Source organism: Delphinus delphis, chromosome 1 (assembly GCF_949987515.2).
Source record: "Delphinus delphis chromosome 1, mDelDel1.2, whole genome shotgun sequence".
Taxonomy (NCBI): domain Eukaryota; kingdom Metazoa; phylum Chordata; class Mammalia; order Artiodactyla; family Delphinidae; genus Delphinus; species Delphinus delphis.
In genome coordinates this window covers 73910912-74032807 of record NC_082683.1, presented here as the reverse complement: position 1 = coordinate 74032807, position 121896 = coordinate 73910912, and the positions used below count along the sequence as shown (strand labels likewise).

Genomic DNA, 121896 nt, shown 5'->3' with positions numbered 1-121896 from the left:
AAAAATACCTAGAGACAAATTACAACGAAAACATGACGATCCAAAACCTATGGGATGCAGCAAAAGAAGTTCTGAGAGGGAAGCTTATAACAATACAAGCCGACCTCAAGAAAGAAGAAAAATCTCAAATAAACAATCTAACCTTACACCTAAAGGAACTAGAGAAAGAAGAACCAACAAATCCCAAAGGTAGTACAAGGAAAGAAATCATAAAGATCAGAGCAGAAATAAATGAAATAGAAACAAAGAAAACAATAGCAAACATCAGTAAAATTAAAGCTGGTTCTTTGAGAATAATAAACAAAATTGATAAACCATTAGCCAGACTCATTAAGAAAAAGAGGGAGAGGACTCAAATCAATAAAAATAGAAATGAAAAAGGAGAAGTTACAACAGACACCGCAGAAATACAAAGCATCCTAAGAGACTACTATAAGCAACTCTATGCCAATAAAATGGACAACCTGGGAGAAATGGACAAATTTTTAGAAAGGTATAACCTTCCAAGACTGAACAAGGAAGAAATAGAAAATATGAACAGACCAATCACAAGTAATGAAATTGAAACTGTGATTAAAATTCTTCCAACAAACAAAAGTCCAGGACCAGATGCCTTCACAGGTGAATTCTATCAAACATTTAGAGAAGGGCTTCCCTGGTGGCGCAGTGGTTGAGAGTCCGCCTGCCGATGCAGGGGACACGGGTTCGTGCCCCGGTCCGGGAAGATCCCACATGCCGCGGAGCAGCTGGGCCCGTGAGCCATGGCCGCTGAGCCTGCGCGTCCGGAGCCTGTGCTCCGCAACGGGAGAGGCTCGCATACCGCAAAAAAAAAAACAAAAAACAAAAAACCCCAAAAAAACATTTCGAGAGGAGCCAACACCCATCCTTCTCAAACTCTTCCAAAAAATTGCAGAGGAAGGAACACTCCCAAACACATTCTACGAGGCCACCATCACCCTGATACCAAAAACAAAGGTACTACAAAAAAAGAAAATTACAGACCAATATCACTGATGAATATAGATGCAAAAATCTTCAACAAAATACTAGCAAACAGAATCCAACAACACATTAAAAGGCTTATACACCATGATCCAGTGGGATTTACACCAGGGATGCAAGGATTCTGCAATATACGCAAATCAATCAATGTGGTACACCATATTAACAAATTGAAGAAGAAAAAACATATGATCCTCTTAATAGATGCAGAAAAAGCTTTTGATAAAATTCAACACCCATTTATGATAAAAACACTCCAGAAAGTGGGCATAGAGGGAACCTACCTCAACATAATAAAGGCCACATATGACAAACGCACAGCAAACATCATCCTCAATGGTGAAAAACTGAGAGCATTTCCTCTAAGATCAGGAAAAAGACAAGGATGTCCACTCTGGCCACTATTATTCAACATAGTTTTGGATGTCCTACCATGGCAATCAGAGAAGAAAAAGAAATAAAAGGAATACAAACTGGAAGAGAAGAAGTAAAACTGTCACTGTTTGTAGATGACATGATGCTATACATAGAGAAGCCTAGAGGCCACCAGAAAACTACTGGAGCTAATCAATGAATCTGATAAAGTTGCAGGATACAAAATTAACGCACAGGAATCTCTTGCATTCCTATACACTAATGATGAAAAATCTGAAAGAGAAATTAAGGAAACACTCCCATTTACCATTGCAACAAAAAGAATAAAATACCTAGGAATAAACCTACTTAGGGAGACAAAGGACCTGTATGCAGAAAACTATAAGACACTGAGGAAAGAAATTAAAGATGATACAAACAGATGGAGAGATTTACCGTGTTCCTGGATTGGAAGAATCAATATTGTGAAAATGACTCTACTACCCAAAGCAGTCTACAGATTCAGTGCAATCTCTATCAAATTACCACTGGCATTTTTTACAGGACTAGAACAAAAAAATCTTAGAATTTGTGTGGAGACACAAAAGACCCCGGATAGCCAAAGCAGTCTTGAGGGAAAAAAACGGAGCTGGAGGAATCAGGCTCCCTTACTTCAGACTATACTACCAAGCTACAGTAATGAAGACAATATGGTACTGGCACTATAACAGGAATGTAGATCAGTGGAACAAGATAGAATGCCCAGAGATAAACCCATGCACCTATGGTCAACTAATGTATGACAAAGGAGGCAAGGATATAAAGTGGAGAAAAGACAGTGTCTTCAATAAGTGGTGCTGGGAAAACTGGACAACTACATGTAAAAGAATGCAATTAGAACACTCCCTAACACCATACACAAAAATAAACTCAAAATGGATTAGAGACCTAAATGTAAGACCGGACACTGTAAACCTCTTAGAGGAAAACATAGGAAGAACACTCTTTGATATAAATCACAGAAAGATCTTTTTTGATCCACCTCTTAGAGTAATGGAAATAAAAACAAAAATAAATAAATGGGACCTAATGAAACTTAAAAGCCTTTGCAAAGAAAACTACAAACAAGATGAAAAGACAACCATTAGAATGGGAGAAAATATTTGCAAATGGACAAAGGATTAGTCTCCAAAATATATAAACAGCTCATGTAGTGCAATATTAAAAAAACAAACAACCCAATCCAAAAATGGGCAGAAGACCTAAATAGACATTCCTCCAAAGAAGACATAATACAGATGGCCAAGAAGCACATGAAAAGCTGCTCCACATTACTAATCATTTGAGAAGTGCAAATTAAAACTACAGTGAGGTATCACCTCACACCAGTTAGAATGGGCATCCTCAGAAAATCTACAAACAATAAATGCTGGAGAGGGTGTGGAGAAAAGGGAACCCTCTTACACTGTTGGTGGGAATGTAAATTGATACTGCCACTATGGAGAACAGTATGGAGGTTCCTTAAAAAACTAAAAACAGAATTACCATATGACCCAGCAATCTCACTACTGGGCATATACCCAGAGAAAACCATAATTCAAAACGACACATGCACCCCAGTGTTCATTGCAGCACTATTTACTATAGCCAGGACATGGAAGCAACCTAAATGCCCATCGACAGATGAATGAATAAAGAAGATGTGGTACATGTATACAATGGAATATTACTCAGCCATAAAAAGGAACGAAATTGGGTCATTTGTAGAGACATGGATGCATCTAGAGACTGTCATACAGCGTGAAGTGAGTCAGAAAGAGAAAAACAAATATCATATATTAATGCATATATGTGGAAAAATGGTACAGTTTGCAGGGCAGAAATTGAGACGCAGATGTAGAGAACAAACGTATGGACACCAAGGGGGGGAAAGTGGCTGGGGAAGTGGTGGTGGTGTGATGAATTGGGAGATTGGGATTGTCATGTATGCACTAATATGTATAAAATGGATAACTAATAAGAACCTGCTGTATAAAAAAATAAATAAAATTCTAAAATTCAAAAAGAAAAAAAAACACCTCCCAAGACCTGAAACAGGATCAAATTGCTGGAAGTTACATATGGAGACAGATCTGGCCCTACATAAAGAAAACTTTTCTAACATTACTTCTGTTCTTAAATTGGATGTTCTGACTTATCATGTCAGGAACTTTCCAAGTTCTGGTCACCTTCAACTGGATACTTGAGGCCTAGAATCATCCTTCAGGAAGAATTTCTGTCCTGGGCGGGAGGTTGGAATAAAAGTCACCACCTAACTCTTAAAAAAAAAAAGAAATCTCCAACTATGGTATGGATTTGTCTATTTCTCCTTTTAGTTCTGTTAATTTTTATTTCATACATTTTGAAGGTCTGTTATTTGATGAATTGACCCTTTTAACATCATGAAATAACCCTGTTTTATTTTTCTAGTAATAATCTCATCTTTAAAAAAATTACTATAGTATAATATTTCTTGTTAATTTTCACTGCAGTTTGAGGTAGGTACATTATTACATTTATAGTTTTAAAGACTGAGTGCAACTGGCCAACTTTGTATAACTAGTGAATATGGTAGAGTATACTAAAGTTTTTGAACTTGACAGCAAGTCTCAGAAGTTATAGGTACTTTAATTCAAACAATCTTCTATGATAAAGTCCTATAACATGTCTTTTAAAAATTTTTTGGTTTTCACAATATTTATTTATTTAATATTTATTCCTACACACGAGTCAGTATTCTTCTTACTAATATTCATGCTTCTCTCATTGTTCTTTGCCTCCACTATGTTCATTCCCACCATAACACAACATAATCAAAGTAAGCCATGACCCAGAAATTAAAAGGAGCTGAGAATTAAGCCTTCTAAAAAAATCTTCAATTATAGCAAAATAATGTATCATGACGTATTTTCTTGTTTGTAAGAAAGAAATATTCATTAATGATCGTAAAGCCAAGTATAAAATTATGTGATGTAGTTATTACAATGTGCTTCTTTCATAAAATCACAGAACCCGATTTTATTTTATATTTTTTGGTTTCAAAGTTTACTACATCAAAAAAAAAAGAATGAAAACTTCTCTTGATCTTCTATTTTGAATGAATCAATCCTCTGTTTTAAATTGAGTAAAGGTTAATAGCTCAGATTGTTTTTATAGTCTACTCATGTCTCAGTCTTCTGTATTATTATTCAAATTATACAAAAAACATTAAATATTAACCCCAAATCCAATTGAAACTATCAATCCCTGAGATGAGAACGTTAGGGTCATATTACAGCTGTCCTTTGCAAAACAAGGAAAAAAAGTTTAGTGCATGGAATGCAGAAAATCCTGACAAGATTTATTTACAACTATTTGTGTTTTCTTTTTCAGGTTACCAGAATAAATATTTGTGCAGCTGAAAGTGTTGCTAGTAGCAGGTTCTTGATGGCTTCTCAGACAGGGCAAATATCTAGTCATAGCTTGAGTGTCAGGTTTGGGAGCAAAAACTGGCCTATTATATAAGGTGTTCTCATTGTCCATGCATGGCTTTAGCTTTGCTGGCCTAGACTCTCAGCACCCCACAGTGGTTGAATATATGCAACCTCCATGATGTATTCTTTTTTTTTTTTTGCGGTACGCGGGCCTCGGACTGTTGTGGCCTCTCCCATGGCTCACAGGCCTAGCCGCTCCGCGGCATGTGGGATCTTCCCGGACCGGGGCACGAACCCGCGTCCCCTGCATTGGCAGGCGGACTCTCAACCACTGCGCCACCAGGGAAGCCCCATGATGTGTTCTTAAAGTATCTTGGTGTAGTATGTACACATTTCTCAGGCTGCAAACTGAGGCAGGCAAACATATAACTATTTTTCTAAAAGTGGATTTAAATTCTATCTTGAACCTCCTATTTCTATCACTGACAGGCAAATTCAGCAGTCTTGGTCATTTGAAGTTTATACTTAGGCTTCTGCTCCTCGCATTTTCTCCCTGTTGTGACATCTGAGACCTGAACGGACTTATTAGTATTCAGGTGTTGGGGTTGAATGGGTGGGTAATGAACACATAGTATACATTCTTTTAAGAGGTGAGTCTTTGGATTCTGCCTCTATCCCTGGTGCACCCACTGCCAGTATATGTCCCTTTAGGTACTTTTCCATACAGAACTGACTTCAGTATTTTTCTGCCTCAGTCTGGGGCCCACAGAAAACTTAGACAGTGGTTTCAGTTCCTCCTACGTCTAACTATGCCATGTCACCACTTCAATATTGCTGTTCCCTTATCACCATAGCATGGAGCACACACACACACAAGAAAGTTTCCTACCCAAGTCTCAGATGGACAGCAGGGCACAGTATATCTCTACTTGTATTAATGAGGATAAGTTAGATTATGATGTGGTGACAAATGCTCCCCAAATCTCAGTGGCTTAAAAGGACAAAGGTTTATTTCTCACTTGTATGTCATTCCTGGGTCAGGCATGGTACTGCTGGTCCATGCCCTCTTTACTCCTGGATCAGGTAACTGGATGATGGAACTGTCTCTGTCTGGGACATTGCTGATATCAGCATAGAGGAAGAGAGAAAAGGAGGAACTTTGTTCTGGCTAGTAGTCCAGCTCACACTTTATTGACCAAAGAAATCAAATGGATAAGCAGAGAAGTATAATTCTTCCCCAGAGAGGGGTAGCTTATGTTTTTAAATAATACACTCTACCACACTATTCCTGGGTTCATAACTTAAGGGAAGGATCTACGTTTCTCTGATAATTTAGCTTGAGGAATGGTGAGGAGTCAGCTACTTCATGCTCAAGGCTATCAGTGTTGCTTCTTCTCCAGCTCAGTTCTCCTCTCCAGTAAGGGAGAACCTTATCTAGTCTCCAGGGAGGGTGGTCTGATTCTTCATCTGCTTTCTTTTAGTTGATTGGTTATGGGAAAAAATAGTTTATGTTCAGCTTCTTTCAGCATTTAGCCCTTTGGAGCTCAAGAGGAGCCATCTTTTGCAAATCACAAATCTGGGTCCCGGGACATCCTAGTTATGGTTTTATAATGTATTTTCATATCTGCTAAAGCAATATCCCCATCATGACTTTTATTTTCAAAATTGGTCACTCTTTTTGCAAACATAAAACTACGCAGAATTAAGTAGTGATGGGATGAATATTTAAGATTCACACACGTCATATGAGATGGTTTGCTCAATTTAAATGAAGTCGAAGTTGATGTTGAATTTTGGTATTTGGGGACTATTACTGGGATTATCAATATGGCTTTCCACTTGAAGTTACATGCAGTTGAGAGATACTCTACATGGCCATCACCTTGCTTGTGCCATCTCTCTTTTCCTTTGGTTTCTTTAGAGTTAACCTTTTGCTCAGACTTTCCTCAGAACCTTCTAGCTAACTGTTATTTCGAGTACCAGTCACATCTCACTTTACAGCTGCCATTCCACTTCCTCATACCATTCACCTGCTGTAAGCATCCTCATTGCTAATTAGTACAGATGAGCAAAACTGAACAGTGATTCAGTTCATATACTTCCCAAAGATAAGAACAAATCTGTGAGCTCCTGCCCTTACACTTGGAGGTCCCAGCTGAGTTGGGGGCAGAAGAATATGAACCTCTTTTCATAAATCCTGAGAGGGAGAAGTTGTGCCTCTGTCCCACATTGCTTCTCACTGTGGCAGGTGGCTGGCCTGTTTTTAGTTTTATTTGCTTATTTATTTATTTTGCAGCATTTATTCCCTGCCAAGGAAATGCTGGCTGACACAAGTTCTCCAAGGCCATAATTGTTCCTTCAGCCATCGCTATTCCTTTCTATCAAGCACTGTAGAATTCCAGCCCCCCTTCCGCTTATAGAAACAATGTTATAAATCTTCACATCTCCAGGAACACAAAATACAACACTTTGTATACAGGAAGCTGATCAGCAAATGTTTGTTGAAAAAGTTTTGAATGATTTTCCAGCCAGTGCTCTTTAAGGCAAAGTATACCCTCAGGCTTTGTGTTCACCATTTTTTGATGTTAATTTTAATTTGGTTTTACTGATTTAAAAAAAATATTTGGTAGAGAAGTGAGACACTGTAGACCCTATGAGGACTTAAAGAAAGTTCTGGTGGATAATCCCTGAGTTTCTTCCTAAAAACCAGAATTGGGGGCCACATCTTTCTCTTTACTTTGCCTCTTGTCTTCTTTTTCCTGTTCCTGCCTGTAGGTCAATAAATTGGATGTTCTCTCTGCCCCCTCCCCTCTGCACCTCTTTCCTACATCACTTCCTTGTCTTCTGCTAAGATCTGAGCCACATTTGTTGAAAACCATCTAGTTAGAATGTCTTCTTCCTTTTGCAACACAGCTCACCATGTTTCCTTATCCTTTCTTCCTTTTTAAGGATTCATACATTAAAGGTAATCGCATCTGGCTCTACAGAATCCAGTTCAGGAAGTTCTCAAGTTACAACATAATGTGTTGCCAAAGTGCCTTTGCTAATAAGTTGTTTGGAACTTGGAACAAATTTCCCAGCAAAAAGTAGGCTCTAAGTGGTACTTACAGTTCCCAGTCCAGCCTACAACAAGTTACTCACTCAATATACTACATATCTGTTGAGTCAAGCATTTGCTATGTGCTGGTGGTTGAGAATTTTTGTGTTCACTACATTGCCCTTCAGCACTGTGCTATTTGAGTTGAGCTGTTCACTCCCCTGGCCTCATTCTCATATATATCATCTGCAAGAATTTTGCTTGTGCGGGTAAACATGATCGTTCTTTAGCATTAACATTGTAAGTTGCATCTCTCTCTACGCAGTTCACCTGTAAGACAACAGAGTCATTTTCTGCACACCCAGGTGAAGCAACAATAATTTGGGCACATGTTGATCAAAATATAGCCTCCCTGTGAAGGTTTGAGGCACACCACGCCGTCATGGCCTATGGGATGAGATCCACTGCACAAGGAATAAAGCATTATAAAAACATTATTTTCAGAGAGAGTGGAATTTCTTTGATGGTAAAAGGCAGGTCCAGATTGTTTCCTGGGATATGGTTCCTAGTTGGCATACAGAAAGACCTAATGTCAATATTGAATGATGAATGAACGAACGAATGAATGGCAAAGGGCTACAGGAAGACATCTCCCGCATATGCTCTCAGTTTTTCCCAAGGTTTTAAAGAATGAGGAGGAAGGACTCACAATATTTCCCTCCTGAGGTCACCGGGAGAACCCAACTCTCTGCACACCTGTGCCCTCTTTTTGCTTTGCAGAGCTCAGAGAGAACAAAGTGTTCACGACAAACATTGTTTTACTTTGCACCTTTCTTCTTTACCAAATGCAGGTCAGTGGAGGCTTTATATTTCAGCTTTGAAAAACAAAGTATCCAAGAGTATTGACCCCAAGAGGCCCAGATTTCTCTTACAAGAACTTAAAATATCTTTTGTTTCCTGTTTCAATAAAAAGGTGCCCAGGAAGGGTCCCAAGCCAAATGTCTGTGAACACCTGTGGCCTCTGGGGGCTGCCTGCTCCCTCAGATAGCTTTGGAGCTGGAGTTTTAGAGCAAGCGGTCAGCCTGACGGTGAGCTTGCCTCACACGTGGGCTGTACTTCCCTGAAGCCACTTCAAACAAATCTCTCCCCTCAGTGTGAGGAGAGGGACAGGAGGACAGTGATTTAATACGGGGCTCCGAGGTACGGCCCTGTAGGGACTGTGGGTGCTAGCGGTCCTTGAGTGGGCGCCATCTCCCCCTGGAGGCCGGCCACACTCCTGGGGACCAGTCCCGGGCAGAAGGGCATCAGCAGAAGAGCCCCCGAGCGCCGATCCGTGCCTCGCCAGTGGGGGGCGCTCTCCCGTGGGAAAGGTCGGGCAGGGCGGGGAGGGGCAGGGCGGGACTCGGCCCCTCCGCCCCCTTGGCGCCACCCCTCGCTCTGCCAAACTTTCCTCGGGTTCCGGGCGGGTCCCAGCGTCCGCTGGAGAGGAGGCGCGCCGCCGCCTGCCCGCTTGTCGCGTCGCCCTCGGCTGCTCGCGCCCGGCCCCCGGTCTCCCTGTCGCGCTCGGCCCCGAGGGCATGCGGCAGCAGCAGGGGTCTACGCTCCCGGGCTCCGCGGCGCGGGCGAGCGTGAGCGGTGAGTGGGTTCCCGGAGCGGCGGCCGACCGGGGCGCATGGGGAGGCTTTTCGGGGTTGCCTGGCGTCCAGCCCGGGCCCCAGACCCATTCCGAGTACCTGGGACAGCCTTCTTTGGGCGGTGTGTGGCGCATCTTGCCCTTTCCGCCTTCTTTTAAAATTCTTTTTTATTTTAGGAGGGAGAAGCAGGCGGGATGCGGAATCCGCGTAGCGCCCGCCCCAGCTGTGGGCTGGTGGGCTGGGCGCAGAGGAGCGCAGAGCGGGGCGCAGGCTCCGCTCTGCTTTTGCACAGGTGCTTCTTTTCCAAACTCGGTTTTACAGCCGTCGATGGTGAACTGAGGTTCTCTCGTGGAGCCTAGGGATATAACATTTTCCAGCCTTCAGTTACTCCCTAGCCTGTGGTGTGTTAGGGAACAGGTCGAACCAAGCAAGGCATCCAGAGATTCGGGAAATGGTTATTACGAACTAACTAGTGACACTGTTGGGGGTTGTGCTTTGAGAGTAAGTGACGGTCCCCGCGGTCCCCCTCTCACTACCGGCAGACAAAAGTGCTTTGTTCTGTAGCAGCGTTACTTTATTGCTTTCCTTCAACAAGTTGCGACTACCTAAAATGGCTTAGAAATTTCTCAAGCAAGTAGTTGGAGGAGTGACTGTGAGTATTGGAAACAATTTAGTCTTATTAAGGTCATCATTTAAACTGCCCTCAAAAGCATTTTTAAACTGAGTATTTTCCACGAAGTGTGTTCCTGGTGCTTCGTTACTGTCATTGTCGTACACTTCTCCCTCCTCACTTCTTTGCTGCCCTGAGTATTACCTGGCCTTGGAACGTTACTTTAGAAGTTAAGGGCCTCTTAGCTTCTCAAGGTTCCTACTTGCTTTTTGTAAGTCGGAGAATAAAGTAAATGCCAAACAGGTGATCTCTTTACAAGTCGCTTATTATTTCATGCACTGCACAGCATGTCATTAATGCATGAACTTTTGTGTTGCTAAGGAGAGTTGTTGGGTTTTCCAGTGAACTACCTATCAGTGGTTGCTAGCCCAGCTTACAGTGAGGAATTGCATCCAACTTTGTGTGGTCTGAGTCCTGGGAATAGAGTTTTCCTCTTTTTTGAACAGAAGTGATACAGTTAAAAACACACAACCTTGGCTCTATTAACACCATGCTAGTCTAAACAAACTGGGCCATTCTAAAAAGACCAGCAAGCAAACCCTACCAGTGGGGTTTATGTACTTGAGATAAGCTTCTGGACTTGTTTCTTGTGCCATGAGACTGTATGACTGTATCATGTAGGGACTGGACATCCAATCATCTGGATGTAACTTATATTGATTGTTACTACCAGGTAACTAGGACAATGGATTATTTTGGCACATTTTCAGGTTTTCTTTTGTCTTTAGAGTTCAAAACTTTGTAGCTTCGATTAAACGAGAAATAACACATTTCTTTTCTAAATCTGACAAATGCATAAATAGTAGTTACCAGCCTCTTTATATTGTTAGATGAGATCTATTTTAGGTATCTGGCTGTTTTACAAGATGTTTGATAGAACAGATCTGCATATGTTTTCTCTGAATGAAGACTGAAATGAAAACATTCCAATATGGGATTATTTTCATGTATGTCCATCAGAGCCTACTTGAAAATCTACATGCTGATTCTCTCTCATTTTTCCAAAATACACAGGCACAGAGGAACCACTGCACACACAGCATTGTAGCCCGGCAGCAGTCAAGGTACACATTCTCAAAGTGGTGTACACATGCCCAAGGCTGGCTGCCTCTCCCCCAAGTTTTTCATCTTGGAGCAGAAATCCACCATAACCTAAGCCCCCAGCGTCTTATTTCTTTGGGCCGTGGCAGGGGGAATCACTGTAACTTGAATGGGAATTACTATAACTCGAATTACCCATTAACCATTCTCCTTGGACTGTACATTCGTTCAAAATGCTCTGTAGCCTGTGATTATAACCAGCAGAGTGGTTAAGTCTGATTGCAAGGTTCTAAATGGCAGAGCCCAGGCCTAAGGTATTATTAATGTGGTATAAAGAGAAGAGCAGGGCTTTGCAGAGAGACCAGGTTTTGTTCCAGGTCAGGCTTCGTAACCTTGTATACTTTGCTTCACCTCTAAGCCTTAATTTCCTTGTCTGTAAAAATGAAGATTATATCCACCTCCCAAGATGAAAAGAGAAAGCACTTAGCAGGGTCTCTGATATACAGGAAGTATTCCTTATATGTTGGTTGCCCTCTTTTCCTCCTAGATAAAGTATTGACATTTCTATAAACATGGTGCAAATGTACATTGCAGTAGTGAGAGTGCAAAGGTAGATTCCCAAATCCTTGGTGATTTAGAGATGTTCTGCTCGCTTTCCTTACTTGCTTTCCTCCTCCCTTGCCATGGTCCTTTTGCTCTTCCCTCCATCATTTCTCCTGCAGGTACTGAGCTGCCTCCTGTCTGGCCTTGCTGATCCTTTGTCCCTCATCCTGGATTCTGTGTTTATGTGGAGGAGACCCCTGGAACTTAGTTCTACCGTGGATGGGAGAGATGGAGGTGAGGGGTTTAGAGCTGTCTGCAGAAGCCCTGAGAGTTTGTGCTTTCACAGTGCTGGGTTAGAGAGGCAATTTGGAGTACAGGGGTCTGGGTTCTAACCCCAGCACCACTCCTGTGAGCTCTTGTGACCTTGAATAAATCACTTATCATCTCTGAATCAGTTTTCTCATTCACACGATGGGGATAATAATTCCTTTTCTAGCTACCTGCATGGGTTGTGTTGGGTCCCATTAAGTCAGGCATGTGAAAGGGCTTTGCACCTGGTGAGGGCCACATAAATGTTGGATAAAGAGACAGGGCCTCCAGATGTGGGACACCCCAGGCAGGCTGTAGGGGGCGGGAGGATCTCCATGTGGGTGTTGGACATGCTAAGTGGTCATTGCTGCCGTCTCTCCACACCCCTCTTTCCTGCCTTCTGATAGCATATGAGATTTTAAGGAGGAAATCCTGCCAAAGGTTGAGAAACTGCTCTGTGGGAAATATGAAAGGAAGAGAAATTTCAGGGCTGAGATTACCTGACGTTGTGTGATCAAAGGCACAGGGCAAAAGGTCCAAAGAAGTTTTAATTCCCTCTTAGAATTACCTGTACTGTCTGCTCATCTCAGTTCTTAGTGGACAGAAACAGGGTTAACTAATCAGCCAATGAGACAGAGGAGAGTGGTACTGGAGATCATCAGACGTTGAATTGGGGTGCCCTGTGCCGTCCTCACACTCCTGTGCCTTCTTGCTAACTTAAGTCTCTGAGGTTCACTCTGCAAAGCACTAAACTGACTCAAGGCATCCCCCCACCCCCCCACACAAACAATTAAGCTAATTATTTAATTCAATCTGAGAGGTGTGTCTTGCTCTCTGCCTGACCTGCCTCGTGAGCCAGGAGAGTAGTGCCCAGTGAGAGGAAGGTGTGACTTCCTGGATTGTCCCCGCCCCCTCTTTCCCAGACTGATGTCAATCATCCTTATTCCTCTTCATCTCCTGGCCTGGCCTCTGCGGCCCCTGACCCCTAGCCTCTCGTCCTGTCTGCCTACTTCCTTGAACTTCATTGCCTGTGCCCCTCCCTGCTCCCATGGACCTTGCTTCCCCTCCTCAGATGTGAATCATTCATATACTTTAGTCCAGGCCAGACTGGGTGTCGCTCTGGAAAACAGCCTGCCCAGTATAGCCTGCCTCACCCCTTCCAAACAATGTTAGTCAGCCCCGTAATTACTCATCAGCTAGTCCTATGTCTTTATTGTGCCCTGGGACATTAGGCTGCAGGACCTACTAGCCCTGGTTTTGTTTTGTTTTGTATTTTACGCAGGCCTTTCACTGTTGTGGCCTCTCCCGTTGCAGAGCACAGGCTCCAGACGCGCAGGCTCAGCGGCCATGGCTCACGGGCCCAGCCGCTCCGCGGCATGTGGGATCTTCCCGGACCGGGGCACGAACCCGTGTCCCCTGCATCGGCAGGCAGATTCTCAACCACTGCACCACCAGGGTAGCCCCCCTGGTTGATTTTTAATAGGCCAGTCCTTTAAATGGGAGCCCTTTCCCTGAACTAAACTGTCACATGGGTCTGGCAAAGAGAAAATACATATAATTTTTTTCTATAAAAATGGCCTTAGGATTAGCGTTCTCCAAAGAGATGGAACCAATTGGACATATATAGCTGTTTATAAGAGGAGGTTTATTATAAGAATTGGCTCATGGGATCATGGAGGCTGAGAAGTCCTGCGGTTTTGCCATCTGCAAGCCGAAGAACCAGGAAAGCTGGTAGTGTAGTCCAGTCTGAGTCTGAAGGCCTGGGAACAGGAGCTCTGATGTCTGAGGGCAGGAGGAGATGTACATCCCAGCTCAAGCAACCAGGCAAATTTGCTCTTCTTCTGCCTTTTTGCTCTATTCCGTCTCTCAGGGGATTGGATGATACCCAGCCACATCGGTGAGGCTTATCTTCTTTACTCAGTCTACAGACCCAAATGCTAATCTCTTCTGGAAATACCCTCATGGACACACCCAGATAATGATTTACCAGCTACCTGGGCATCCCTTAACCCAGCCAAGTTGGCCCATAAAATTAATTCTTCCACCACCAAACGAGGAAGTTGACACGGGTACAACACTACCGTCCACAGAGCCCATCCATATATCATCAGTACTTCCCCAAGTGTCTCTTTTTCCTGTCTGATCTAGGATCCATGTTAAATTTATTTGTCATGTCTTTTGTAAAATAGTTCCTCAGACTTTCCCTGTTCCTAAAGTCCTTGCAGTTGTACAGGTCTTAACATTTTGTAGATAACTCTCAACCTGGGTCTAGCAGGTGTTTCTTCAGAACCAGACTTAGGTCATATGTTCTTGGCAGGGTACTCTGCTCTTGTCAGCACATCGCATTAGAAGGTACACGATGTCAGCTTGTCCACCACTGGAATATTGGCCTTAATCACCTGGTTATGTTGGTGTTTGCCAGATCTCCCCACCTTAAATTCACCATTTTTCCCTTTGAAACTTATTGGTATTTGTGGGGAGGTGTTCTGAGGTTATGCTAATAGCTGTCTCTCATTAAACATCCACCTACAGCCTTATCATTCACTGATGACCTCTGCCTGAATCAGCCACCTCTCTGAAGGTTGCCAAATGGTGATTCTTTATTTCCATCACTCCTTCCACATTTGTTAGTTGGCATTCTGCTATTAGGAAGAACTTTCTTTCTCCTTCATGCATTTATTCATTTATATTAGGAAGTATTCGTGGATTCCTTTTGTATACAATATGTTGAGATCTCTTGCTATAATTACTTATTTTGATGCTCAAATTGTTCTCAGTTTGACAAAAACTGGCTCCTTTGTCCTTTTGGCATCCTTATCATCCATTGAACATTTAAAAATTTTCTGTCACCACAAGGCATCCCAGGTTTATCTTGTACTTTCCCTCTCCTGGTTAGTCATCCTTTTTGGTAGAGAATGGTATTTAGAAACCAAGATCCAGAAGGTTGATTGTGTCCATTTTTGCTGGGGTGTCTTACATCTCTCAAAGGACAGAGCTAGGAAATATATGTATATATGTATTTACACATACACATTTATATATTTTCTGCATTAGGCCATATATTGTAAAATCATGAGTTCATACTAATACCTCCAATTCCAGTCCAACACCCAAGGACCTTTCTAGTCTTATCGCTTTATATCTTTTTACATATCTTCTCTGGCAGTTAGAAACTTGACTCTCATTACCATCAATATTTTTACTTATTTGCTCAGAGTAGCCCGCCTCTCAGCCACAAAGGCCATCCTGCCTCCTCTCTGTCCATCTCTCTTCCCACTGCTGCTCATCTTTGGTGCCAGCCCTGCTAACCCGTGTGTCTATGCAACTTTATTATCAGCCTCCAGTCCCTCCAGCTCACTACTCTGTGTGGCTCCCCAGCCACAGCCCATGCTTCTGTGCAACTCCCCAAACTCTCTCCATCATACTGCGTTCTCAGCCACATGCTGACCCCTCAGTTCTGGGGAGGGAAGAAAAGAGAAGGCAGAGGAAGAGAGAAGAAGATGGGAATGAAAGAAAGCAAAGATAGAAACAGCATATACATTTTTAAAGGTTTCCGTGGATTGCTACTAGGTCATTACTAGCCTTTCTCAGTTAATTTCCAGCCTAATTTCTAGAGTCAGATAATTGATGTCTGTGGCCTAGTTCAACTGGTAGTCTCTATTTTGTTGATGGAGAAAGTAAAATGCTTTAGGAGAAACTGTTTCTTACGTTATATCGTTCAATATGTTAGAAGTAAACTGGGTTGCTTGCTCTTCTGAGCTTTCTCTGAAGCAGGCAAACTGACTAATCATCGCTATTTTCTATCGTGTATTTAGAGTTTTATTCAGTCCTTTTCATTTGATTATGGATTTTTCCCATAAACTCTTGTCAACAATTCTAAGTAGAGGTACATTTACAAATTTTTATTGACATTTACCACAACCACATTATATTACGTCTAGAATCACTAAATATTTGCAAAAGGCATTAATGTCATTATGGAGAACAAATCTGCATTTTTATTTCTCTTGGGGTTAGAGGATTAACTAACGAAAAAAGGCTCCAGTGGTCAGGGTGGTGAAAAGAGCCCTGGGCTAGAAGGATGAGAGCTGGTCAAAGTGAATCAGTGTCTCCCAGTTTTAATTTTCTTTGTAAGATGGAGAAAGCTACAGTGCCCATCTCACCATGGGATCAAATGGGAAGAGAGACATGAACTCACTTTGAAAACTGTTCAGTGGTATATTAGTGAATATATTTTGAGGGATTACTCTATGATCCAGATAGAGTAGTCTAGAGGAAGCATGGTAATATGATTAGAAGGTTAAACATCAGGTTTCCAACCCCTCTGGCTAAACTCCTTTTATACTTATTCTCTGGGACCAAGTAGTTTCAACTGATAGTGAAAAACACCAGTTAGTGACCCTGGACAGGGTGGTAGAGGGGAGACGTTCTTGGGGTTGTAATGCCGGTGACCCACCCTGTCTGAGGGAGGGATTGCCTCCTTTGACCTCCCCTCCCTGGTAATCTCTCTTGGGATCCCCCTCCCCAACCTATTGGGAACAGACTTACCCTGTTGCTTTACTGGACTTGTCTCACTCCTCTGGACCTGGCAGTGGGTTGAGGACTTTACATTGGCTGTTTCATTCACTTTGCCCCAGTAACCCAGTAACCTGACAAGTTAGATCTTGTCTCCCTTTTGTAACAGAGGAAATTGAGGCTCAAAGAGGTTAAGTAACTATCCTCAGGCCCCACTGATAATAACAGTAATGAAATTAACACTCTGTGTCAGAGGCTATTCTAAGCACCTTATTTAAATCTCCCTATAGTCTTAGGAAGAAGGTGCTGTTATTATCCCCATTTTATAGATGACAGAATTAAGGCACAGAGAGGTTAACTAACTTGCTGGTACGTAAGGCTTCACACTCAGGCCAGTTATCTCCAGAGGCCATGCTCTTTTGCTCTTTTGATATCCAGTTTCCCCAACACCATTTGTTGAAGAGACCGTCTTTTCCCCATTGTATATTCTTGGCACCTTTGCCAAAGATCAATTGATCATATATGCATGGGTTGATTCCTAGGCTCTCTATTCTGTTCCATTGATCTATATGTCAGTCTTTATGTCAGAACCATACTTTTTTGATTACTGTAACTTAGTATTACTATTGCTTTGTAGTATATTTTGAAACCAGGAGGTATGAGGCCTCTAGATTTGTTCTTTCTCAAGATGGTTATGGCTGTTTGGAATCCTTTGTGTTTTCATGTGAATTTTAGGATTTCTTTTCTATTTCTGTAAAAAAAAAAAAAGATGCTGCTGAGATTTTGATAGGAATTGTTCTGAATCTGTAAATTACCTTGAGTTGTATAGACATCTTAACAATATTAGATTCTAATCCATGAACACAGCATGTCTTTCCATTTATTTATGTCTTCTTTAATTTCTTCCATCATTGTGTTGTAGTTTTGAGTATACAAGTCTTTTGCCTCCTTGGTTATGTTTATTCTTAAGTATTTTATTCAGTATGATGCTATTGTAAATGGGATTGTTTTCTTAATTTCCAAAAAGCTTGTCGTTGTTAGCGTATAGAAATGCAGCTGATTTTTGTATGTTGATTTTGTATCCTACAACCTTACTGAATTCATCGATTAGTTCTAACAGTTATTTTTTGTGGAATCTTTAGGGTTTTCTACATATAAGATCATATCATCTGCAAACATGATTTTACTCCTTCCTTTCCGATATAGATACCTTTTATATCCTTGTCTTGTCTGGCTAGGACTTGAGATACTTTGTTGAATAGAAGTGGCCAGAGTGGGTCTCCTTGCCTTGTTTCTGGTCTTAAAGTTTTCAGTTTTTCACTGTTGAGTATGATGTTCATTCTGGGGGTCATGCTCTTTAACCACTCTGCTTACCTGCTTATCTGCTAATATTTGAACGCGGAACCTGAAGCCTGTGTTCTTCTGCCACACCACATTGTCTCTCCTCTGCTTCCTCACCCACTTCTACACTCCTGCCTCCCTGCTTTGTTTCAAGCAACAGAAGAGGGAAGTGGCAGTCTCTTAAGCCTAGTCACTGTGGCTCTAGGCCCATACTCTTAGGCAGGAGAAGAGTCTTTCCTGGACTGTGGTTATTTTAGTGTAAGTATAGGATGCCTTTGTTATTTGTCTTTGTTAAATTGAAGTGTTAGAGCATGAACAGTTAAAATTCCAGAATGCCAGTCGTATATTCTATTGAATTTTGGGGAAATATTGAGTTAACTTTCTTGGGAGGTACTATCTACCATTTATTGAGTACACCCTATGTCCTAAGCATCTTGCTACTCACTTTATATACATTGCTTTAATTATCCTTTCAACAATCCTATATAGTTGTTGTAGTTATTATGTTGTAGTTATTTTTAGAGAGGAAGGAAAAGTCTCTGGCCAGATCAGCAGTATGCCAGGTTAGAGCCATCGCTGAAAGTGATGAGCCTACATCTGACCCGGGTTCAGCTGACGCCAAAGCTTCTGCTCCTTTTCCCCCCCACTACCCGGCCCTCCTATGTGTCACAGCCTGCCATGCTCTCCTTGAAAGTGTTTAGGTGACCAGAGCTCCACTGTTCTGGCCTTCCATTCTCTAAACCCTGTTTTAAATACCCATGCTAAAATGTCCATTTCTTTATTTATTCTGACCGATGAATGTCCATTATGCACTGGAGGAATGGAAATAAGCAAACCACAGCAAAACAAAACAAAACTCCCCTTCAGAAGAAAGGGAGACATGCAGCAGACATGATGGAACCCCGCTGGGCAGCAATTAAGACTTCCCTGCCCTGGTCCCTTCCTCTGCTGTATGTGAGAGGCTTCCTGGTGGTCCTGACTTTGACTCTGTTCCCTGGGAAGTTCTTCCTTGTCCATTACCCTCTGTGGCCATATCTGAAATGGGTGTTGGAAAGTGTGAGCTCCAGGCCACTCTGTGGCTTCCACAGCAGTATAATTCCTTAAAAAGTTTATAGGCTTCTGGTCTGTTTGCTTCTAGTCAGTTCCATATACCAGTTACCACATCCAAATTCTATTTTGGATCAAGGTCTCAGGCATTTCTTTTTTCCCAGCTTCTATGCTGGGCCCATCTCTCTTTTCCTCTCCTTAGTGGTTTCTGCCCTGAAGTCCTCTAAAACATGGACTTGGGCAGGAGAATGCACGCTTACCCTTTACTGTCGGCCTGACTTCTTTGTTCCAATACCAGGTTTTATTGAGAGGCCTTTGAGAAAGGCTGTGAGCAGTGATACTATTTTCTGCTCTATGGGGTCGCAGAAGCAGTTCACTTTTCTAATCTTCCAAGGCCTCCAGCTTCTGGTTGCTGACCATTCTTTTCCACCTTTGCTTACAAACGATCCTTGCCTGAGCTCATCTCTTTCTGGGAATGCCTTGCTAAAAGCTGCGAGAAGCAGCCAGTGCCTGCACCTAGAGCTGCCGGCTTCTTAGGCAGAGAGGCCTCCAATTACAGTGATTTGAAGACAACAGTTTATTTTTCTCTCTTGTTAACAGTCCTGAGGTGAGTGGTTTGAGTCTGAAGGGCTTCTTTTATCTTGTTTTTCCACTATCCACCAGGGCAATGTTTCTCAAACTCCCTTTGTTTCAAGACTGGATTTTTTTTTATTGCCAGTGTGCCGAAGACAAATACTTTTGGTTTATACTCCACAGATCACACACTTGTATTTCACAGCAGTGTCAAATTGTCGCAAACATTTCTAGGTATTTATTCACAGTTTCTGGACTTATCTCCTCATTAATGGAAACTTGTCCCTGGACTACTCGGAGTTGTGCTTCTAGGGCTTTGCCCTGGTCTGAAGGTTCAGTGCTGATCACAGGGCTGCTTGAGCTCCAGCTTGCAGGAAGGTGAAAGAGCTCGGAGGCACACACGCTATTTCAGGGCTAACCTGGAAGCAGCGTACTTCATTCGTGCCAGTCCATTGGCAAGAAGTTAGTCACATGCCTCCCTGTAAGGAGGCTGGGAAATAGAGTTTTTTACTCTATAAGGAAAGGAAAACATGGTTCAACACTTTGTGCCATAGACCATAAAGCTAGACAATGATAAAAGAAATATTTATGAGAGAACTCGCAGGGCAGCAGACAATCATGGGCAAATGAGTTAGAAGAACTGTTCTGAGTTCAATGCCTTGTCACTCAGGACAGGGCCTCTCGGAAATAGAGTCTGGGGTCCTGCTGGCCTTTTCACGCAACCAGGGGGTCAGAGGCTGGTTGTGCAGTGAGGTTAACAAGAGGGAAGTTCATGCGAGAAGAGGCTGAGAACCATTCTCAGGAGGAAATCTAGAAATCAAATACCCAGGTTTGGAGCTGGAATCCACAAGGTGGTATTCAGAGCGCTGGGGCAGGGGCAGATCTGAAGGCTTAGGACACTGCAGCAGTCAGGATCAGTGGGCATCAGGAAAGGGGTTCCAATAGTCTACCCTGAGCCCAAGCAAAGCACCAGAGGAGGGAGGACAAAAGGTCTTGGCCAGTGTGAGCTGGACGAAGCCTCTTCAATCCCAAGCCTCTCTGCCAGCTTGCAAATGCTATGCTACAAACAGCTAGTGAAGCCCGAGGCCACCATTGTTTTAGCCCCTGCATTAAAACCTGGTGCTTAAACCTCAAACTCTATTCCTATCCCGACAGCTGAACTGAGGGAGGTTTCATGTCCCAGCCTGCATACATGCTACCCTTATGGTGACTTTCTTCTTGTTTATCTTGAAGGCAGTTTGGGAGCTTAGCATGAGGGTGAGAGGACATGAGCGGTGTCAGGGCTTGAGCTAGTTCAGGAGTCATGCACATAGAGGAAAAAACTTGAGCAATCATAGCTCTTGTGGAAGAAAGTTTAAAGGGAAAAGAAGAGGGGGCTGAGAGCCAAGTCTAGGAGTATGTACACTTCAAGGCTGAAGAACAGCCTTGAAGAACGGGAGACAGAAATACTGAGAACAGTGGGAAAAGAACCAGGAAAAAGTAGGGTCACAGAGGCTTGGGAGGGGAGTTACAAAAAGAGAATAACTCTCTCAGTGTCCACAGTGAAACCAAAGAAAAAGAGGACTGGAAACAAAGGAATTGTTATTGAATTATTCAATAAAATTGAACATATTTTTATTATGTGCTGATTACAGGCAAGGTTCTGTGTTTGTGCCTCAGAGAACAGGGAGACAGAAGGATACTAGCTCTGCTTCCAACAGGTTTGGAAGTGAGGCTAATATGAATCAATATTTAATATGATGTGTTGAATGCCACAGGAGAGCTACCAAGTATTTGTCAGCCAAATTTCTTGGAAGAATAGCCTATACTTTCTTTACACTTCCGTATCACCCAAGCATTATTCAATCCAGTGTGATCAAGTTTCTGTCTCTTCCGCTTTCAACCAGTGAACTAAAACTAACCAACACGTGAACCAGACACGCGTTGTCCACGCACCTGTATTGGGCATCAGGTGCACAGACATGAGTGAGAAACTGTGGTGGCCCTTCAGAAGCTCACAGTATGGTAGTAAAGGCTGACACTGAGGCAGAGGCTGCTTCCACAGTGCAGTATCAGGGGAGTCCCCCGCCAGTGGCTAAAAGAGAGTCCGAATTTAGTAAATAAAAAGTCACCTTAGGAGAATGAATATACACATGTCTGAAAGTTCCAGGTATATAGATGTGTACAGGTTCCAGAGTCAAGGACCACCTCCGGTCTCCCCCAAGTGCGTCTGTATTAAGTTACGAAGAGTAGAGGTGAGGAACGCTAGAATTAAGATGAGACTGTTGATGGAATAGAAATGAGTTTATTCCTGACCTCCCTCCCCCCAGTGCCTTGAGCCCCCATGCTTCTTTGTCTACTCAGTGACTAAGTCTAGCTTGTGTCCCCAGGGTCTAAAGGTCATCTGCCATTATAGCATCTGCACCTAGATTGCAGCCTGCAGAGCTTCTTGGAGAGTAGCGCTTATCCAGCATCTCCCACGGCTGGCCCTGCCACTGGAAATGCCACTGTGGAGGATGGATCAGTAGTGCCACCAAAAGGCAGTCCTCATAGTGATGGCTGCATGGCCTTGCATCGGGCTGCAGTGTCCCCTTTGGCTCAGGTTGTCATTACCCTGACCCCCTCTGCCCTGCTCTCCTCACAGCACCTTAAGGAAAACTCTCCTGCTTCTTTCTCTGCAGTGTCTAGATTCAAACCTGGCTAACCTTAGGTCCCAATAAACACTTCAACCCATGTCATTTATTTCCATGGTATACAAGAGCACAGAGTTGGCACTGATCCTTGATTACACTGGGGGACATCTGTGAGGTAGACTTCAACATGCAGGGATCTGTTGGAATCCAGTGCAATCATCTTTGTTGTATATAATGCCTCTAACTATGGGCAAATCACTCATTGACTGAATCACTTACTGTGTGTAGTGAAATTTACTAGGGTTCTGGTACTCTAAGGGGACATAGGGGGCATCCAAAGAATTGTGGTACTGGCCCATGCCTTTGGGAATACAGTTTATTCCTCTTTCCTTCTCTGAGAGTTGTTACACTTATAGCCGGGAAATATTATGTGTACTATATCTTACTAAAAGATTTAAGAAAAATCTATAACATAGTAACACCTTACAAATAACACTGTTGTATTACAATGTCCTTGAAGATATCTGTATTGCTCAGAGTTCCACAGGAAACATGATATCGTTAATTTGGTATCTGGAGCGGGGGATGGTAACTTGGTAACTGGGGGAGGGCAGAATTCATGGAAACCAAGAGATGGTACAATGACCCAGAGCTAGAAACAGCAAGGAGCTTTTAACACCCCTCAACCTGGAAGCCAAGGGGAGGGAGAAGGAGAGGCTGCCTGCCAGGTACTAACCCAGCCAACCCGTAGCGACCTGGCAGGGAGGGAGCAGGGGAATCAATGTCTCAGCCTTGCCCCACCCACTCCTCCTCACCTCTCGCTGTACCTCTCAGGGCAGGAGCTGGAGGGCAAGGAAGCCGGTTGATTCAGTCCTGCAGGGAAAAGAGCAAGTGGAGGAGGTTGGAGAGGGAGCTGGAGGGACCAATGGATGAGATCAGGCACAGCGTTCAAATGCCTTTTATATGCATTTCCGTGACCTGGTTACCTTCATACAGATGTGCTGTTTTACTACGAGACATGCATAGGGTGGGAGAGGGGGGCAGGATGGGGATGGCTACGAGTTCCTTGCTTTAGTGATGAAACAGCAGTACCCTCCTTTGGAGCCTCTGAAGCCTTCATTAAAACAACCATTTCCCACTATAGCCACATGCTTTGAAAATATGACTGTCCTGCCTGTATAGAGTTTCAGAATTCAGTCAGGCACTAACCTGAGCTGGTGTGCTTTCCAGAAGCAAGGAGGGGTCACTGCAGATCACTATTCACCTATTGCTGGGAACAGCGGGGGATTATTTAGAACAAGAGGCTGTTGAATATCCTTCTCAGGACTGGTGGCAGGAGACTGAGTCACGAAACGGAGAGTGAGCCAAGGAATGAATGCAGTTCATGGTTAAGTCAGGACAAACAGTTTGGACCAAAATTTTCTCTGTTGTGAATTTTATAATGTAAAGAAATCTAATTTTCTTCTTATGGGAAGTCATTGGCTGTAAGTAGGAACTTTGAAATTTCTCAAAATATATTTTCACAGAATGACGAAGTTCTTTGTACAAGAAGAATATCTCTTTCAGAGATGAATGTCCACACTTTAAATTTTGGCATTCTCTCCTCCTTCAAACATGTGATTACATGATGATCTAAGGATTATTTGGTATATAATAGAACATATGGGGTTATATTATATATAAATATTATTCATTTTAAGCATTTTGATTAGTGTCTTTACTTTTAAGAGGATCAAAGGACAAAATGTATCTGTCATCTTTCCAGCCTAATGAATTAGATGAGATTAAAATCATATACAATTGGTAAAGTAAACACAGTTAAAGATTTACATTACATTTGGATAAGCTGAGTCAGGGAGTTTGCTGATCGTATAAAATCCCTGTCTCACCTCGTTTATTTGGTTTAGTTCTGTATGTTTTCAAGTTTGCCTTCCTGTTTAACCAAGAGGTTTAAGAGGTCTTCAGTCATCAGTGACATCTGAGGAACAATACATTTGATTATAGTTGTTTATTAAACAAGTCCTAGGGTAGCAGCTGTTTGTATATACCATGGCCTCTTGTAAATCCACCCACTCAATGGAGAGAGAGAAAGCAGTGGTTGAAACAGCTGACATGCAACAGGCTGTCCTCCCAACCTACAGGACTCAGAAACGTGCCCTGGCACAATAACCTGTTTATCCTGCTGAGCTCTGACTGCATTTGCCCCTGTGTGTCATTGAGCTGAAGATGACTTGAGGCATGGAAGTTTCTCATTTCCCAAGCGCACTGGGTGTGTGCCTGCTTCTCCTCTGTGGCTGCTGTCTTGGGAACTTTACTACCAGTAGAAGCACTCGGTGTGCCGCGGGACCTTGTTGCTGTGTGGCGAGCAGGGGGTCACAATCAGAACAATTTTATGTGCGTGAGTTTACTATTTGTTCTTAAGAAACAGAGTGATGAAACTTTAACAAAGTTGAGTTCAGCTTTCTTAAGAGAAATGGTCTAGTGTATTAAGATAGGGTAGCAGACCTGTAAAAGCCCTACAGTTAAGTGTAACAGGTACCCCTAAAGTAAACGTATTAGCTTTACCCAAGAATATCGAGGATCTCAATACCCTGTCATAGATAATATCTGTTTAAGTTGAATCTCCAATAGGTGGCTACTCCTTTGTGTTATTTTACCACAGCAAAGAGTAAAATAACTGCTTATGAAACCTGCAGGCTTTATTTATTTTGAAATTACTGTGGTATAGTAGAATTGATAACATCCTCTCCCCTCTCTCTTTTTAAAATCTATTTTTAATATTTATTTATTTATAAGACCGTTTTATATTTACAGAAAAATTGAGCAGATAGAATAGAGAGTTCCCATGTTATGCTCCCACTCCTACACATGGTTTCCCCTCCTATTATTAACATCTTGCAGTAATATGGTACATTTGTTACAGCTAATGAACTGATATAGATTCATCACTATTAACTAAAGTCCCACTTTATTCAGATTTTCTTACTTTCTATATAATGTTCCTTCTCTGTTCCAGGATCTGAGATACACATTATATTCAGATGTTATGTCTCCTTAGGTTCCTCTTAGCTGTGACAGTTTCTCAGATTTTCTTTGTTTTCGATGACCTTGATGGTTTTTGAGAATGTCTCCCAACTGGGATGTGTCTGAGGTTTTTCTCAGATTAGGCTGGGGTTATGGGTTTTGGGAAGGAAGATTACAGAGTAAAGTGCCATTCTTAACATATTTTATCAAGGTTACAGACTAGCAACATGACTTATCACTGTTGATGTTGACCTTGATCACCTGGCCGAAGTCATGTTTGTCAAGTTTCTCCACTGAAAAGTGAGCCCCGCCCCCTTTCATACTCTCCTTTTGGGAGGCAGTCACCATGCACAGTCCACACTTACGGAGTGGGAGATATGTTCCCCTCCTTTAGAGTGGAATATCTACATAATTTATTTGGAATTTTTCTGTATGGGAGATATGTCTCTTCTTTTTCATTTATTATTTTTTTCAGTCATTTACTTCCAACAATATGGACTAATAGATTTTTAAAAATGCATTGGGTTATATTGTCCAATCCTACTTTATTTATTTTGTTGCTCAAATTGTTCTACCTTGGCCATTGGGTCTCCCTTTCTTTGGAAGTTATGTTCAAAGAGAAGTCATAATTTCTGATGTCCATACAGACAGGGGGTTGGGGGGTCTCTACGGTGGGACCGCCCTTCAGACCACCCTGTCTTGTCTGCTCTGGTAAAGCCTCTGTTCAAGGGTGGCAAACACCACTCCTCACACTTCTCAGCCAGCAGGGCTTGGATCCAAGTCTACAGAAGAAAATGAAAGAGTTCTGAGACCCAAATTAGAGAGTACGCAGCAGTAGAAGAAAGTAAGAATGCTCAGTTTGGGTAGGGGGCACGTGTGCCCAAGGCTACTTAATTTAATTCTACATTTAACTAGTATTTACTGAGTGCCTACTGTGTGCTGGGCATTGTTCCATGTGCTGTGGATGTGCTACAACAGCACAAAGGCCCTGACTTCCTAAGCACACGGTGGGGACAGACCATAACCCCAAGCAGATGGTGTCAGGTAGTGAGAAACGCTGTAGAGAAGAATAAAGCAGAGGAAAGGGCGATAGTGCTGTGAGGGCAGGGGTTTGGGTGAGGTGCTTTTTTTACAAAGGGGCAGGGAAGAGAATCTCTGGTGAAGTGACCTTTGGGCTAGAATGAGGTGGCAAAGTGAGCCCTGAAGGTATCTGGGGGAAGAGGCTCCTGGCAGGAGGAGCAGTTTAAGGGCCTTGAAACTAATGGCTAGAATGAACCTCGAGGATCATATGTGGACTTACATCTCCCATGCGATCCTAATTTTTCCGTTAACGTGAATTATTAAAAGAATTCAGTGAGCAAACGTGACTGCTTAGAAGGAGTGGTCTCTTCTGGTCGTTAGCCTACCAACTAACCTAATCTCCAACTCCCATCTGGCTGGAGTTTCCAGAGAGGGGAGGATAGTTCTACATTTGTAGACCACAGGAAAAGAAAATGTGCACAGCACCAAATGATCTTGTTTCGATGCACCCTGTTTCGTCCTAAGGGGAAAAGAAAGTGTTATTGAAAGTCAACTAAAAGGCCAGCAGTAACTTGTCTCGTAAGATGTAGCTCGAAATAAGCTGCTTGGGTGGTTTGCACATGTCTTAATTTTCATAATTGTTTCCACATTATGGGCTGGCTGGACAGTTTTTCAGAGAATCAAGTTTGGGAGAGTCTAAATGAAAGCTTTGCTCCTGAAGTTTTCATTTGGATTCCACATATAGACTTTCTAAACCATCATTTTATGAAGTCTTAAATTACTGACGTTTGAAGTTGTGGTAATACCTCCGAAGTTTAACATCTTTTGTTTCTGGGTCAGAACTATTCAAACCCTCTAAACCTTTAAGTATAAAAAAAGAAAGAAAAAGAAAAAGAAAAAAGAAAACAGCTTGCGATTTGGCAGAATTAAAGTTTAGCAACGTTAGTCTTGAAATTGTATTGTGTGCCCTGCTTACTGTAAAATTTGAAAACATATTTTCAGAAAAAAATGCCTTTTCTGTACTTCTCAGGGCTTTTAAAACAAAATAAAAAAACCCGAAGTTTATTTAGAATGCCCAACTTTTTTTACAGTGCAAGACAGTCTTTGTACGTGATTTGATGGGATCAGTCTATTTTGGTAATCCCATGGTTGTTGTTAAGTATGACTATAGTTCTTGTTCTGTCTGGTGTTTCATTTGTCTGTAGAGGGAAAATGTAGTGTTGTAGAGAAGCACACAAGACTGGGAGCAGAGCTGCCTGAAGAGAAGCCAGGATCTTCCACTTACTAGTTGTGCAACCTTAGGCAAGGTTGCTTCAGTTTCCTCACCTGCAAAATGGATATGCTAGTAGTATCTACATCACTGTGGGGAGGATTAAATGAGATGACGTACATAAGATGCTTAGTCCAACACCAGGCACAAAGTAATCACTCAAATATTAGCAATTAAAAATAGTAATAATGAAGTCAAGATATTAAGTAACTAACCCAAGAACACATAGTTAATTAGTGAAGTTCTCTAATTCGCATATTTAATGGATGATGTGTAAGTTATCAAAGGCATTTAACTGAACCTCTTCATTTTAGTGGGGGAAGAGATAGTGTTGGGTGCAGATTCATTTTTTTCCTTCCACACATGCTGATGCTATAGACATGAGCATAAAAGGCAAGGTCCCTGCTCTCCTGGAGTGAAATGGTCTAGCAGTGGGGGGGTGAATAATAAAGGCAAACACACACACAAAAATACGTCACAACTGGTAGAGAAAATGAGGCTCTCTGATAGCGAGACCTGGGGGTTACTTTCGATTGGTCAGAGAGGGGTATCTCTGTGGAGGGGATGTTTAGGCTTAGATAATAGAATCATACTTTAAGGTTTGAGAGAGGTCGAGGAACTATGTCGATAATTTGTTATAAGCTCACTAAAGTTTTTGGTAATTTCCAGCTAAGAGAATATGGTGATCTGTAGTTAATATGTACTGGGGACTGTCAACAAGCTTGATAGCATATGGCAGAGAGAAAAAAATCAAAAGTACTAATTCAGAAACTTCTAGTTATTCATATTTGGGGCTCTGGAGCAATTGTGTTAGGAAATGTTTTATAAGAGAGTTGGGGAAAGTGACGTCTTGATTTGATCAGTTGTCAGCATATAAGGTTTTGTGGTTACATGAAGTTTTAAGTAGAAAACCATTTTATTTTCATTAACACTGGAAAATGCTAAAGTGCGCTGTGCTGGTAAGAGTAGTAATAACGAACATAAGTGAATCCTTGAGGCTTTTCCTTTGAGCATTAATTTTGATTTTTCATTGTCGTAGTTGTCAAAGAAAGGTAGATGAAGTAGAATGTGTGCTCCTAAGACAGAATTTGTAGACTAGCATTTAAAAGTCTATTTATTTATTTATTACAGAAAATGTGGAACATAGAAAAAACTGGAAAGAATTTTTAAAAAATGACCCACAATTCTACCATTCTTAATTAACTATTTACACTTTGAGTTTTTTTCCTTATTTTCTTTTTATATCTTTTAAAAATCGTTAAGACATACAAACACAAGCACATTTGTCTGTGTTTATATGTATGTTATATATGTATGTATACATAAATATCTGTATATGTATACATACGTATATATTTATAATTAAAATAATGGAATATGCTTTTCCTCATATCACTACAACTTCATAGTAAACATGGTTTTCAATGGCTGTATAATATGCCATCCCGTGGAATCTTTTTCATCAATTCCCTATATGAACTTTTAATATTCTCATTGTCTATTTCTCCCAAAAGTAGAATTTGAGGCTTGGAGGTAGGGAACTGTGTGGTGGGAGTTCTGGTTAATCATGGTTTTCCTGTGGTTTTCAACTTTGGAAGACAAAACTGCTTCTCATTCCCAGGACGAATTTTGCTAAAATGTGTCGAAGAACATGCCATTTTGGTTTTGATGGGGGAAAGTTGAACTTGAAGATTTTTGAAGTAGAATCATTGAGGTTTTAGGGTATCATCTGATTACAAATTCAACCAAATTTATGAACCAAAATAAATGTTAAGACCCCTTTAAAAGGAAATTAGGATCCATAAACAAGACGAAAAGACAACCCTCAGAATGCGAGAAAATATTTGCAAATGAAGCAACTGACAAAGGATTAATCTCCAAAATTTACAAGCAGCTCATGCAGCTCAATACCGAAAAAACAAACAACCCAACACAAAAATGCGCAGAAGACCTAAGTCGACATTTCTTCAAAGAAGATATACAGATTGCCAACAAACACATGAAAGTATGCTCAACATCACTAATCATTAGAGAAATGCAAATCAAAACTACAATGAGGTGTCATCTCACACCAGTCAGAATGGCCATCATCAAAAAATCTACAAACAATAAATGCTGGAGAGGGTGTGGAGAAAGGGAACACTCTTGCACTGCTGGTGGGAATATAAATTGATACAGCCACTATGGAGAACAGTATGGAGGTTCCTTAGAAAACTAAAAATAGAACTACCATATGACCCAGCAATCCCACTACTGGGCATATACCCTGAGAAAACCATAATTCAAAAAGAGTCATGTACCAAAATGTTCACTGCAGCTCTATTTACAATAGCCAGGACATGGAAGCAACCTAAGTGTCCATCAACAGATGAATGGATAAAGAAGATGGGCCACATATATACAATGGAATATTACTCAGTCATGAAAAGGAACAAAATTGAGTTATTTGTAGTGAGGTGGATGGACCTAGAGTCTGTCATACAGAGTGAAGTAAGTCAGAAAGAGAAAAACAAATACCGTATGCTAACACATATATATGGAATCTAAAAAAAGAAAAAGGTCATGAAGAACCTAGGGGCAGGACGGGAATAAAGATACAGACCTACTAGAGAATAGACTTGAGGACACGGGGAGGGGGAAGGGTAAGCTGGAACAAAGTGAGAGAGTGGCATCGGCATATATACACTACCAAATGTAAAACTGATAGCTAGTGAGAAGCAGCTGCATAGCACAGGAAGATCAGCTCGATGCTTTGTGACCACCTAGAGGGGTGGGATAGGGAGAGTGGCAGGGAGGGAGACACAAGAGGGAAGAGATATGGAGATATATGTATATGTATAGCTGATTCACTTTGTTATAAAGCAGAAACTAACACACCATTTTAAAGCAATTATACTCCAATAAAGATGTCTAAAAAAAAAAGGAAGTTAGGAAAATTTAAAGTTTTTTGGTAGTATGTTAATTCCTACATCTGTCTGACAATTTAATCTTGATTAAACTGATGAGTTAATCAAGAATAATATAATTTTAAAATTAGAAATGTGCTTCTCTTAGCTGTCTAAAACATATAGCAAAATAAAAAGGATTTTTCATTTGTGATAGGACACATAATAATTGCATACATAGGGACTTCCCTGGTGGCGCAGTGGTTAAGAATCCACCTACCAATGCAGGGGACATGGGTTCGAGCCCTGGTCCGGGAAGATCCCACATGCCGCAGAGCAACTAAGCCTGTGTGCCACAGCTACTGAGCCTGTGCTCTAGAGCCGATGAGCCACAATTACTGAGCCTACGTGCTGCAACTACTGAAACCTGCAAACCTAGAGCCCATGCTCCGCAACAAGAGAAGCCACTGCAGTGAGAAGACCACACACCGCAACAAAGAGTAGCCCCCACTCGCTGCAACCAGAGAAAGCCCGTGCGCAGCAACGAAGACCCAATGCAGCCAAAAATAAATAAATTTATTAAAAAAAAAATTGCACACATGAGAAGACACATAATTATTAAAATTTCTTATGTGGTTTTTGGATTTTTTTGTCTTGAATTTCTGTGTACTTTCAATACTGTTGAAAGCTACATTTTCTCCTTGGATATTAAAATTGAATTTCACTAGATTAGTATCTGCTATTCAACTCTTATATGTGCTGGTGGGATTAGAAATATGATCTGTCTCAAGGGCAGTTCAACAACATGTATCAGAAATCTTTAAATAAATTTATATTCTTTACTTTAAAAAAAGTAAAGAATAATTAAAAAAATTATATTCTTTACTTCATCAACTTAGGATTAATCCATGGATTAATCCTAATGAAATAATTGGCCAAGTGTGTAAAGATTAATGCATAAGAATGTAGCCTTGCCTGTAAAAGTGAAATATTGGAAACAAGCTAAATATGCAACAGTTAGGGATTAGTTAAGTAAAGTGTGGTATGTTCATACTGGAATATTATGAAGCTATTAAAATTATCATGTAGATCTATAGTTTTAATTTGGGAAAATTATCAAGATGTAGTGTAGATATATTGCCCTGCTGTATCTTTGTTTTGTCCTTATTAAAATTGAATCCCCCTTCCTTGTAATTGAAAGGCACTAGAACCATTTGTCTCTTGAGACCACTCCCATTTTGTTTATTTTAAGCATATAAAATGATATTTTGCCTTTCATTCCTTACAGCAGGGATGCATATATCTAATTCATTAAAAATATCATAATACCACTAAAATATGAATATATAAAAAGAAGACTGTCTATGATACATTTCTATTTTGTACTACTTCAGGCTGATATTTGATCCACTTATCCTGATTCTGGATGTGGTACTGGACCGTAGAATTTATAAGAGCCTTAAGAGCTGGGGATTTCTAGTAAGCGTTTACTGTTAGAGCCACTTCATTCCCGCCAGCGGACTGCTCAGTGCCTGGGCCTTCTGGATCTCCAGCTTTCCAGCAAAAAAGTTGTAGCCTTGTTTCTCGAGAGAGAGCCCGTGGTCGTTCTCCCCTGAAGCTAGATTTTCTGGCCTTCAACCCCACTCCATTGATTGGACACTTCATGGCTATAGCCAGACTACTGTGAGGCAGAACACCTGGTCTCCCTAATAAGCATAGATGGACGGGCATTGTTTGAGTCCTTGCCCAGCCCCTCCTTGGCCAGAATCCCTCACTTTTGGGCTGCAAGAGATCTTGTCCTGAGATTAGTGTCTTGCCTGTCTGTTTGATACCCCATTTTGGGGTCTACTTTCAGACATGTGTCTGGAGGACTTTCCCCTCCTTGGCGGGAGTGTTCTCACACCCTTGGACTCCAGATCCTAGTCTTACCCATGGAGGCCTGGTCTTCTACTACCATCAGTGTTGAAGAGAGCCCAGGGAAGGAAACTGACTTGAAGTGATTGAGGTGGAAAATCCAATATGCAAACTCACACTGGTACAATTTGGATTAGGAGAATAAGAAAGAAGTGAACAAAAAGGTAAGGAAGGAGGATTGAGGCCAAAGTCGCCAGCCCTGCACCACATGCTTAACAAGTGTTGTCATTGTAGTTTGAAACTAAAAGATGGCAAAAGGAGATCAGGATTGGAATCAGAAGTGGTAGAAAATTAATCTCTTGGGGAAGCCATTTGGTCATGTGAAGAGTAACTCAACACCTGTTATCTGGGCAAGAATGTGCCTGGCATTACCAACCTGCCCTTGATTAATGAACAGAACCTATAAGTAAGAAATGAGCTGGAAACCACCAGGAGAAGCCTTAACGTGCTATGCTATAATCGTTACCAGTGCGGGGGGGATTGTTGCAAGGCTCAGAATATTTGACCTATTCCTGCCTCCATGACCATTCATTCATTCAGCCAACCAGCCAGCCAGCCATTCAGCAAATACCTGTCTTGAGGCAGCCAGGGCAGATGGGTCCTGGGGTTATCATGGTGAACAAAATAGACAGAGACCCTCCCTCACTGCGTTTGCACCTAACCTGGGAAACAGACAATAATGACTGATATGAGATAAATGCTGTGATAGGTGGTCGGGGGCCAGGGTCCTGGAGCAAAGGACATTTACACTGAGATTTGAAGGATGAACGGGTTGACTAGAACAAGGGGCTTAGCAATGGCACTTGGTGATTTAGTGATTGACTTTTCCAAAGAGTGACATTTGTTTCTTCTTTAAATTTCTTTCTAGGATGTTCAGTTCTTCTCCACAATGAATGAGTGCTACTATGATAAGCAGATGGACTTTTTTTATAATAGGAGCAACACTGACACTGCCGATGAGTGGACAGGAACGAAGCTTGTAATTGTTTTGTGTGTTGGAACATTTTTCTGCCTGTTTATCTTTTTTTCTAATTCTCTGGTCATCGCAGCAGTAATCAAAAACAGAAAGTTTCATTTCCCCTTCTACTACCTGTTGGCTAACCTAGCCGCTGCAGATTTCTTTGCTGGAATTGCCTATGTATACCTGATGTTTAACACTGGCCCAGTTTCCAAAACTCTGACTGTCAACCGCTGGTTTCTCCGCCAGGGGCTTCTGGACACTAGCTTAACAGCCTCCCTGACAAATTTGTTGGTTATTGCCGTGGAGAGGCACATGTCAATCATGAGGATGCGAGTCCACAGCAACCTGACCAAAAAGAGAGTGACGCTGCTCATCTTGTTCGTCTGGGCCATTGCCATCTTTATGGGGGCTGTCCCCACACTGGGCTGGAATTGCCTCTGTGACATCTCGGCCTGCTCTTCCCTGGCCCCCATTTATAGCAGGAGTTACCTCATTTTCTGGAGTGTGTCCAACCTCATGGCCTTCTTCATTATGGTCGTGGTGTACCTGCGGATCTACATGTACGTAAAGAGGAAAACCAACGTCTTATCTCCGCACACAAGTGGGTCCATCAGCCACCGGAGGACACCCATGAAGCTAATGAAGACGGTGATGACTGTCTTAGGTAAGAGGAACCAAGTCAGCCATTATTCTCCTTCATTCAGCAAATATTTGTTGAGCACCTGCCGTAGACAAGGAACTTACTAGGTAGTAGGAATGCAGCAGTGAACATGAACAGACCTAAACCCTCACCTGTCTGGAGCTTATACTCTAATAGGGGAAGACAATATAAGTATTCTAATGGGGGACAAGCAAAATAATTTTATAGTATATTTTATTATAAAATTTGTAAAATAAGATGTGGAGTGGTCTAATGGGGAAAAATAAAGCAGGGAAGAGAGATAAAGAGTGCACTAAGCTGGTATAGTTTGCAATTTTAAAAAGTGTTGTGAGGGACAGCTTCACCTAGAAGGTGACGTTTTAGCCAAGATGGGAAAGTGATGAGGGAGTGAACCATGTGGGTGTGGGGGGAAGGGTGTTCCAGGCAGGAGATTCAGTGAGCGTAGGAGGCTGAACAGCAAGGGGGCCAGTGTGGCTGGAGTGGAGTGGAGGGAGGGTGGGAGGTGATGAGGTCAGAGAGTTGAGGTGGTATAGGTGGAGTGACTCAGATTCAGTCAGGCTGCACAGTTAATCACAAAGCCTTTGCTTTTCTGAGGGAGAGGAGGAGAAGCCATTGGAAGGTTTTGAACGAGGGAGTGACGTGATCTGACTTGAATTTTTTTTTTTTTTAAACATCTTTACTGGAGTATAATTGATTTACAATGGTGTGTTAGTTTCTGCTTTATAACAAAGTGAATCAGCTATACGTATACATATATCCCCATATCTCTTCCCTCTTGCGTCTCCCTCCCTCCCACCCTCCTTATCCCACCCCTCTAGGTGGTCACAAAGCACCGAGCTGATCTTGTGCTATGCGGCTGCTTCCCATGACTTGAATTTTAATGGCATCTCTCTGGCTGCTGTTTTGAGGAAGTACTGTAGTGGGGCAAGGGTAAAAACAGAGAACTGCTTAAGAGGGTATTTCAGTACCCAAGAGAGATGGAAATGACTAGGACCAGAGGGCAGTCTAGACGTGATGCAACAAGGTTGCATTCTGAATTTTTTTTTTTTTTTTTTGCGGTACGCGAGCCCCGTTGCGGAGCACAGGCTCCGGATGCGCAGGCTCAGCGGCCATGGCTCACGGGCCCAGGAGCTCCGCGGCATGTGGGATCTTCCCGGACCGGGGCACCAACCCACGTCCCCTGCATCGGCAGGCGGACTCTCAACCACTGCGCCACCAGGGAAGCCCCTGAAAATTTTTTACATGGTAGAGTCAATAGGATTTGCTGAGCAGTAAGGTATGAAGAAAGGCGGGAGGAGGAGGGGAGGGTGGAGCACGTCATTTGTGGAGATGCGGAAGACAGAAGAGGAGATTTGGAGGGAAGGTTGGGAGTCTGGCTTTGGACTAGCTAAGTTTAGGATTTTATTAGACAGTGAATTGAATTTCTCCTATTGAATCAAGAGTTGAGGATTTAGGTCTGGGCTGGAGATCTCTATTTGAGAGTCGTTTGGGGAAAAAAATGGTATTTTAAACCACAAGACTGGATGAGCCCACCGTGGAGGTGAGTGTGGATGGAAGAGAGAAGAGGACCGAGGAACAAGTCCTGGGGTACTCCAACGTAGGGAGGGTGGGAAGGCAGGAAGCAGTGTCACGAGAGCCCAGGAAAAGGAGAAGCCTGAAAACCCAGGAGAATACGGTGGCCTGGAAGCTGAGAGAAGGAAAGGGTGTATCAGCAATGCTAATACTCCTGAGAGGTGGAGCCAGATGCAGCCTTAGCAGAGTGGTAGTTGTTTGGTGACCTTGAGAAGATCAAAACTAGTGTAGCCAAGAGCCTGATGAGAAGGAAATGAAGAAACGGAGAGAGGAGAGTCTTTAAGACAGAGTTTAAACAGCTCTGAGGGGTTTTGCTCTCCACTGTGAGCCCTGGACCAAGAAGATGCTTTTGGGGCAAAGAATTTTCCCTTCATTTTGTTTTCTCTGTGGCAGGTAGCCAGTTGTGCCCCAATTCCAGTCCCGGGTTACAGGTAGAATTTGTGACATGTGGGCAAACAAGAACTTCTGTGGCTTCACAGACCTTGTGTTCTACGTTAGAGAGGTCATTTTCTCACCACGTGTGGTGACTGCAGCCATGGGGACCATTACTGAGAGAGAGCCAGGAGTATATTCCTTTTAATTCCCAATGTGAAGGAACTATAAAATGAATTCTTGGGAAACAATTCATAACGGAGGATGCAGGGTATATATGGTGTGGTATGGGAGCCATCGTGATATCTGTAGGTCCTGAAACTGCTAATAAGATTTGGAGGTCAGCAGACACATAGTGTGATAGTTAAAATAATTTCAAACTGAGGATTTATTTTCATTAACCAATATTTATGTAGGGTTTAATATGTGTCAAACATTGTCCTAAGTGTTTTACAGATATTAACTTATTTAATTCCCATGGCAACCCTGTGAGATAGGTGCTACTGTTATCCCCCTACCAGATGAAGAAACTGAGTGGAGAGTTTAAGCAAGTATGCCCAAGGTCATTTGTTGTTAATGGTGGAAGCAAGACTGACCAGTTGGCCTTTGGAGTCCACATGTTTATTACCACACTCTGTAGCTAGTTTTGCTTTATTTGGACATTTTACTGGCCTCCTCTTTGTCCTGTCTTCTGCTTTGACCGCCTCTTTCTCGTTTTAGTGTCTTGACAAGAACATAGACAACAGTAAGAAAAAGAGTAATCACATTAATCCATTTTCCCACTCTTGAGCTAGAGCTGTTGATGTGTTTGGTATTCATTGGTAGTGTCAGCAGCTCTGCTGCTTTCCCTGCTTAACTTGCAAGCATAATCATTTGCTTGGCTATGTTTCTTGAGAAACTACCTGCCTAATTAAACTACCTGCCTTTTTTCCAGCATGTTCTGTATTATATACAGCACGAGATGGCAAAAAAACTTCTGTCATCCTAGGTAGGCCTTTTTGTGAGGTGGTCATCCCGGTCACCAGCTTCAGGGTCATATGTAACTTTGTCTGGAATGTATGGAAGGGCTTAAAACAGCTGTGTGGTTTGGGCGGGTGTGGTGTTGGATAAGGGCAAAACCAGAAGAAACAGTGAAATTGCCGAGTAGGTTAAGAGAAGTCAGGGCATCAAGATGAAACAACGTTGGGGAATTGGTTAACATCAGGAAGACAGTTTGGTGTGGAGGACCTGGGGAAGTTCCTCAGTGGTGAGACAGAGGGATCCGGTGGAAGACAAGAAGTTTGGGGACGGGGGAAATGAAACCGAAGAGCTAGGTGGTATGAGGTTTTTAGGCTTCCAGCTCCTGACTTCTTCAGATAACAGATTTGGGTTTTAGCCCCACCTCTGGCATTTTCTACAGGGGTGATCTGAAGCACATTAGCTCACCTTTTCTTGGTTAAATTTCCTCATCTGAGGTTGAATAGGTAAACTTTAAATTCTTTCCAAGTTATGAAATTCAGTAATCCTGCCATGACAGTAAGTAGCCAAAGCCAGCACAGACTTCGTGCATTGACTGTGTATCAAAGCACAGAGTCCCCTTCCATGAGAGCATCTTTCATGGTGCTCCTTAGGAAGGAAGCCCCTTAGTTGCTCTATCTGGTACACGTAAGAATTTGGTTGCCTAATACAGGTGTCTCTCATATGATAGTATATGCATTAGAAAAATCAACAGGACTGGCAGGACCTACCATCACTGTAGTCATTGGTTCTGAGTATATGGAAATTAATAGCTTAATACTTATTTCATTAATGATTACCTGATTTAAATATCTTCATGATAAAATGCTAAACCTTTCTATTTGCTCCTTGATATATATTTTGTAGGAAAGGTTAATTTAAGATTAAAGATTCTTATATATGTAACTTCTTTTAAGTCTTAGAAAGTTAATCAATAAATGTATATCAACTGTCTGTTAAATAGCATCTAAGAGGCAAAGGGCTGCATGTATTCAGTGAGCTTAATCTCATTTCAGAGAATGAGAATGGATGGAAGAATGGATAATTAGGGGCTGTAGAGTTTGGGGAAGGTATGAGCAACATTACAGTTAAGGGACTTTGAAAAGGTTTGTGGTCATTGAAACAAAGAGCTGGAATTTTTTATTTCTCCCTTCTACTTTTCCACTCCGATCAATGCTGAATCCACCTTGCCTTCTCTCAGGGGAGAGGGGAGGGAGACAAAGTGGTGGTAAGAGAATAAACAGCACCAGGAGTTCTCATGCTAGGAAATGGGTGAAAATTTAGTGCCATATAAGCCTTGCTAGAGTACTACTAACAATCATACTTGACATTTCTGCGACACTATGTCTTTTTCAGTGTTTTAATACATTATTCTCATTTGGTCTCATGGAAATTCTGTATGGTAAGTGGGGAAGATAGCATTCTCCTATTTTCTTCCTATTCCCCTAAATGCACCCTCTACTCAGCTATAAGTAATTATTTACAGTTTTTCACTTTGCATTGCTAGGCCTTTGCTTCAGCTGGAATACCTTTCCTCTTGTTTTGCCTGGGAAACTTGCATTCATCTTGTAAGATTCAACTCAAGGGCTTATCTTCTCTGAATCTTGCCTAGATGAATCTGATCCTACCTCCTTTGGGCCACTCTCTATCTTGTCCATACCTCAATCAGTGTACTTCATTTGTTTACATGCCTTTGTCTTGAACTAGGGTGTACATTCTTTGAAGTTGAGGGTGTACATTCTTTGAAGTTTACATGCCTTTATCTTGAACTAGGGTGTACATTCTTTGAAGTTGAGGTCTGTACCTTATTTATCTACCTTTGCCTATCTAACATGTAGCACGCTGTCTGGAACACACTTGTTGAGGTTGTAACAGAAGGAATAAGTGAGGAAATCAAGGTTTAGAGGAGTGGCTTTTCAAAAGCTGGAAATAAAAGTAGAACCCAGGTGTGCAGCCTGACCTTTGGCAGGCTCTGGCTGTGACATGCCTGTGAGGTAAACAATGGCATGAGAGGAGTGAGTGGGTATCCCATTTCATAGGGTGGGAAACAGAGGTCTCTCTTGGGAAGAGGAAAACAAACGAACATTCGTTGATTGCTTACTATGAGGAGGTCTGCATCCTACACTCTTTTAGGATTTTATTTCATTTAACCCTCATAACAACTCTCTGCAGATCTGTTTAATAGATGAGGAAACTCGGATGGACTTAAGCGTCTTCCCCATAGACCCATACTGGAAAAAATAATAATAGTTAATATTCACTGTGTGCAATACATGGCTTCTGAGACACGTTTTATTGCATTTAATCTTCATGACAACCCTATGAGGGAGGTTCTGTTATTATTACCAGGAAACTGAGGCCCAGAGAGGTTCAGTGTCTTGCCCAAGATTAGTAGCAGAGCTGAGATTCAAATCCAAGCAGATTGGCTCCAGGAACCAATTTTTCAAGGTTAATTAGTAGCCTCTTGAAAGTGATAGGGCTAGAACAACATCTACCCACATAATGATGTTTATAACTTGTATCTCCCTTAATTTCTAGTTAAGTTTATTTCAGTAAAGGTACTTGATCTCTTGATGTTTACCTTGCTCTTGTTTTAAAGATTCTGCAGCTTGGTGACAGTTATGACATCTCCCAGGGAATGACAGCTCCACATTCTTCAAACTTTATGTTCATTAAAGTATATGGCAAGAGTAGGGGCTTTGGAATAGGGAGGGAACCAGATTTAAATCCTGGCTTTGCAGCTTCCAAGTTGCATAACCCTGAGCAATTCACCTGACCTCCCTGTGACTTAGTTTTCCCATCTGTAAAATGGGGATAATATCAGTACCCCTGGCATGGCACGTTTTTACGGAAACAATGAGACAATGCACATAAAATACCTAGTGTAGTGCTTAACACATAGAAGGTACTAAACAATTTACATAGTAAGTACTAAGAAGAGTTAGGTAATCTGAAGAGCCTTGCCCTGTATTCAAGCAGAGTGCGCTTGTTCCCCAGTAATGTCGCAGGTACTGTGGAGAGGGAGACTAGGGACCTACTGTTGGCACCTTCATAACGGCAGGTTTTGTATTGTGGACGAGTAGCCAGGAGGAAGCTAACTGGATGTGCTTTGCAAAGGCTATCCGACAGCAGACAAATGGCACAAGTTCAGTTCCTGGAGACCCAGGCCAATCTGAAAACACGGTCACCACAGATCTGAAAAGCTCTGTGCTTGCATTGCTAGTCCCTATAAACCATCTTCTACCACCACCCCCCACCCCACGGCCCCCAGTGCCGGTGAAATTCTGTTAATGATTCCTATCTCTGCCAAATGATCTTTGCATTAATAATTCATTTTGCTTTTGCAACATTTATGAATAAAACATGATAAGTGAGACCCTGACCATCAAGTGTTAGCTTAATAAGAATCCTGTAATATAGCACCAACATCTTGTGTGTGGATCTATAAAACATTCCTCATGAGAAACTGTCCCCATCTTGCTAATGAATCCTACCAGGATTCCCAGTTAACCAAGTACTATTACCACCTTTACTAGGATTGGGAAATTTGCCCTTTGTCTGAAAAGAATTGGGAACACACACACGCACGCACGCACGCACACACACAGAAACCAGGAGTGAAGAGAAACTAACTGTGGTCCCCAGGAATTCTGAAACGTTTGTTTTTAGCTTCTGTGACCTTGTAGTGGCTTCTACATCACAGAAGCCTGCTTTCAATGTTTGCTGCCTTGCATGCCTTTGTAATCAAATATCTGTTAAAAAAAAAAAAAGTTAAAGCTTTGCTTTAAGAAACGCTGAGTGAAACGATCAGATTTTTGGCACTCAAGAGTTCGCTTGTTGCTGTGCAGTCATATCAGAATGACTAATTCTTTTCAGAGTCAAGCCACCCAGGCACCACTACTCAGTACGTTTTGTCCAGGGGTGTTTGTGCTTTTGTCTTGAAAACAGCTAATCAAAGGAGCACCTTCGTGGCAGACGCTTTTCCTCTGGGCTTCATGTCCTTGCAGCAGGGGCCTTCGGGAGAGGGACCTTTGCTTCCAGGCAAGCTGGGAATGAATGAGGGCAAAATGTAATCGCTCCCCAGGTGCTGCCCCCAACAACACAGTGTGACAGACCCCTCCATTCTGAGGGGGAACGTGGTGATTGAGAAAACCTCAACGTCTGATGTTAGAGGGAAGATAGCTTCAAATTTAAAAAAATCCATCACTGTATGCCTCTCCATCCCACCTTTTCAAATTGTCTGCACTTCTTGATATCTTTTCTTAACCCCACATTTTTAGGAGTCTGTTCCTCCCCTTCTGCCTCTGCTGTATGTAGCCCTTTGTTATCTCGAGTCTGGCTTTTGGTTCTTTTATTTTTTTCCTGCTTTACTGTTTCAGATGCCTTCCTTTGCAGTCAGTTCAAAAGTCATTTTACCAGATCTTTGTCGTTGTTTCCAGTGTAATCACTGCTCTGCCTTCTCTGCTTCTGTTTCCTCCATATACCCCTTCAGTTCTGTTCTTCTAAATCCATTCAGCTTCTTTTATTTCCCTATCACACTCCCTCCTTCAGAACTGTTTTTTTCTGGTTTTTCATCTTTTCAGCAACCTGAAACCTTCCTCTTCAGCCGGAACAATTATTGAATATTTCCTGAGTACAAGGTACAGGAACACTTCTCAAGTTCTACCTCTTTGTTTGTTTTCCCCCAACTTTATTGAGGAATAATTGTCAAATATAATTGTATATTCTTAAAGTACACAACATGATGATTTGATAGACATACACATTGAGGAATGATTACCAAGATCAAGATAATTAACACATTTCATCTGTCACATAGTTAACTCTGTTCCTTTTTTGTGGTGAGAATGCTTAAGAGACACTCTCAGAAACTTTCAAGTATACAGTACTGTATTATTAACTACAGTCATCATGCTATACATTAGATCCTCAGAACTTACACTTCTTCTAACTGAAAATTTGTACCTTTGACCTACATCTCTCATTCCTCCTCCCCCTGCCTCTGGTACCCACCATTCTGTTTCATTTCTGTGAACTCAGCCTTTTGTTTTTTTTTTTTTTAAAGATTCCACATATATGTGGTGTGTACAGCATTTGTCTTTCTCTGTCTGACTTATTTCACTTAACAGAGAAGTTTCATTACCCAACTACATCCAACTCTCCTGCACCCAGCCTCCTGGAAGGGTTAGAGTTCCAGAACTCAGTCAGGCCCTCTCTCAGGGCCTTGACTTCTGCCAAAGGAGAATGTAGTTGTTACCTGTCACATCACTTGACTAACTTAACACCTGGAACAGCATGGTGTATGTTGATCCATGGTAGACTTTTTACCAAATCCGTGTTAACATTGTTTGTACTTTTAAAATTTCCACTGGAGACTGCATTCATTGTGTAGCTAAAGTAAACATTTTGGGGAGGAATTAGGAGTAAAGGGTGTTTGCTGGAATCATAGCCTGTCACAGACCTAGGGGTCAACATGGAAGCTGGGATAAAGGGTGGGCAAACCAGGCAGTATTGGCAGGGGTACACCAGGTGGGCAGCCCTTCCCCCTGCTGTAGTCCAGGTACCTACTCTTTCTCCCTCCTCACCAGACTGGTATCATAGCTCTGCAGAGTGTGAGAAGGAAAGATCCCATTACCTAGAAAATCAATATCTGTTGAGAGATTTACCCAAGTTCATCTTGTAAATCACTGCTAGTGTTGGGGCCAGAGCTCCGGATTTCCTAGTTTCTGCTTCTTCTTGTGGGTCTCTCTTCTTGCTTTGGTGAAAGACACCTGTGCTTGGGTGCCTGAGTGGCAGTGATAAACAATAAGTTGTTTATTTCCATCAAGTCAGAGAGTTTACAGTGGGCCTATTTTATCCTTTACATTTTCTTAACAAGAAGGGATTTCTGCATTTATTGAGTACCTACTTGATTTTAGGCAGTATACTAACTATAAGACATGACCTCTGTCCTGAAGGCTACGAATCTGTGCTGCTCTGAAGTTTTATGGTTGTCAGGAGATAGCCATGGTTTGAGTCAATGGTTGGGTTACGTATGAGATAAATTACACAACGGCAGATCTGCTCTGTGTGGCTTTTGGGGCAAATGACTTACAGGGAAACCTATTTATAGGCTTATCTGAGGAATGAAGAAGCTTACCAAAAAAAAGATAAAAAGAAATATAGAAAAAAAGAAATATAGATAAAAAGAAACAAAGAAATATATACAAGAGCCAAGTGAAGGGTCCAGGCAAATAGTGCTGTGGGTTTGGATGGTCTTTGGAGGCCTGCTTGAAGAGAGGGGATATGAGTGGATCTCAGTGTGACAAGTGGAGAGGAGAGGGTAAGGCCTTACCGACAGGGGGAAAGATAGGGTAGGAGACAGGCATACATACATCTAGGGAGACCATGCCAGGGCCGGGACAGGGAGGAGGGGTGGGGACAGGGCGGAGGCAGGTTTCTGGAATAAGGGCTTTGCATGGTTTGAGAAGTGGCTGGACCAGAGATTGGAAGGCCTTGAATCCTGAGATTGTGTGGACTTTATTGTCAAGTGTCTACAGAGACTGAGTAGAACACCTTGGTGTGTGGATTGGGCCTAGGGTAGGAATAAGGCACTAGGGAGGGGTGGCACCTGTGGCTAACGGGACAGTTCAACTTTTGTTAAAAGCCCTGCAGGCGAAGTTAAATAGGTCTGTGGCCAGTCATAAGCCCATAGCTAAGTTGCCTCATCTGGCAGCGGAGAGCCCCTGTAGGGTCTTGGGGTATTGGTGGGTTGAGAAGAAGGTGGGAGTTGCGAGGTGGGCTGGAGAGGGAGAGATCACTTAGGGGACTGCTGGGATTGGCCCAGGGCTCTGTGGGCGGTAGGTAGCTCAGATGCCTGAGAGAGACAGAGCTGGCTCGTCATAGTGGGTGCTTCAGGAAAGCACATCTGTCACCAGCAGGCCCAGTCTACACGGGGAGGGAGGAGCAGCCAGGGAGGACCAACGGGGACTGCAGGGGAGCAGAAGGGGAGCAGTCCAGTGGAGCATGAGCTTGTGGAAATCTGGTAGGGGACAAAGGTGGAATAAGCAGGTGGCCAAGGTCAGAGAGATCTGGAAGCAGGAATCCATCATGGGAACTGAACTAGGATTCAGGGCCAGGGGACTGGCAAAAACAAGATTGGACCTAATCAAGCTTTTCCCACTATCCTTAAGGCTTTTCAGCTTTGCCCTTCCCCCACTCCCAGCTGACCTTTCCTTCCTTGCTTTCTTCTAACCAAGAAGATAGAAGCTACCTGGCGTGAATTCCCCTAATTTCCCTCCCTTCACCGGCTTAGCCAACCTACAAAGGCCCCCCCTGTAACCTTCTAGCTTTTCTGTGAGAATCATTTCCCACCTCCTCAGGGGCCTCATCCTTATTCTTGCTCTCCTGTGCTCTATTTTTGGTCATTAAAAAATATAACCCTTGACCTTACCTCCCTTTTCTAACTACTGCTCTGTGTCCTTCCATTTATTATCCTGTTTTCTTAATACCTTAAACCATGATAAGCTAGCTCTGACCCTGCCACTCTACTAAGACCCTGCTGATGAAGCCATTCTGTTGCTTAACATTGAGTCTGTCTGGATTCCTTCGTCCCTGTTTTCCCTGCCCCAGGCCTTCCTCCATACCACCAGCTGAGGGATCTTCCTAAAAAGCACAATTAACTCTGATCTTTTCTCTCTCCTCCTACATATTACGTAAAACTCAAATGCCTTAGCTGGAATTGCAAGGCCCCTTTCACAGCTCTGTTCCCAGTCTTCTTTTCCAAATGCCTCTTCACCGCCCCCCCTGCCCCCCCCCCACCCCCCCCCCCACCCCCCCGCCCCAGCCCATGCTTCCATTGTGTCAGACTTCTCACCACCACTCTGGAGGAATGCAGGGACGACTTGATACTCCTTGTGGTTTTTCGTAGCAGGGCAAACTCCTATCCATCTTTCAGGATCCTTCTCTGTGATATGGTCTGCCTCTCTCAGGCAGAGTTAATTATAGTGCTTCTATAGCACACTATTTATATGCATAAAAGAACTTAGCTCACTTTATTACAATTTATTTACTAAATGCCCTTACCTCTTACTAGACTGGGAGCTTGTCAAAGTCAGGACTGTGTCTACCTTCATTCTGCAGTGCCTGGCACACAGTAGGTACTCAACAAATGTTTATATAATGAACTAACAAACATATTTACTGGATGGGTCACTGGGAGGCAGCTGTCCCAGCCTCCATCCTTGTCCTTGTCATAACCACAGGGATGGTCCTACTGCCACTCAGGATCCTTCTTACTAACCCTAGGCTGTCTTAACATGATTTCTTCCTGGAATGCAGGCCCCCTATTTCCTGCTTCTCACCAGTGGTCTTGTTTTGAGCTGGGGGAAATTCGAAGAGGGTAGCAAGTAAAGCTGGGATGGGAATTGACTTGTGTGAGGAGTGACCCTAAGGCATCAAAGGAGATTTCTTTGAGAGGCATGGGACTAGAGGTTGAGGGAGCTCCAGAAAATACCTGGAGTTTATGTTACTTGGGAAGCAATTACATCAGGGCTGCTGACAGGTCCAGCTACATAATTTGTGGACCTCTTGTAAAGAAGGCAGGAAAGGGGAGGATTGAGAGTGGATTGAGAGTTTAGGGTTAGCAGATGCAACCTATTATATATAGACTGGATAAACAGCAAGGTCCTACTGTATAGCACAGGGAACTATATTCAATATCCTGTGATAAGCCATCATGGAAAAGAATATAAAAAAGAATGTATATATATGTATAACTGAATCACTTTGCTGTACAGCAGAAATTAACACAACATTGTAAATCAACTATACTTCAAAAAAAATTTTTTTTAAATTATAACAAAAAGGCAGGGGAAAGAAGTGCTACTTTCCTTCCTTCTGCACATCTCCTCTACTCACACTCATGCTCATTGTCCCGTCAAACTTTACTTAAAAAAATATAAGTTCAAAGGTACACTTAGGATTTCAAGGCGGCCACAGCAGAGCTTTAAGCCAGGCTCAGGGCCCTTGTGAGTGACTTGTGACTGCACAGGCTTCATGCCCACGAGGCTGGCCCTGGCTGCTGAGTTTGACCCCTTGACCTTAACTAGCCCAGGACCCAGCACTTTGAACGACTTAGGTCTCGTTGAATTTGCTCCTTCAGTTTTATGAGGACCAGCCATGTGTGTCGTTTCATGATGTCTCCTCGATTGCGAGAGAGGTGTTTTCTTAGAGGCTTCCTTGTCTTCACTAGGGCCTGTGTCTGTTTCCAGGGTCCTGTTTCAAGGGTGAGGCTCCTCATCACCAGGCTTGAGTACTGATGGGAGGTAGAGTGAGGCTGCGTGACTGACACAGGCCCAGGGCTCCCGCTTAGAGCTTATATGTTACTGGGCTTTCAGATCTGGACTCACCCATGAGTCAGGGAACGGTCTGTTCCTGCTCTGTATCTGCTCTGAGTCGCCTGTCTGGGTCCAGGGCAAGGCTTATGAGATAAGTGCTGTATTCAGAGCACTCCACCTCATGACTGGGTCACCTCAAGAACCCTGCAAATGGACCTTGTGCGAACGGTCAGGACTTGTCACTCGAACAATTCCTCCTTTGAGAGGTCCGTATTTTCCTCCCCAGGACACGTTCCAAGCTCCTCGATCCTGGGGCTCCTCATTGCTAGGTCTGATGTTCTGTGGAAGGCTCTGGGTTCCAACGGAGTTGTAGTGAGTTTATTCCTGAGGGTCCAGATGCTGGAAAGCATGTAGCCAAGTTCCTAGGATCTGCATGGCCGCTTAGGTATCTCGCCGTTTCTCCAGAGACACATGGCAAGCCTTTTTGTTTAGGCTTACAAACACACATTTATTTTCTCACAGTTTGGAGGCTGGAAGTCTGAGATCAAGCAGGGCTGGCTTTTACTGAGACCTGTCTCCTTGGCTTGTAGGTGGATGTCTCCTTGCTGTGTCCTCACACGGCCTTTTCTCTAACCATGACATGGCAGACGTTTGAAAGCCATCTCCGAGTAGAGTTCAGTGCTGTCACCGAGACTAGGGAACGTAAGGATGTTGAAGTGGCACAGCAGAGCTGAGTGGTTCTGGGCGCTCCATTGACTCTCTGTGCAGCTCGGAAGCTGAAAGTGTGTCTCTTCAGTAGCATGGAATGGACCCTCAGAAGGACATTGACGTGGTCCTACAAGAGGTTAATGCTAATTTATGGGGTAATAACTGGACTCTCCTCATTTGGAGGGGAAATCTTGTTCCTCTGCTTTAAGGCAACCTGCGGTTCAGAGACGGCAGCACTGGCATGAGCCTGGAGAATCTTTAGGATTCCTGATTCTTCTTTGTTGGCCTCTGTATAACAAGGGGCCATGTAGACCCTCCTGACTCAGGGAGTCTCGCTGAATGCAGTCCCCAGGGACAATGCCAAGAACCAACCCCTGAATTCTGGATTTCTGTCATTTGGGAGAAATATTGGCCAGCCTGGGAGCCCTGCAGGGACAGTCTGGAAGTTCTTAAGTTGAGGGCTTTCTTGGATTCCCTCAATCTCAGGAATGACGTAACATAGGAGACTTCGCTGTTAGGTGGGAGAGTTAGGCCTAAACCTCCCCAGATGGAAAAGTGTTGCTTGGGCTCAGCCTGGGGGTGGTCTCAGTGATTATAGAGCGGAGGAGCCGTGGCCTTCAGGGCCTGGCAAAGAAGGATGGGGATCTCTAAACCGAGGAGTTCCCTGGGATCTGGCTCTGCAGCTCCTCCGAAGCCCCCAGGGTTAGGCTCCGGGAAGCTGGGATTTCAGAGCAGCCTCAAGAAGCTTCAGGGTCTCAGGAGAGAGTGGCCTCCTTGGATCGTTTAGAGACACTGGCCATTCAGAGAACACAGCCAAGCCAGAGCTCATCAGCCAGAGGCAGCCCTGGACAATGGAAAAGAGAGTAGGCTAGGGACCGAGGGGTCTGTAGGAGAGGCCTCATTCTCTTAAGGTCCCTTGAAGACTTTTTGGAGCACAGTAATGCCTGTCCCACATTTGTAGGTCAAGGGCATAGGCTGAGACCACCCTTCCTATGCTGAGCAAGGAAGGCTGGGTGCAAAGCTCGCTGGATTCATGTCTCCATGGGAGATAAAGTTCTCTAGCAGCTGTGGGCTCCTCTGGAGTTTCCTAGGGAGCTCTCTGGGCATTCCCTTGGCATGGGAAGTGGATGCCTGGAGACCTGAGAGGGCAGATGGTCCCCTGCGGTCCGGTGGCCACCTAGGTGGAGCTTTTCCCACACTTCCAGACCAGGATAGGGTCACAGAGTGATGGCAGGAGCCCCGTGTAGGGTTGAGGAAGTAGTGCAGGTGGGGGCTGGCCACGTTCAGGTGGAGACCACTGTTCCCTTCAAGCTGCCACTGTCCGAGCTCTGTAGCAGGTGCAGGCTGGGGCGGCTGGCAGGCGGGGCTGGGCTGTAGGGGTCATAGTGGAGGGAGGGAGCTGACTCTGGGCCTATGCCTGTTGTTAAAGGAGGTACTGAGGGAGTGCCACAGAGTAAAGTGTAAAGTGGCAGGTCCTTAATGGCAGCATGGGCCCGAGAATAGTGCCCAGGAGCCACCAAGGAAGGGTTTGGGATCCAGCCAGGAGAGCTGGCGACAACAGACGCCACTTCCTGCAGCAGCCAGGTACAGGCAGCCCTCTTGGGAGCAGCAGCTGGAAGTCAGGGTCAGGGAAACCTGGCTGTGGATAACGGGAACCTGATCATCGACCCAGACCCAGCTGGGATCACCATGGGTGGATGGATGCATGATGGGCGGGGGGCCGGAAGGTCCCTGACAGGAGGTGGGGAGAGGCCCAGCCTCAGCAGACCTTGAGTGTCAGGTCACCATGGAGACCTAATTAGTGGGGCAGGGATATAAGGCAGACACCACGGTTAAGGCTGAACTGAGGCTTGGGGCTCTTCAGATTCCTCCTGATCAGAGATAGGCTCTAACTGGTTCCAAGTGCTTGGTTTGGAGGGTTGAGGAAAGAGGGCCCAGACAATTCGTTACAGAATGTGGTGGTACTTTGCATCAAGAGCTCCCGGGCAACATTTTCCACATACGCGGAGCTCTCTCTCCCCTCCTACACACACACACCAGTTTCTACTTCAGTGGTCTGCTGCCACAGCACTGACATGCATGTTTTGAAAAAACTACCAGGGTGTTCTGAATGCCCTCATCCCATGCATAAACACTTCAGAGGCAAGAGTTCCTGTGATGGCAGTGAGAAAAGAAAAGGAAAGATGGAATTAAAAGGCATTAAAATGATAGATGCCTCAGAAGGTGGAGACATATCGACATGAGGGGAGCAGCAAAAGGATGATTTCAGCTTCAGAATTTTACATTTGGATGACTGAAAGAACAAAGAAAATGCTGGTTTAGAGATGGGAGAAGTTCAGTGAAATAGAGAGACCCAAACCCAAATCTCTGATAGAAAATATCATTTCTTTAAAAACCTTTAGAAAATACGTGCTCCCCCAAGCCCAATCTCTTGGAGAATGACCTGCAGGGTAGACCTTCACAACTTCCAGATACCACATCAAAGCTGCATCATTTGCTCTGATAGGACCCATCTATTTAATACATTTCTTCCCTTCTGCCTCTATATCATGGAGACTTAACACATTTTTTGTCCTTGTCTTGTTCTTTTCTCTATAGGAATAAACTATTTTGTTAGGTTGAAATTAGCCAGCATGAATTTGTGTCAGATCTCATTTGCCCTGACACAAATAACCCCTTTGTGGGTAATGAAAACAATTTAATTGTGTGGTCTAAAGGAGAAGACAATATTACTCAAGCGATTAACACCAGGGGACTTCTCGCTGACCTCTCACGATGACCTGCAAACTGTGCTTCCAGTATTATTGCACTCTTGAGGAAGCATGGAGTGAAAGCTTGCCCCCAAATATTTTAGAGAGTGCTTTATGTGGAAAAAGTCATAAAATACAGACAGAGAAAGATAAGTAGCTATAAGTGAGAGGGGAGGAGGGACTTCGGGAATTAACCTGATGACAAGGTCAACTCGTTTGGAGCAGCACGTCTTCAACACCAGTATGTCTGAATTGGGCACAGGACCCCGTTACTATAACATCTTGAAGACGAAAACTGCACGGGGTTCTGCAGTATTGCGTTTTGCGATTCTCTAATAGGACTGCAACTTTCAAGGAAGTGCAGATTAGGCCTAGCATCTCTAGCCTTAATTATTTTTTTTTCTTTTAATATTTCTTTATTTTATTTCTTTATTTTCTTTATTTTTTTGGCTGCATCGGGTCTTAGTTGTGGCACATGGGATCTTTCATTGCGGCGCGGGTTTCACTGTTCTCCATTGTGGCATGTGGGCTTCTCTCTAGTTGTGGCGTGAGGGCTTAGTTGCTCCGCTGCATGTGGGATCTTAGTTCCACCACCAGGTATCGAACCCGCATCCTCTGCATTGGAAGGAGGATTCTTTACCACTGGACCACGAGGGAAGTCCCTAGCCTTAATTCTGAGTGTCGGGTGAATGCCTTTGAGGCAGGGAGTGGTGCCTCTGTTCGTCTTTATATTGTACTGTGAACTACACACAGTTGGGCTCAAGAAATGTTTGTTGACTTGAATTATCCAAGCAAAGAAATCTTTAAGAAGACAGTCTTTTCCTGCCTTGAGACATGGATGATACTCCCAAGGAATAGAGGAATAATAATTATTATTTAAAACTAATGTCTAGGAGCAGTGTAATTGGTAGTTGTTTACTGTTTAGTTATATAGCTGAATCATCTTTAAAATGCCTGTTTTAACACTTAGGAAAATTTATCTGGGAAGTCTTTTTGACAGTCTTTTATGATCAATAAACATACTATCTCAAATTTGGTTTTTAGACCCATAGTAGTGGGAAATTGATAGAACTTTGTAACATTGATTAAAATTTGCTTGCTTAGGCAGAAATGGAGGTACAGATGTAGAGAACAAACGTATGGACGCCAAGGGGGAAAAGCGCGATGGGGGGTAGGATGAATTGGGAGATTGGGATTGACATATATACACTAATATGTATAAAATAGATAACGAATAAGAACCTACTGTATAAAAGAAAATTCAAAGAAAAAGCAGAAAATCAATATACCAATAACCATGTAATAAATTGAAACACTTGTAAAAGAGGTATTCTCTGAAAAGGTATGAAGCTCAGATGGTTTTAGCAAGAAGTTCTTCCAAATTCTGAGAAGGAATGATATTTTTGTCCTGTTTAAACTGTTATAAAGCATGGAAGACATGCAAAATGTCACAGTTCATGTTATCAAATTATGTTGCTGTTCTTTATAACTACTCTTCCCCACACCCCACTCAGCCCCAAGCTTTATGATTTGTCATTTGCTGCCTCAAGGATTTTTGAACAGTTATCACTCCTCTTTTGCAAAAACTCCATTGAAGAGATCAGTTTAAGTATTTTCATGGTGGAGACCAGTTTTTCCTTAGAGGAAAGCCACGAAGAAGTTCCCTTGAACTGGTAAGAAAGAAAGATTTATAATTCCCTGAAACATCAGGGACCTGTACTGTGTTCTCTGGTATATTCTAGAAAGCAGTAAAACCTCTGGGGAAAAATGGCAGCACAGGGATCTAGGACTGAATAATAGGTGGCTTGGGAGCAACTGAGGAGCAGAGGTGACTGATGACAAGGGTTTCCTCCAATGCCTTGGTACTTTGTAAGACCCCAGAAGCTTTATACTACCTCAGTAATAGGAAGGGGACTCAAGGATAACTAACTGAATTTCCTGCCAACCTAGGGGCATATGTGCTTGAAGTTGGAAGTAAATTGATTTAAAAGTAATAAAAACTGTGATATTTCTGTAACAATTGAGTTTGTACATTAAGATCATACCCACTACATACAGATTAAAATTTTTAAAAATATATTTCTGGTGAATTAAATCTGGGAGAATAATTTAAAAAATCACACTGGGATAATTCTACAAATATAAGAATGGTTAAATATTGAAAAAAAAATTTGCTTGCTTGAGGGAATTTCCTGGCAGTCCAGTGGTTAGGACTCCACACTTTCACTGCTGAGGGCCCGGGTTCAATCCCCGGTCAGGGAACTAAGATCCCACAAGCCGCACGGCACAGACAAAAAAAAAAAAAAAAAAAAAAATGCTTGCTTGAAGCTGAGGGAATTGGAGCCCACACACCTTATTTAGAAGTGAGCCCTCTTATCTATTGAAGCCTTGGCAAGAGTTATAACTTACGGGACGATGGCTGGGTGGGACAGGTAGGACATGTCCCGCCCACTTGTTTGTACACCGTTTGTATATAATGGTAGCAGTGCCACAACAAGCAAACCTTCAGAAACTTCCCAGTGACTGAAGTATCCCTTTCTGCAATTTGGTGGAATCAGTGTCCCTGCTTTTTTCTAAGTCTTATTTTTCCTCCAGGTAAATGCATGTTTGAATCAAGACCTACATTTTCTTCTTTTTTAAAATCCTGAATATTTATTCTGAAGAAGTTTTCCTAAACTGCTCTGGTTTTAGGTGCAGAAAAGCATTTATTTGAGCATAATTCAAAAGGTTAATTGGCCTTGGTGAAGATGGAACAACACACTTTGCAGGAAAAGAAACATACGGGGTTTTTTTCGCTGCAGTTGTATTTTATTTTATAGTTCCAAAGGTGCTTATTACTGCTCCTGACTAGACCCAGTCCCTTTCACCTTGGAGGGAATCATAGTCTACAGAGTCTATTCACCTATGTTCTCTCTGAGTAATGCATGGGATGAAGCGGGGGTTTAACCTCAGAGCATTTGATTCTAGTTCTGCAATCTACGGGGGAAATTTAATTTCTCTCTGCCCAAATTTCTTCACCTGGAAAAGTCATAACACAGATCCTTCCTAGAGTGTATCCTTAGGAATAAATGATAGCATGCTAATAAGAAGCTTAAACAATATACATAATGGCTTCTTGGAATTTAAAATGTTTTTAAAACTCATGCCATCATTTTGATTTAGCTACCCAATAACCCTGAGCAGTAGCCTCATTTTATGGGTCAGGAATAAATAAAGCCTAGAGAGGTGATAGAATTTGTTAATCTGAATGTTGGCGACGAGAGCTCAGAATGTAAATAATTTTATAAATATTAAAGTGTTCCAGCTCCAGAATTTAAATGATGTTTAAAACCTTTATTATTTTTGTTATTAGGAATGTGGCATTTGCTTGTTGCTAAAATGTACACATGACAAATGTATTATATTTAGAAAGTGAAAGTCCCACTCAGCCCTCTCTTTAGAGCAGTCAGCACCACTGTTAACAGTTTGATGTGTCGTCTTGGAGACATTTTCCCTGCAAATAAAAGTGTGTGATACACACATATAGTGATGATTTTTGTACAGAAAGGTGTTGGGTTTTTTTGCGGTACGCGGGCCTCTCACTGTTGTGGCCTCTCCCGTTGTGGAGCACAGGTTCCGGACGTGCAGGCTCAGCGGCCATGGCTCACGGGCCCAGCCGCTCCGCGGCATGTGGGATCTTCCCGGACTGGGGCACGAACCCATGTCCCCTGCATCGGCAGGCGGACTCTCAACCACTGTGCCACCAGGGAAGCCCCCAGAAAGGTGTTCTTGACACTCATAATAGTTCTCTAGCTTGCTTTGTTCCCTTGACCATAATATCTTGGATTTTTTTTTTGTTTTTTTGGGGTTTTTTGGTCATGTCAGTATCAACATATGTATCTAATTCTCTTTGGTGACTATATAAGATTACATTGTCTTCCATACTGAATTGTTGATAATTTACAGACTACTTCTAATTTTTCACCCTTATCAATAATGCTGCAGTGAACACCTTGTATATACATCTCCGAAGATTTGTGGGACTATTTTGTGGACTATATTATTTGAGAATTAACAGGTCAAGAAAATACCTGTTTAAAATTTTGTTAGATATTTCTAAATTGTCCTCCAATGGGTTATATCAAACCACACTCCCACAAACCGTGCGGTATTCTTTCTTCTCATGCTTTCCATCAGTACCAGGCTTATATAATTCACATACCTTTAAATGAAGTGTTCCTGCTTTAGCACAAGGCGTGTGAAAGGGTGAGAGCTATCCATCTCCCAACTCCTGTCAGCAAACCAAGGGCAGAAAGCACAGAGTAAATCAAAGCTGACAGGGAGCTAGAAATGGAGAGACTTGGCTTCCATTCCCATGCATTCATTCAAATAGCCTTTACTGAGGGCCATTATGGGCCAGGCCCTACTTAGGCCTTGGGAATAGAGTGATAAAAGACAAAGTACCTACCTTTGTGAACTTACATTCTAGTGGACGTGAACCATAAGTAAATTAGAATATTATCTCAAATAGTGTGAAGCGCTCTGATGAAAAATAAAGCAGGGGAAGGGATAAAGAGTGGCAGGGAAGGGATAAAGTGCGGCAGGGCAGAGGCGGGCGGAGGGGAGGGGGAAGGTCCTGGAAGTTTTTCTGCTGATGTGACACCTGAATAGAACCCCCGATGCAGTGAGGGCTGAGCCCAGCGCTTATCAGAGAGGGTCCACCCAGACAGAGTTGGCGGCAGCAAGAGAAAAAGCCCGAGAAAGGAGCAGTTTGGTGGGTTCCAGAAATAGCCCTAAAGCTTCACTGACTCTTGATCTTCCAGAAGAGGATAATTGAGCTACTTACTTTCTTTATAGAAGGCCATGTTCAGGTGAAGGAACTTGGAAATGCTTATGTCTCTTTAGTAAAGCAATGCTCTTAGTGTAGACTGGGATTCTAACCGCTAAAATCCACCAGCAAGTCTCTGCCAGGGTCCAGCAGATGTGGAGTTTTCACACAGTCTCTCTCCCTAGCAGTAAGACTACCTGTGTTGAAACATAAAAGTGTAAAACGGACCCACTGCCCCTCCAGCCTGGAGAAGGTTAGACCAACACACTTTTATGACTGACATAGCCTTCCTCCCGCTTTCTTGCTTCCTAAGAACCCAGTTCTTTGTTAAAGTGTTTTAACACCACCGGAGAGAAGAAATCATAATCAAAAAGCAAGTTTGTTTGGAAGATGGTTGCAGAAAGAAGCTTCCACTCTCCAGGCCTAGGAAGTTACTCCTGTGTCTAAGGATGGGTCACCCCTGCCCCACCTCCTCTGACTCAGGCAAAGGTTGAGGGCAGCAGCCAGGAGATTGAGGGGTAGCTGTGTGGGGCATGAAAGAGGATGTGCTGAAAGCAAAAACGCAGCAGCACTTGGTCCCCTCCTTTTAGAGCTCATCTTTTAAGGAAAGGATGAAGCTGCCTGGCCATAAGGCTTATAGAGGCCAAAGCCTTGCTTATTGGATGGTTTATGTCGACTGCGTACCAGTTCCTCTATGTCTCAACATGTGGCGAATCTTTTTTTTTCTTTCTTTGCCCTTCTCCAAGAGTCTTACATAAGAAGCCTCAAACAAGAAAAACCTCCCTGTGAACAAAGCAGCACCGCTGGAAGATTTTGATATTCATGCCAAATGTGATACTGAACTTGAAATTCAAACATAGGACTGTTATTATTATCTTCTACTTCTAAAAGGAACTCCCAAGTCTACCCTCATTTACCTGCATGAAGAAAAAATGTGCTTACTCAGAAGTGCTTTAACAGATAATTTTTTTAAATGACAAGTTTGTAAGAGTGCTATGAATAAACAGACTGATGAGGTTTAAAATCTGCACAAATACTTTGCATTTTATAGAAATGAAAACTAATCTACTTAAGTGCATTTCTTTAATACATCTCTTCAAAGCTCTAACTTATGAAGCTAAAGGAAATGTAGGAAAATAATTTCTACAAGTTTATTTACATCATTAAAACCACTTGTGTGGCCATACATTATGTTCCCCCCATCCCAAACTCTTTGGGAACTTTTTGGCTTTTGACCAATGACTGAACTCCTTTTGTCTGCGACTCCAAAATTACAGCAAATGATTGATCTGATTGTGGTGGTTACGAAATATCTGGAAGAAACTATATATTTCAGTTTCTGGCCCTATGCTTAAATTTAGAGTTCCATTCATTTGTTAACTATCCTCTTAATTGCAAAAACAGGGACCAACTCATGTCAGCTGAAGTGAAAAAGAGAGGAACAGCAGTGCCATAGAACCAAGAATGTGTAGGTCACCAGACCTAAGGAATGGCCTGGAACCAGGTCTTGGAAAGCCCTGTGTTCTCCAGGAAATTCTATTCCCTTTTCATCTGAGTTTCTCCTACGTGCTTATTTTATTCTTATCTCCCTCTGCAAACTGCTTTTTATTGTTCAGCTACTTCTATCTAGATTGTGCAAAATATAGCAGCCAGTAGCTCCTATGTGTGTATATCAAGGTCCCTCTCTCCTATTGACATATTCTCTGGGATGGAACTCAACTGGCCCAGCCTGAAATCAGATGCTAAACCTTAGACCATTCACATCTGGCCAGAAGCTGGGGTCTATGGATGGGATTTTGATTGGTCCAGTCTGAGTCAGGTGTTTCAAAGGAACCAATTTTGGTCAGAAGTAGAATCAGGTATGCCAGGAACCTCGCCTGTGTAACCATGTGGATGGAGTGTGTGAAGGAGAGTGAGAAAGAGAGAATGACAGAGAGAGACAGAGGCAGAGAGGGATAAGGGATGTGATACTTAATTACTACAGATCTGAGACACAGACAGAGAGATTGAGAGGGGTATGCAGTCACCAGAGAAGAGGGAATCTTTGACTTGTACGTGTCTATTTTAATCCCAAAACATGATGCCCTACACACTGCATAACTTGAAAGTGTAGAGGTGGGTACTTGGAGAATGACAGAAGAGCCACTGAGAATTTCCTAGAATCTTATGCGGGGAGGGGGGGGGGTCTTCCATTTTTCTTTACCACTAAAGGACAAACTCCACTTCAGTGGAATCTAAGGACTCTGCAGATTTTTAGTTGTAGTGGGGTTTTATTGTTACAAAATTTTTTTATTAAATTAATGAATAAAACAAACATTATCTGTCCTAAGGCACCATTGGTTGTTCTTCCAAACCTCTCAGGCAAATAAAGAATTTCATGATTATGCTACATTTTAAGTAGGATTTAATCTCCATCACAAAAATGGGAAATGGAGTTTCAGGAATTCATTTTTGACTTGGGATCTAGAAAGAAAAGATAGGAACCTCAGTGAATACTGTATTATTTTCATTGCCAAGCATTGGCAAAGAATGGATCATTGTTGAGAACTGAAGGATAACGTTTATAGTAAAAGTTCTGCTGTTTCTTCACAGGGAAATTCCAGTGAGTATTTAAATGGGTCACGGACGTGAGGACCAAGGCTTTGGATTGCTCAGCAGAGGGTCTACTCCGAATGAAACTTTTCTCTATTTATGTGTCTCTTTTGGTGAAAACCAGCCACTGTTTCAGCAAATGGGGTCTCCATTCCAGTATTCTCTAAGCAAAGACACTGTCCCTAACAAGGGATGCAATACTCAGTTACTCCACAAAATCCTGGCACAGTGTCTATTCCTTTGGTTATATCTTTTCTTAGATCAAATTATTGTTTTAATAAGACATCTGCTTTGTTTTTAAGAGCAAACAATTAAATCCCTGTTGAGATCTGAGGATTAAAGTTTTTTCACTGTCAGTGAGTAAATTGTTCAGGAAATTTTCCCCGTAAAATGGAATTTCTTTGGTCCTAACCATTCTCACAGATCTGAGCTTGTCCTATTAGTTAGTCTTAGGAAACATTTCCCAAAAGCTTTCTTATAAATTTGTTCCTCAGATGTAGGAGTTTTATCTTTTATGTAAGTAAGTGGTGTGCTCTGAAACTTCTAGATCATTTCCTCTTTAGAGTTGGTTAGAGCCGACTCATTCATCTGCTGTTTTTGTTAGTTAGTTAGTTGTTTTTGTTGTTTTTTAAAAAGTCTACTGATGAGATTATTTTGTAAGGAATCCATCCTTAAGCTGTTTCCTTGATGCTTTGTAACAAGTATTTGGGCAGTGATGTTTAATTCTAGGACGAGCATATTTTTGAGGTTTGTCACTTTATCTTAGTTACTCTTGCCTGTAAAGTTGAACTAATGATATTCATTCCATTTTACAAGCGCTTTTAGTTTCTTCCTTAACGTGAATGCTAATAATAGCAAACACTTGTATAGTCCTTCTGTGTTCCAGGAACTCATCTAAGCACTCTACAGCTATCAACTTATTTAACTCTTACCTGAACTGTGTATTATCATTATCCCCATTCTAGGCAGAGAAGTTAAGTGACTTGCTCAAGGTTACACAGTTAGTCATTGGAAGAGCTGAGATCTGAATGCAGATTGCTCCTGGCATGTGCTTCTAACCCTATACCATATCACCAAGCTCTGTCATCACTTATTAATTCAGCAGTCATTCACCGAGCTTCATCTAGGAGACCACCAAAAATCAGACATGTCTTTCCTTCTGGACCTGCAGTCTGTGGTGCAGAAGATTGGGAAAATAGATAATTGTAAGTTTTATGATAAACACAGGGGGCTCTGGGAGCACTTAGAAGAGGCACGTAACCCAGCTTTGAGGGATCTCATCTCTAAAAGGGAAACATGATAATCCCTATCTCAAAGGGTTGTTGAGAGGACTCAATGACTGGATGCATAAAATGCCTTGAACAGAACCACTCATATTAAGTGGAAGCTACTGTTTTTATTAAACTGAGCACTGGAAGCTGTGGAGTTGTGTGAGGAACTGGCCCATGGATCTTTAAAGTGTGTTGGAAGCAGAGGGAGCTGCAGGGACAGAGACCCAGAAACGAAAGACAACATGGCCTGTTCAGGGCACTGCCAGTAACACAGAAGGTAGGAACAAGGGGTGAGGGGAGCAAGGAGGCTGGTGGGTCAGTCAGGGAGAGGTCATCAGGGACCTGCTGGTCAGGCTGTAGACTTTGGACTTGTCCTGAAGATGTCCTAAACAAGGAGGCAGCTTTATCAGACTTGACTCATATAGAGATCTCTGACCACACTTTGCAGAATGTAGAGGCAGGAAGGCCATTTGGAAAGCTATTAAATTAACGCAGGCTTGGGGTGATGGTGAGCCGATCTAAGGGAAGCATAGGATGGTTGGAAAGAAACGAATGCATTAGAGAGATATTAATGAGGTAGAATTGACAGTACTTGGTGATTGTTTGCATGCGAAGGTGGGAGAAGGGAAAAGTCCTTTGGGATGACACCCAAGTTCTGGCCTGGACAACTTAGTGGACAGTGGTCCTATTGCCTGGAACTCATGGCATGTAACCCATATATGAGTGCAGGTTCTGGCAGCATTGAGAAAGGGACCATGAGAGATGGTAGAGTACACAGTGAAAGAGGATGACCTATGAAAGAATCCACCATGGATCTGGCGTCAATACAGGGTGGCACAGATTTCTTAACATTTGTACAGAGAGGCTAATAACCAGACTGTTGGCACAGGGCTGTTGGCAACAGTGATCCTCACCCTCAGATACCTTTTGCTCTGAGGATCCCCACTGGCCCCCTAGCCTCCAGAGCCTGCCCTAGCAGGAGATGAATGCAACTTGTTTCTCAAGGAGTTGGCCTCATGCTCTTTATGCCCCAATACGTGTTAGACCTGTGTTTTATAGAGCACTGGTGTTCTAGGGGGAATTTTAAAATCACATGCTATTATGCCAGGAGGGACCTCAAAGGCCATCTAGTTCAACCATCCCTGGAGGATGTTTCACAAGCAGATGTGATAATACTGAATTACGTGTATTGTAAGGATACCGTTTCTGAGTCACACCATTTTTCTTCCAGCTCCAAATAAGATTGTTTTCACCCTAGTTTTTGTGCCAATAAGAACATAACTCTCCCCAGCCTCACTACCCTCCTGTTTCTGTATCTTGTTACCTCCATTAGATTTCAGCCTTTCTTTTCAGTGGCAACAAACTGATATATATATATATATATATATATATATATATATATATATATATATATATATACACACCATATTTCCATGTTTTATGATGAGAAACTCCTGCCTAAGTTTGGCATTTCATATACCCTCTGTTAATTCTGTCAGAGTGGATGTCACTTGGGTTTTTTTCTAGAATAGGAAAGGACCCCAGATTCTCCTAACTGGCCCCAACCTGGCTCAGTACCTGCAGGAAGGCGTATCTGCTGACCATGTAGATTCAACCTGGGGGAAGTTTCTGTCTTTCTTTAAATAAAGTGCTATGTTCATATCAAGGGAGTTTTTAAATAAATAAGTGATAAAGTAAATGTTTTTCTTTCAGGGATAGAATTATTTTTTTTCTTAAGAATATAGGGCTTTTAATTCGTTAAATAGATCAGCCTTAATTGTATGATTCGCTAGTAAGATTTACTAACCCCTCTGTGTCTCAGTTTCCTCACCTATGAAGTGAAGCAATTAGAAAGCACAGAAATGACTTTATTTTGAGACCTGTGGTTTTAAGATTTTGTTCTAATTTTCTAAATAAAGTCCCAAATGAGCAATTATGGCTGACTGTAAATGAAATGTTATTCTTCTTCCCTAGGATGCGGTGTATATGTGGAAAAAAACAACAGTTTTGAACTTTAAAATTTCATTTTCTGACCACCTTTACAAGATCTTTGAGTATTTTACAAAGATGAGCAGTTTTGTATGAAGTCAGAAGATAAGTCATGAATTCATATTGCATAACTAACTACTTTAATGTTTGATGAAGAGTCTTACATGCTCAGCAAAATTGTAGAATAGAGTTTTAATTAAAAAAATAAGAAGTGGTGCTCGTAAAACACCACATAAATTAAATAACGGATTAGCTCAGTTTATAATTTGTGATAAGGTTGCTAGGAGAGTAGATAAGAGCATGCTATAGATAGTATGTATATGTGGATGTCAAGAAGCCCTTTGTTAATTGGACGTCGTATTCTGGTGATCAAGAGGAACTGTGGGCAGGATGATAGAATAGTCAGAAGATTCACCAGTACCTGAACAGGTACACCTGAGCCCTGGTGATTAGGGACAGGCTTGATGTCAACCTAGCAAGAATCTCAAGGATGCCAGAGAACTCTGCGCTTGGTCTGTATTTCCCCAGCAAAGTAGCAACGACTTAGAGAAGATGGAAGAAACATTACTTGCAGGTGTCAAAATATGTAGGTAGCAAAAAGAGAGAAGAATAGCTAATATGTTAGGTAGGAGGTTCCTTATTCAAACAGCTGTCAACAGAGTAGAATGATCTGCCAAAGCAAGCGAGAACAGCACTTTATAAGAATAGATACGGTCGTTAGGTTTAGACAAAACACACGCACACACACACACACGTGCACGCGCACGCGCACACACACACACACACACACACTGCAGTTATACAACCAAAAAATAAGGAAGATCTTAAAAACAATATATGTATATACGTTTGGGGGAAAAAAAGAACTAAGGGTTTTTTTTGTTTTTTTTTTCGGTACGCGGGCCTCTCACTGTTGTGGCCTCTCCGTTGCGGAGCACAGGCTCCGGACACGCAGGCCCAGCGGCCATGGCTCACGGGCCCAGCCGCTCCGCGGCATGTGGGATCTTCCCGGACCAGGGCACGAACCCGTGTCCCCTGCATCAGCAGGCGGACTCTCAACCACTGTGCCACCAGGGAAGCACGAACTAAGGGTTTTTACTGACCAGAAGTGCTGCCGTGTCGAGGACATCACACTGTATGACTGTCCCAAAGGGGAGTGTGGTCATAGCCATGCTCATGGAATGTGAAGGATCTATGCTTAAGAAAGAAAGTGTGCTGCTTTCTCTGGATACAAGGACGTCCACAGTGGTACCGTAAGGCCAGATCTGGACATCACATTTTGAGAGGAATATTGTCAGTGTAGTCAGTACCTACTGGAGAGTGACTGGGGTTTGAAAGGATCCAGAACAGATGAAGGAATGGGAATTGTCACCAAAGAAGAGAAGAAATGAGCACATAACAGTTATTTTAGAACATTATATGTGTTCAGACAAAGGAATTATATTTTAGAAGTTTGGAAGTTAAAGCTAGGATCAAGGGGTAGAAATTAGAGAAAGAATATTTTAACTCATCATCAGAAGAATTTTGTAAAAATTAGAGCTGTTCTCCAATGGAGCTGGCTGCCTAGTGATACAGGTGGGCTTCCCTTTGCTGGAGGTGCTGGGTAACTGATAGATGACTCTCATGTGTAGTGCTACTTAGGGATTCTTACACAACGTGGGAGGATAGATGGACAAACTGTAAGAACGCTTGTGAATCTCAGAGTCTATGACTCTATAAAAAATGTTTGTTAGATTTATTGACAACATTTTTGTGCAGGTATGGGAAGACGACTGATCTTATTTGAACTGGGAGCAAGCATTAAATACTTTAGTTGGTTGGGTGTATATCATCTACATAAAGCAAAACAATCTTGCCAAAGCCTCATGCAGTACATTAGCTCTGGCTGGGCTAATTAGAATTGCCAAGCAAATGAGAGGATTCATAATAAAACCTCCACACGGTGAAAACTAGGTTCTGTGAAATTGAGGTTCCAGGCTATAGACGTCACTCCCGTTCATTTATCTTCTCGTTTGCTGTTGGCTCCTACCTGGTGATGCAAGAGTCAGATTCTGCTCTGATAGGATGAAAAGATCTTCTTGTACTTGGACAAATATCTACATATATCTTTAGACCATTCTTCAATTCACTCATTTGATCACTCACTCATTAATAAGTATTGGTTAAGTGTCTGCTTTATGTCAGGCACTCTGCTAAGAACTGGGAATGCAAAAGTAAATTGGCTGTATCTAGTCATAATCCTTGAGGTACATATGGTCTAGCAGAGAAAACAGACATGAAAATGAAAAATATTTGCAGCATTGCTAGTGCTGTAAAGAGATGTGCTGAATGGATGGGACTCCACAGGCTACTTCTGTCACTCAGGTCTTTTCACTCAGTTCCTCCTATACAGCTATGTTCTAAAAGACTTAATTTTTAAAAAATAAAGATTAAATTTATTGAAAAAAATCATTATCCCTATGGGATTACTTAGGAAATAGCAGCTAGTTACTGCATCTCAAATAACTCTAGTTTCTTAGTATTTTTCCGCATCTTCCCACTCTGGAGTTTGATTCTGACCATCTTTAAACCTGGAAAGCAGGGTCAACAGCAAGAATGACTAACACATCATGTCTCACTCAGTGCTGAGCAATGACCTGGGTATTTTATGTATAATCAGTGATGTAGCCCTTACAGCAATCCCAGGAGGTGGGCGTCCTTATTATCTCCATGTTACAGATAAGGTAACTGAGGTACAGGTGGGTTAAATAGGTTAAATAAGAATCACCCAAGGGTACCCCAAAGCAAGTGTACCTCTGGGATTTGAGCCCAGTAGTTTGGTGCTAGGAGCCGAGCTGTTAACATGCTCCTCTGACCAATGCTGTTTTAGGTTTTCCAAATATCAGATCACAAAAGGAGTACACATAAGAGATGCTGATCACGACGATGTCTCTGTGCTAAATGCTGCACTGAAGGGCCTTGTATCTGTTCTCCCAACTGGGCCTCACCAACCCCACGAGGGGAATTTTAGTGTCTGTTTTACAGATGAGGAAACAAGGCTTAGCAAGTTCAAGCAAATGACCCGAGTTTACCTAACTAGTAAATCCTTCAGTGTATGTATATCATTAGGTTGAAAGATCAAATTACTCACTGTACCCAATAATAAATAAACACATTTGCTTCAGGAAAATAAAAAGGTATATGTTGAAAGAGGAAGTGTTTAATATTTTCCTGTGGGGGAGGGGCTAAAGGATAAGAAGATGAGCTTTCTGTTATTTGAGTATCACGATGTCTTTAGTTCCACAGTTTCAGTGAAACAGTATCTCAGACTTTATTTATTTGCCCTTTATTGAACTTAGGGTATTTGATGTGCCCAATATCCCGGACCAAGGTAAATAGATAGTCTCTAGTTCAAAGCTAGACTCCTTTAAACTTTGAACAATCTTTCTCAGCATCTATATTTATGTGATTTGGATGTTTCGTCTTCACTGATTAACAATTTATAAACTATTTATTGTCATTTATACATTTTGACTTATTAATCTCACTTGATTAATAGGATAGTAAAAGTAACCTTTTAAACAGAGAGTTCTTTCAAGCTATGATATAATATGGCTTAAATGTGTTTGATTAACCCAAATGTGGAAACACTTGGACTGTAAGAAGAACCTCAGACTCTTCTGTTCTAGATTATAATAAACCATCCCAAATCAGAAGAGGAGTCCTTGGTTTCCCAGGTACCTATGATAACATGGTTTATAGTTTCTCTGGGAGAAAAATGCACGGGGGGTTGGCTGAGCTTGCTGGTATTGCAGCACCAAGGTACAGTGCCTGATCTCAAAGGTATTGGTATATTTATATGTCGTGTGTGTGGTCAGTAGGTTAGGGACATTTCAGCTTTCCTTTCCTGCTTCCTTGAAAACTGAGCAACTACTAAGCATCCAGCCCCAATCAGGTGTCAGGAATCCAAGGTGAATATGGCAGCATCTCTGCCCTTCAGGTGCTCTCAACCCAGCTGGGGGGATGGAGGGATAATCTACTAATGGTGTGTGATTTGACAGTAAGTATGTGGAGAGCCTATGGAAATGTGGGATGGGGACATATGACTCAGCCTGGGAGGAGTGTCTGAGGAAAGCTGCACATAGGAGGTAACAAGGGAGCTGCTTTCAAAGGAGGAAGAGGAGACCCTCAGGCCAGCAGGAGGCAGAGGGGAGAATGTGAATCAAGCATGGCACCACAACCAGTTTGCCTCCTTCCTTCCTCCCTTTGGCCTGTCCTGTCTCTGGATTGGGGTGGGTGTGTGTGTGTGTGTGTGTGTGTGTGTGTGTGTGTGTGTGTGTGTGTGTGTGATTAACTAGAATGCCATCGTATTTATTTGGATGGAGGAAATAAAATTACCCAGAGGTTTAGGTACTCAATACCTGGCAAATCAAGTTACCATTAAATGTTTTTTGTACAGAATCGGAACAATAGAGACATCCCAGCCATGAGAAAGGCTGACCTTGACCAAGAACTCTTCTCCCTCTGAATTACATACAGTCGTTCTAGACATCCCTGGCTCTGATGACTTTCTTTCTTCTGAGATGTTAGTGCCTTCAGTCAGATTTCAGAAAAGGTGTTGCAGGTCTGGGAACTATAATGTCTCTTTAAGATGACTTTGGTATAGGGCTGAACTTAAAAAAACGACCTTTTTCCTCTCATTTCCAGGTTCTTACAGGATACTTTGTTGGCATCTCCTTGTACTTGGCACTCCTGGCAAGTGTACTCCTGGCACTCCTTGTTTGCAGTATCCATCGTCTCTTTCACTGTTATCTGTTATACATATTCTATTTATGTCCTCCAACCTTACTTTGCTTTCTTCTCCTTTCATCCTTACTGTATACTCAAGTCACCCATTCCCTCATATTCCTTCTATCAAGCTTTGAAAGTTTGTTCAATGCAAACTGAGAATATGCTTCCAAATAATGGTTTTTTTTCTTCTTCTGATTACATAGTTTGTTCACTAAGTTATTAAGCAGGTTGTGCTTTACCAATAATTTTCTTTTTCTTGAATATGATGGAGAATGGCTTTTCTTAAATTCCTGTAGGCCTACACCATTCACTGTCACCAAATTACATTTCACAGAGGAGTGCACAGAGTATATCCAAATTGAAGACTTTTCCTTTTCAGTGGAAGGATCCCCAAGTGGGATGTAAGCAGATATGGTCATCAAACTTTAAGACCTAGGTTTGTATAAAATCCAGCACTTCACACATTCATCCTGAGCATGAGACTCCCTTGGAGCATCTGTTAAACATTCAGATTCTTGGGCCCCACTCCAGGCTCCTGGAATCCGAACCTCCAGAAGGGAATTAGAAGGGCTGTATACAAGAAAGGTGTTCGTAGGTGAGTTAAATGGGCAAAGTCCTCATTTTCATGTTTTCTGTCCAACTGGGATGATGGGCAATTAGTCAATGAAGCAACCAACCAGTCAACAAATAAACAAGGTAAGTGCAGAGAGTGATATAAAGAAATCAAACAGAAGAATATTTTAGGGAATGGCTGGGCTAGGCTACTTTATATGGCACAAAGGAAAAGCTCTCCAAAGGGTATACCTGGAGCTAAACTATGAGAAGGAACCAGTGAAATCAGGAACTGGGAAAGAGCTAGTACGTCTCACCTTATTTATCTGTGTCCTGGGTAATTAACACAATTATTGGCACCTCTTGGGGCTCAATGAATTTTCGTTGGTTGACGCATGCAGTCCTGGGATAGCAATGCTTATATCACAAATAGGATATAAGCAGAATTCCTGAAGAAAAAGAGAAAATGAAGAAAAGTAGATAAAGGAGAGCATCTGGGATGAATAGGACATGGCTGGGGGTTGGGGAGCGTGGCAGCAGGGCAGCTAAGGAGTTGAGGAATAAAGAAAATTAGAAAACAAGGCTATGTTTGCACCTCTAGCATCACTGTATTGCTAGTTAAAAGGTTCATCAGTAATTATTGCCATATTCTTGGGATTTGAGCACTGAGCTCTGACTAGCCTTGCTTTCTAAATTACAAAGTAAACTGAAAAAAGTGTTTAGAAAACAAAGACGGTGTCACATTACATTCCTTTAAAGCAAATTATGGTAAATACCAATTCCAACAAGCTTAGGGACAAGTTACATGTGATCAAAAGTAGCAAGTTAAAGGTATTTTGACAGATTCTGAATGGCGCTCTGATTCATACACCTGGCCAGTTGAAACTGTAGATGTTTGTCACTTGGATTCTTTTTTTTCCCACTTGGTAGCGGAAAGCATAACAAACGCAAAATGAGTTATTGGAGAAGCTGGCTACTTCAGAACTAGTGGGGTGGATTTACAGCAGACTATCTACACATCTGCATGTGGAGAAGGAAGCTGTAGGTGAAACTCAGAATCAGCCAGTGTAGGAGCCAGAAGGAAACTTACAGGTCATTATGGTCCAGATCCCTTAATATACAGATGAAGAAACGGGAGGCAGAGACGTAGAATGACATTTTCAAATTACTCTAGTCCAGGGTCTGGATTTGAATCAAGATCCCTTACTTCTTCATTTAATAAGCTTCTATTAAGTACCTATTATGTGTATGGCACATGGCCAAGCACTGTGTATCCCAAGCTGAAGAAGGTGCAAAAGGGATCTCCTCTGAGGATGTCAGTGTAGCAGGGTAGCCAAAATAGGATAGAGTGTAATTGTGTATGTGTGTGTGTGTGTGTGTGTGCGCGCGCGCGCGCACGCGTACACACAGGTGTGGGCCTACGACAGCGACCAAAGCTTTCACACTTCAGCAAGCTTTCACACGACAGCAACACACCAGATGTGTTCATAAATTGCCTGAGGAAGCACAGCAGGGGAAGTGTCCGACACCATCTGGGCAGTCACAGTGAACATTTTCTGAGTGTCTTCTGTGTTAGGCACTCTCCACCCATTATCGCAGTATATCTCCCAAAAAACCCTGTCAGGTCAGTATCCTTCATGCTCATTCCATAGCTAAGAAGTGGAGGGAGGCTCAGGAAGGTGAACTGATTTGCCTGTGGGCATAAACCAGGATTTCAACTCTGGGTCTGCTTGATCTTTAGCCTATGCTCTTTTTTTTTTTTTTTTACCATAATAGGAATGGTAAGTGGATGTCATCTCAAGGGCAAATTCCAGCTGATTGCTAGAGGCTGAGCACTGTGCTGTGACGGCTTCCAGGCCATATCTGGGCTCAGAAGCGCATGGTGACTTAATGATGGCGGCCATGGGAGTAGGACGGAAAGGGGTAGCCCTGAGTCAGGACTTTGTACTTCCTGAGCTATACCATACCATCACTCTTCCAGGCCCAACTCTCTCTGAGTCAAGTCTCCTACATCCTGTTCCCTTCCTCTGAGCTCAAGATGGTATTTTGTGCCATCTGGATGTCTAGAATCTTGTCTCCTTATCAGGTCAGCTCCCCTGTACATTGTCCCATGCTGCAACTCTTTTCAAAATTTTCAACCCCATCAAAGATATCCCTTTTGCATTGCCTCACAACCCTGCTCCATGCTGATGACAGCTTACGTGATACGTAGATTATTTCATGCCTACAGCTTAATATGTTCGTGTCTAGGTAAGGTGCAGGCCTTCCTAATTCAAAGGAGTGACTCCAGCAGAAAGAAGTTCAGATCCTTGGGCAGGCTAGCTGGGACCTGTCAGTCTTTACGATTACACCAGGCAAATAGCTGCTGACCTCACACCTTTTCTTAGATGCTGTAGAGCCCTTGATATAATAGTTAGTGAGGTACTGAGGTACTGTAGGTCCACGCATACGGTGCTTAAAGAGGAATCTGGAGGTGGAGATGGTGTTTTCTTACTATTGCAGTTTATGATTTCCAGCTGTAGCCCTGAGTTAGACACTACAATTAGGTCTAGGCTGTGGTTCTAGCTAGTACGCCTCTGCTTTAAATTTTATCTCATAACTCCTTGGCAGCAAAGAATTTCAACTTTCCAAAGCTGGCCACAAATTTGAAACAAGTGTCTAAAAGCAGTTGTTAGAGTCAAAAGATACGGCGGTAGTAACAACTGTGTTAAATGAATCATTTGTGGAATGCTTAACTGCTCATCATCTATTTGAAGTTTCTCAGTGTTTCTTGTTTTCTGCAGTAAAAATAAGTCAGGTTTTCTCAAGGTATATATTTTCATTCCTTTCACATATGTGACAATCTATTTTCTGAATTATTGGACTTCTAAAACACTGTGGGTAAATGAGTATGAATTTGAATGCAAACCACATCTGGAGGTGTTATTTTTAAATTATTGAATAAATTCTTTAGTATCATAAGAGCATTTTCACTTGAGTATTCTATTAATATGTAACTTACACATTGTAATACTTCTAACCAAGAATAACTATTAACTTTAAAATTTTACTTTTAAAATTCTTTTCAAATAAGAAGAGAGCTTCCATAGGATGAGGTTCCTAGCCTGATTTTTATATAGAGTTGTAATTTTCTATTTTAGTAAAACAGACAGCCCTGTGGCTTAGTAGGTTAGCATTATTGCTGGTGCCCTGCTGTTTTTTCCTGGATTAAAAACAAAGAATAACAGAGTGAACATATTTAAAATATATCCTCTTGTTTGATGAAATGAGTAGCCCGTGTGCCAAAGTGAGACTATTGTGTGTGAGGGATTGCTTTTATCACTATGGATGTTTTATTTATGTGCCACTCACATGTCAAGTTTTCTTTTTAATTGTATGTGTGAATTTTTAAACAGAGGAAAATAAGGCTAACTAGATGGAATAGAAAAGTATGAGTCCTAAAGAACAGGAGTCATACAACTTGAGGTCTGAATCTTCTATACATCTCGTCTGTCACCTAAACCCCAAGAACTATCTTAAATATATTGCAGTGAGGGGCCCTTCTCCCATATGGACTGGTATTCTTTCCTATAATGTGTATATCTTCTTTCATATAATGTAGCCATGAGGTGTTAACCAGAGTATTGTTTGAAATGTTTTGAAAACTTCCAGATAAGGGGGATGGTGGTTGTAGATTATTTCAGCCTAATATTGACTAGGGAGTTTGAAAGATTTTTGATTTCACTTGTCACCAATATTTTCAGTTGTAATTGTCTCTTCTGAAGTGTTAGACATTCCTTAACTTGATGTTTCTGATTACCTTAAATTGCAGTCATTAAATATCATTTCAGTACTTAACTGAATATTCTAGTGTATGATTCACTAGACTTTAGAAACTTGTATCGAATTCATGATACTGGTTTTTGAGTACAGCACTGAAACTAGTTGAATTACTAGAGGAAAGCTCAGTGGTAATCTAATTGGACTATTAGTGAGTCTCTTAAACAGGTACTGAAAGAACATAGAATATCATTAAAATAAAAAAAAACAATTGCTTCTTATCAACATAACTGACCTGTCACGTGGCACTAGAAGGATGTTATATTTGTTATTCAAATGTAATCATCTGGAAGACATTCACTCTTAGTGGCTGACACATGGCAGGTGGTTGCCTAGTAAGTATTTATTAATGAAAGAACATATGGCTTCAGTTCCACCTACTGCCGATGACTCCCAAGTTAACATTTCAATTTGGAGCTCTCAGAGTTCTGACCCACATTTCTGGCTGCCTTCTACTCTTCTATGCCTGGAGGAGCCACAGATATTCTAAGTGCCCAATGCCTAAAACTGAATCACCATCTCTTCCTTCTAAGCCTGTCCCTCCTCTCTCTCCCGCTTGGTTATCAGAATCCCACTACCCAGTCACCCTGGATTCTTTCCTCTCCCTCACTTCCTAGATCCAGTTGTTTATACATCAAGTCTTACAGGTTTTCCTCCTTACCACCTTGCTGACCTGGCTACATCTCACCAACTCCATCAGATCCTTAGACTTTCCACCTGAATTTTAGCTGGTCTTCAAAGGAGTCTCTGTGCCTAGGTCAGTGGTCCTATACTTCACCCTACTAAAGCATTCCCCAGGGAGCTCGTTAAAACCGGAGATGCCCAGATCATACCTTCATCAGTTTCTCATTTGGTAGGTCTGGGTGGGACCCAGAAATCTGAATTTCAAGCAGTCAGCCCAGGTGACTGTGATGCAGGGGGAGCGTCACATACCTGCATTCCATCCTGAGCACTCAGACACAGCTTTGCTTTAAAATATAAGACTTATCCATGCTCTTGACTAAAAATCTTCCAAGAACTACCATTCTACAGCAGTCATTTTCAAACCTAGGTCAGCGAGGTTCCCAGGGGTTCCTCAGAAGTGCCTCAGTGTATGTATGTGTAGTGGGGGCGGGGGGAGTACTGTAGTGTGAAGGTGGGAGTGAATTCTCCAGGAAGATCTTTAGTCAACTCCCCACACCTCATCTCCTTCTTTAGTCAGAGCAGCTCTGATATTGAAGTTTAACAAGAGATTTTCTTTGGGAAGTCATCCTCTACTTAAAAAGAATAATAATGATCTATAGAAGTAGGTTTCTTTTTTTTTTTTTTTTTTGCGGTACACGGGCCTCTCACTGTCGTGGCCTCTCCCCTTGTGGAGCACAGGCTCCAGACGCGCAGGCTCAGCGGCCATGGCTCACGGGCCCAGCCGCTCCGCGGCATGTGGGACCTTCCTGGACCAAGGCACGAACCCTTGTCCCCTGCATCGGCAGGCGGACTCTCAACCACTGTGCCACCAGGGAAGCCCTCAATTTTTATTTTTTAATCAGGACCCCACAGTGAGAAATAATGTACATTCTCTATCATGGCCCAATACATACATATATTTTTGTGTGTAATTGAAACAAGTTTCATGAAACATACCATTACTATACTTGATGTATCCTGATGTTTTCTGTTCTATTTTATTTTTTAGAAAAAAGCTGGTTGCAACCTACTAAACTGATTTCACAAGCCACTGATGAGTTGCAACTGAGCCTGAAAAACCTCAGCTCTTAACCTTTCTCATTAGGTTTCCTTTATGAACTGTGGAACCTAGAAATATTTTCTTAATCCTCCCATGATGGTGTATGACTCATACCATTCTAGGTGCTTGGGAGAGAGGTTAATTCATTACATACCATGGATACCTGAGGGCATTCACCTGATGAACTCCTGGTTGAAAAAGACTTATGGGGTGTGATCTATGCAATAAATCCAAACTCCTGAGCACTGCCCAAAGGGCCCTTCCGGGTCTGACCCATGTTCATCTTTCAGACTTCATCTTACTTCCCTAGTCACCTTCCTGGGTTAAAACCATCCTAAACTGTTTGGAATTCCCCAAGTACATCATTGCTATTTCTCACCTCTGCACAGTCATTCTTGACCTTCAATACTCAGCTCAACTGAGTGTCATTTCACCTGAAACCTTCCTGGACAGTAATCAGAATCATCACATCCTGGTCCCCTGCCTGTCAGTGCCCGAAGGGCAGGACAGCGCACTGTTTGCATCAGCAAGTGCTGCAGCTAATGCGTTACCTGGCCCCATGTGGGCTCTTAATAAACTTCAGTTATGTTCAATGGACTCATCTTCTCTGCTACTGAGTATGGAGCTCTATACTTCATTCTGAGGACACAGACAGGTATGAGGCACAGCCTACATGCTTAGGAAGCTTGCAATGGGCCCAAGAGACAGGACATATATATTAAAAACTACCTCAGAACAGCACAACGGTCAAGAGTTTGCATGGGGGAATCAGGCCTGGGCTCAAATTCTGACTCTTCTATTTGTTGGCTTCTGACTAAACCTAGGACAAACTCTTGAGCTGTTCTGAAGTTCAAATTCATCATACGTGAGACGGAAAATAAGAGTGGCAACTTCACAGGGCCATGAGTTTTAAACAATGGGTGTATGTAAAGCTCTAAGCACACTGCCCAGCCCAGAGCTCTTGGGAAATGTTAGAGTGGAATTAAGCAGGTAATATGCCCAGTGCCATGTGGATGTTGTAAGTGGAAAATGCCACGGGAGTTGAGAGGAGGGAATGGTCACTGTGGGTTGGACATATGGGAAAGGTCCAGTGGAGGAGCTAAGCTTAGAATGAAAAGTAGACCTTAGATTAGGAGCCAGGAAGGCATTCCTGGCAGGGCGAACCAGAGCGCCAACCAAGGCCAGTAGAGGACAGTATATGCCTTGCCTGTAGACTAGTTTCCCTGCTAGTGTTTGTACATTTCATTTATGCATAAGATGTACTCAAACATTCTTTCCAAATAGAAGCTGAAGATATTGATCTGAAGGTGATTTTCTTGTTCTAAAGAATTCTGCCCCCTTTCTCTTTCCATGACTTTTTGCCAAGTGTGTATGGAATCTACAGTTTTGCTGACAGTATCAGCTTGATTAAACCATTTTGGTCAGCATAGAAAAATGGTTTGTAAAACTGACCATGCATCATAATCACCCAGGGAACTTTTTAGTCCTACAGATTTCCATGTACCACCCCAGACAGTCTGACCATTGGTTCTGGTCTAGGACCGGGGGATCTGTATTATTAAAAAGCTCCCCTGGGAATTTGATGGCCTGCCAGCTTTGGGAACTGGTAGCTCAGAGAATTCATCTTAATCAGTTTTTAGCCATACTGTCTGATAATGGTGTCTGGGAAACCAATACGTCAAATTTGTTTGAATTTTATGGGGAGTTGAAACTCATAGTTTGTAGAATTTAGCAGTTTTCTACTTGGAAAAGAGTTCGGAAGCCACTTAACCCTCTCTCTCTCATTTAGGAAAAATCTCTTCCCTTTGTACATCTCAGGATGATCTGGGCAAAATAAATACCCTGGCCGAGGGAGGCTCTCTGTCTGCCGAACAACAAATTCCTCTCCTAATAGCTTCATTTTCTTAAAAAGAAGTCTTACCTTCAAATTCTGCCTTTTGGTACTTTTCCGCTTGTCTCAGGGTGACCTTCAAGGTAAGTCATGCTTCTCTCTATGTGATGGCCCTTCAGGTCTTTGGGGATAGTTAACATAATGTGGTTTTCCTTTGCCTTTTCTTTTCCAAGAGAAACATGCTTGATTTCTTCTATCAGTTCCCAGATAGATACCTTTAGATCTGCTCTTACTTGTTAATGCCTGATTTAGGGGGGAGGGGGGAAGATCCAGGCTTGGCATGTGTCTCTTTGAAAGCCTTGTTTGGTCCCAGCTGTCTTGGTCTGAGCATTGAGTTTAAATACTCAAAAAACATTCATCTTAGTTTTTTCCTCTAGAATTTTTTGGAAATTGATAAGGGACTGACTGGTATATATTTCTCAGGATGTACCCTCTGCCCCTCTTTTAAGAACTGGGACAGACAGAAACATTTGTATGTTTCTGACATCTTCCACATTCTCCAAGTATTCTCCAAAAAGACGGATTCCCAAGGCCAAAACCATTCCTGACATTTTCTTCTCTTTTAAATGTTTTTGGGGACCTCATATCTGCTGCTGCTGACATACAGTAAAAATCCCCAATGAATGAGATGTTTAGATAAGCTGTGCCCCCGCTCTGAGATGTGTTTGGAGGTAGAGCTTGGCCGCTGGTGGAGGAGTTGGGGAGCTGCAGTTTCCCAGGGTTCCTGCTTGGAGTGCAATCATCACTTCAGACGGCACCGCTGAAGTACCCATCAGCAGCGCAGTGTGTGGCGGCTGTTCTGTCAGAGACTTGCCTTTTGTTGTTCTTGGAAACGGTGTAAAGAAAAGGTCAGCAGATTTTTTTTTTAATAAATTTTATTTATTTTTGGCGGCGTTGGGTCTTCGTTGCTGCGCGCGGGCTTTCTCTAGTTGCGGTGAGGGGGGGGCTGCTCTTCGTTGCGGTGCGGAGGCTTCTCATTGCGGTGGCTTCTCTTGTTGCGGAGCGCGGGCTCTAGGCACGCGAGCTTCCGTAGTTGTGGCACGTGGGCTCAGAAGTTGTGGCCCGCGGGCTCTAGTGCGCAGGCTCAGTAGTTGTGGTGCACTGGCTTAGTTGCTCCACGGCACGTGGGATCTTCCCGGACCAGGGCTCGAACCCTTGTTCCCTGCTTTGGCAGGCAGATTCTTAACCACTGCGCCACCAGGGAAGCCCCAGGTCGGCAGATTTTTGTTGCTCTTCTTACCTGTATTTTTGTTGAAATTCTTTCTCCTTTCTTTCCTCCCCTTCCCTTCCTTCCTTCTTTCCTTCTTCATCGTTTTCGCTTCCTCCCTCCCTCCCTCCCTTCCTTCCTTCCTTTGCCAGAAATTCTTTCTGTTAGCAAAGCAAAGAATGACTTGGTTGTGATATACTGTATGCAGTTTCACAGTCAGGTATGATATTCTATGAACGGGACTTTAAAGGTCAGAAGTACCCTCCCCCCTTCCCCATCACTTACTTTAGAAATAATATCCTTTGCAGCTCACTGCTGAGCAGCCTAGCATATGAACAGGAGCACAAGCCCTACTGCCTGTTCAAATCCTGGCCCTTCCACTTATCATGGCTTTGAGCAGGTTACCAATTTCTCTGTGGTTCACTTTCCTCAGGTTTAAAATGAGGGTTTTATATATATATATATATATATATATATATATATATATATATATATATATATATATATATATATATATATATGTATGTATATATATATATGTATATATTTATATATTTATATATTTATATATATTTATATATACCTATTTCCAAGGGTTGCTATGAGGATTAAATGGTTAATTCATATAAAATGCTTACAACAGTGCCTGGTGTATAACCATTGCTCAGTGAAAAGTGTGTCAGTGTTGACTGAATGAATTATTTTATGAAATTCAATGCAAAAGGAAAGTGTATGTGAAGTACCACATTATGACAAACAGGGCATCAATTTGAAGATTTATTTAGAGTGTTTAGGTCCCCTGATTAATCCAAACTAGAGTTTTATGCTAGGGAAAAAAGCTTTAATGATTTTTAAAAATCCAATTTTAAAAACAGTCTTTAGGAAAACATATTGGCAATTTACTTTTATCCTTTTCTCTGTTGTGTGTGTGTGAAATATATCGTTCAAACAAAATTATATAAGATATATGTAAAGTTTAAAGAATAACACTTAAAAGAATATTAAAAATTTAAAACACCTGTGCACTTGCCACCCAATTTAATAGAACATTTTCAGTGTCTTTAGAACCTCCTTTGTGCCCTATCCTGGTGGCCCCCTCTCTCGTAGAAATAACCATATTATAAATTTCATGTTAATCATCTTGCTTTTCTTCATGGTTTTATCACATATGGTTATAATATTAGACATCAAATTATTTAGATTCACTTTTTTAACTGTACAATTAACATTGATTTTGTTTATTAGTATACCGTTGACCCTTGAACAACAGGGGTTTGAACTGAGCGGGTCCATTTATGTGCAGATTTTTTTCAGTAAATACATGCTACAGTGCTACATAATCTGATCTGAGGTTGGTTGTATCTACAGATGTGGAATCATAGATACGAGGGCCAAATGTAAAGTTATATACGGATTTTCGACTGTGCAGGGGTCAGCGCCCCTAACCCCTGTGTTGTTCAAGGATCAACTTATCTGGATTCATTTCCAGCATCTTAATTTTTTCTTTATCCCATTTTTCTATGTTTCCCTCCTTTCTTACGCATTGAGACTTTTTTTTTTCCTTTTCTTTACTTGCATCCTTCCCCCTCCATTGGTTTGGAAGTTATATACACTATTAAATTTTGACATGCGTATTTAACTAAGTATAAAGTTTATCAGTATTTCTCCCTCCTACCCATTAAAACAAAAACCTTGGAACACTCCCACTAGGATTTCTTTGGAATTCTGCAATCTCACACAGAAAGGACTCTTCACGTCAAAGTTGGTAGCTACAGCTTTTGATGTCTGCTTTGTTTAGTTCTTCCCTCCTGACAACATAGTAACCCTGTCTCAGAAATGGCAGAGAGAACAAAAGTGTTACTTCTACGGGAAATACAGACCGCTGGAGCTGGATGCAGCCTTAAAGGTTATCTAAATTAGTGTTTTTCAAACTTTTTGACTAATCCCAGCAGTCAAAAATAATATTTTATTTTATAACCAATGCACACATAAATATAGTATATAAAACTGAAACAAAAGTTTCAAGAAACAATACTTCTCTTGGTCTGTGTAATATACTCTGAGCTATTCCATTCCATTTGCATTTCCATTCTTTCATTAAAAAAATAAAAAGAAACTTTTCCAAATCCATTAAATTGATTGCATACTCACTAAGGTGCCTTGGCCCACAGTTTGAAAAACCCAGAACTTGCCTAACATCCTCAATTTACAGTTTAGGAAGATGAAGCCCAGACCGATGACATGGATCTCCCAGAGTTGTACAGTAAGTGAAGAATTAGGACCCAAATCCCTGCTATTTTATCTCTAAGTTCACTTCTTTCTTCACATATGTCAGCCAAACCAAAAATAATACAGAATGGAGAAAAAAGGGGGCCATTGGAGAGCTGTAGTTATGAAATGGGAAGTGAAACCCCCTGAGAACTCCTGCACGTCTACTTTTGGCAGATGTCTTTGACAGAGCATCTCATGATAACCACTGCTGAGTGAACCCAGCACGGTATTAGACACCACTTTTCATTACCTCTGACTCTTAACAACCACTTCGTAAGTCGGGATCATTATTCTTATTAAACAAGGGAATGAAGGCTCAGAAGAGTAATTTGCCTCACTAGCAGTATGTAAGGTGAGGGGCTGGGCGTAGCTGTCTGACCCCATAGCTCACGGAGTTTCATGGCCTCATACTGCCTCTTTATAATTCTTGACTTGCTTATTATTATATCTCTCAGAAGGAAGATAAAGCACCAAGAGGAATACTGTCCAGGTCTGACTCTAACCAGGAAGAGTAACTAGTTGGTGATACGGTTCACAGACTCGCTTGTTCATTCTATCTCTCCCATTAGCCCTTTTGTTCCCGCACCGCATGGTCTTCGCCTCATTCACTGTCTAGTACAGTTCTTGGCACATTGAAACCTCACAATGACTATTCAGTGGATAAGTAAGGGCATTCAGAAATCAGAAGGACTTTGGGAGAAAGAAACCACGTCCCAGTATGGAGGCAGGTCCCATAGTGGCCCAGTGTACAGCCTGTGGAGGAAGACTACCTAGGTTCAAACTTCAATGTCCCTTACAAGCTATTGGCCTGTAAGCAAGTTACTGAACTTCTCTTGTGCCTCAGTTTCCTGAGGACGATAATGATGTCTATTTCAGAGTGTGGTTCTATGAGTTAATAAAGGGAAGCGTTGATGTGTTAGCTGTCATTGTTATCTGTTGTTACGATGACTAAGTAGGGAAATTGAACATGTGTCTCATATTTTAGGAAAAACATACCAGAAAGTTTGAGGTAAGCTAAGTATGATCATGTGGGTAGAGACTCAGAACAGACCCCCCTTCATGTGCCATTGGTGCTAAAATTATGCTAAATAAATAAATGTGCTAATAAAAAGCACACTGATATCTCATCGTGAAAGAGAAAGATTTGTTTCTGACAAAAATATCTCGGCCTAGAACAGATTATTAAGCAGATGGCCTATGACTATGTCAAAAAGAATTTAGTGCTTACTTGGCAGCAACATGGATTTGTAAAGAATACAGTTTTTGAGCAGGTGACTTGATTAAAAGCCTAGGAGACTCCCATAGATGCAATGCATCTTATTTTCAGGAGAGCATTTGGAACGTCTGATTTGGAGAACAGCAGAGTGCAGGGTTAAGTGTGTGAGGCTTCCCCACATAGACCCTGGGATCTGGCCTCAGTTTTCTCACCTGCAGAGTGTGGATAATGACTGCACAGCCTCCTAGTGTGATTTGGAGAACAAACAGAAATAAGGTCCGTGTTGTGCTCAAGAAGTAAGAGATAAGTGTAAGCCCCTACTTACGGTACCTGGGTAAGCAGATAAGAAGGTGAAGTGGAACGTGGTTAAGAGTCTGTTTGCTTCTAAGAAGCCCAGTCTCAAATGCTCAGAGGAAGGCTGGAAGTTTGCTTTGCAGTTGTCAGAACAAATCCTCAAGGTCCCTTGACACCACTGACCGAAGACCGGGCGAGAAGAAACCCAAATAATTAGCCTGAGGTCTGAGTGCCTGTTGCTTCCTCTCTCTCCCTCCAGGGGCCTTTGTCGTGTGCTGGACACCAGGTCTGGTGGTTCTGCTGCTCGACGGCCTGAACTGCACGTGGTGCAACGTGCAGCATGTGAAAAGGTGGTTCCTGCTGCTGGCGCTGCTTAACTCCGTCATGAACCCCATCATCTACTCCTACAAGGATGAGGACATGTACAGCACCATGAAGAGGATGCTCTGCTGCTTCTCACAGGAGAAGAACCCAGAGAGGCGGTCCTCCCACATCCCCTCCGTGGTCCTCAGCCAGAGCGACACGGGGGGCAGCCAGTATATGGAGGATAATAGCAACCGAGGCCAGGTCTGCAACAAGAGCAGCTCCTAGGCTTCAATGTCCCTCTGCCTGGCCCAGCCTTCGTCTGGGAGAACTGTTCAGAATGGTTACCTGTCTCCAACTAAGCCCGCGTACAGTGTTATTTGAGCTCTGAATGAATCATTGGGAAATTTTTTTTTAAATTGTTTTTCATCATTTAAAAGCATGGGCAGGAAAGAGAGGATACGATGCATTTAGAGAAAACGCACAGAAAGAGGGAAGGCAGCACGGTGGATTCCTGCCTGACATCCTGTGAACCCCTAGGAGCATCGCCCACCAGGCCATGCATCCCGGGCTCTGCCACCGTCTTGTAGCCATTCTCTTTGTGTTTCCAAAGGATGCTGTTAAAGGGCTTAGGCCAAAATAAATAAAAATGTTACTTGAGCCACCTTATGTAGCTGCTTGGAAAGCCTATGTAGTTCTTTCTGCATGCATTTGAAATTTTAAAAAATGCCTCAGCAGTGATGTTTTTCTCCTCAAACAAATCATGGCCAGTAGCTAGGTGTTCAATAGGAATCTCAGAATAACAAACCAGTCAGGGCTCCAGATTAATTTACTTGATTTTTAACTGAAAGAACGTTCTGAGGAAAAAGATTTACTTTGAAGTAATAACAAAAAAGGTAAACGTTAAAAACTCTTCTTGCGGGAAAAAGAAAAAGAGGCTTTGATGTGGTCCTCTCAGTGTGCGTGCGTGTGTATACACACCTGTATATTTACACACTTCGAATTTGTATTTAAAGACATCACAGACAGTGATGGTGAAATAAATTCACTGACCACCCAGACTTTCCAATCTAGGACTACAGTTGTAGAAATGACCTGTTGTGCTCTAAAATAGAAAGAGGTGATTTGTTTGAAAACAGACATTCAGCAGGGTAAAAAAGTATATTAGCATGCGGGCTGAGTTCCTTGCATATAGGATCAAATTTGAGCTTAAATGAGTCTTTCCAGTTCCTTCCATGCCACTGGTGTCTTGTCAGATTTAGTATTTAGAATAATTTTCACACCTCATATTTTATCCACAATTATTGACATGTTTCCACTACTTGTTTTACTTGTGGATTGAAGTTTGAGCTGGGTTCTATTTAAAAGTTTTCTCCTTCAAAGACCTAAGTAGGCAACATGAAAGGCAAGTCAGTAAGAAAAAAAAAAATTTATATACATAGGCTACTGACCAGAGTTTTCTATGTAAAGCATATAGAGTATCTTCTGATTCTAAAATGAGAATAACTTCAAGGCAGATATTATAGTATTTATGTAGTTTGCAAAAGAAGTTTACATTTTTTTTTTTTGCTATTGTGGTGTAACATTTATGTGCAAGAACTACTTGTAATAAAAGGATTTGAGAAGTCATGCTTTTAGATATAATGGCCTAAAATAGAGAGTAGTATGATTTGAAGGTATAGATTTCACAAACTGTGTAATAAGTGGGTCTATCTGAAGCTTATACCAAAGCTACCTATAAAATAAAATAAAAAAAAGAGGATCTGTTTTCTATCGTTGGAGGTGCATTATTACCTTGTGTATTTTCTAAGTAAAAATATAGTTTGCGGTAACTATAGCACGTGTGTCTATTGCAGAAGAAAAATCAGATTTGCCAGGAAGTACATACTCTCAGTGTTTCATGTAAGCATTTTGAATCTACAGCTGGGCAAAGGGTGGAGAATTGAGATTGAATTCCCATCCCTGAATAGCTACTAAGGGATCTTTAAAGGTTTTATTTTGAGCAAAGCACCATTTTTAGTACCCTGCAGCAGAGTGTCATGTTCAGAATGGTGTCTGGAGGGGATCCAACTATGGAGACTCGGGGTGGAAATATATAGCTTTTGTTTTTATGCACACACATATCTTAGCACTGGTGCAAGAGTAGAGGAGTCATGTATATTTGCAGATGACAAGTGCCAGCCATCACAGGGCTCACCAAGAACACAGCAAACCCATCTCTTAGTTGGGGAAAAAAACCAAGGAAAGAATGTTCCTATTCAAATCCTAGGACCCCGAGTTTATCTGCAAGTCATTGTGATGATGGTTCTAAAAATTTGATCTAGACCTTTCCAGACCAGCCCTTGACTCAAAGCATGGGCTACTCCCGAGCCAAGCAAGATTTCATTTTCTCCCTAGATTTGCAGCACTGTCCAAGGTGTTCTGTTAAATCTATATGGGTGAGAGCGTTTAATCCTTCGTGAAGACTGCCTGCTTGGAAAGAAAGAATTTTTTGGAAGTAAACTGATGTTTCTTGGTGACATTTTTTTTTAAGTGACTGGTAGACTTGAGGCCATAATGTAACTTTTAGAAGCCCTAAGCACTGAAATGATTATGCCTCCATTTGTGTAATTCCAAATAAAAACAATACTTAACCATAGAACAAATGTAAGCCTTGAAAAAAACTCTAATTTCCTTCACAGTTAGCACTTTGATGCTTTATATAAATGTTGATAATGAAAATTTAGCAATTTCGATGCCCCTGCTGCCCTGGCACCCTGAGTTTGGATGGCCCAGGATCCGGGCCTGGGAGAGCCCAGCAGCAGCATCATCAGGCAGTGGGGGGACCAGGGAGGCATGGGGGGTGCAGCTCTTTTCATCTGGTGCTGCCCCACATGGACTACAAGGCATGACATGCCCCGTGCTTGTAGACTAACTGTAGGAGGTTGAGAGTGTTTTGTTCTTATTAGCTCATCAATTCCCTAATCATTCAGGGAGTGGGGGCAATAAGAATGCTTGGCCCTCTTTTAATTGATTGACTAGGCATAATGAAGGCAAGCCCCATGAAGACATTCATGAAGGTGACTTAACGACAAACACAAGCCCTGTTAGAACTTGGAGTGAAAATAACCAGAGCGTTGTTCTACACGATGATGCATCTCACGGCATACTAAAAAGAATTTAGACACACACAAAAACAGATCTGTTTTCTGGGATGTTTACCAGAGAATTCTATCCCCTTGGTGGACCACTAAATGTGAGCTTAAATTGGAAACTCCTAGAGCTCCTTCCAACTGTACACACTGTCTTTCAGGCATAGGAGTTGGGGTTAGAATCACTTAAAGACATGAAGGAGCTTTAAGAGAAGATGCATTTTGTGAGGGATGCTCTCCTGAACACGTCACATAATTTACAATACTTATAATGTAAGACCGGTTTTCACAGAGGAGTAAACATTAGGATGGGAGATGCTGTTGCTGTAGGGTTTTTTTTTTTTCTTTTCTTTTTGGCCCTAATCCTCTATCTATTTTTACATCATTCTCTCTAGTGCCTTTTAGCGTGTGCTCTCTCCTAAATTAATAGATGGTAAAGTTTTAATGGCAGTGATTATGGGTTCAGAGTATTTTATTATATATAACTTCTGAGCTAAAGGTTTATGGTGCAAACAATAGGACAATGGTCACTAAAATCACATGGGGAGATGCCGGTACACGGGAATAAGAGGGTGGGTCATGTTATATATATAATGCAGTACCTCTGCCTGTCAATCCATGAACATGGTTTGCAATTTACTGGGTCAGCCAATTTTGGAATTTGCAGTTCTTGCCAGCTTTTTAGAGGTTGCAACTTTATAAAAAATTTTCTGTATTAGCAACTTCAAGTTTACATAATTCAAATTTCCAAAAACCTCATCTGTATTGTATTTGTTACTGAGATTAGCACTTACACATTCTTTGTTAGTCGTAAGGTCGTATTGAAGAAAAGGGGGTGGCACCTGTCAGAAGTCCATGTTACATCTTTGTGCATATTAGAAATCACTGTCCCTTCTTCAAGACACTTTACCTGCATCTATTGGAAAGCATCTATTACATTTTGTATTAGAACTTTTGTTAGAACTTTACTACTACTTGTCAGACAACTTCCTAACACATATGCACATTCACAGTATGATTGGCACACATAGAGTCGTTCAGTTCACCACTCACCCAAATGTTATGACAACCATCTTAAAGAAGGCACAAGATTGAAATTCAGTATACCTAGGTTCTGAGTTCTGTTCTGTTCTGTCCTAAACTATCTATGAAATTCTAGAATTCATAGATTTCTGATCTCCTAAATGATAAGCTTCAATGATCTGTAAGGATCTTTTCAGCTCCAAAATTCTGTCATTCTATACATCACCTCCCAGATGTGAATCATGGAAAGCACCCCAAGTCTTTGGATTCGTTGGGTTTTACTCGTTGCATAGGGATTTCAAATAAAACGAGCTCTGTTTCTATTTATTGCAGTGGTTCTCAAGCTTTAGTGTACGTAAGGATCACCTAGGGGAGACCATATAAAATCTATGAGATTGAGGCAGGTATGAAATGTGTAACTGTAAACCCATCATCAATAAGAGAAGGAATTTCTGGAATACAATGGAACTGCTAATCAAAATGGAGAACCTAAGAGACTTGAAGATGTGCTTATGTGTGCTAAAATGAACTTAAATTCGAAGTGTGTGAGTCGATGTTTACTCCATCAAGGCAAATGGGAGCCCACAAATTTACTTTTACATGTAATTTAACCAAAATCTTTGAATAGTCCCTAGGTGCTAGGGAACAAACAAGCAAAAAGTCCCTGCCGTTAAAAGAATGAACAAAACCATAAATTAAACATACACACAAGTAATTGAAGGGAAATAAAATGAAAAGGAGCTGAAAATATTAAGGATGGACATATGTGGAGGTAGCCATCCTTCAGATATCACTTGGAACATTGTTTGATATTGGTGTTGTATTGTTTAGATCCGGCCTCTGTAATATAATTCTTAATATAGAGTTCTCCAAGACCTAGGGGAAGAAAAAGAAATCACATAAAGGGGCTACTCTGGGAGTTAAAATCAGTTTACAATTTATGAGTTGGGGATCTGGTACTGATCATCTAAACTAGACTTGTCTTTTTCTTAAGTGGACACCTGACCACAGGTTTATATAAATTAGGAGATGGGATATTTCAGTCTTCAGTTCGAAAAACAGAAACCACTCTGGGTACTTGAAGCAGGAAGTATTTAAAATAGGCAATTAGGTGCTTATAAAATAGTTGGAAAGGCTAGAGGAGCAAAGGTGAGGGAAGCCCATTGTTAGCTGTCAGGTTTGCAGCTAACCTGTAGGGAATTATTGCCACACAGGTCAGGAACTTGTGGAAGCTGCTTCCTGAGGGATACTCAGAGGCCACTGCAAAATCTAACATCTGCTGCTAGGGGAAGAATATGGCTCCTGCTTCCCTTCTGTCCTCCTCATCTCTTGTCTTTGGCACTGGCAGAATCTAACCTGGGATATTTGCTGGCTTTGTACTCTGAGAAATAGAATTCCCAGGCTTCCAACCTTTCAGATTCAGGGGAGAGCAGAGAAAGGACCAGCAATCCAGCTGACTGCTGACAGACAATACAGCAGATGGAAAAAGAAAAAAGGAAGGGAGTGGGTCATCTTGGCTTCTGTGACTTTTGCCTTGCGGAGATATGGGTCCTATTAGTTTATCTTGACTGTGGGTAGAAGATAATATAACTAGTTCTAGAGTAAGGGATGAAAATTCTCTAAAAAGTAAAGTGTTGGTATGTGTAACTTATGGGTTCCCCCTTACAGTATATGGGTCTTCTGAAGGCTGAATGGGTAAATAAGACAAAAAAGAGCATAAGAGCATGGTTTACTTATTGGCTATTCATTATCCAAACCTGTGATATCAAAACTGAGATCAGAGCATGAGAAATAAAGTGTGTGGTCACAGTTGATATACAGCCGTGGCAAACTTAGTACTACTTAATCTTTCCTTTAGGTTTCCAGATGATGAGAAGAGGACCTTGAAACAATAATGAGTGAGCCAAGGTAGGTGAAAATGCAGATGTGCAAAGTTATTTGAAAGTCAGAACTGTGTGTTCCATGGCCTTCAAAGAGGCCATGGATCAAGCCTTTTCTAGAGTTGAATGGTAATAGATCTAAGTTTCAGAGTTTGTGGTTTTTTGGGGGAAAGTAACACTAAAGTTTCTTCTTTTGATGGAAATAAGGGCCTGATTTATGCATCGTTGTGAGGAAGTTGTAATGTAGGGATTATCTTGATTTTACAAATGAGGAAACTGAAGACCACGAGATTGAATGAGTAAGTGACTGAGTCAGGATCAAACTTAGCTAGCTAAGTTCTTCTTCAGAGGTTTTTCTCTATTAAGAAAAAGTTTCCTACCACTGTATATAACTTCAGATTTCAAAGAGCCCAATGTTTACTAATAATAGGTTAGCCATTTCAGGGACTGAGAACGTTTACGCTCATTGAGCAATTCAACTTCTAAGAATGTATGCTAAAGAAATGACTCTAAATTAAGAAAAGGTTTATTACACAAAGGTGATCAAAACAACATGATTTATAACACTGGAAACTTCTAAACAATGTAAATATTCAAGCATGTGACAAACGTAAGGCATTGTAGTCAAGCACATGGACTCTGGAATCAAATTGCATGCATTCATGTCTCAGCCATTTCACTTACTAGCTCTGTGACTTTGGGCAATTCCTCTGTGCATTAAGTATCTCACCTATAAAGTGGGGATCAAGAGTCTACCTCCCTCACAGAGTTGTAGATTCAGTAAATTATATGTCAAGCACTTAGAACAATGCTGGGCACTGTGTACTTATTGTTATTGATGGAATGCTATTTGGCGATTTTAAGTTATGGGTATGGATAATCTAATAACATTGAAAAATGTGTATGATGTAGGACATGCCAATGGAGTGGATATGGCAACAAGAGATTTGTCTTAAGACAACTTCAAGTATTTTGATCCAAACCACTACAAAAATGGGATTTCTTTTTACGATGGAGAAGGTGGTAGGAGCAGCAGATTCGGGGATGGGTAGGAATCAGGAATTCAGCTTCAGTGTGATACTAGATGTTGCAGAGGTACATGCAGGTGCAGATGTCGAGAAGGCATCTGGAGAAACAAGTCTGCTGCTCAGGGGAGAGGTCCAGGCTGGAGATATTAATCTTGGAGCCACCAGTGTGTGAATAGTATTTATAACCACGAGGCTGGACTAAATCACACGGAGAGTAGGTGTAGATGGATTAACAGATTTGAGAACTGACCTGTGGGCATTTGCGATGTTGGAGGTCAGGGAAATGAGGAGTCAGTTGAGGAGACGGGAGGAGCAGCCAGCGGTGTAGGGAGAGAACCAAGAGTCAGTGAGACCCGGGAGTGATCAACTGTATCAAATACTGTGGCTTGAGGCTTGAGAAGTGACTGCTGATTTGGCCTTGGAGGTGTTTGGTGACCTGACAAAGCTGTTTCAGTACCGTGGTGGTGAAAGCCCAATTGGAGGGGGTTCAAGAGAGATTGGGAGGAAAGGATAGGAGACCAGTGAGGACTGTTTTTTTTTCTGGCCACGCCACACAGTATGCAGGGTCTTAGTTCCCTGACCAGGGATCAAACCCGTGCCCACTGCAGTGGAAGCACGGAGTCTTAACCACTGGACCGCCAGGGAAGTCCCAGGACTAGTTATTTTTAAATTACTGTTTTTATTTTCCTAAAAAGGCACCAGAGAAATGGGGCAGTAGCCAGAGAGGTATGTGAGGTTGGGGGGGTCAGGGGTGGGATTTATTTTCAGATGGGAATTATTACAGCTTATTAGCTGCTGGTGAGAATGCTCCAGGAAAGAGGGAGTAAGTGATGATTCGGGAGAGTCATGGTGATAATTGCTGAAAGGAATGGGCTCCAGGATATAAGTGGAAGTTTTGGCCTTTGACAGCAGTGGGGACATTCCATTCATAGTCAGAGGGGGGAAGGCAAGGTATGCACACAGGGAGCTGGAAGATATGTCGATGGGGGTGCGTTCACTTTTTTTTCCTATCTTATCAATGAGTGAAGGCGTCACATCCTTAGCAGAGAATAAAGATAAGGCAAGAGGAGTTGGAGGTTTGAGTAGAGAAGAGGAGGTGAGAAATCACTGTCCAAGGGAGTAGGCCGGTGAGTGGACCGGGGGATTTAGTAGGGCTGCTGGACCAAGGCCCACCCAGTGAGATTTAAGACCATTCAGAAAGTTCATGTGTTTCCCTTCAGCCTGACTAGTTGCCTGGTTGCAGTCGTGGTGCAGACAGAGAGTCGAATTGTTTGTCAAGTCATGTCTGGGCTCCATCCTAACCAATTAGATCAGAATCTCTGGGACTTGGCCCAAGCTGTGGGTACATCCAAAGGGATTGCCATGTGTAGCCAGAGTTCAGATCCATGGATTAAAGCAAGAAGGTGAAGGGACGGTTCACAGAAGAGCCTGAGATCCAGTACATCCTGCTGTGAAAAAATTCAGTGTCTGTTTAATAACCTAATTGTGGGCTGAAATTTTAACTGAGAAAAGGAGGCAAGATAGGGGAAATTAACACTGATGGAGTACCCATTATGAGTTAGGAATTGTGTTGTGACCTATATACTTAGTACCCGGAATCAGATAAGAATTAGATAAGAATCTTGGAGATAAGAATTTTAACCTCTACTCTATAGTAAATAAGCTGAGATTTAGAGAGGTGATGTGAGTTGCCCTCAGCTCCACTGCTAATAAGTCGTCAGGCCAGGATTTAGATCCAGAACCAATTTACTCTAAAGTTTTGTGTAAGATTTTGTGGAAGATGTGAGACTTGAGCTGTGTGCTAAAGGAGGAGTATGGTTTTGATTTTGGAGAGGCAAGAAGGCTTCCCAGCTAGAGGGATACTGTGAGAAAAAAGGGCATGGAGTCAAGAAAGAACATGACGATTACACGGAAAATTCAGGAAGAAAGGCGCCTCCCATGGCCAGGTGGGTTGAAGTAAATGAAGGAACAAATGATTCAACCAACCAACCAAGTGAGGGAGTGTCCGCTCTAAGTGGCCAGACAGCTGGGCAGCCTGCCAGCATACTTAGGGCCCCAGGAAGTTGCATTGCAGAACTGCTAAGCAAACGTTCCCTGCATTGTTTGTACAATTCATTATTTTTAAGAAACGTTAGCTGTTGGGCTCCATTGAGATAAAAGATGGCCTCTGAGTATAATCTCATTATCGTCTGTCACCCTGGCTGGGGAGATTTATGCGTCTGCAGGATCTTAGCATCTATACTTCTCTAGCTTTAATCTCAGGGTCGATATCCCAACACAGCACTGCTCATAATAAATAGCTAGTAGTAAATGATGAAGTAGGCTACTGTGTTTTATTTTATTTGGCATTCAAGCCAATCAATTTTATAGCTGTCCGTTTGAGTGCTGAAAAAGAATTCTGGAGACAGCAAAGAATCATATGAAAAACTAGAACACACTGACAAAAAGAATCTTTATCTCCCCTGCCTCCCCCATGGAAAGAGGCCCTAGATAGACTGTTGATTATGCATCTAATAAGGCAGCTGCACACGGAAATGGTCCTTTTGATTGGTTTGCAGAGTAACTATTTTATGCCCCTTTGGCCAGTAATACAGCTTTTCATAGGCACCTGTGTGGTGTACTCGGCGATGACATTGGTTTGCTTGCCTTCTCATAGAGATTTTTTACTTTGAGGATATGGAAAATCATAATTCCTGAAGTGGTAGCAAGAGAGATATGAAAAATAAAATAGCATCTACCCTCAATAGTAGTGCCGATTAGAAAGCTGAATTTCTCCTCTCTCTGCCTAGTTATTGCTTTTGGAAATACATGTGGTTCAGATAAGGTGGAAAGTAGTTTGCCTGCCCTGCGGTAGAAACAAAAGTATAAATGATCCCATCAAAAAGTATGCAATAAATTCCACATAAAAGGCCACATTTAAGCATACTTGTTATGCTCGTCTGACTTTCAGTTTCTGACCAAAAAAGTTTTTTTTATTTCAAGTCATTCATTGATGCAACATGATCTCAGTATTCATTCATTCACTGAGCATACTTTCAGAGAATCTACCTTAAAGCAGACAGTGTGCTGGGTACTGAGAAAGATATCGAGGAAAATGAGATTGACTCTAAGCTCAAAAAGAGCTTACATTAGTGACTAAGCCTCTTCCAGTAGATATTCATGGGGCAAGAAAGGGGCTAAAATCGGTGGTTGCCCACACTGTCCAAAATGTATCGCCAGAGTTATACCCAGAAGTGCTGTATGGATTGCCATTGCACAACTTACAGGCTATGGCATAAAATTCACTGTTGTTATGGAACTAACTGGAATTTTCCTAAGAACCAGTGACTGCAAGGGCATTTGCAATGTGATGTGCACATTTTATATAGATTATGTGAACAAGCTATAGGCATACTTTAAAAAAATTATTATTGCTATCCCAAGGTGTATCTCTTGATTTTCATTTCCTTTATTATTTTTAAATTATTAAAACCCATTTGATTTCCCCTACAGAAGTCTATGCAGAAAGTCAAAAGATGTCTAGCTAGAGAGGAAGAGTTAGGGGAAACTGGGAGGGCTATGACAGATGTCACATGGACTGTTAAGGGGCTCACTGTCATCGAGTGGAGGGCATTTCAAGTTAAATACAGACTCTAACACCGTTGAGGATCAGCCCCTTGCTTCCACGACACCAAGTCTCTTGGTTGCCCCTTCTCAGTCTCTTTTTCTGGTTTCACTCTTCTCCCTGGCTCCGCAATGCTGATGGGCTCTGCCACCGGTCCAGTTCTCTTTTCTATCCACCTCCACTGTGTTGGTCATCTCATCTAGTCACGTGGCTCTAAATACCATACATATGCCGACAGCTCCGAAATTTTTATCTGTAGCCAAGACCTCTCTGTCTCTCTCTCAAACTCTAAACTCATAAAGAAGATTCTCCCTTGAGGGAGAGATAAATTAAGAGTTTGGGAAACATATACACACTACTATGTATAAAATAGGTAAACAACAACAACCTGCTGTATAACACAGGGAATTATACTGTACTCAACATCTTATAATAACCTCTAATAGAAAAGAATCTGAAGAAAGATATATATATGTACAACTGAATCACTTTGCTGTGCACTTGAAACTAACACAACATTGTAAATCAACTATGCTTCAATTTTTAAAAATTGGGAAAAAGAAAGAAAATTCCTGGGACTTCCCCGGTGGCACAGTGGTTGAGAATCTGCCTGCCAATGCAGGGGACACGGGTTCGAGCCCTGATCCAGGAAGATCCCACATGCTGCGGAGCAACTAAGCCCATGCACCACAACTACTGAGCCTGTGCTCTAGAGCCTGCAAGCCACAACTACTGAGCCTGCGTGCCACAACTAAGTCCGCACACCTAGTGCCCGTGCTCCACAACAAGAGAAGCCACCACAATGAGAAGCCCGCACACTGCAACTAAGAGTAGCCCCTGCTTGCCGCAACTGGAGAAAGCCCCCAGGCATCAACGAAGACCCAACGCAGCCAAAAATAAATTAATTAATTAAAAAAAAGAAAATTCCCCTTTGAATGTCTAGTATACATTCACTCCCACCCCACACCTGATCTACTCACAGCCCACCCTGTCTCAGTTGATGGTAACACAATTCTTCAGGTTGCTCAGGTCAGCAATCTTATTGCCTTCCTTCACTTCTTTTTCCTTCACATCCCACATCCAATATGTCAACAAATTGCCTAAGCTCTTTTTATCATAAAAGCAGAATCTGCCCACTTTTCACCACCTCCAGTGCTACCTCCTGGTCTGAGCTACCTTTGTCTCTTGCCTAGATTCCTACATAAACTCTGATTGGTCTCCCTGCTTCTACCCTTCCCTTCCTCCCATCTATTCTCCACACTGTAGCCACAGTGATCCTTTTAAAATTCAGGTTAAATCATGTCATCCCTCTGCTCTTAACCTTGCAATGGCCTCCCATCTTATTAAACAGATGCTAATGACCTTCAAGATCTAGCCCTGTCACCTCTCTACCTCTTTCCCGTGCACTCTCCCCCTCTCTTACACCACTCCAGTTACATCATCTCTTGCTTGTCCTTGAACGTGTCAGGAATGCTCCCACCTCCCATTTGCACTGTTGGTTTCTCTGCCTGAAATGGTGTCTCCCCATATATCTGAATATCCCTCACCTCCTTCAAGTCCTTACTCAAATGTCTCCTTCTTCATGAGGTCTGCCCTGACCAGCGTATCTAACGTGCAGCCCACCCCACCCCTGGCACTGCTCTCCCCGCTTCCCCCACTCCATTTTTTTGGTGGTACTTATCGCCTTCAGTAAGGCTCCTTCCACTAGAACTTAAGCTCCGTGAGGCAGGGATTGGTGCCTGTTTTGTTCAGTGATCCATCCCAAGCACTTAGAACAGTGCCTGGCAGACAGTAGATGCTCAATAAATATTTGAATATAAATAAAGATGAATGAATGTATTATATGCAGGAGGAAACCTCCTTTTAGGGACTATCTCTATCTACCACAATTTGTGTTCATATAGTCCTAAGGGAACATAGGAACACTCTTCTGAACATCTGCTAGACACACAAATTCTAGTATTCTAAACACTAACATTTTTTGGCGTGTTTGTTATAAACTGGGCACCGTGGGAAGTACTCTACATGCACTTCTCTTTTAATCCTCACAACCCAATGAAGAAACTTGGAATGATGTTACCTCCACTTTATAGAGAGGGGTACACCAGCTTAGAAAGACTAAGTAATTTTCTCAAGCCGCACAGCTTATACATATAGAATAGTTTCTTAACCACTCTACGAATCCACCTCCTTTAAGTAAAGACCTACTGTCAGAATTCGCTCTTTGAGATTCATTTTTCAATGATTTGTTTAAAGTCCTAAGAGAATTCCTACCCAGCTGCTGGAAATTGGCAGTGGAAAGACCTTAGAAGTGGGACCAATGAGTCAGGCAAAACCGTAACAAGAATGCCAGAATTCAACTGGGTACCATTTTAATCACTAACTCTAAGAGTTGATGAGCCTAACAGATTGAAAGGATATGAAAAGAATCCAGGATTCTGAAGTTCAAATGTCTTTAGAGATAACCAGAAAATATATTTTTATATGTTGAGTTAATAAATGCAAAACCTCATCAAGTGAAGTGTGTAGTCCATGTGGGAGGAGGGTTGGTGCAGACTTCTGTGAGAAGTTAAACGAATTCAGTAAAACAGAATGTAAACTCAGGGCTTGATTATGAGACAGCCTCATCCGAAGGGCATTGATAGCAATGCTATAAATGGAACGACTATGTCCCAGCAGTGTTGCTATCAGAAAGGCACCCTTTGACCACCTCTGGGCATTACCGCGTGATTCACTGGAATGACAGCTGCTTTGTGCAGATAGTGGGTTGAACAGTGGTCCCCAGAGAGACATGTCCATGTCCAAATCCCTGGAATGTGTGCATGTTACCTTATGTGGGAAAAGTCTCTTTGCAGATGTAATAAAATTAAGGATCTTGAAATGAGATCATCCTGGCTGGACTACCTGAGTGGGCCCTAAATCCAGTTGCCAGAGTCCTTGTAAGAGACAGAAGAGGAGACACACAGAGAAGGTGATGTGAAGATGGAGGCAAAGATTGGAGTGATGTGGCCGCAAGCCAAGGAATGCCTGGAGTCACCGAAGTTGCAAGAGGTGAGGAAGGATGCTCCTCCCCAGCCTCCAGAGAGAGCAGGGCCCCGCTGACACCTTGACTTCAGACTCTGAGCTTCCAGAACTGGGAGAGAATAAATGTCTGTTGTCTTAAGCCACCCAGTTTGTGATCATTTGTTACAGCAGTCCTAAGAAAGCAATACAGACCTTAAGCACCACTCAACCACAGGCTGGTTGAGATTTAAGTATGGATCTGTTTAAGGAGATCAGCCTGTGGTATATTAATATTTTGTGTGAAGGAAAAGCATATATTTGGTATTTCATGTGCCTGCAGTGTTTAACACAATTTGGCCTAATTTTAAAATTACCATATATTAAATTCCAATTTATAATGTGTGAATAGGGGCTTCCCTTGTGACGCAGTGGTTGGGAATCTGCCTGCTAATGCAGGGGACACGGGTTCGAGCCCTGGTCTGGGAGGATCCCACATGCTGCGGAGCGACTAGGCCTGTGAGCCACAACTACTGAGCCTGCGCGTCTGGAGCTTGTGCTCCGCAACAAGAGAGGCCGCGACAGTGAGAGGCCCGCGCACCGCGATGAAGAGTGGCCCCCGCTTGCCACAACTAGAGAAAGCCCTCGCACAGAAACGAAGACCCAACACAGCAAAAATAAATTAATTAATTATAATGTGTGAATAATTGCTTTCAATTTTGTTATAATTTTACTGTTTATACACAGTATTGAAATATTAAAAGAAGCTAAGGTCACCCTTATTTATAAGTTTGAATTATGATGATTCCTTGTTATTTGAATATTCAGGAAGGTTGTGTTAGTTCAATCAAAACATGGAAATAATAATTTAAAAAAGAAATAGAATACATTGATTTATAAATGCAATTTAAAATGCTTGAAGGTGTTAGTTTAGCTAAGCTTAGAAACAGGATCATATATTATTCAAAGGCCTTTGACATAGTTTTAAAAAATATGACAGGCTGTATATAGTATACAATGAACAATAATATTTGATGCAGAACTTAAAAGCTTCAGAAAAAATAGTTTTTTTAATCTGTAACTTCAATAAATTGCACGTTAATTTTTAAAAGCAACATTAACCTGAGTAGTTTTTACTGCCTCAAAACCACTCGAGGGCACCTAAAAGCTCACATTTAATAGAAGCGGCATAAAAGAAACTTTCCAACTATGGCATCGTTCAGTAGCAGGGCCCGAGGAGGTAGTCAGCGGAGTCAGTCAGTGTCTGGACAGTGTGAAGGTGATCTTTGCTGTGGGGGGAGCAGCAGAAGGCCGTGAACTTCGCCTTTGTTCTGGTGGGCGCCTTTGTTCTGAGTGAAAGCGTTCCTCAGAACACAGAGGAACAGCAGGTCCAAAGGCCTCTAGTGACTGAACAGATAACGTGAGCTCCATCAAAGCTCAGCTCCACTCATCCCGGCCTCTCCTCCCCAAGAGAGCACGGTGGATGTGGCATGCAGGCAAGTGTTTCATTTCTGTTTCTTTATTAGCTTAATTTGAGGAACCAACTCTGTCTCCACAAACGAAACCACAGAACGATCATTTTGAAGTGGTGGCCATTTCTGGCTTTAGTCTTTTAATTCCCACCACTGCTGCATGTATCATTGGTTTCCTCATGTGTGACTGCTGGTCCTAAAATTTCCAAGTTGGCCCCTTGGTCAGGTCTGGGTGAGAGAGCCCTGGGCACATGCTGCCATGACCTGGGATATCGAGCGTTGGTCTTAACTTTACCATTATCAGTCCTTAAAAGAACCACAGTAAATGACTTAAGGCCTGTAACATGGAAACCATAAAGAAACTCTAAAGAAGCAGAAATGATTTTATATGAAGAAAAACCTGAAAGGAGAGTTGCTAATGATCTTAAAACGTGTAACCAGTTTTAAGACTGTCCTTAGTTCTGTCCACCTCTCTATTTACTTTACTTTAATGTTCTCAGCATGCTCCAGGGGCTGGGGGTAGAGCAGTGCGAGAAGCAAGGTGGTGGAGAGGAGCTTGAGGCCGGCACGCCGAGATGGCATCGCTCAGCAAGGCCTGCAGAGAGGTGCATCCCAGAGCTGCATGCTGTCCAGACTTGGACTGCAGGAAGCTCAGTGCCCTTTCTCTGCTCTGGGCCCTACTTGCCAGGTCCAGAAAAATAGGCAACATCCCACTTGCTACTTCCCACTACATCCTTAAGAGAACAAAGACTCTGGTTTTTACTGGGTTGAATGAACAGGGTGTTTTTGTGTTTATCTCCATGGAGATTGTTTGGTAGGAAACTAAAGCACAGTATACCAAAATTTTTATTATTATATCTCCTTAGAAATTGTTCCTGAGGGACTTCCCTGGTGGTGCAGTGGTTGACACTCCACGCTCCAGTGCCGGGGGCCCAGGTTCAATGCCTGGCGAGGGAACTAGATCCCACATGCATGCTGCAACTAAGAGTTCGCATGCCACAACTAAAGATCCTGCGTGCCACAACTAAGGAGCTGGCAAGCCATAACTAATGAGCCCCTGAGCCTCAACTAAGGAGCCTGCCTGCCGCAACTAAGACCTGGCACAACCAAATAAATAAATAAATTTTAAAAAGAAGAAATTGTTCCTGAAATCTCTTTAAGGAAGTTGAGTGTCCATCTGTAGCTGAGAAATAAGGAGGAGCATCCCGGTGCCTTCTCTGAGAAGTCTTCCCCAGGCTACCCCATGTGAGCCAGCTGTGCTCCCTTCTTCTTCCCATTTATTTGACAAACACTTGTTTGGCACTTGCTATACTGGGGATCTAGCAGTCTCTGACTTCAAGGAGCTTTCAGTAAAGAGAGAGAAAAGTAAACAGATACTCACAATGCAGTGTTAGAAACACTATGATGGAAGTGGCAGGCCTGCTGTGTGTGGTTATGTAGGTTGTGTGCTACACAACTCCAGGAGGGGGCAGGGTGCCTTTCACATTGCAGCCAGGGGAATGCACAGCCACATGTGGCAGCCTTGGTAGCTCTGGAGGCAGATAGGAGGGACAGTTAATCTGGTCAGATGAAGAAGAGCACAGGGTGGTAAATTCTAAAGTGGTTTCTGTGCTTCCAATCTCCCAATTCACATCCTTCTGTCACCCCTTCCCCCTAGAGTGTGGCCAGACCTGTGACTTTATTTTAACTAATATAATATGGAAAAGGTGATAGGTTGTTCCTTCTGGATTTTGTTATATAAGAATGTAACATCTCTCTTGCTAGGAGACCCTCTCCTTTGCTGGCTTAGAAGAAGCAGACGGCTATGTTATGAGCTTCCCTATGGAGAGGGCAACATGGCAAGGAACTGAGAGCAGCTGACAGCCAGCAAGAAACTGAGGCCCTCAAACCCACAAGGAACTGAACGCTGTCAACAACTATAAAAGCTTAGAAGTGTATCCTTCCCCAGTCAGACCTTCAGATGAGTACCCAGCCCTGGCTGATACCTTGACTGCAGCCATTTGGGAGAGGATCTAGCCTTGAAGCAGAGGATCTAGCTATCATACCTGGATTCCTGATTCCACAGATATTGTAAGAAAACAAATGTGTGTTGTTTTAAGTTGCTAATTGTGTTGTAATATTGTTTTGCAGCAATACCTAACTAATACAGGTGTTTCGGGAAGCATCTCAGGTCACATATACACTATGTTCCCATGGCACTTTGGAAAATCCTCAGAACAGCATATTGCAAATGCCCATCTCCTCTCTTGAAGCCGTTGACCATGTCTTATTCACCTCTGAGTTTCCTCATCTGTAAAGTAGGTTAATAATAGTATCTACTGCTTAGAGCTGCAAATTAGATAATTTAAGCAATCTGCTTTACACTGTGCCTGACTTAGTAAGTGCTCATTAAATACTACCTCTAAATCTCCAGGGTATGACACAGTACCTGGCATATGTGTTATAAATGTTTGTTGAATAAATGGTTAAATGCAAGAATTGATGGAGAAGTCCAATGTATCCCAACCTTATGGCAAAATGAAAAGTGTCAGAATTTTGGTCATGATCCCTCAAGGTCTGCCAGAAGAAACCAAGGATGTATTCAACAGTGATGCTAGGATGACTAAGCAAACACCGGCAGAAGCAGGCCCAATTACGATGGCATCTATTAGAAGCTGCTTCTTTGGTTCTGCGCACTCTGGACACCAGGTTCTTGCCTGAAATTGATATGTGGTTTCACCCAGGGGTTCTTTTGTTTTGTGGTTTGTTTTTTTTTTTTTTGTGATACGAGGGCCTGTCAGTGCTGTGGCCTCTCCCGTTGCGGAGCACAGGCTCCAGACGTGCAGGCTCAGCAGCCATGGCTCACGGGCCCAGCCGCTCCGCGGCATGTGGGATCTTCCCGGACCAGGGCACGAACCCGTGTCCCCTGCATCAGCAGGTGGACTCTCAACCACTGCGCCACCAGGGAAGCCCCAGGGGTTCTTTTAATTCAGGCTTTATGAACCCACATTTTGTATTGAGAAAAATAGACAGTTTACATACCGATACACAATGCAGTATATAAGAGATTCAGCAGATTGTGATGTGACTTTTTAATTCCTCCTTTCTAAGGGTCTGATATAGCCTTTAATCCTCCCTTTGCTACTTCTTTCATTCATTATGCGTTTATGCATTCCACGCACAAATATTTACTGAGGATAACTCTATGCTGGTCAGTGGGTTAAGCACTGGGACTACACAGTGAGCAGAACAGAGCTGCTTGCACTCCTGGGGCTTATTAGTTGCACATCTGGTTGGAATCTCTTCTGTATATCCTGTCAGCCCCCATACTACTCCCTTGCTGTTTGTGCTATGCTGGAAGGTCCTACTCTTGTTTTAGTGGTCTCAGTATTCTTTGTAGTCTCTACCCATTGCTTATGCACTTACTTCAAGAAGAGTCTTTAGATATTGAGTCTTCATCAATTAAATTTTATGGAAGGCTTTCTTCCCTCCAGTAAGCTCCTTCCCATGGGATTAGACAAGTGATTTTGCAACTAATAGCCTCTTTAATCTGAATGTTCTTTGTGATCTCTTTTCTGTGTTTTCTCTGAGGAGCAGGGGAGATTGGAGGGCCCTTTGATGGTTAGAAAATCTTATGGCTTGGAACATGAGCTTAAAGTGGATCCCGCCTTGAGTAACACCCAGACACTATGAAAGCAAGATGGTGGGATGCCCTATCTAACCTACTCTAACAGCTGCTATGTAGCTGTGCGATGCGGTGCAGTAATCACCAACAGAAGCACAGGGAGAGCATCAGGGAGATCATCAAGGAGAAAGCCCAGCCACAAGCAATTTGGTGCATCCCAAGGAGTCCAGGAAGGATCAGCACCTGATGCCCCAGCCCAGCCTACAGCTGCTGATGATTTTTTAGCCAAAGCTTTGGGTCCACCAGGTAGAATTATAAATCATGACAGACTTGCTTTAAAGTTTGTTTGTTTTTTAAAAGTAAAACAATAAAATGAGCAGTCATGAACCTATCACCCAACTTAAGAAATAGAATGTTATAAATATCATTGAAACTCTCTGTGAGTAGGGTTGCCAGATTTAGCTAAAAACAAACAACAGTGAAAAAGGACACCTAATTAATGTTCTTTTTTTTCTCTAATTAACTTTACATTTCAGATAAGCAATAGATAATTTTTAGTGTAAGTACACCCCATGCAATATCTGGGATATACTTATACTAAAAACATTATTCATTGTCTAAATTCAAAGTTATTTGGGACCCTATGTTTTAATCCGGTAACACTACCTGTGTTTAGTTGACCCCATTGTATCACAGATTTGCTAACACTTAAAATTGTCAGACTTTAAATTTGTACAACTTTAGTAGGTGTAAAAATATCTCTCATGGTTTTATCTTGCTTTTCCTTGATTAGTAATAGAATTAAACTACATCTTGTGTATTGGTTGGCCCTTCATGTTTCCTCTTCTGTGAGAAGTCTTTTCATCCCTGTTCCTCATTTTCTATTGGGTTGTTTTTAATTTTTCTTACTGATTTTTAGGAGTTCTTCATGGATTCTGTTAATTATATGCATGGCAAATATGCCCTCTCAATTTTGGCTTGTCTTTTCACTCTCTTTATGTTGTCTTTCATTAAAAAGAAATTCATAATTTGAGTTTTAAAATTTCTCAATCTTTTCCTTTATGATTTGTATTTTCTGCATCTTGTTTAGAAAATACTTCCTTACCCAAGGTCATAAAACATTCTTCTATGTTGATATATAAAATTTTTTAAAGTTTTTCTTTTACATTGAAAGTTTTCTTTGTTTTACCTGGACTTTATTTTATATATGATGTGAGGGAGGAATCCAGAATCATTTTTTTTCCAATATGGATAAACACTTGTTCCCACACTATTTATTAAACAGTCATTTCCACCACCCCCACCCCCAATACACACTGCTCAGCAGTGCCAGTGAATCAGTCTTTATATATTTATGGATCCACTTCTAGGCTCACTATTCTTTCCTTGGGTCTATTTGTCTATCCATGTTCCAATACCACACTGCCTGATGTACATAGATGTATGAATCTTGCTATTGACATTTGCCAGGGTAACCCTCATCCCCATTCCATCACACACACACCCTTGTTCTTATTCCTCAAAAGTATCTTGACTGTTTGTGAGCCTTAGCTCTTCTGTGTAAAATTTAGAATCAGATTAATAATGTCTGTAATAAACTATTGAGCTATTGGTTGGAATTGCATTGAATTTGGAGAGAGTTGACATATTTATGATATTGAGTTTTCCTACCTATGGACATGGTATATCTCTTTATCAGTTTAGGTCTTCTTTAATGTTTTTCAATAAATTTTTTCTTCATAAAGGTCTTGTCTATATAGTTTTATTTCTATTGTAATGGTATCTTTCTTTTTTACTTTGGCTGCCCTGGGTCTTCATTGCTGTGCACAGGCATTCTCTAGTTGCAGTGAGTGGGGGCTACTCTTCATTGCGGTGCACGGGCTTCTCATTGCAGTGGCTACTCTTGTTGTGGAGCGTGAGCTCTAGGGCACACGGGCTTCAGTAGGTGTGGTGCGTGGGCTCAGTAGTTGTGGCTCGCAAGCTCTGGAGTGCAGCCTCGGTAGTCGTAGCGCACAGGCTTAGTTGCTCCGGCATGTGGGAGCTTCTGGACCAGGGATAGAACCCAGGTCCCCTGCATTGGCAGGCAGATTCTTAACCACTGTGCCACCAAGGAAGTTCCTGTAATGTTATCTTTTAAAAGTTATATCACTGTAATTTTTATGGCTGCTGTATGGAAAGGCAATTGGTTTTTGTTTACTCAGCCACTTTGCTAAATTCCGTTCTTAATCCTAATAACTAGACAATAGATTCTTTTGGATATTCTCTATAGGCAGTAATAGAATCTGCTTAATGATGGTACAGTCTTATAATGATTATTTTATTTCTTCTTTGCAATTTGAATACCTTTTATTTATTTTCCCTTTTAAATTTTACTAATGAATCATGAGAATAATGTTGAATAGAATGATAGCATCTTCAGCTTCTTCCTGGTTTTAAAGGGAATGCTTATAAATTTTACCATGAAGAATGATATTTTCCATGTCTTTTGTTTTAATTAAGAACTAACCTTCTTGGGCTTCCCTGGTGGCACAGTGGTTGAGAGTCCACCTGCCGATGCAGGGGACACGGGTTCGTGCCCCGGTCCGGGAAGATCCCACATGCCGGGGAGCGGCTGGGCTCGTGAGCCATGGCCGCTGAGCCTGCACGTCCGGAGCCTGTGCTCCGCAATGGGGGAGGCCGCAACAGTGAGAGGCCCGCGTACCGCAAAAAAAAAAAAAAGAAGTAACCTTCTTACTTATAATTTTCAGGGTTTCTATCACAAATTAGGTTGCTTCTTCTCAAATGCTTTTTCTGCATCTTTTGAGATGATCAAATGGTTTTCCTTCTCTAATGTGTTAATATAATGAATTACGTTATTTTTATGATGTTAACCCAATTTTGCATTTCTGGTATAAACCCAGCTTAGTATGATGGAGTGTCTTTCATATTCTTCTGGATTTGGTTGATAATAGTTTGTTAGAATAGTTTGCTTTTGCAACTTTGGTTAGGAGTAAGAGTGACTTATAAAGTTTTCTTTCCAGTCATATTTTATTTGATTTTAGGATCAATGTTATAGCAATCTCACAGGATGGATTGGAAGAATTTAAGATTGGTGCAAGAGGATGCTCAACTAAGTTTCAATTGAAGCACCAAGATTCAAAAGATATAAACTTCCAAAGTGAGATGATAGGCCAGGAGAGCCTTTTCAAAAGAAATAGCCGGGAATTAGTTCCTTGACATCAACCCCTCATCCTCTGAAGCATGTAAATGACTTGAGAGAGTGGAGTTTGATGGAGATGTCTCTGTAAGATTTTTCAATTTTTTCCTTTGGAAAGTGTTACTGGTATGAATTGAGCCAATTGAGAAGGGATTCAATAGTTCCCCTTGGAGAACTCCATATGAGTCCTCTGCAGCTAGGCAGGTCCAGTGGACTTGGGTCTGGCTCCTACCTAGAACACGGAAGGCAAGATCAGAGCTGGCTAGAGTGAAAGAAAGGTGCTGCTGGGCTTGAATCAGCTTGCATTCCCCAAATTTGCCTGGGCAAAGAATGCATGAGTCTTTCCTTGGCTCATATACAGCCAGGTATGCACAAAAGAGCTGGCACGGGGTCCTCCCAGATTGTTTCAAATAGAGCCAGGTCAGCTGGAAGGTGAACAGGTTTCATTACAGGGGAAGCTGGAGGTGGATGCTGGGGTAGGGAGGTTTGGGGCATTAAATGGGTGTTAATAAGCAACTTCTAGAATGCAATGCATTCGTTCAGATCAAACGAAATCAGCAGTGGTGTGGTAAGAAAATAGGTTCTCCACAGTTCACAGGAAAGCGCTCCATGAGAGAAAGAACCAGCTTCGAATACCCAGCAGGTCCAGAGGGAGCAGAACACTCTAATAACAGTACCAGTTCAGTAAAGACTTTCTCTTCCCCTTCCCTCTCCATCTTCCAAAACTGGACAGGATCAGAAACAATGCTGAGTGAATGGGCGGTGCAGTGGGGGGTGGCGGGTGGAGGGTGTCAGTTCTTAAGTTATTCTCCTTCAGCTCCAAGCCCACCCTTTCATCCTCTGCTCTGTGATGCTGGGGCTGCAGCCCTGCAAACCACACCTGTGCTTTACCAGTTTGTTCCCTGTTGGATTCTGCCAATCGGGGTGTTAGAGGGAGACTGGAAGGCTGGAGGAACAGAAGAGATGTGCCCTCCCTGCTTCTCTCCTGTGGACTTCTGTCGGCTTGTGGTCCTTGTGAGTGTCGCTCCAGCACCACTTCTTCACCCCTGCAGTGGCAGTTCCTTCCATAGCGCCAGCCAATCCTGTCTGCACTTTCTACAAAACTTGCAGGACCAGACTCGTCGTATCCACTCCTTCACTCTGAAACATGACTGCGTCTTGGCCACCTCCTCTTCGGAGTCTGGGTTCTGACCTCATGGGCTCCTTCCTCTGAGCTCAGAGACACCAGCACCAGCCAAGCATCACTTCCTCCTCAGGAGCCAGTGTTTCAGCTCTGCAGGGCCCCTTGTCTAGGCTTTGAAGCCGTAAGAATATTAACCTCATCCTTTTATTCCTTCAGCCCTGGAGATGGTAGCTGCTTCTTGAAATTGCTACGTTTATGATACCTTAGAATTCTCTTCTTGTCTCTTTAGTTGCCTGGTTAGTAACTTTACATTTAGTTAATAACTCTTTATATTAACTTCTTTCTCAAATAACTGGTATGTTTTTTGTCTCCTTGATTGGACCCTGACTGATGAGGGAGGGATGATTGAGAAGGTGGAAGAGAGAAAGAGAAGACTCTGACTCTATCTTCTGCCCCCCAGATAGGTGGTCAGCCAGCCACAGCCCCTAGCTCGGGGAAAAGAATGAAGTCTTAACTTTTTAATTGAAAGTCTAGCTTATTATATTGTACTGGGCATTTTAAGTTACTAATTTGATTCAGGTTATGTCTAAAAGTAAATATAAGCATTTCTACTATTCAATAATAACCACAAAAGTCTGAGTTTTCATCCAATGGCAGGGCGAGAAGATTTAAAGGGACAGTAGGAGGCAACAATATGATCACTTTCTCAATTACATCCCGTGCATCCTGCATATTTAACATACTGGTCGTATTCTGAGACTGTAATTAATACGTCTCCTAGAACTCACAAATAGAACTCTGGAAACCTAAGATTTCTTTTGTGGGAAGATTTTTTACTAGTGATTATGCCTTCTAGTTCTTATTTCGTCAACTTTGGTAAGTTATATTTTTCTAGGATTTTTTCCATTTGAAATGCACATTTTCCAACTTACTGGCATAAGGTTTTCTATCTTATATTTCTATTATCCTTTTGATCTTTGTGTGTTCTCCTTTTTCATTCCTAATATTAGTTGTACCTCCTCTCTCTATATTTTTAAAATTTCCTTGGTCAGTCTTTCCAGGGGTTAATCTCTTCAAAGAGCCAGTCTTTGGCTTTGTTGATCATCTTAATTCTATCTATTATCTGTTTCTTTCGTTTAAGATTGTTTCCTTCTTTTTACTTTCTTTGGGAATATTCTGTTGTTTTGTTTCTCCCTTCTCATGGTTGATGCTTCGCTTATTAATTTTAAGCCATTCTTCTTTTACCAAATAAACACTTAAAGCTGTTTTCTTTCATGTGTACTTTGGAGAACTCATCATCGTCCTCTGTCATGGCCGCTTTTCAGTGATCTGAGTGAATTCACTGCATACCGTAAATTCTGAGTGCAGTGTCATGTGATTCTTGCTCTTTACACTTTTTGATTTCATGTTGACCCCCAAGTTAGTAAATAATGTGTTTTTGCTTTTTTAAAACTCCTTCTTGAAGCATAATATAGAAGGTGTAAACATATATTCATATAGCACAGAAAAGCGCACACATAATAGCTTGAAAAAGTTTCAGAAACGGTACACACCCATGTTTCCACAGATTAGGATTTAAACAGAGATAACGAGCACTTCTTTACTGAGGTGGGAATTCACATAACACGTTAGCCATATTGAAGTGTACAATTCGGTACATTCACAATGTTGTGCAACCACTAGCTCTCTCGAGTTCCAACACATTTTCATTACCCCAAAGAAAACCCTATCCCCATTAAGCAGCCACTCCCCATTCCTCTCTCCTCTCAGGCCCGGCAACCACAATCTGCTTTCTGTCTCTGGATCTTTAAGTGATGTGCTTTTAAGTGTCTAAATGTATGGAGGTTTTAAGTTGTAATTTTTTTCTGCTTTCTAACTTAATGATGGTACAGTCTTTTTTTTTTTTTTTTTTTTTTTTTTGTGGTACGCGGGCCTCTCACTGTTGTGGCCTCTCCCGTTGCGGAGCACAGGCTCCAGACACGCAGGCTCAGTGGCCATGGCTCACGGGCCCAGCCGCTCCGCGGCATGTGGGATCTTCCCGGACCGGAGCACGAACCCGTGTCCCCCGTATGGGCAGGCGGACTCTCAACCACTGCGCCACCAGGGAAGCCCCGGTACGGTCTTATAATACTGATTCTTTAAACTTTTTTGAGATTTGATATTTGCTTTAAGCCTTAATTCAACATCAGTTTTCGTAAATGTAATGTGTGATTTGGAAAGAATATATACTTACCAGTGGTTGAGTGCAGTGCTTTGTATAAGTTCTTTACATCAAACTTGTTAATCATGTTGTTCAAAATCTTTTTAACTTGACTGAATGTTTTTGGCTGTTTGATCTATCAATTACTAAGGAAAAAGTGTTAAATCTCCCACTCTGATCATGGATTTGTCAATTACTCCTTGAAATACTGTCAGTTTTTGCTTTAGTGATAGACTGTTCAGATAACACAGAGAGGCACGAATCAAAGCAGAAACTTCAAATGTGCTACATTTGCAAAAAGATTATCAGCTGGCTCAGTCTTTTCTGCCATATTAACCCAATTTAGTCAGTCTTTCCAGAATAAGGTGGCCCTTGCTCTGTCTCCTGCCCCCTCTCTTTTCTTTCCTCCCATTCCAACAATACGTACACTTAAAATCCAAAGAATGGTCTAAGGAGATGTGGAATAAAAATACTCTAGACCAAGTATCTCAAGATGAGATATCCAGCTATCCAATAAGGGAATTCCTTATTTCATTTAGCAATATAGCTGAAAATATCTTTAAAATTATTGTTTCACTAACTACCATACAACCTTATAGTTTTTCATTTTCTGCAAGGGTCACTGGGTACCAAGGACAGTATTGGACTACGGGTAGACCAAGCACTATTGGCATCTCATGTCTGTGTGGTCTCCAGTGTTGTGTTGCTTCTTCATCAGGCAGTGAAGGATGAATGGTGATTCGCTCCACTAGCAGGGAAAGCCTCTATCATCCCACCGCTGAATTCACTCTGTGTTTATTTGCTACCTTAGCCAGAACAGGAAAGAGAAGCATAGGTAGTGAATGGTTGGGCTGGGTCCAGCATCTTTTTTCCTTGTTACCTTCTACATCTAATACAATTGCTAACTGAAATAATTACTGTCTTTACCTGGTGGTGACATTCTATTTTGCTTATAAGACAGGCTGACAGATGTGCTTTGAAAAAAGCAGCAGACGTCTTGCACTGAGCTTGGATTCATTTCCCTTAGCAGATGATTTCAGTAACTTCATATCATTTTTCATCTGGCAGGTCAAGGAAAGCCAAGTTTTGAGAGAAATAAAGCTTGTTCCTTGGAGTGGAACAATGCCATGGAAGGTGAAACAGCTTCATTTTTCCATGCAGATGTGGGTGCCCTTCTAGTTTTTGCAGGGAGAGGTGCCTGGATTTGCTCCGATCAACTTGTGGTGCTCATACTAATTGGTTGTTTGAAATGGGCTGCCCAGCTGGCAGCTGTATGAGCCGCCAGAATGGCCCTGGGGTGGCTGAGTCATTTCTCTCCCGAAGACTGAATGGTCTATTATTTGAAAGGGAAGATGGAGCCAACCCAATTTGTCCCAACTTGCTGTGGGTGACCTAGGGAGGGGGCCGCGTCTCCTGGCTCTTGAACTCTGAAGAAACCATTTGCATCTTAGCACAAGAAACAGCCTGGGGAGCTGGTGCTACCTCTGGTTCCCTGGAGCCTGGAGGGCAGAGAAGGTCATCAATTCTGCTGGGCCAGTGTACAGTGTGAGAAAGAGACCCAGAGATGAGTCATGGTGTGCAAACCAGGCAGCTGGCATGGTTTATAATATTTGGGGTTCTTTACCCCAGGACCCTTGTCTTGATCATCTTTTCTGAGCTGAGAAGTAATGGCAAAGAAAAGGACTGTGGAGCAGATAATGACTTGTGGTGATGAACACTCTAATATTCACTTATAGAGCCCTGTATGTAGCTAGTCCATGTACATGTATTTATTGAACATCTATTATGTGCCAGGAATGGTACTGAGTGCTGTGAGGGATATAAAAACAGAAGCCCAACAAGATCTCTGCCCTCAAACTCCTTATAGTCTAATCAGGGGCCCAAGACATAAATACAAAACATTAAAGAACAATGCAATAGTTAAATGAGGCCAGAGTCATCAACATTAAAAAAAAAAGCCAAACTCATTTCTCACAGTTGATAAATTTCTCTCAACCCCCAGAGGTGGACAAATGACTTGAATCTTCAGCAGAACTGTCTGTGTGAATAATAATGAACAGAGGCAACATTCTTGAGGGCTTGCTATAGATAGAACATTTCTAAGCCCCTTACCATTATTTTATTTAATCTTCAGAAAAATCACTAAAATGTAACAAAAATCTTAAAGAGTGAGGCACGATTCAGGTTTAAAACTAGATACTGCAGTAAACACCACTCCTTTGAATTTCAGCCTTGGCCCGATTTGTGTCAAAGCCTGGAACAAAAATTCTTTATGCTGTCACATGTTACATCTGAGAAGCTGATCCAGGTCCAGGCTGTAATATTGTGATATAGACCCATAAGTGTACAAATAGGCCCGTGACACTGCGTCGTAGGAGTTAAGGGCAGGAGGCAGGAACAAACCTTGGTTAATAGGACAGCTTTGTGGAGGAGAAAGCCTTTCAATACAATTCAAATGTTCTATTTACAGATTAGGAACTAAGGTAGAGATTGAAAGTTTCAACCTATGAACTTTCAACCAAGCATCTCAAGATTAGATATCCAGCTATCAAATTGTTTAACAAAGGAGCAACTTAGTTCTCACATGGCTGGGGAACAGCTCCTTATGATACCAGAGTATAAAACTGTGATCTTTTTTTTTTTTTTTTTTTTTTTTTTGCGGTACGCGGGCCTCTCACTGTTGTGGCCTCTCCCGTTGCAGAGCACAGGCTCCAGACGCGCTGGCTCAGCGGCCATGGCTCACGGGCCCAGCCGCTCCGCGGCATGTGGGATCTTCCCGGACCGGGGCACGAACCTGTGTCCCCTGCATCAGCAGGCAGACTCTCAACCACTGCGCCATCAGGGAAGCCCTAAAATTGTGATCTTTTACAGCTTCACTCTTCAGCGTTCTCAGGGGACTTCCTCTGGGGTAACGGACTACTGCGTGAATAAGATGTAATACCAACCACGTCACCCCTTTGCTTCAAACTCTTGTAGGATAAGGTCCAGATAAGGACCTGGCACTCAAGGCCCTGCTCAGATTCAGGGCTTTAGCCCCTCTTCAGCGCCATCTTCCAGTGCGGCACAGAGTTCACGCTCCGGCAGCATCCATTGGCTTTTGCCACCTTGCCATCAGCCAGCTCAGTGGGCAGGCAGAGCACCTACTGTGGGTCACGGACTGTGCTCACCTTGTTGGCAGATGCCATGATGTCCCCTGCCCGTGTCTGGAATGCCCACCCACTGCCCATTGCCTGGGCCCTGCTATGTGTCCTTGATGACCAAGCCTACATTGCATCCCCTCCAGGGAGCCTAGGTTGGGTGACATAGTCTCCTCTGTGCTCTCATTTATTGGTGTTGTGTTGCTGGGTGTGGCTTAATCCCTAGACTGTACGTTCCTTAAGGGTAGAGACTCATCCATGTTGTATCCCTAGCACTTGTCATCGAGCTTGGTGCATAGTAGGTGCTCAATAGATGTTTGAACTTAAGAGGAAAGGCTAGTGGGGACGTATGTGAGAGTCTTATATTCAAAGTCATCGGGAGGGTAGGGGAAAATGGGGCAGTGCATGTGTTAAGTGACTGAATGATTGTTTTCCCTGGGGAGGAAAAATGTGCGCAGATTCCTTGACATTCCTTTTCTGTGCGGGGGAATCTCTGCTTCCTGTGGGCTGCTCATCATCTCCACTGGAGGCATGTCCTACTCTAGAGGGGAGGGTGTAGACCTCAGCCCAGCCCCTGCCCCTTGCAGTGGGGGAGGGTAAAAAGGAGAGTAGGTGTTACTGACCTAAGGGGATCAAAGATGAGGATGGGTACTAGGAAGGACGGAAGTTTGAGTCACAGTCCAAGATGCTATGACTGGTTATGTGATGACTTGCGTGGCAGTTATGGTCAGGAAGCCCAGTGTGGAAAACTGGAGGGACAGAGGCCTCAAATCCTGTGGCCACTCTCTGCCAGTGGCCACCGATAGCACAAGAAGAAGAATAAACACTTGTAGAGGGCTTTACTGTCAGCGAGGCATTGTTCTAAGCCCTTTCTATAGTCATGTAACAGGACTAGCTGGGGAAGAAGGGGTCCAGGTCTACAAAAGGGTCCTCTGAAATGTACTGACTTCATAGAGAAGAGGGAATTGGTGCGGTTTCAAGCACCTCCTCAGAGGAGGTCAAGATCAGAGCGAGGAAGAGTACATGTAATCCTGAGGTTGGCCTTGAAGAATTAGAGAAATCACCAGCCTGTGTCCCCAACCTGGCCCAGCAGCCAGGCCTCCGGTAGGGGGAGCCTTTGGGGGCCCGGCTTCCTCTCGAAGCCTTTTTGGCTGCCCATTCCCACGAGCTCAGAGCGGTCCCTTTGGAGTGGCCCTACCAAGCCCTGGATGCCCCCAGACCGCCCCTCGCCACCCCGAACCTGCCTGTCAGGATCGGGCTTCCTGCTGGGAGGAATATAAATATGGATGGAGCATGGCATCTTCAAACATCGCCCAAGAGCAGAGGGACAGCCAGTTCCAAATGATAATATTTGAAAAGCCACAGGGAGCCTCTGTTGCTGTCGAGTTAGAATTGCTCGTCTTTCATGTGATTAAAGAAACCCTCGTGTGGTTTTTTTTCTTTTCCTTAGAGACATACCAGGGTGTCTCCTCTCCTACTACAGCCCTGAATGGTTTTTAAGGTTTCTAAGTAGACGGCATTTACATTTGCTACTCATTCTCTAAATGAAAGGCAGGCTGAAACACATTAATGAGCATCCTGATTACCGCAGCCCTTGAGAAATTAATTAACGACAAGGCAGTGTGCACATCACATTCCCCCTGCTCCCCAAGATGAGTCGGAGAGCCCAGGAGCTGCATCCAGCCCCAACCGAGAGCTGCCACACACGTCTTCAGCCAAGGGTCCGCTTTTCCTGGACACATTTTGAGTTGCTTTTCCTAGAGAACGCTATTCCCTGGATAATTAAGCAATAGTGTCTTTCTCATGGCCTGGAGTTTTCCCTCTAAACCAGGTGGTCTTACCTGGAAGAGCCTTTAGTTTGTCTCATTTCTTTTCCTTCTTGTGTTTTGTTTATTTTTGTTTGTTTGTTTGTTTTTAGAAACCAGTATTAAGGACCAGCACTTACTGGTCTTTCCCTTATAAAATAACCCGCACTTAAATGGTGCTTATTTTGTCAGGGACTCTGTGTGTACACATTTATTTATTCAATCTCACCATAACTCTGGGGTAGGTGCTGTTATTATCCGTGTCTTATAAAGAGTGAAATAAAGGAACAGAGCAGTCAATTAAGTCACTTAAGGTCACACAGCTAGTAAGTGGCAGAGTCAGAATCTGAACTCAAGGGACTGGCTCAGAATCCATGCCTTGACGACTAATCACATCTACACCGACCCACACATTTGTATTGTGGGTCAAGTTTTTAAAATCCAAAATGTGTTTATTGAGGTGGTTTCTTATTTATCTTGATTCGGGGTGCTTTCTGTGCTGCTTCTGCCCGAAGGGACATCCTTCAATGACCTTGTTTTGCCTCCCAAACTACTGTTTGAGAGGGGTAATTTTTTTTTTTTTTGCGGTACGCAGGCCTCTCACTGTTGTGGCCTCTCCCGTTGCGGAGCACAGGCTCCGGACGCGCAGGCCCAGTGGCCATGACTCAGCCGCTCCATGACATGTGGGATCTTCCTGGACCGGGGCACGAACCCGTGTTCCCTGCATCGGCAGGCAGACTCTCAACCACTGCGCCACCAGGGAAGCCCAATACCGGGTAATTTCATAGCATCCAAGCATTTCACATCCAGAGACAGGAGTTGGGCTCTGCACCAGGAGTTTTGTTTGTGTTTTTTTCTTCTCTTCTGGGGAGGGATGAAGGAGATCCTTCATAAGAAGCATATTCTCAGGCTGAAGAGGGTGGAAGGAAGTTGACATTTTTTAGATGAGGATCCAGAGGCTCAGAGAGGTCTATTATCTGCTCAGGGTCATGCAGATTGGTTTTTGTTGTTGTCGTTTTCTCTCTCTCTCTCTCTCTCTCTGTGTGTGTGTGTGTGTGTGTGTGTGTGTGTGTGTTTTCTTGGTCTGACTCTGCAAAACTACAAACTGGCTGATTCCAGATTGCTGTTCTTTCCACCACACTGCACTGTGTCCATGCGGTTCTACTGGATGAAGCATTTGCTGAGATGGCTACACTTTACACTTATTTCTGATTTCAGGACTAATGTAAGAATGAAGCAGACTTACAAGTGTGAATCCCATATGCCAGGTTCTTAAAAGAGCTGTGCAACTTTTTGGCACCCCCAGGAAGCCCTGAAATAAAGCTGAGGACCAGAGTAGCATTCACGGTCATCCTGGTAGCAGTCACATTTACCCCATAAAAACAGAGAGGCAGCAAAAACTCAGCAGGACACCCCCAGAAGTAGCTTTAGTTGGCCAGTGTTTCCAGGTAAGAGGAAGAAAACAATCCTAAAAGAAAGCGATTTGCACCAAGAGCAACACGTCTTCCAGGCAACACGCAGCCTCAGAAACCTTCTTTCCGCCGCACAAAGCCCTGTGGGCCTGGGAGCACCCTCCATGCGGCAGCACAGAGCAATGTGGCTTACAGGCTGGGAAGAGGGGGGTTTGAACTCAGCCTAGACACAGGCTCAAGCCTCAGCGCTGCCATGTCCTAACTATGAGATCTGAGGCAAACTAGGTCATCCTTCAGCCTCTGTTTCAACATCTATAAGATGGGAGAGTAATTGTACCAGTGTCATAGGACTTTTGTGACCAGACAATATATGTAAGGAGCACACAAGGTGTAACATACACAATAAGCACTTAATAGTAGTAGCTATTCTTAGCGTCCATAGTGCTCGTTGCCAGATTCTCCCTTCTTCTAAGCACCCACTGGTCCCTCTGAAATGCTCTCCACTCAGGATTCTGCTCAAAGGGCAGCTCATCAGCAGACCTTCCCTGACCACCCCACCCAGGGGAGCTCGTATCCTCCCACCTTGCTTTACGCTTTTCCTGGTGTGGGTCACTATCAGATGCCAGGTTATACAGCCATGTGTTTGTTTGTTGATTGGCTGTCGCCTTCCCAAGAACACTAGCGCCATGATGACAGCAATTGTGTCGGCTTCACTACTGGGTTCTTGGTGGCTAGACCAGTGTCTGCCATTTGGGGGGTACCAAGTCAGTGCTTCCTGAAAGCACCTGAGTACAAGGCATCTCTTCTGAGTAAATTCTGATTCTATACAATGGCACAGCCTAAAAGCGGACGTCGGGCACAGGAGCTGTTGTGTACCTGGGACAAGCCTTGGGTTTCAGGGTGACAGCAGAGTGCCCGAGAGGCCTGACCCTCTGAGGCACCAAGCTGTGCTCCAGGGAGCCCTACACCCCGAAGTGCCCAGCAAACACTGCCCTGGGCTGAAGGGATCCGAACCCACGCGTCGCTTTCTTTGCTGGAAAGTTAGAGCCTGAAGTCACTGTCGGGCGCCCCCCTCCCCTCTCTCTCAGGATTCATTATGGCTGGTGCAACTTCCTCAAGGACCAAAAAGCACGTCTTAAAAGTAATCCGTGGCAATGGATAGTTTACTGCTTTTACACTCAGGAATGATTTTTTTTTAAAAGGCAGCACACGGGTCTTCCCTGGTGGCGCAGTGGTTGAGAGTCCGCCTGCCGATGCAGGGGACACGGGTTCGAGCCCTGGTCTGGGAAGATCCCACATGCCGCAGAGCAACTAAGCCCCGTGAGCCATAATTACTGAGCTTGCGCGTCTGGAGCCTGTGCTCTGCAACAAGAGAGGCCGCGATAGTGAGAGGCCGGCGCACCGTGATGAAGAGTGGCCGCCGCTTGCCACAACTAGAGAAAGCCCTTGCACAGAAACGAAGACCCAACACAGCAAAAAATAAATAAATTAATTAATTTAAAAAAAAAAAAGGCAGCACAGGGCTTCCCTGGTGGCGCAGTGGTTGAGAGTCCGCCTGCCGATGCAGGGGACACGGGTTCGTGCTCTAGTCCGGGAAGATCCCACATGCCGCGGAGCGGCTGGGCCCGTGAGACATGGCCGCTGAGCCTGCGCGTCCGGAGCCTGTGCTCTGCAACGGGAGAGGCCACAACAGTGAGAGGCCCGCGTACCGCAAAAAAAAAAAAAAAAAAAAAAAAAAAAAAAAAAAATCTTAAAAAAGAAAGATAGTAAAGGCGGCACATAGCTCGGATCACGATTTTCAATAAGTAAAAGCAAAAGTGAGTTTTGCTCCTGGCTGCTACTGAGATGCAGCAACCTGTGTTGGTCACACCTCCTCGGCCCCCCGGGGCTGGCACCTGGTGAGTGGGTACGAAGAGCTGCCTCCTTCCTGCTGCTGCCTGGGGAGAAGCCAGAGGAAACAAGGCTCAGCGAGCATTCTGCACCCTGGCCCCAGCGCGCCCAGCCTCCTTGGCTCACACACCCCATCAAGATCCAGAGAGAGGGTGAACTGGGTACAATAATGCACCTCAGAGTCACCAGAGCCACCAGTGGGGGTTGATTTAGAGGAGCCTCTAAAGGGCATGTGGTTTCTCCAAAGTGCACAGTGCTTGTAAATTCTAAGCACTTTCAGAGGTTGTAATAAGCAGATGTGTGGCTTCCCTAAGCCTGCATGGAGCAGAGAAATCGAGCAAGAGGAAAAAACTAATTAAATAATATAACAAATAGCAAAACAGAGAGCATGCTCCTTAAACTCTAGCACGACCTAGCAATTCATGCTAGAATTTAGTTAATTTAGGTAATTCATGTTCGAATTTAGTTTCCTGCTGGGTAGTGAGATTGGCAAGGTAAAGAAGAAGCTGTCTCTGGTCATTAGCTGTCAATTACTGTCTATGCTGTAGGCGGTATTTCCATGTTAACACACATGGGATATAGCATCACTATGACAGTAACTCTACTGCATAAGGCCCGTGGACAGATGCAATCATGAAGGGATATAGTACCTCGAATCATGCATTTGGGTGCAGGGAGAACCTGAACTGTTCCGATGATGCAGCAGGGTGGGTCCGGAAGTACGCAGGGAACATGTTTTTCCTTAGTCATTCCACGGAAAATCACAAGTCTGTGGATCTCTGGAAAAACCTAGCTGGATTTCCTGGGCAACGTTCAGGTCTCTGGCTGTGGATGGGTTGTTTCTTTTAATTATTTTCTCCCTGGCTTGGAGTGTTTCTTTGATACACATGGCTCTTATTGAAGAGAACATGGGATTTCCTGGGCAAGGTTGTGCCAGAGGAGTGGCCTCCCGCTAGGCAGGGATGCTCTCTCATCGACGTACACACTTCCCACTGTGGAAAATTAGGATACCGACAATCTGGTGTCCTAACAATCTCCTGGGAGGCTGGAGAACTCGATCCACACACCAGATGCTGGTCCCCACCAGACAGGGCCAGCAGATAGCCTGTGACCGTCAGGACCGCAGCCTGGCAAACAGACCTGAGAGCCTATGAAAGAGCTCCACGTTGTAAGTTTCATCCTCAAAACAATGCAGGTGGTGGGAAGCTTTCCTGCTCTCTCCCCTCCAACTCCTGTACCTACTTTGTGCCCCCATGAAACCTGATACTTCGTTCTAACACGGCACCTGTAACATTTTGCACTGATTTTTTTCCCCATATCTGAAAGCCTCATGAAGACCCATGGGGGAGCCTGAGCCTGGCACAGTGCCTGGAACATAGCAGATAATACACGCTTGTTTGCTTATCTGTCAGAGGACCTTCCTGCTGAGCCTTGGCAGGGAGTGTATTTATGCACGGGAGCAGCCTCTGCCTTATAATCAAATGCATGATGGATCTGAACACAAAATGGGGCCAGGTGTGTAAAGAAATCCAACAAGATAGCTTGGGTCAGGAATGCTTACAAAAATTTCCTGGCCCAATCCCAAGGGCAAGGATGGCTCGAGTACCTGGGGTTCAGCTTAGCCTGGTCAGTGGAATGTTCCCTCCTCTCCTGCAGGGTCCTTTGTGGAATCCTGGGAGACAGAAACTTAGCCCCAGGTCTCGGCTGATTGAAAACAAGATCACCTTTGACAGTGACTTAAGGTCTCTCAGGACCCCAATCATATTCAGTTTCTCACCCTGTGGTGATAATCATGTTGTGGAAATCAATAATACACCCTTGTGTAGCAGACATCTGACCTCCTGGGGTTTCTGTGATTGAGGAATGTGCACTGATGGTGGCAAAGAAAGGACTAGCCTGCTTGGTTAGATCGGAGTCCTGTGGGAGCTGGGTGGGCCCTGCATGTGAACAGAGAGAAGAGGATGGAAAGGCCTTGCCCTAAGGAGTGGACTGGAAGGCTCACTGCTCCAGAAAAGATGGGCCTTTCCCCAACCTAAAGTGGGATCCAGAGCCCCTTCTCTGCAGCTCTGAGACTTGGTTTGGTCCTTCCTCACTGTGGAGTTGCCCGCCTGTGAAGGGAGGGCGTGTGTCGAGGGAACCCCATGCACACTGAGAGCCAGGCCCAGGCTTCCCTGGAGAGGCTTCGTGGCCCACAGAGCTTGAGAGGAATTCCTTCCTAGCAGCTTGTCAACTTCACCCACTTTACCCGAGCTTTTGGCAACACGGATGCTTTTTTAAAGGGTAGATTTATTTCATTGCAAACAAAAGGGCATTCAGGCCCCAGGGCCCTGGATGGGTCCCAGAGTCTCCCATGCCCACCAGGGCCCAGGCTGCCTTCTCCACCCAGACAGCATCCTCCCTCCTGGGCCAGGCCAGAGGCTCCTGCATGGGCTCGGGGGGGCTGCACTGTCTCCCAGATGAAGGTGAGAAAGATGGATGGACCGCTGCAGGCAACTTGCTCTGTGGGAACACAGAGCCCAGGCATCTGCTCGGGGCAGAAGCTCCAGGTGCCCTGTGAGAAAGCTGTCGGGGCCCTGGATGTGCAGTCAGGGGAGGCTGATGGGCCGGGTGCTGGCTGCCAGCCAGGGAACACAGAATGTTCCTTCACAGAACAGCGAGTCCATCTGGGTGGGCAGCCGCTCCACAGCCAGGCTCGCCTTGGCTGTGCCTTTGCCATTTGGAAGGCCACGAGCTATCATTGTTCTCTCAGATGCCCCTCTGCAAGGCCAAGAAGGCCGTTCCCATTGTCCCCTTGCCCTCCCCTCCGCCCTCCCACCTGCAGCCCAGATGCTCTCCCCCTGCTGCCACCTGTCTTTGTACAGGCATGTCTTTTATTTTATTTAGTTATTGAATTTTATTTATTTTTTATACAGCAGGTTCTTATTAGTTATCTATTGTATACGTATTAGTGTATTTATGTCAATCCCAATCTCCCATGTCTTTTAGAAGTCTTTCGGGACAGGTCGGGAGGAGAAAGGCATGTTTTAATGGGGACATGAGCCATTTATTAAAGTCACCCGGTCAATTTTCTGTCAAGTGTTAAGCTCTTCTGCCCCGCAGAAAGGAAGAAACACATCTGTGGGCTGTACACAAAACTGCTCAGAGAGGCTAGCCAGGGAGGCTGCTGCCACAGCACCATCAATTTCACCATCATCATCATCACAAAGCATCTAATTGCCCAGACATCCAATTGAGAGGGAGATTTGGGCGGGAGGCTGCTGAACTTGAAAGGAGGAGGCCTGGATTTCAATCTCTGCCCTAGCTCTGTGCCTCTGAGCATGGCATGGGAAACCAAATTGTCCACTGCTGTTGTAGACACAGCCCTCGACCTCCGTATATCCGCAGCCCATGCCCGTGGCAGACATGGCTAACCAATCCCTCTCCCCAAGAGCCTTAGAACATGGACTCTTTCTTTTTTTTTGGCTGTGCTGGGTCTTCATTGCTGCGCGCTGACATTCTCTAGTTGCGGCGAGCAGGGGCTACTCTTTGTCGCGGTGCGTGGGCTTCTCATTGCGGTGGCTTCTCTTACTGCCGAACACAGGCTCTAGGCGCGCGAGCCTCGGTAGTTGTGCACGGGCTCAGTAGCTGTGGCTCGCGGGCTCAGTAGCTGTGGCTCACGGGCTCAGTAGTTGTGGCTCGTGGGCTCAGTAGTTGTGGCTCGCGGGATCTAGAGAATAGGCTCAGTAGTTGTGGCACACGGGCTTAGTTACTCCACAGCACGTGGGATCTTCCCAGACCAGGGATCGAACCCGGGTCCCCTGTATTGGCAGGTGGATTCTTAACCACTGCGCCACCAGGGAAGTCCCGAGCATGAACTCTTAACACAGAGCTCCCGACAGCCAATGCCCACTGATTTGAAGGGCACTCAAGATGAAACCTAGTTGCCATCACTACCCTAGGAATTTATAACCTGTAAATGAAATTTTGTACCAAGGACAGACCAGGACATTAAAGAGAGAGAGAGAGAGAGAAAGATAGAAAAGGAAAGAAAAAAGCTTAAAAATCAATAAAGAAATAAATCCACCTGAACAATCTGGACTGTCCAGATGAATGATACTTAATTTTTAGGCAAGATATCTGCACTGAATCATTTTATTTGGATAGACCCAGAGTTAGAGAGATATTGAAACATACCTTAAATCAGACGTGCTCTTTCTTCATACATATGGAGTTCTAGAAGGGAAGGAACCTTAGTCCAGCCTTTTCATTTCAGAGATGAGGAAATAAAAGCCTCAGGGGTTGTGATTCCCCAGCCCACCCAGCTTGGCGGAGGCCACGACAGAAAAGAACCCAGGTTTTCTGGTTCCCATCCCAGTGCCCTCTCCTCCACTGACTACACTGTCTTGCTTGGCATGAAAAAAAAACAAAACAAAAAAACACAGCTCTTTAAGGCACAGGCAACGAATGGTTTTCAATGGTGTTTGTGGTGAAAATTAATGAACCAATGGCCCCCTCACTGAGACCATAAAATACAAAATACCAAACATTGCTTAATTGAACAGGGGGTCAGAACGCCTTCATTCTGGTGTCACTCCACCACTCCCTATTTGGATACCTGGGGAGAGTCACCTAACCCGTTTTTGACCTGGGTTTTCTTACCTATGCAGTGAACACCAATACTGCTGCCTGTACTTGCCCCACCAGGATATAGAAACAGAAAGCAAAAGATGTGGAACTTCTGGCTCCAGGTAAACAGTAGTCACCATGAGAGGGGTGATGAGCCATCAGGTAGTGTCTGTCATTCCAGGATTAGTGGCAACATTGGGCAGATGCGTGGGATAAATGCACCGCAGCTCGAGGATGACTCAGGTGCTTCAAGGGAGGGCCAGGCAGCCTTCAGAAATGGTCTTTATTTAGATGGGAATGTCAGGAAAAGGAAAAACTCAGAGGGAGCTTCCAAATGATGAAGAATTGGTCCATGTTGGCAGGTGACCCAAGGGGTCCTTCGCTTCTCTTTCTGGGTCAGATGTCTCGCGGAGGGTTCTGACAGCAGGGTAAGCCCTAGGATGGAAGCACTGCATGCATGCTTAATGAGTGTTAACTGCAGAACAGCTGATAGCATTAAGGACCAGCGTGTAACAAATTGGCACACAGGGGGTAACCCAAACACATTTCCCCATTGCATGTGTCAGGGCATCTTGCTGGGTGTTCCTGACATTCAGGAGCCCGGCTTTGGAACCACATGCCCACCACACCAGAAATCACATCTATCTGGCACATCTGTACTTTTTCTGCCAAGTATTAATTCACATTTATAATAAATAAGGCATTTACAAAAGTGGAGAGGTTCAGAGTTCAGGATCTGTTCTGGTTTGAATTTTTCTGCCATCTCTGCCCTGTGTAACATCGGGCAATCATGTAACCTCGCTAATCCCTATACTTCTCTATGGCAAGGTCTTTGCCATAGGAAGTGGCAGTGTGTTCACACAAAATATCTTTCTAGGATGTGAATTAAACACCTGTTTCTCCCAGGTCTGGCAGTTTGCCATACTCCTGCAAAGGAAGGGCTGAACTGGCTTTATTCTCTTACTTCAATGGAGGAAAGACCCGTGAGCAGAAGGCATTTTAGGGAGAAAAAGGCTCCAAATGAGCCACTAGGTGGCGCAAGAGTTCTACCAATGAGACCACAGCTGGCCCATGGCCCTTTTAGAGAAATTCTGGAAAGGAATTTGAAGCATCCTAGAATTTCAAAGCAGGATTGGGCCTTAGAGATCATCTAGTTCAACCCTATCATTTTGAGGCCAGGTAAGTGGAGCTCAGAGAGATGAAAGATCTTTCCTGGTATAAACAACAAGTTAGTGCAAAACTGGACTGAGAAACCAGGTCTCCTCCCTCTGGATTAAGCTTGTTCAGTCAGGCCACCATGTTTTCTTTCTCTCCTTAATGTGTGTCTTGGATTCTTGGCCACGACTGAAGCGAGAAGTGGCTTTGGTGTTGAGAATTAAACATAGGAAGGACAGGAAGGGAGTGGAGTTGCTAGGTCTCTTTCCCAGCAGTGCGGATGCACCTCTCAGCTGACCCAAGGGCCTGGGCTACAAGGTACAGAGAATTCAACTGTAGTCCTGCCCATCCAGGCTCAGTCTCTGCAGCTGCTGTTGTCCTGCCCCGGGCTGTAATTGATCAGATCATGATGCTCAAAGCCAGATAGGACCCAGCCTGGAGGAGGCAACGCTAGGTCCACTCTGCTCCGCGCTTGCCAAACACAAGTCACTGTCCTAAGACTTGGTTTTTGGCTTTAGTAAAGCGACATGGCAAAGGGAGGGTGAACTCTGCCATCAAATTTCCATCCAAAGACCACAGGGACCCAGGAAGTGAACCTGCCATGGTTTTTATTTTTCTATGTTCTTTAGTCTTTTGCATATGCCCTATCTTGTTCCAGAAAGGAATGAAAGTACAGCTGAACAGTAGGAATATTTCACAGAGACCAAGAAATATTTGATGATAATGATGATTCATTCAACAGAATCTATCCAAAAATGTTTATTGGATGCCAAATTTGTTTTTATATATGTTCTGGTTGATGTCGACACTCCATCAACCAGAAATCACATCTATCTGGACATCTGTGCTTTTCCTGCCAAGTATTAATTCACGTTTATAACAAATAAGGCATTTACACTAGTGGAGAGGTTCAGAGTGCGGGATCTGTTCTGGTTTGAACTTTTCTGCCACTTCTGCCCTGTGTAACACTGGTCAATCATGTAACCTTGCTAATCCCTATACTTCTCATCTCTAAAACTGGAGTCATGTTTTGATTCTAAATTATCTTACAATGACAGGTAATGCCACCTAGTATCCAGATGTTTCCTAAATACCGTTCTCCCTTGAAATGAACCAGAGCTCCTTTGGAAAAGTGATTGATTATCGGACTGAGGCAGGGAAAACACAGGATAAATCTGGAACATTTTGGTGGTGCCAAAAAGCAAGAAAGTACCCCCAAAAGGACAACAGCAGCATGTCAAAAGGGCACAGGACCTGTCAAAAAGACAACAGCATGTCAAAAGGGCACAGAAGCTAATCTGAAAGAACTCCCAATGGCCAGAGCTAGAACAATTTGAGCAGCAAAATAAATAATAATAGAATCAGATTATAATTCATAGCCTGAAATACTCCTGAGTCAATACTGATGTAAATAAATTGTCAAATTAATAAATAAATAAAAGGGGAGAGAAGGGACAACTTTACAGAAGAATTAAAATTAATAAGTGAGGGAATGAGGCACATATAAAAATCACATTTAGAACACCGCAGGCGAGATCCACAGATGCACGCTAGAGTTAGTGGGCAGGAGTTTGAAGGGAAACAGATTATCTGAATAGTCTGAAAGTATCTTCCTCAAGACACTTGTTAATTACAATGGGAATATAATAACTTGACAGTGGGAAAACCCAGCAGACACCACCTTAACCAAACGTTCACGGTCAATATCACCAGTTATAAGACACACTGGCATCACCAACCCCTGGATATGATGGACTGAGACAGGCACATCACTTCTATGTACTCTTTTTTTTTTTTTTTTTTTCCGGTATGCGGGCCTCTTCCTGCTGTGGCCTCTCCCGTTGCGGAGCACAGGCTCCAAACGCGCAGGCTCGGCGGCCATGGCTCACAGGGCCAGCCGCTCTGCGGCATGTGGGATCTTCCCGGACCGGGGCAAGAACCCGTGTCCCCTGCATCGGCAGGTGGACTCTCAACCACTGCGCCACCAGGGAAGCCCCTTCTATGTACTCTCGATAAAGACACATACCTTTGATCTAATCATAAGAAAACATCAAACAAACCCAATTTGAGAGATAGTCTATAAAAATAACTGATGAGAATGCTTCAAAAGCATCAAGGTGATGAAAGACTAGGAAAGACAGAGGAGCTGTCACAGATTCGAGAAGACTAAAGAGAAATGACAACTAGATGGAATGTGGGGTCCTGGGTTGCAGCCTGGAGCAGAATAAGGACATTAGTGTTCCTGACAGAGGGGACGGCAAGAGACGTGGACCCCTCATCCTCTGGCAGGAGGGGGCCTGAATCAGCCTCTGTTACCCCCTTGCTGTTTATCATTTTTTACATGTGCCACAATGGGAAATAAGTTAGACAGCACTGAGGTTGGGGACCAGACCAATGGTGAACATTTCCACTACCCCTCCTGCTTCCGTCTTGCAGATTGGCAAAGGGCCAAGAGCTACCTCTGAAATCAGTGACCCTGACCAGGCTGGGGCTGGTGTGTTCTGGGCAGAAACTCACATCTGTGGCCTCCAGTTTAGACCTGGTTTTATTTTTAGGAGACAGACCAGAATTTACTAAAACATATAGTATACTAGGAAACGCTCTGGGATGAAACACATCTGGGTTTAAATCCCACTCACAGTTGTGCAATTTAGGGTAACACTTAACCTCTCTGATCCTTGATTTCCTCATCTATCAAATGAGGATTAATAATGGTACTTCCTATTAAGTGTTGGTCAGAAGGATTTAATGAGACATAGCAAAGACTCAGTAATGGGTTGTTTGCCTCTTTCTACACCTGCGTCTTTGGTGGTGTTGGCAAATTAAAGGCAGGTTACCCTGGAGGCATTAGGCTTCTGTTTAAAGTGAGAGGCAGCCTAGCTGGGTGAAGTCGCTCAGTCTGTTTTGGTTGAAGTGCATCACTAACAACACCACAAATCCCCCTCCATACAGAGACTAGATAATAAACATTAAAAGTTAAACGCTGATTTAATGAAGAACCAAAACCCAAACAGATCAGAGGTCAGAACTTAGATGGACTGTTGGGGGTGAAAGAGGGAAAGGCAGAGTAAAGATGGGGCAAACTGACTGTTTCTATTCAACATCCATCCTCCCAGACTTTCTTAGTAATGAACTTGAGTTGTATGCATGGTGACCACACACCAACCAAAATACTATGTTTCCCAGCTTCCCTTGCAGACAGTTGTGTCCATATGACTAATTTCCTGCCAATGAAATATAAATGGATGCTGTTCAGTGGAACTTCCAGGAAGGCTCCTTAAAGAGGAAAATGGTTGAGAAGTGTTCTTTTTCTCTTCCTTCTGCTTCCTAGCTGGAAGGCAGGCTTAATGGCTGGAGTGATTGTGACCATACTTGAAGCATGAGGCAGCCTTGAGATGGAAACCACATACTAAAAGAGTGAGAGAAAACCCTGAGTTCCTGATGAGATGCAGAACCACTAACCAGGCCTGGGCTACCTGCATCCAAACTTCATAATAATGTGTTTATTACACATTATATCCAGCCTGTTAATAGTAGCCAATAGAAATTCCTAGCTGAGGGACTTCGCTGCCAGTCCAGTGGTTAAGATTCTGCGCTTCCAATGCAAGGGGTGCAGGTTAGATCCCTGATCAGAGAACTAAGATCCTACATGCCGCGTTGTGTGGCCAAAAAAAAAAAAAAAAAATTCCTAGCTGATACAGGAGTATAGGAAGACATGAGATAAAATAAAATTTGATGATTGATGCTGACCATCACAGTGAGAAGGATAAATCCCTTTGGTGGCCTTGACCTATTTGTAGCCCAGGTAGACACAACCCTGAGTAGATTGTAAAACATCATTAGTTAGGATTTAAATGAGAAGTACCAGATCCTATGAAAGTGTGATTTTGATTTTCATTTTCTGGTGTTATACAGAACAAAAGGCTACCAGGCCTGATGCCATGTGAGAAGGGATTCTGCATAGGCTTTGGGGTTAGTTCACTTGTCCATCCATTTATCCCATCTATTTACCTATCCAACCATCAACCCACCTACGTATCCATATTCATCCATCCAACCATGTGCCCACCCACTCACCAATCCATATCCACCCATAGCCATTTACCCATCTATCCCATCCGACTATCTACCCAACCATTCATATCCAATCATATCCAACCATTTATCCATCGATATCCATTCATCCATCCACCCAAGAACATCTAATCATGGCACTCTGTGCCAGGCAGGGAGCCTACTGAGGGATGAGACACAGCGCCTTACCTTGAAGAACTCCTGTTCCAGGAGCCCAAATAGGGTTATAAACTACTTAGCAAATGTAGTTGGGCCTACAAGACTTCACCTGA

At 42.9% G+C, this 121896-nt stretch overlaps 1 protein-coding gene across 1 annotated transcript; it reads left to right on the top strand.

The window, feature by feature from the left end:
* The first annotated feature begins 9357 nt into the window (after positions 1-9357).
* Positions 9358-79021, top strand: LPAR3 (lysophosphatidic acid receptor 3). The gene is made up of 3 exons (XM_060006262.1): positions 9358-9480; positions 33112-33868; positions 78242-79021. Exons 2-3 carry the CDS (start codon positions 33133-33135, stop codon positions 78571-78573), a joined length of 1068 nt encoding a protein of 355 aa, XP_059862245.1. The 5' UTR covers positions 9358-9480; positions 33112-33132; the 3' UTR covers positions 78574-79021.
* The last annotated feature ends 42875 nt before the right edge of the window (positions 79022-121896 follow it).

Bases quoted from the DNA above. Each gene is read 5' to 3' on its own strand.
- LPAR3 (XM_060006262.1), top strand. From the start codon at position 33,133: ATGAATGAGTGCTACTATGATAAGCAGATGGACTTTTTTTATAATAGG. The intron at 33,869-78,241 runs GTAAGAGGAACC...CTCTCCCTCCAG, and splicing joins GACGGTGATGACTGTCTTAG to GGGCCTTTGTCGTGTGCTGG.